Here is a 144,179-nt window from a genome sequence, read left to right on the forward strand (position 1 = left end):
GCATTATCCTATCAAGCCCACTGGAGTTGTATTCGTAAAAAGATCATTATGATTGTGGTGAACATTTGTTCTATGGATCCAAGAATGATTGGGCACAAGATGGATCATAAACATCCCTTCCCACCAATGGTATTTCTAGCCACAATGCACTGTTAGTTGATTGTTGGAAGCCTTTAGGTATTTTTAAATTATTGGGCCTGTGAAAAGAGCTTTATTATCAAGAATTAGATTCGTATCAGACAAAAAAATGAGAATTCCACCAATAAAAGAATTTAAATAGAGACATGTAGTAGAAATTAAAGATATTCCAAAATTATATTAGTGTAGTTGTGAAATTTAATTTGTTTGGAGTCTAATAAAGTTATTTTCCCAAGGAAAATTGTATTCGAGTCAACATACACTAACTAGCAAACCTTGAAGTAACTAAGAACAAAGTTACCCCTCACAATGCCATGGTGTTGCACAAGAATGGAAAATCAAATATGCTAAAATATTTTCTAAAGGTGTGCCTAGTAATAGTAAGATATTGAATGACATCAAATAAGATTCTGTTAGGCATGTAACAGTAATATATTGAATGACATTCAATAAGATTCTACAATATTATTGTTGATGTCATTGATCTATAGAAGTTATCCATGTAGCCATAATGCATTTCTCAAGAATTTGGCTAGTATGGAAGGCATAATTCTTTTTTTAAGAAAACAAAGTCAGCATTCATTTATAATTTCATGCTTATCAGGAACCCACATTCTCACCATGGCTTCAGAGATCTGCCCATAAATATTTCCTAATGGTAGTTAAAACTCAATCAAAAGTAGCTATAATGGTTAAGAGGGTCTTAGTATGATGATAAAGAGGGTGCGTTTCATAGCCTAACTGAGGTACGAAATCTCAGATCCATTTTCCTCCCATGGGCCATCTTGTCCATCCAAGAAAGTCATCATGCCTATGTATGAAAGTCTTGTTGGATATGGGACTAGGTGCAATCCCTTAGCATATCTGACAGAGAAGAATCCTGATTTTTGGTTTCTTAACCATGAGATTCTTTCAAAGGTTGTAAACCAACTATATTTCATCATAATATTCCCATACTTGAAAAGGACATGCTTGTAACAAAGTTGAATTACCCAAATAAATAGAAATAATTTAGTCTCTATAATTGTACAAAAGGATCCCAAATAAATGGACAAATCCAGATAAATGCCATATGTATTGTGATAAAAACTTAACCCAACTATCTAAAGCCCATGTAGTCTTAATCCACTATGATTTTCCCCGTTTAAAACAAAAAGTAAGAAGGGAATACTAAAATTTCACCATGGATATTGTCGAAAGGACTGTGAAGAATGACCTTGGGAATAAAGAGAAGGAAGTTAAACTTTTGATTGACTAGGCTTCATGAAATTAGTTTAATTTTGATGGTTTAGTGTTTGAAACTATTGATGTTGAAGGGGTGGTTCAGATGGAGGTAGGGGTGGCAGAGTTTGTATAGAAGGCCATACAGATTGTGTGATAGGAGACAAAGAAGAAAGTCTTTGTGATTGTTGCCTTTGTGAGAATGGAATGTTGCTTGATAATGGTATCATAGGAAACATGAATTGAAATCTCAGGGTATCAGAGTCAATGGAAGATTCATCATTTTCCAAGATTTTGGTACTGTTGCTAATGGTATTTCTGTACCTGTTGACCTAGAGTCATTCACTAAAGCCAAAGGGTGACTATCAAAATATGTTAAATTAAATGAAGATGTTGAGATAGAACTTGATTTATTGTCACCCAAACAAAAAATTTAAGTGTTCTCAACCTTGATTGTGAAGTTGGGCTATTATTTTGATGTGACTGGTGAGGAGGTTGACCCATTACAGGTCGAACTTCTAATGCACCTTGACTACTTTACAACAAAGATGATAACTCTGTGGAAGTACCTTTGATTTTTTGAGACACAATATCTGATTGCAGAAGACAAGATGGTTGGTGCTCTTTACACTCCAACATTAAGAAAAATATCATTGTCAGACATCCATTATCTTTACATGCTGAGGAAATCACTAAAACAACAATAATGAAAAAGGGAAATGGTTAATAATTTGTCATCGAAATAATTAGATAAAAAAGAGAGCAGGGAGAAAGAAATACTACCCTTCTAGGAGGTCATCTCTCCTTCTCACTCATCATAGGTCTATCCACATGAGACAAGGGTCCATGCATATGTCAATCACTATCAGGAAGAGCAGGTTCTAGACCCGTCCTTTTCTCTCTCTCTCTCTCTCTAAGCCTAACCACTTCTTTAGATAACTAGGAAAATAATCATCTTTCCTTGAGTTATCACTTCCTCTTTCATGATTTTCCAATATTGGGCTCAGATCCTCGTACAAGTATTATTCTTCCTAAAAAAAAAATCTAGTTTCTAGACACCATTCTACTGTGTATTATATCAATTTCCTGAGGTGGTTTTACAAGTGAAAGTAGTCCATGCAGAGATCTCTATCCCCTGTTATTTCAATAGGCATCAATTAGAGCACCATGCATTGGTTGATTCCTCCAATCATAGCCATTCCTTGAACCATATTCCACACTCGTATTAGCAGTGTCAAGTTGCTTGAGGTGATCTCCCTCACCTTTCCAACCAAAGGCATTTCCCACTCATTATTGTTCTATGCATTCCTTTCATTCAACCTTCCAACAATACTTGATGGAGAAGGAGTCCTTCCAACTCCAATCCTTGATGATTCCAAAGGAGCACTTCCAACTCTTGGTGGAGAGGCAATCCTTCCACCTCTTAACCTAGAGAGTGGAGAGGAAGCTTTTCCAACTCCAATTCTTGACAAAGGAGAGAGATGCCTTCAAAGTCTAATGATTTATGGAGAAACATTGAAATTGTAATCACTATAGCTTGTAGAAGGCTTCTGTCCATATCTAGGTTCAAGACTCATATCCATATAGTTAGATAAATTCATGTTAGCCTCTATAAAGGATTTTCTTCATTTCTTGCAACTTCACTCTTCTTTCAGCTATAATACAAAAAGATGAGTACCTAATTAATCTCTTTCATTTCAGTCTATCACATCTTACAACTTGAAGCATATTATAAAGAATGGCATTGAAATTCATTATCCTATCAAGCCCACTGGAACTGTCTTAGTAAAAAGATCATTATGGTTATGGTGAACATTTGTTCTATGGATCCCAGAATGATTGGGAACAAGTTGGATTATAAACATCCCTTCCCACCAATGGTTTTTCTGGCCACAAGGAACTGTTAATTGTTTGGTGGTATCCATTAGTTATTCAAAAAATATTGGGCCTGTGCAAAGAGCTTGATTATGAAGAATCATATTTGTATCAGACAACAAAATGATAATTCCACCAATAAAGGGAGTTAAACAAAGACACGTAGTAGAAATTAAACAAATTCCAAAATTTTATTAGTGTAGTTGTGCAATTTAATTGGTTTGGAGTCTAATAAAGTTATTTTCCCAAGGACAATTGTAGTCGAGTGAACATATGCTGACTAACAAACCTTGAAGTAACTAAGAACAGAGACACCCTTCACAAGCCCAAGGTCTTGCAGAAGAATAAAGCTGATAGGTAAGATCCTCCAGCACATTTCAACATAACCATGGGTAAGATCCTTTGTAGTCTCATTAGATATCTTGGGATGTCTGTGTTGTATTGTACGATTGATATATAATGAAGTTATGGTTTATACATCCAATGTGTCCACTCTTAGGTCATGTAATGAGAAATGATGAAATTTCAGTAATGTAAACTAGAATAATGCCCTCCAAGTATCATATGAATCCATACCAGGCAGTAGACATAACTCAGCACCTCGGGCTCTTCATAATGCAATTCAATAAGATGCCTTGCAAAGTGTCAGTCAACTTACTCATCAGATTTACTAAGAACGAAGTAAATAAAATCAAACCTACAGGTGTAAACCATTAATTTTTTGGATTTGAAAAGTAAGCAAAACTCATAAGGACTCATACCATGCCCATAAAAATGTCTAAGCTTTGCCTGGAGAACAATGTTAGAGGAAGTTGGATATTGTCAATGATGGAAAGTCTCTGATTGTAGTGTGAACCACTAGGGTTAACACATGCTAACATATATGTTCCAACATTAAGGGTTTCTATGATCCCAGCCTTGGCAAATGACATGCTCTGTTGTTCCATCACCTGCCTCAAATAGCATACCACATTAAGAAATGACAAAAAGGTGTAGGAAATACAATAGAATGTGGATAAGCTTGATCAAGAGAAAACCACTGAATGCATAATATTTAGTTAACTGATTTGAAGAGGGAAATCCCACCTCATATATCATCCTTCGAGAATTATATGACATCTTGTCAAAATAATTTATGTAACAAAAGCCTTTATCACTCAATACTAGTGCTCCACTTTCCAATACCTATTAAATTAAAAAACTAATCAATAATCTAGAATTTCAATGGATGTGACAGTTCCATTGCTTCTTATTAAAACATTCAATGATGCAACATCAGAGTCATTAAACATACAGTTTCACCAACTTCAAGATCCTTTGACACATAAGCAGTCAATTCAACTGCAGAGCTTTCTCAACCACTTGTATAAATACCTCAAGGAGCCAACTTGTGTACATACTGAAGTAGTTGAGACTTACTCGTACCTGGGTCCTCAATAAGAAAAATGTTGATGTCACCATGGAAAGTGAGACCTGTGGGTAACTTTACTCGCATTCCCCCAAAAATGTGTTTCCTGCAACAATAGTAACTTCAAGGGTTGGATCAGAGTACGGGTACAAGAAATTACCATAAATGAAAGAGATAAAGAGCCAACAACCTAGTTAACTTCTCGTAGATATCAGGATGCCATGATAGCTCTTTCAACTTCTCAACCTAAAAATCAGAAATACATGTTAATGAATTTTGTAAATGTATTAGTACGGTGAAAAGGTGAAGATGAGACTAAATTTATACCTTGGCTTCATATTGAGCCACTGAAATATCACCTTCCTGAAAAGAAGAAAAGTTGTCACCAGTAGCATCACACTCCATTGGATCTTCATCTTACAGTCATGTCTAGTATTCCTTCTTTAAGCGAAGGAAATCGATGTAAGTTTGCAAACAAACAACATTTATAACTTTATTTATAATGCATAGTAAGAAGAAAAATTATCCAGGCATATGCAAAACAAATTTGGAACATGATTATACCTTAAAAATGGATTTTATTGTCCTCTAGTTTGGTCGTAATCTAACACTCATGGCCGTGTAGATTCCAGTTACCTATGAAATATTCACAAGTTATGATCAAAACTCCTTGCACAACAATATTTTTTCTACAAAAGACAATTTCTAGAAATCACTCTCCACCTCAACTCTATCACTAGGTTTGGCAACACCTACTAGCTTGTCATGCATTAAAAAGTTGATTGTATGTGGGGTTTCCCCCTTTGGAATAGCATTGGTGCTTTCTTGCAGCCTTACAATTTGTTTGTCAACAAACCTGACCCCAAAGTACATGAGGAGGAGAATGTTGTAATAATGCAAATTCAACAACTAGATTACTATTTAACTCAACTATATGACAATTACTAACGTCTCTTATAAGCCAATGTCATGAAGTTCATAGTAGCACATTTTGGCCTTCCACATTGAGTAGGTTCATCAATTCGACCTGGTGGTGAGGTTATGATTAAAAACATGAGTTTCCAAATACATTTTTGAACCTCTTTTGAGACACAGCCATGTTCGAATTCAAGCTTCTATGATCCATATCATAATGTATAGAGAATTTTTCGGAAGAAATCACATTGAAGATTTTGGTTGACACATTTCGAACTAGCGAGTGTGGTTCATCATCAGGACACGATGAAGAAATAGATCTAGGATGAAGGTTAAATAGGGAGACAGGTCAACCTAATAGCTAGAAGATAACATCTATATTTGACTTGGGGGAGGGATAGGGGAATGTTTAATAATATTTAAATAAATTTTATTAGCTTATTTTATTATATATATATATATATATATATATATATATATATATATATATATATATATATATTATTTAATGGATATATTTGTTAATTGTTTTAATTTATGAATATAATACTCAAAGAATAACTAATCAATTTTTATTCAACTATACTCAATCAAATTATAATATATTAATAAATAATATATATATATATATATATATATATATATATATATATATATATATATATATATATATATATATCTGTGTGTGTGTGTGTGTGTGCGTGCATGTGCTGGGTTATTTAAAACAATATATATAATATTAATAAGAAGTTTAATCTAAATATAGAGAATTAAAATTAATTATTAAAAACGATCTATATATGAAAAACTAAAGATTAGGGAATCAGAAATATTTGATTCTTTTTATATATGTGGTAATGGTTTTAATTTATGAATATAATAATAAAATAATAAAAATATTAATGACTCATATTTTTATTGAACTATATTCAATTAAATTATAATATATTAATAAAATTAATATCAAAATATATATAAATTTATACAATGGTTATTGAAAACGATATATATATATATATATATATAACATAATATGTTTAATCTAAATATAAAGAATCAAAATTAATTATTAATAACAATCTATATGTGAAAAACTAAAGATTAGGGTTTTAGAAATATTTCTAAAACCCTAATCTTTAGTTTTTCACATATAAATTTTTATTAATAATTAATTTTGATTCTTTATATTTAGATTAAACATATGATGTTATATATATATCGTTTTAAATAACCATAGTATAAATTTATATATATTTTGATATTAATTTAAATATTTATTTTATTCATATATTACAATTTAATTGAATATAGTTCAATAAAAGTATGAGTATTTAATATTTTTATTCTTTTATTATTATATTCATAAATTAAAACCATTAACAAATATAGTTGTTAAGTAATATACATATATATATATATATATATATATATATATATATATATATATATATATATTTAATAAAATAAGCTAATAAAATTTATTTAAATATTATTAAACATTCCCATGTCCCTCCCCTGTCAAATATAGTTGTTATCTTCTAGATGTTAGGTTGACCTGTATTCCTATTTAACCTTCGTCCTAGATATGTTTCTTCATCATGTCCTGATGATGAACCACACTCGCTAGTTCGAAACGTGTCGACCAAAATATTCAATGTGATTTCTTCTGAAAATTTCTCTATACATTACACAACCATGTTCATAGACAATGAGCAGTATTCACTAAGAGAGGTTGAGGACTGTTTCCAATGGCATGAATAAATCATGAACATTGATGCATCACTATAAAATTGAATTATTTTCCCTTCAGTATAAATTCCATTCTATTCAAGCAACTATAAAATAATGAAGAAACACAAGCTATAGTCAAAAGCTATAACTATGGAACAAAATTATAGTTGCACTCAAGCATACAAATACCTCTATCAATGGGCATCGGTGGTGGAGCATAGCCACAAAAAAGGCATATGAAAAAAGTCTCCTTGATTTCTAAAATTATTGAGCTACAATGTATAATCACCCCTTTCACTTAAATAATTTTCTCAATATCTAGATCTGAAGGCAAACACAACCCAGGCGTATTTTCCACCAAAAAGGGGAATTGAACAAAATGGCTAAAGAGATTAGATAGCATAGAAAAAGATGCACTGGTCACCAAAGCCTATTTGAGGGATTCAAATCTCGCATGTTAACTATATCTTTGAGATTGAATATTCTCTCCTAAATAAAAAAGCAATTATGTAAATAAAAATAAATATCTTAAACAATTTTGTGGGCAGTCAATTTGAAACCACCATGCAAACGACACCATAAGCTTAAAATGAGATATAGACATGACACATGAAATTTGATAAGATTGCAGTTCATCCACTTATATGTGCTTCTCCCATAAAGGTTTAAGGAAAACACCAACATCCATCAAAATTATATCAAAAATGAAAAGAACTTCAAGGGGGTATATAACCATCTTCCCATAAATGTCTTCATCATAATCCAATATGTTCATTGCATCAATGTTCAAAGAACTACCCTCTACTTCCATTGTCAGTAGGGGTTGTCAACTAAATGTAGTCAACACAAAATATAAGACATCCACCCAAAGAATATATAGCAGGTAGAACATGTTAATAAGTGGAGAACAATTAAAAATAAAACCACAAAAAATTATGACCTTCTTTAAAATCCACATGTATTTTCCCTCAAGAGACGAAGGATCATCTCTATAATTCCTAAGAAAATGTTGAACTACTTTATTAACATCTTGAACACTGATGTTAGTCACCCAGACAAGCCTAGAAGGGTTCCCATCAAGATCACTCTTAGAAGATTGATGCATATGCATATACCAACCCAAAATGTTTACTATCTATTTAACATTATGTCTACCATGACAAAAAAAATGATCATCTAAATTGACAATAATATACAAAATATTCTTGCTTATTTGTAATTGCTAGCAAGTTACCTCCCTATTTGTAATGCTAGTTGGCGTCAACGTTCAATAAAGTGAATTGTGAATATATAATCTTGTGAATGCATAAAATATTATTGACCAAATATTATCATAAATTTGTTGTTTCATGCCAAAACTTGGGATCATTCATGACTTAGATGCCAGGACACCAAACACAACATCAAAAAATTGTTGTTTAATGCAACAAAGTGAATCAAGAAAACTATATCTATTAACACTTCTCATTAAGATTGAATTCTAGACTCTATAATGAGAAAATTTACTAGAGTAAGGTCACGACCTTCAACTTCTCTATGACTATTCAAGGTTGTGACAACTGGAACTCCAATTAGCCTAAAGTCAAGTTAGTTTTCCAAACAACTTTCTTTCTCCAAACAGTGTTTCATCAGACACATCAAACAAAAGAATCCATGGTGTGATGGTGAAGACCTCATCCTCAATTCTTATTGAGAGGGAAAAATCTATTTTTCTCTCACATAGAGATATTTTTACCATATACATGAAATTATACACATGTCAAAGCATTTTTACCCTAAAAAACAAAAAGTAATCCCCGATAATAACTAGTGTTATTAGAACTGAGATTGAAACAAACAACATTTCTTATTTTTTGCATAATTTTGGCATCTTTTCCCATTCTTTTCCTGACTTATTTTTCAAATCCTTGTTTATTTATCGTTGTACAATCTTTTTTAAACATCGAGAATAAGATAATAACCCACTAAATGTCTTTGTCTTCTATAATGGGAAGAAAGGCATAAAGTGTGAGAAAATCATATATTTATAGGGTTAGAAACTTACCACAATATTGACTAATGGTCAAAATGACTCAAAAAACAATCGCTCTTTACATATCCTAAGGTTATGATAATTTGTCATCAATGTGAGACAAATCTAGTAGTAGAGAATGAAATAGTTACAATCTTACGATCAATATTGCATTGAGCCTTCTCAATGCTAAAAGATTCATGTCGATGTTAGAAAGCTTTTTAAACTCCCTTAAATATTGCATAATTTAAGTTATTTAAACTCCCTTAATATTTTTATTTCTATGGTCTTGCATTTTATGCCCTCTACCTGAATGTTAGGAAATGGTTTCCATGTCAATAAATTTCATGCTGTGAATTTAATGTTGTACCTGTATTTAGAAGGATCGGGGAAATTCTAATGGTAGCAGGGAGAATAAATATATGTATTTTTTTTATTAAAAGGAAGAGGTCAATGCTTAAAAGAGGATGACATATTCCAACACTCCTCTGTTCAATGGTCGGCAATCTATTGTAGGGTCTCCCCCCACCTTTGGTTTTACCATCTAATCTTTAAAGATCTTGTGAATGTTTGCATGGTGGTATAAAGGCCATCTCTAATCTCATGAGCTCTAAGACATGTGAAGTTGCTGATAAATATAAAGAAACAAGAAAAGGGTGCCTCCAACAAAATTATGATATTTTCCCACCCAGATACACACAATTTTGTAGAAACTTTAAGAATGCATGAGAAAAGAAAAAGAGTCAGTGTTGTACATTATAATATGCACTATTAAGGGAACATGATTTAGCTAATATTTTACAAAGTAATATAATGGTTTTAGATCACAATTCATCATGTACCTGCATCTGTATCTTCTGGGCATGCATTTCCCAATTAATTTTGTCAAACCCTATACTTACAAGGAGGATGAGAACAACCCTCCACAATCCCTTTTCCAAAATCTAAACCATCAAAATAATGGCAGAACCCTTGTTTCAAATTATCATTTCTTCCATTGTTTACAGATAAAAATTTTAATGGAGGGTGTGTAATTTGACCTTGTGCGTATATATGGGTTGAAGGTTAGGTATAATGGAGGTGCGTAGTAGATTTCAATCTGTATGACCATAGCCAAACTCTAATCAATCCATAAGTGGTACAGAAACTTGCAAAATGAAATAGGATCTCCCTTGGCTTGGGTTTTCTTAGTCATCTTTGTTGGATGGAAAATTATGCAGAACTCCAAGAAGCTTTGGATTCAAATAATACTTCTTTATGTGAGCCCATGGCCAACCCCTGCTATGAAGGAAAAACTATGATAATTTGATTGGGAGTTGTAACTACATCTCTTGGATTTTTAATCAATTTTGAGGATGTGTACAAGATTTGGGCTTTTGTGGAAAATTTTCTCAATGCAAGTTTTGAAGAATGAAATTGATCTGAGTTAATTTCATAATCTGGAAGAAGGTAAGGAAACTGTTAATTTTGGAAACTAGGGCCAAACTTCACATTGGACAACTCATATGAGGCAACTCATATTTTTCTTTGATTCCTCTCTCCAAGAGGTGTAGGATTAATCTAAAGATCATCCCATTCTAACACGTACAAATGGAATTATGAATTTATTTTGATTATGGACAAATTGTCAAGATCCTCTAGCAAACTCATGTAGGTTTAGAAGCCCAACAGTCATGTCTATTCATCCTCAACATTTGCATATAAATACATGATGCCTCCTCATTTTGGACACTTCACTAACTCACATCTTCTCCCTCCTTCATTGATTGGGTACGAAATTCAGAGGTTGCTCTCCACATGTGTGAAGAAAAGGAATGGTTTTTTGTTTCATTCATTGACTAGAATTGACCGAAATTGCAGAGGCTGTTTTGACTTGTGTTGACCAAGCGTTGACATGTTATAGTGTGGTTTTGTGTGGAGGATTTCTGTTTGAGCAAGCTACAGTTTTGGGCATGAAATCTGAGGCATCTTTGACTCCTATTTGACTAGCATTGACTGTGCTAGGGATGGATGTACTGTTGACCTTTGTTGACCATGTTTGACTGGACTCTTTTAGGCTATTTTTGCGCTGATTAGACTTGCTGTTGGAGGCTGAAGTTGAGTGGGTTTGACCGAGCTGAATTAAGGAAGAATTCTACCCTCTTGACATGTGTTGACCTTCTCATTAGGGATTTATGTTTCTGTTGTTTGAATGATCATATTTTCATTGTAATTGGACAAGTGAATATTATACATTGTACTCTCTCTGCTGATCTTTTGAAAAAGTATAAGAAGAATTGATTAAGGGTTTCCCAACATTGGGGTTTGTCCTTGACAGGTGCCATATCTTTTCTCCTCTTGTCTTGGCTAGTATTCTACTATTATTTTTTATGTTTTATCTTCATTTTGCTATCATGTTGATGTGATTTCTAAACTAGATATTGATATTGGGCTAGCAAAGAAATTGAAGTAAAATTTCTCTAGGCATAGAACATACCATTGTTATCCTAAAATTAACATGGTATTAGAGCTGAGGTGAAGACAAAGCCCAAGCAAGAGTGAGAAGAGCAATCATCAAGAGGATCAATCACTGATCAAAGACAACATTCAATGGCTGCCACATCCTACTTCAAGTTTGATGATAATCTTCATGATAAGTATGATTATCATACATGGAAGATGTCTCTTGATTTGACATTAGAAGAGCAAGATGTGATGGACTATGTGCAAGGAAAGATTTCAGAACTTCCTTCTAATGAATTGGCTATTGCTAAGACCAAGTACAAGAAGGGTGAAGTCAAATTCAAAAAGATCATTAGGGATTCTATTTATAAGCATTTATTTGCTTACATTTTTGATTTGAACACTTCAAAGGAGATATATGACAGGTTGGTTGGCATGTTCAAATCTAGCAATGCAAATCAAATTCTTTTCCTCAAGAACAAGATGAAGGATATAAAAAAAGGAAGAAATAAAGATATTCAATCCTACTTCATGAAGATTACAGAGATAAAAAATGGTATTCTTTCAATTTGAGAAGTTATTGGTGATAGGGAGCTTACCCTCATTTCCCTTGGAGGACTCCCTCATGAATAACACGTGTTCAACACTACTATTATTAACAACGACATGATTCCAGGTTTTGAAGAATTGATGACTAGATTCTCTCAGGAATAAATAAGGATGATGGAACTAGATATACATTCAAATAGGAATAATCCTGCTGCATTCTCTGCTCATGCTAAAGATAAGAACATTGTAGGTTCAAAGAAGCTATGTCAATGAAGGTTGGGTTTCAAAAATGGAAGGAAGGGAAGATGCTTCATTTGCAACAAGTTTGGTCACTATGCTAGGGAGTTTCGTAATAGAAGGGATACACATCATGATTATGACAACCACAACAAAAATAATTTTAGTGGCAACAACAATCAAAGCAATGGTAGATTCAACAACCAAGGAAAAATGAATGCTCCCTCTTCTCATCAAGGAAATTGTGGCCCTTCGAAGAGATCAAGAAACATTAGGTATGATGACTCTAATGTTGTTGATAACAAGAAAAAGGAATTCTATCTTACATTTTTCCTTTCTACTGCATCTCCTTTGAACACTCTGGGAAATTGGTTGATTGATAGTGGTGCCTCAAGGCACTTCACTAGGTATAAGGAAGCTCTTTCAAATTTGATTGAAAGGGATACAAATTTATAAATTATCCTTGGAGACAATGACACCTATCCCGTGAAGGGAGTTTGGAATGTTAGTATTTAATTGAATAAGGGTAATACCATTCATCTACGAAAAGTACTATATGTGCCCGATCTAAAGAAGAACATGGTATCTATCTCGACGATGGTGGAAAAAGGATTCAAGGTGGCATTCATCGATGGAAAGGTACGTGTGTGGAATAAAAATTTCAAATATGAATTTATGCTTGGCTTTAGGGTTGATATCCTATATCAAGTTGGAGGAATCCCATTGGGATCTATGTCTTGCGACACATCACTTCAATTTGAATTATGGCACCGAAAGTTTGCTCATCTACATTATAAGGCTCTACCCGATGCGAGGAAGATGTTGACAAGTATGCCCGAATTTAAAGTAGAACAAGAAGGTGTTTTTCAGGGCTGTGTCGAAGGAAAGCATACAAGGGGACCATTCCCCTCAAGTGATCGCAAGACTACTAACATATTGTAATTGATTCATTCTGATCTATCTAGTACAATGTCCATGAACTCTTTGGGAGGATATTTATATTATGCCATCTTTATGGATGATTTCTCTCGCAAGACTTAGATATATTTCTTGAAGAAGAAGGATGAAGTATTCCCATGGTTCCGTTCTTTCAAATATTTGGTCGAAAATTAAATTGGGAAGAAGATCAAAATATTGAGGAAAGATAATGGAACCGAATACAAATCAAATGAGTTCAAACATTATTGTAGAGAAGTTGGCATTAAGAGGGAGATTATTATTGCATATACTCCTGAGAAAAATGGTGTTTCTGAAAGGAAGAACCATTCTATTATAGAAGTCACTCGTGCCATGCTTCATGATCAAAGCCTTCTAAAGTTCTTATGGGCCGAAGCTGCAAATACTGGCGTGTATGTTCAAAATAGATGCCCTCATCAAGCGTTTGACTCCAAAACTCTCGAAGAAGATTTCACCTGTAAGAAAAATGATGTTTCTAACTTTAGAATTTTTGGTAGCCTTGTATGTTTTCATGTATTGAAAGAAAAGAGAAGAAAATTAGATGCTTCTGGGAATAAAGGAAGATTTGTGGGATACAATGAAACTTCTAGGGGATATAGAATCTATGTGTTTGGTCAAAGAGAAGTGGAGATAATTCATGATGTTATTTTCAATGAGGATGATTCCCTTGGGAAGATTAGTAACCTTCCTCTTCCCAGGAAGGACAAAGAAGAAAATTCTAGAAAGCAGGGAGAACTGCAGGGTGAGCAGATACCTAATGCTGAAGGACCAATGGATCTCATTGATCCATCCCTTCATGAGCTCCCCTCATCTAAAAGGAGACCCTCGTGCCTTAGCGAGACTCTAAAAGATGCCAAGAGACATGTTGCACCTAGGGAGACATTTCATGAAAGCAAGAGGCTGAATAGGTACCAAGGTTACTTAACTCCTATGAGCACCATTGTTCAATCTGAGCCTTGCACATTCAAAGAAGCTACAAAAATCCATGTTTGGAAGGATGAAATGAACGAAGACGATGAGTCGATTACGAAGAATGATGTCTGGGATGTGGTCCCCAGACCCAAGGACAAATATGTTGTCACCTCGAAATGGTTCTTCAAGATCAAGCATGGAACTAATGGAAATGCTAAAAATTTCAAGGCCAGATTCATTTGTCGAGGCTTCTCTCAAAATGAAGCTATAGATTATGATGAGATATTTCCACCGGTTTGCCGCTACACCACCGTCCATTTGATTATAGCCCTTGTTGCCTTGCAAATATGGAATCTTCATCAGATGGATGTTAAGACTTCCTTCTTGCATGGTTCATTTAAGGAGGAAGTCTATGCAAAACAACCTGAGGGGTTCAAAGTTCAAGACCATCAGACACATGTATGCAGGTTAAAGAAAGCCCTCTATGGGTTGAAGCAAATATCCCAGGCTTGGTATGAGAGGATCAATAGCTATCTCATGAAGCTGGGATTTACAAGAAGTGAAGCTGATCTGAACCTTTACTTTAAGGTTGAGAATAATATACCTCTCATCTTCGTACTCTATGTGGAAGATCCCTTTCTGACAGGTGCAGACCCTTGTATTCATCAATGTAAGAGGGAGTTTGCTTCTGAATTTGATATGAAGGACCTAGGACTAATGCATTACTTCCTAGGGTTGGAAGTCTGGAAAAATCCAGGGGAGATTTTTGATGGGCCTCTAATTTAGACATAAATTAAGGCCCATGCCTCTAATTTAAAACATAAATTAAGGCTATGACCATCCTTCAGCACATTAAACCTCTCTTTTTGCATTAGATAATTTATTTTTGACTTTAATATATTCATTAGGAATGTTTATGAATAATTGAATATTTGTGCCTAATATTATTTATTTTTTGTGGAATATTATGAGAATATTGGGCAGATTATGAAGAGTTCTAGGAGATAATTTAGGGACTTGTTCCCTACTTCTAAACGATCAATAATAAATAATAAGTCAACAAGATCTTATGGAATTATGGCACAAATTGTGTAACTCCAATGATTGAGAAAATATAGGAATGTGTTCCACTAATCAAGGGAGAAGATCCACCAATCAAGGGAGCAGATCCACTAATCAAGGGATTTAGGTGGGGAAAGCTTCATCCATCCATGGGGAATGATTATTAATCATTTTTTATAAGTACCAAGTCCAATTTTCCTCTAGGGAATGATTGATAAAATCTTGGAATGTATTCCCTCCCATTTAATGCAAATTCCTAGTATTGGGGACTAGATCCACTAATGAAGGGATTTTGGTGGGGAAAGCTTCCTCCATTCATGGGGAATGATTCCTAATCATTTTTTATAAGTACCAAGTCGAATTTTCCTCTAGGGATATATTTTCATTAGTGTTATTGTGGTGATAGCTTGTAGTTTTGCAACTCCATTGTATTTTCTTCCAGGGATGTAATTCTATTGACGTGTCATTTTCAGCTTCTAAATATTGTTCTCGTCCATAGGTCTCTAATTTTCCTTGGGCTTGGCCATCCTAGGAACCTCAGATCCCTTTTGTATCATTTTCTTTCCTTCTTTTCATTACTTATTCACATGCATGTCTAGTTTTTATTTCTTTCTATTTCTGCATTTAGTATTAATGATTTCTTTTTTTAGGATTGAGTTAAATGGTTGATGTAAGTTATTTTGCAGGATCAAAAGCATAATTTCATCATTTGAAAATCTTTGGAAGTTCATAATAATCATTGAGCTGCTTGGACTAGTCTTCTCATTCCCAAATCTAGATTGTTGGACCTTCTTTTAGCAAAGAACAATAAAATTTTGCTATTTTTTAGAACATGTTAAAGAGATTCAATAGAATTGATTCCAATTGAAATATATCACAAAAACATTCTATTTCATAACAAAAATTACCCCATTTCATTTACAGTTGATTTGGTTAGGCATTTTTCAGATTCACTAGCTCACTAGTTCTCGAATTTCTAGATTTTTGACTAGTAACGTTTTTTTTTTTTTTTTGCATGGGTTAACAAAAGTATTTTTCAGTGATTCCACATGGAATGGGAACCCAAGGTATCCTAGTTAATAAAAAAATTTGTCCCACCCAATTTGGATTTTATTTTCTTGGTCATTCGATGAATTATTGTAAATTTGTACATCCTGTAGGAAATCAGTGGATCTTGTAGGAAATCACTATAGCATCCTGTAGGAAAGCCTGTTTTGAGGCCAAATTGAGGAAAAATCATCTAGGAAGCTAGAAAAGAGTCCCTACTTGTCTCCCAAGCCTTCTGACCATTCACCATCATCTCCAAGCCACCTGCCACATCACCAAAAGAGATTAGCTTTCACACTCTCACATGAAAAAGACAAAAGGAAAAACAAATTTATTTTATTCATTTACATGCACAGTAGTAGAAGGTTTGATGGTTGGATATACATGCTTAGGATAGTAGGATAGCATACATGTTAACTTACCATTCTTTTGAAGCAAAGCCTCTTAGGAGTTAGTTAGAAGATGGTGTGTTTTAGCATTTGATTTCATTATCTTTCATTGTACTTTCTTTCTTGCAATAGGTTAAGGTTCCATTTCGAACATTTCATTTTCTTCAATTATTTTAGGATTTGAATTCGGTACATACACTCCATTACGTTATGACAGCAAAGGAAGGACACATTGTATGCTGAACATATAGTGCTGATACCTCTTAAGTTTGTACGAACCCCGGGTTGATAATTAAAGTCGGTAGCCTTGAGAGTTCCAACATTATTGTTGCAATACCGAGGCTCATCAACTTTCTTTTCTTAAGGAAAATATATTTTGAAAATAGTTGAAAGATTTGGGATGGTGGACTACAAGTCCATGACTACTCCAATGTAACTTCACTTCAAGAAGTTTTGCGGAAGTGTTGTCGGGCCTAATTTGGAAAATCCTTCTGAGTATCGTCAACTTGTGGGGGTCGTCATGTTCTTGGTGAACTGTTGTTTGGACATATGTTTTGTAGTGAATACATTGAGCCAGTTTATGGTTGAGCCTCATCACATACATTGGATTTCTGGCAAGAATGTCTTGAGATATCTTTGGGGCACAATCACTTATGGACTGAGATACACTGTCGGGAATGTGAGTATCCATGGTTAATCTAATGCAGACTGGGCTCGTAGTGTGGTGGATCGTAAAGGCACATTTGGATGTTTCTTCTCTCTAGGTTTTGCTTCGATATCATGGATGAATAGGAAGCAAAAGTTAGTTTCCTTGAGCACTGCTGAGGCTGAATACGTTGCTGCTAGTTTGGCCTCTTATGAAGCTCTTTAGTGAGCTGTTTAGACATGTGCTAGATACCACCTTGATCTTCTACGACAAGCAGAGTGGGATTCATCTTTCAAAGAATATCGTGTTTCATGACTGCTCCAAGCATATTGATATCAAGTACCATTTTATCTGGGATATGAATCAACGAGGAGAAATAAGGCTCCATCACATTGGGACTGATTATCAGGTTGTCGATAATCTTACGAAGCCCCCGGGGAAGGTCAAATTCTTAACCTTATGTGAACAACTTGGAGTCGTGGAGAAACCCTCTTATGAGGGACCTATATGAGATGGATGTTGAGTTCTAAGAGATTCATAGGGCTTGGGGTACTTCTTAGAGCGATGAGCAACCATAGGGTGAGTGGTTCACCTTTCCCTAATGGTGCGTGATGTATAGGATGAATGGTTCACTTTCTCCTGTGATACCCAATGGTGGCATATGCATAGGATGAGTGGTTGACCTTCTCCTATGGCATATGAGTAGGATGAGTGGTTCACCTTCTCTTGCTAGCACATCCTACCCATGTAGTTTGTGAATCATGGGAAGTACCTCTCATCTAGCCAATGAGTAGGGAAATGAGGATAGAGTGCATAGTACTACCGATGGATGCATCATGTACTACTGTACTCCCTATGCTAGGATGTTGATATTGATCTAGGATCAATGGAAACTCACTTTGAGTCGGTTAAGAGTGTTATGCCACACTCTCTATTATTAGAGACTGACTTCAGGTTAGTGGAGAATGGTATGACTCATTCTCAATCATTTCTTCTTTCTTCATAGTTCAAAGGGCAGAGAAGAGATAATGATGGTACAGATTGTTAGACTATTTTGGAGGTGTAGTTCTCCCTAGTTGAGAGGGAGTGTTAATTTTGGAAACTAGGGCCAAACTTCACATTGTATAGCTCATATGAGGTAGCTCATATTTTTATTGGATTCCTCTCTCCGAGAGGTGTAGGATTGATCTAAATATCATCCCATTCTGACCTGTACAAATGGAATTATAAATCTATTTTGATTATGTACAAATTGTCAAGGTCCGCCGACAATCTCATGTAGGCTTAGAAGCCCAACATAAGCATTTATTCATCCCCAATGTTTGCATATAAATACATGATGCCTCCTTCTCATTTTGGACACTTCACTCACTCACATCTTCTCTCTCCTTCATTATTTGGCTATGAAATTCAGAGGCTTCTCTCCACACGTATGAAGGAAAGGAAGGGTTTTCTATTTCAGTCATTGACCATAGTTGACTGAAATTACAGAGGTTGTTTTGACTTGCATTGAACAAGAATTGATCTATTTTGGTGTAGTTTTGCATGGGGGATTCCTGTTTGAGTAGGCCGAAATTCTGGGCATGACATCTGAGGTAGGTTTCACTTATGGTTGACCAACATTGACTGTGCTAAGGCTGGCTACATCATTGACCTTTATTGACTAGGTTTGACTAGACATTTTCAGATTGTTTTTTGGCTAATTAGACTTGTTGTTGGAGGTTGAAGTTGACTGGGTATGACCGAGCTGAATTAAGGAAGAATTTTGCCCTATTAACCAACATTGAATTTATGGTTGGGGCTTTCTGTTTCTGTTGCTTGACTGATAATATTTTCACTGTAATTGGACAAGTGAATATTATACATTTTACTCTCTCTCTCTACTGAACTTTTGAATAATTATTAGAAGAATTGATCAAGGGTTTCCCGACATTGGGGTTTGTCCCTGGATGGTGCCATATCTTGTGTCCTCTTGTCTTGGCTAGTCTTCTAATGTTATTGTTTATTTTCTATCTACATTTTACTATCATGTTGATGTGATTGCTAAATTGGATATTGATATTGGGCTAATAAGGAAATTGAAGTAAAATTTCTCTAAGCATAGAACATAACATTTTTATCTTAAAATTCACAGAAGAGATAGTAACTTGACTATAGAACAACAAATTTTATGGCCAAGCTAGATAAGGGAACATGTCACTCTAGTGAAAATCGAATTCTAATGACAGTGACCTCCAGACCCTTCCTAGGTTGAAAACGAATCCTCATTCAAAGCATGGGTCATGCTGCAAACTCAAGGTTTGGTACCTTTGGACTAGTGTCTGCATTGGAGGGTGTTATCTTTTGCATCTAACCAAGAATATTTTGATGATGTAGTTTGTACCATATCAAATTGAATAATAGCTCGTTATAGAAATAAATGACTTGATATCCTTAATGAGGTGGCTTTCCCCAGATCCTCAATGTGATATGTTTGATAACAGTGATTTGGGGAGTGATAATAGAATTAAATTGCAGGGAGATGGTAGGAGCACAAATCAGTTGAACAAGCTAGAATATGGAGATAATAAGTATGGTGAGAGTCTATTTCTGATCAAGGAGTAATGAGTCTTATGTATGGGAAATATATTGGTTGCTCCCCTCTCAAAATGTGTGATATGTCTTTATATCTGACATTGACATCTATGTATTAAGGTTATTAGATCGTTAAAGGTTTCTTCTACTTTAATAAAAAGTTCAACATTTTGTCTTGGCCAATGTTTGGTTGAGTAGATTTACTAATTTCATGATGCATTAGTGATGTATTCAATTTTATCATTTTTAAATGTCATAGGTATAACCCTTTTATTGGAAATTGGAAAGGTTCATGAGACTGGCAATGTGCACAATTTTATTATCCTCCTAGTTCAGCAACATTCTGATTTGGTTTGATTGGCAATTTTGAACATGGATACATAATAAGAATGACATTCCATTATATGCCTGTGATTCACCAACATAAAATCATAAACATAATGAAACTCATCTAGCTACAAGCATGGTTATATTGTTGGTTAATTGGAAGATTCTAAGCTCAAAAGAGTAAACAATGCTTAAATTCTTTAAATGAGATTGAGGTAAAGTAAGAACCAAAAAGAAATGTGCAGTTGTGAGTACTGAGGAGATTAGTTAGTAGTTGTAGGGCTTCACATGATTAAAAATTAATACAGAGACAGAATGTTCATGATCAGGTCCCAAAGAAAGACAAATTCTAGTTGAGAAGTTCCAAATATAGTCAAGCATTTAAAAAGAAATACAATGGCATCCCAACACTGAGGAATGCATCCATCTTCCAGCTAGCAGACTTTAAACAGATCAAATCAAGTAGGCTGAGACAAGCTTCCCTGCACTCATACAAACTTGAGTGGCCCGAGGAAACAATCACATCTCCAAGTAGAGCGCTTTATAAAGACACATCTTTGCTAGTATTATGTTATGAGAGGAGTTTCTTTACAAAATATGAAACAATCCAACTATTCTGGTTATTTATTTTGCATTGAATTTTCTTTTCCACATCCCAACATTGTGAGGAATGCATCCATCTTCCAACTAGCAGACTTTAAACATTTCAAATCAATTAGGCTAAGACAAGATTCCCTACACTCATACAAACTTGAGTGGCTTGAGGAAATGACCACATCTCCAAGTAGAGAACTTTATAAAGACACATATTTCTTGGTATTAGGTTATGAGAGAAATTTTTCTAAAACATCTGAAAGAATCCAATTATTCTGGTTATTTAATTTGTGTTTAGTTTTTTTTCCTCTATTTCAAGCCATTCTTTCATGTTTTGATCTTTTCAAGGGATTGATGTTTAGTCTCCATATTGCTGGAGTGTTTTTTATAAGATTGAAATTATTGATAGCTATTGTGTGTAAAGATCATGATGTAGTTTTGAGTTTCAAAGCACAACATCGTAGATATTTTTGTGACCTCTGTACAAAGCCACTATGAGTGTCCTCTTCATCTTGGGTCTGAGAAGATAAATCATCAATTTTATGGCTTCACAAGCTTAACAATTAATACACATAAAAAATGTTCACAATCAAATCCCAAAGAAAGCTCACTGCCAACTAGGAAGTTGAAAAGATAGTCAATCATTTAAAAGGAAATACAATGGCATCCCAACACTATTAGGAATGCATCCATCTTCCAACTAGTGAACTTTAAATAGTTCAATTCAAGTAGGTTGAGACAAGCTTCCCTGCACTCATACAAACATGAGTGGCCTGAAGAAACAACCACATCTCCAAGCAGAGCACTTTATAAAGACACATATTTGATGGTATTAGGTTATGAGAGGAATTTGCTACAAAATCTGAAAGAATCCAGTGATTTTGGTTATTTAATTTGCATTGATTCTTTTCTTTCCTCTATTTCAATCCATTCTTTCATGTATTGATATTTTCAAGGAATTGATGTTGAGTCTCCATATTGTTGGAGTGTTATCAATAAGATTTAAGTTATTGATAACTATTGTGTGTAAAGACCGTGATGTAGTTTTGAGTTGGAAAACACAACATTTTAGATATTTTTGTTACCTATGTACAAAGCCATTGTGAGCATCTTCTTTGTCTTAGGTCTTCTGATGGAAACTGAGAGAACTAGTGGAGATCCTGATGTGTTCCAAGACTTCTGTGTGGAAAATACCAAGTCCTTTGTTTTATCAATGGAAGGCCCTGCCTGAATACCAATGAAGTTTCTGAAACACTTCATGACTTTAGACCTGCACAACCCAAGGAACATATCACAAAATCCCTTGGGATATAGCATCGTTGCTACTTTTTTTCTATATATGTTGGGCCTCAACAATCTCAGATAAATGATGGTACATCTCCCCTCATGAGTTTCACCCATCCCCTCTGGCAAAAACAAGTTTTCAGAACCGATATCGATGGACCCTTTACGTTGAGCCTCACCATTTAGCGCGCAAAAAAAATTTCAGCAACCATTTTTCAAGAGCAGGAATCCTCCTTGTTCTCATTTCAATTCCATGTGTCAAATTCCTTCCACCACTACTCCTGGCTGATTGTATAAGAGAAATAATTCCCTCCAATATTTCCAATGAATCAATTTTTAAATTATTTTTAAATTTATTTTTTTTATGTTATCTTAAATGTTTTTTTTTGAGAAAATAATCTTTTTAACTATTATATTCGTGTATAAAAAGTAATTTATCACCCCAAATATGTGTATGTCGAATCAATTTGCATTCATTTTAATCATGAATATAAAGTGAATATGGAGGAATTAAGACTTTTTTTAACATTTATAAAAGGTATGGTTAAGAGGTATCAATATTTAAAGTGAATTTTCACTTGTATATTGTTATCAAGTTAAAGAAAAGATGGAAGTTACATTGGAAAATATGAAATGGATATAATTCTATCAAGTTTAATAAAATATTGAAAGCTTGGAACTTTTTACTTGGATCTCATACTAAATATCTATTTCAGAAGTTTTAAACAACAGAAAGTGAATTCATGATTAGTTATTTTAATTCTACATTTCTGTCAATTGAATCGATTTACCTAAATTTTAACATTGCAAACAGATTTAGAGACTCTCTAAATTTTAACATTGTACATGGATTTAGAGACCCCTTTGTCACTAAATTTTAACACTGCATATGGATCTAGAGACCATTTTGTCTCTAAATTTTAACATTGTAGATGGATTCAGAGGGGGTCTTTGAATCCATCTGTAGTGTTAAAACTTAATGAAATGTAACACTTCAATATCAAAATTTCAATTTTCCATTCTGAGAGTGACACAATTAAAAATGATTATCATAAATGACTAGTTCATACACTTGTTGTACTTGTTAGTTGGTCATATTTTTATTCTTGGGCTATAAGAGTCGTTTATGTTAATCATTTTCATTTTTGTCACTTACTATCTACTCATATATTTTAGACCTGGACTAAATTAGTCATTTAAGTTAGTCTCTTTTAGTTGGGTCACTTATTATCGAGTCATATATTTTATGCCTAGACTAAATTAGTCATTTATGTTAGTGTTATAGCTCCAAATATCACCCTTGCTATTTGTGATGCTTGGTTTATGGCCTAGGGCAACCCCTCCTTCCAGACTTGGTCCAAATATTTTAAAAACAATGGTTTACTCCATGTACGCTACTTTTCCATGTGTTAAAAGCGTGTACACGTGGGTCAGTCTATACCCAACCGACGTATATGTGTTAAAACACTTAAAAAAATTAAATTTCCTAAAATATGGGTGGAGATCGTAGGTTTTACCTGTTGATTACCTACTAGTGACCGTGGCCCAACTATGCCCAACTGTTTCCCAACTTAAAAACTAAGTTGGGAGAAGTATAAAAAGACTTCAATGGGAAGGCCTTAAGGAGGAGAGAAATGATAGAATTACTATACTGAGATTATCCCGTGATCAAGTCTGAAGTATCCCTGTGCTTCAAGCACTTCCCCAAGTTAGGAAACCCTTGTTTTAACACATATACATGAGTTGGGTATAGACTGACCCATGTGTACACGCTTTTAGCACAGGGAAAAGTAGCGTATAGGGAGTAAAACACTAATTTTAAAATATTTGGACCAAGTTTGGAAAGAGGGGTTGCCCTAGGCCATAAACCAAGCATCAAAAATACCAAGGGTGATATTTGGAGCTATAACAGATAGTCATTTTTAGTTGGGTCTCTTAATACTGCTAATTTTTTGTAGTATTTCACTTGGAAAAGTTGTGGTGACAAATGTTTTTAGTCACCTAGTCACTAATTTCACCATTAACTAGTTGCATGATGACATCAAACATCCCATGGCTTTATCGGGACCAATGGTATTCAACCACGTGGCCCTCTAGAGGAGAGAGAAAAGGGTTGCCCTATTCTACTTTTGTAGTTGGATTCATTTTTAAATGCTTGAAGGCATTCTCCTCGTAGTTTACACTATTGTCACATTTCCCCACAATTCCTTTATAGTGGTCCCCCAAGAATTGTTGATTGTAGACTTGCGACATCCTCAACACTATTGCAATTGGTGAATGTCGATTTCACCCCAAACCTCTGATTTGCTTCATTGCTACCAGGGACCTCTAATCTCCAATGTACCATATGCCTTAGCTTCTGATCACTGATTGCTGATTGGACACGTTGTGGCTAGATGCAAACTCAAACTTAGAATTTTTCAATTTTTCCCTTTGTCTTCTGGTTTTGAGAGGCACAACTTCAACTTTCTATAACATTTGATCCAGAAGTCCATTCTAGGACTTCCACATACCATTGGAAATATTGTTCATAGCACTTTCTTTTGGATAGCGTCCAATTTTGGCTTTGTGTGCTTATATGGCTTGGAATATGGTTGTAAACCTATATGCTCCTTTGCACTCGTTTCTACAGTTGGAACACTTTTTGCAGAAGGTGACAATATTGGCTCCAACTAGGGACATCGCCTTGCTAGCAAGGTGCTAAGAACCTGCAAAAAAGAAACCTTCTATCTATTGGGCAAGGAGTCATTTTATTCAGGTATACAAAAATAAAAACATAAATATAAAGAACTGAAAGCATTGCTAATATTTTACAATGGCTCACTCGTATGTACAATGGGTGATAACTAAACCTCTTAATGCTGGAAATAAAGCTTGAGGAATTGCCCATTTATAGGAAGCTCAAGCATTTCACCCTCTCAGTTCTCCAACATAAAAGTATTGTTTCCTTCAGTATCAAGAACCTTCAAGGGTACAAACCATAACGGATCAAATTTACCATGTTTCCCTTTGTCTTATCTTCTCACATCCCCCCTCAGAACTAGATCTCCTGGTTGGAGAGGCCTCTCTTTAGCTTTCTTATCAAACAAGGAATTCATTTTTTGCTGGTAGTTGTCTAACCTATGATTTACCTATTCTCTGGTCTCATGGAGCTCCACTAATTGATTTATCCTTCTAGTCAGGGAATTAGGTTCTTCTTCCACATATTGTAACATCTTAGTAACTAGCATAACAAGGTGTATATGGAATACAACTTCTTTTCCATAGACCAACTCGAAAGGCGATTTACCCGTAGATATTTTTGGAGTGACCTTGTTTTCCCATTGCGTAAATTTTAGTTGAGAATCCCAATTTCTCTATATTTTTGAAAATGTCTTCTTCAGGATCCTCAACACCATTTTTTTGGAAGACTCAGCCAACCCATTTCCTTGAGGATAGTAGGTAGTAGAGTGTCCAAATATGATGTTAAATTTCTAATGAAAGGTGCTAAATTTTGCAAACTTAAAATCCTAGGCATTATCAGTCACAATCTTCACAACACATCCAAATCTCGTCAAACTATTCTCCTCCAAACATTTTATTATCACAGTATCAGTTGCATTCCTGGTTGGGATTTCTTCTACCCACTTGGTGAAATAGTCTCTGTCTATGAGGATCCACTTGTGTTGGTCATTGGAAGGGGGATGTATCTCTCCGATAAAGTCTAATTCCAATTTCCTTAAGGGTTCTTCTACACAAACAGGGATCAAGGGGAGTGGAGCTAATTTCTTCTTTTCAGAAAACACTTGACACTATTGATAGGACCTAACATAAGAGTGAAAATCTCGGAATAGTTTGGGCCTATATAACCCTAATTTCAATATCTTATGCATAATGGTCTTCTAGTTGTAGTGCCCCACACAAATGCCACTATGGAACTCATCCATCACCCTTTATGTTTCTTTCTCAACTAGACATAGCAATATAATTCCCATCGGGTCTTTCCAGTACAGCTTCCCATTAGATATAATGAACTTCTATTCTTGGGCTCTTAAGGCTCTGTACTTCGACTTTTCCACCTTCACTAGGAACCTCAAAAATAATAGATAGTGGATGGAATTTTGATAGAAAGAAGAATTTTCATATTTGATGTCAATATTTTGGACTAAAGTCTTAATAATGGGTTGTGTCCCCTCTTCATCTTCTTCTATTAAAAATTTGTTGCCCAAGTATTATCCCAAAAAATGAATCATCTAGCCATAATGTACTAGATGGATCGAAGTACACCATGTAGGGCCAATTTTACCATAGTAAAATTGCTTTCAATATGACAAATTACTTAATAAACCACATTTGTTAAGTCATTTATAATTAAACCCATGAAGAATAATTAAATAAATCACTATCTATTTGATTATCTTCTAGGAATAATTAATTAAACCATTGTTTAATTAATATTCCTTGTCACATTTGACCCAGTTATGAGAAATAAATAGATAAATAATTAATTATCTATTTTTCTTGAGGAATAATTAATTAATCACTAATTAGTTATTATTCCATGTAAAGTTTGACCAAATCCCTTAGGAATAATTAAATAAATCATTATTTGTTTATTATTCCTTAACCATATTTCTTGAGATGATAAACAAATCATTTATTTATCTATTATTTCTAAATAAAAGTTTAAATACTTTTTCCCTCTAACCAAATATAATAAAATATTCCAAATGGTTAATTCTAGAATGACGTTAATAATATTTTATTATTGCTTATTATTTGATGAAAACCTAATCTTTTGTTATAAATAGAAGGATTTTCCATTCATTCTTCACTTTCGATTATTTTCATTATTGCAACTCTGATTATTATCACTGTCGCTCACCATTTTCTTTTCCATTTGAGTTGTCACTAAGCTCAAACATTTTATTTGTTGGATTTACACATTATAGAGGAGAGAGACTCTATAAAAGTTGAAGGCATTTGAGGATAGCCAAGAACCCATCCCATAGAGGGGGATTGGTAACATTATTTGTTCCTTTCATAGGTGTTGTTTAATAAAATATACTCTTTATATATTTGGTTTCCATTGGATTATTGGAGTTACTTGCACTTATTTTGCCATTCCATTTCGTTGTTTAACTATGATTGTGGCATAGATCAGGGCTTTGGCAGGTTTTGTTTCTATCATTTTCTATAGATCTACAATGTTTAGCAGCCATTTTCATTGTTAGGGTTGTTTGTCATCCACAGCCTAAACTGATTTCTTTTTGTACACATTCGAGAATAAAACACAACAAAAATTTGGTGACTCCACTGGGTTTTTATTTCTGATCTGAAAACCTGGGTGATCTTTAGTTTTCAGATTAGGGTTTTTCCTTTTCAGTCTATTAATGTTGTTTTCTAGATTTCTTACCCTAGATCAGTGAAATTTCTAACTTTTGTAAGTTTTTTGATCATTTCCGTAGGTCACAAGAACCAACCGTGAAAGAGACGACAAATTTTTCCAACCTGCCGATCGAGAATCAAGGAGTAGAAATCACACTTTTCTACCCCAAAGGTGCAATATGGAGGTCCAAAGTCCACTTTCTAGCCTAAAAAGTGTGATATCCCAAGAATCAGGTCAGTACCTTCGATTTTTAGGTTTTTTGGGATTTTTTCCGATCTATTTCTTGGTTTTTCCGAGAGCTGTTTGTTGGGTTGGTTGACCAATGTCTTACCCTACTTAGGCCTTGATCTACTCTAATTTTCTCGTCCAAGTGGAATTTATCCCCTTAGGGCTTCTAGTATGCTTCCACCTTTATAGGAGGAGTTTAGCTGAGTAAGCAGTATGAGTTTTTGGAGAGATTTCAGCCATATTTTCCAAATTTGTACCTTCTTGTTTCAGATCTTCAAAGATAGGTTCTTTCCATCCAAAGTTTCATCTCAAACCTTGTTTATTCATTTTCCTTAGGGTCCCATTGGTTTCCATAAGTTTCACACCCATCTCCCTATCCTTTTGTAGAGATTTCCCCCCCAGTTTTTTGATGTTGCTTCACCACTTTCTAGGAGCATAGTGTCATTTGATCCCAATCACACCAATGCTTAGATCTATTGGCATTTTTCATGTGTTTTTAGTTGATTTTTCCACCAACCAACACAGTGTTTGCAAACCTCGTTTGGGTGGGGTTTAAAAAGTTGATTTTCTATTTTTAATTTTAGAAATCTTTTTCTCTATTCAAACACGATCTAGGCTTAACTAATAAACACACTTACACACACGAGTACACCTTAAGCGAAGGGCGCTTGGTTTACACAACCAAGCCAAGACTTAAATTAATTAACTTATCTCCCCACATAGAAACAAAAACATCTTGTTGATCTGCCTTCACCATTTCCATGTCACTTCTGTCTTATAGCCATTGCGCCACCAAGGTGTTTGTGAGAGAGACTCTTAGGCTTTCATCCCCAATTTCCACTTGGTCATATTAATCACCCCCACAGGGTTCAAGTTCATAGTCCCCCAAGTCCCCATACTAACTCCTCCTTTGGTTCATCTGATTCCTCATATGATTTTAGCCTCCTTCATCGCATACCGTCATCATGTCAAGACCCATTGCAGGTGTACGAACCCAACCTGGTGTTGGCTACGGTTCTACCCTGGTGGTCACATCTAGCGTAACCATCTCAAGAACCATTCTGATAGCTCCCATGCTATCTTTCATGGTTGGGTTAAGCGTCCCAGATTTTAGCGAGTTGATCAATGACCCTATACACCACGATGCTATTTGGTGAGCTACGCCGACTAGGCTTCCCTCCAACATTCCCAAGTTTGAAGGTAAGTCTAGAGAGGACCCCACCAGTCACGCCTGCTCCTTCCATATGTGGTTTTCATCAAATTCCATCATCGATGATTCCATTCATCTTTGGTTGTTCCAACGCACGCTCATTAGAGATGCTGCGAAGTGGTATGCTCACCAGCCCACTACCTCTCATTCGATTTTCACGATGTTTGCTAAAGCGTTCCTCTCTTATTTTCAGTTACCTCTCTGATACGACACTGGCACAAAGCTCTTGACCGCATTCCATCAGTCCTCTACCACTCATCTTTCCGATCATGTCTAGGAATGGCATAGAAGGAGGAGCATCTATCATGCTCACCCTTCGAAGACCATGTCTACATCGATTGATTCACTAGAACTCTTTTAGCACACATTTCCAAATATTTCGCATCTCCTTTTCATTAGACAAAGGAAGAGACTCTCCAGATTTCTCTCAGATATGACTTGATTTATGCTCAATTCGGTTATGTCTATACCATTATACCAGACCACCCCTGTCTGGGTGATGCTAATGCACCAGGGGCATCTCATGCCACCGACGGTATCATTAGACCTATTTCACATCCTTCCCATACACTCAGCAGAGTTATGTCTATCCACAGGGGGGCACCAGTTCCTCCAACACTTATGCCCCTCCTGCCAGCAATGTGTATTGAAGACAAATAACCTCTTATGCATTTACCCAACAACATTAGCAGATATCAGTGCTAGCTAGTGCTCAACTTGTTTACGAGACTATTTCCCCTTCACCATATTATACCTCTACACCACCGAGCGATCCATCCCCTCAGGAATTAGCGCCATAGTCTCCTATGCATCCTCAACCCTAGCAGCCACAAACCCCTTAGGGTCAAGTGTTTGCACAACAGAGTGCGACCAATCCCCCAAACTTGAAGAAAAAGAACAAGAGAAAAGGTAACAAGGGTAACCACGGAAACCAAGGTAATCAACCTAATGAAACCCAGGGGAATCATCCTAACACTAACAACCAGCAATAGGGTGACCAGCCCAAGTAGAACAAGGTATTCGTATGAACAAGCCTTGTGCATGCTGTGGTGTACATGGCCATTATACTCATGAGTGTCCTCTCTTACCCTAGATGTGCCAAATGTCGGAAGCCCAAGAAGCTTCTAGAGGTCAATCACCCATGCAGCAACCGCCTCAGAATCCTGTGCCATCTCAACTAGTCGTGCTCACAAATCCTTTCACTTAGCAAGGATTTGTTCCTGCTCAACCTCAAAAAGGTCAAGAAGCCCAACTTCCCCAACCTTCTGGTCCTGGTGACTACTATATCCTTATGATGAATTCTTACGAGGTCAAAAAGAAAAGCATCTACTGAGTCCAAAAGAAAAGCATCTACTGAGTCCAAAAGAAAAGCATCTATTGAGCCTCTTACAACACCAAATGGTCCGCTACAGATCCCTCAACCTAAAGTTGAGTCAATTACTAAGATCCCGAAGGGATCATTACATCATAACATAGCTTCTTGGTGCAATCCCCTGCTTCCATGTCGACAATGGAAGTTTTCCAGTCATTCCCATCTCAAAAGAAGGCTCTACTAATTGCTTTTGACTCAATAGATCCTTTAGACGATCGTTTGATTGTATTTCCTATTGATAAGTCAAAACGTCCTCCATTACCTCCATTCGTTGCTTTCCAGATACCAGTTCGAGTCCATAATGCCATCATCTCCGAATGCATTATTGATGAAGGTGTATCCACCTGCGTGATGTCTTCTATTGTTTGGAAGCAACTCAAGTCACCTAAGTTGTCCCCATCAACCATCAATTTTTGTTCTTGGGACGGTCATTTCTCCCTGTTCGGATGGGGTCCCCCGAGTTAGTTTAGGGGTTAAATTAACCCAATTTTTGATGTATTTTTTGTAAGTAATGTAAAGTCTCCATGATTTATGGATGTAGAGCTCGTAGATGATTAGAAGTCAAAGGGGTTTTAGCCCCTTGTTTATGTAAAGTTTTTGTCTCTTCTTAGGACCATGGGATTGTATGTAAAAGGGTATAAATAGGTGTGTCTTAAGGAGTCTAAGGCATGTCTTTGTGCATAATGGATGGAGTCTTAGAAGTGATAGCACAGAGAAGTGGGTCAGATAGGAGAGAAAGGCTCTATAGCTTAGTGCACAAAGGCCTAAGTAGGGTGTGCAGCTAAGTGCATGGACCCCTGCAGCTGGGTGTGCAGCTAAGTGCATGGACCCCTGCAGCTGGGTGTGCAGGGAATTGTTGAGTTTGTATTCTGAACTCGAAATCAATAAAGAGTTGCTTATGAAGGAATCTTGTGTATTATTGTTTACTTATGTTTATGACATATGATGTTGATGAATAATATGTTTATGGAGAATTGATCTAATGATCTGTGATTCTCTTTAATAATGCGTAATAATTGTACGCAATGCATGTTAAGTACTTTCGCGAAGACTCGGACGAATTTTGTTATGTTTAGTAATAGCCTAAGTAGATCTGCACAAAAAGTAATTTAGGGTTTCTTTCTAGTGTGCATAAGTGGATAAATCAACTATTAAGGGTCTGAAAAGACCAATCATAGACCTTCGTGAAGGTCTAAATGATGTTTAGATAGAGTTACAATACCGAGCCCTAAGGGCTTATCAATCTGTACAAAGGTAGATCTAAGGCACTAAAAGACATCAAACACCTCTCTTGATGTAGAAACCTCGTTCTAGCATCCCCCCATATTGCTTCAGGTGAGACTTCAGCCTATGCTATGTGGTTTGTTTTCAAAAGGGCCAATAGTGTAGGGATTTGTTGGTTGGCGAAAACTAACTCTAAACCTGGGTCAGGACCCCCTAAGCTAACAAATGGTTATGTTGCGAGGACTAGGATCTGCTTGAAAGATATGTGTGATGTTACATACTAGAATCTGACCAGAAAGAAATTGAAAAGTGGTTGGATTAGAAGATTCACGAGTTTGTGACGCAAGAAAATAGAAATTTGCATCTGTCAAAAGAACAATGGTTGAACATGTATCCATATACAAGAAGACACAAGATCTTCTTCTACGCCTATACCATTGAACTGTATGAGTGGTTAGCTAAATTTACAGCTAACCAATGAAGGTGGAAGCTTGATAATCCTATAATGTGGACCCCTGAATTAGTGCGATGATTAGAAACCTCTAAAAATCAAATAGTGCGGGTTTTTTATCATTGGCTCAATCAGATTCCAGGAGGATTTGTTACAGAATTCGTAGTTGATACCTCACTCAGCTACAACAAAGCAGAGCAAAGATTTTTCAAAGGACTGCAACGTAAGTATTTAAGGTCTTTGAATACTTGGATTAAAATGTTGTTGTGTGAAAACAGGTGATGCCATTACCTTGATGTTTGGAACTACACGAAGTGGATGATTCATTAGAAATCATGAAGGATCAGGACAGGAGTATAGTCCGTTGATTGGGCCCCCTCCAAGTGATGATGAAGGGGAAGAATGAACTCTGTCGTGAAGTGTTGTTCAGTTGATAACACAGGGTTTTCCGCAAACAAATCAACCATCCACTCTGTCTCCGCCTCCACCTCCACCTCCACCGCATACACCTTCGCCCACACGTCCACCACCACCACCACCATTCAACATATCAAACACAATGAAGTTGCCAATTTTCAAGGGCATACAGAGTGAATATACATATAAGTTTTGATTTGTTTTGAATGTTGTGTGGATAGTGTAGCAGATTACTGATGAAAATATAAAGATGACACAGTTGGTTACCACTCTGCAAGATCACACACTGACTTGGTAGATTAAGTACTTTTATGATAACCCTCTAGCATCACTAGCAGATACTAAGGTTGCTTTAAACAAGGAGTTTAGTAAGCCTAAGTTTTACTCACAGTCAGTAGCTGGATTTAAGGAAATCATGATGAGGGTTGATGAGATGCCTTGTGAATTAGGTTGAAGGTTGAAATGTGTGATTCGAAAAGCTAACATGCAGCTCACAGATGATTAGCATCGCAAGTGGTTTATAGCTTCACTTATGCCCCACCTGAGGATTTCTTTGTCACAATAGAGGATAGGAACTTAGGAAGAATCCTTCGAAATCATGATGAGGTTGCATGCAATGCCCATCTAGGATGCAACCTTGGGGGTACAATAGATTCACTCTCAGTTACAGAGCCTCTGCTTAGAATTGCAACTCTTGAAGAGAGACAAGGAGACTAAACCAGAGGTGCGCACAGAAGTATGGTAACTGAAGTGTAAGAGCCAGGGACACGATAAAGGCCAGAAGCTCCAATAGGATTGAGCCTGGGGGTTACACTATGGTGTTCTATTTACCAGGTTGTTGGACAACATGCGACAGACAATTGTCATTTGCTTCAAAAGTTTTTATAGACCCTCGAGCAATTGTTTTGTACCTTTTGCAAATCAGTGGGCCATGATGAGCGCCACTGTCACAGCTATGAGCTGATGATGGAAAGAACACCTACATACCGGATGCAAGTAGAAACTTGGCCTCTAAAGAAAAGTGATGGAGGATTGTGTGGAGGATATCAGGGAAGAGGACCTGTTATAGGTCGTGGTCAGGTTATCTGCTACAACTGCGAAACATGAGGGCACTATTCACAAGAATGCCAGAATCCAAAGCACACGTCATGTCAATACTGCAATCAGTTTGACCATACTATAAAGGAATGCCAAGTGCTAATAGCCAAAATGCAAGAGGATGAAGTGCAACCTCAGCAGCTTGTGCAAAACTTTTAGATGATGAGAGTTGATTCCCATGAGTAGGATCAAAGTGTGAATATAGTGCTAGGGAGTGGAATAATGATTGGTGATGATAAGGTAAACAACTTGAAGAGGACGTATGGTTCCGCAAGGCCACGAAGATGGAAGTTGGTTTTGATCTGGTGCATGCCAAGGAAACTTTTATGGAAGCTAAGAAGAGCTTCGTTGAGCCCTCCACCGTAGGGAGCTAGAACAAGGAGCAAGAAACTAGTGCACCTATAGAGGTTCATCCTTCTGTGCTTACTACATTTTTGGAAACCTGCATAAAACTGTTGTGCAATAGCAAAGCTGTGGAAGGACTGCAAGAGTTAATAAAAAAATGTGCTAGCAAGGAGAAGGTCGCTTATGGATGCCGCGTAGTCAGAAAAATTGGCCAACATAAGGCACGAACAGGGCGCGAGATGAGGCTCACTATGCAGAGAGGATACTATGAAATGGATTAGGTAATTTTGGATTTGTGATTTGATGTGAACGTGTTGCTGAAGAAAACATGGGAAAGGATGGGGAGACTTGCACTGCAGTGGTCTCCAATTCAACTCAGAATGGCGAACCAGTAGAAAATCATCCCTATGGGACAATTATATGGGGTAAAAGTTGATATAGAAGGTGCGAGCGCGATGGCCAACTTTGAGGTGATAGAGATCATTGATGATAGTAATCCATAATCTATGCTCCTAGGAATTGACTAGGGCATTGATATGAATGGGGTCATCAATTTGAAGAAGTAGATAATGTCATTTGAAAAGAAATCGCTTTGTGTTGTAGTACCGTTGAACCCTACAGAAGGAGCGTGCTATACTGAACCAGTTTTCCATTATGAGGAGAGTGATGATGAATTGGATCAGATCTATAAAATAACAGTGCGAGACCAGGATTGGATCAATCTGATGGCAGATGGACAGATTGCATGGGATCGGGAGAGTTCTTGCACCTTTGATTCAGTTGAAGAGTTGGAACATTGGCAGAATCGCTTGCATGAAGTATCCACACTGCAATACAATATGATGACGAAATCGTTGCACTGTGTTTCATCAAAGGTAATAAAAATAACCTATTATAATGGTTTAATTGATGTAGATAAGTTTTTGGATGCATTTGAGTGGGATGTCCCTGAGGATCATCGCTTCAAGGAACTAGATTTGGCACTTCACCCTATGCTCACAGGATGGTGGGGTATACACAAGGATAGCTTTGATGGATTGTGGGATTACAGAAGAATGATGAGGTTACGGTTTGGGCATCCTAACACTAGATTGATTGAGAAATATGGCGTTAAGGATGATCCGCATGATCACGTAACATAATGGACGAAAGCATGGGGGAAAAAACCAAAGCCGAAGTGGGTACACATATTCTGCCATACTTTGGACACAATTCCCATGAACTAGTATTTGGAAACGGAGCTCCGCCATGGTAGTTTGGAGTGGGATGTATTGAAGGAAGGATTCTTATCGACCTTCATCTTTGAAGATGGATTCACGGGCATTGATGAAGCACTGCAAGAGATCAAGGTGTTTATCTTCGGAATGCCGCAAGAATCCATGGAATGGACCCAACCAGATTGGAGCACCCAGTTGCGCCATGCGCTGGAATGCTATAATGTGACCACCAAAGAGGATGATGAGGATCCAAGGAACATTAATATCCCAGAAGAAGAAGGTTATCGTGAATTCAAAGGTCCACAAATAGAGAACACGGACATCACTGCACCGTTGAAGACAAAGCAAGTAAACATTGGTATTGAAGCAGAACCAAAGTTTGCAAAGACTGGGGATTATTGGGATGATGACACTGTGGATAAAGTTGTTGAGCTACTCCATGAGTGCCAAGATCTTTTTCCTACCAAGTTTTCAGACCTAAACGACATAATAGTTGACTTGGGTGTTATGAATATTACTCTGAAGCCGAACGCGAAGCCTATTAAGCAAAGGTAATATCGTCTTAATCCCAAATACAAGGAAAATATTTGTCAGGAGTTGGATAAGATGTTGGAGGCAGGCATCGTACAACTTGTGGAGGAATCTAATTGGGTGAGTCCAATGGTGGTTTAGGAGAAGAAATAAAAGGGTGAGATAAGGATTTGTGTAGATCTGAGGAAGCTTAACGATGCATGTGTCCATGACCCATTCCTGATGCTGTTCACAGATGAAGTATTGGATAACGTGGGAGGCCAAGAGACCTATTCATTTACTGATGGGTTTTAAGGGTATCGTCAGATCAAGATCACACCAGAGGATAGGAGAAAAAGAACCTTCATGATAAAATGGGGTTGTTTCCAGTATACTGTGATGCCATTTGGACTCAGGAATGCACTTGCGATATTCTCTTGCATAGTTATAGTAGGGTTTAAGAATTTCATCCATAAGTTCTTGAAAGTATACTTTGATGATTGGATGGTGTTCGGATTAGTAAAGCACTGTGTAGCAAGTCTGCACCTCATGCTGGATACATGTCACAGATATATTGATCGCGTTGAATCTGAATAAATTCTTGATCTATGTTCCCTTTGGGATCCTTCTAGGTCACGTAGTATGCAAGCAAGGATTGATGGTGAACCCTGCAAAGATTGCAGTGATAGTGAATTTAGTGGCCCCAAGGAGCATTAAGGAGCTACACACAATGCTGGGACATACAAGATATTACAAGAAGTTCATCAGAGATTATGGTCAGATTACTGTGCCCATGGAGAAACTACTGAAAAAAGACGCAAAATTCTGTTGGGATGAAGAATGTCATCAAAACTTGGATGTATTGAAAGAAAATATGGTCACCATGCTGATCTTGGTCTTCCCTGATTGGAAAAAGGAATTTCATGTACATGTGGATGCCTCTTGTATTGCATTGGGTTCAATGTTAATGCAAGCCGATGAAGGAGAAATGGACCATCCTATAGCCTTCATGAGTGGGAAATTATCAAAGGCCGAGAAGAATTATTTAGTGACTGAGTGTGAAGGATTGGCCATGGTGTACACACTCCAGAAATTCAGGCACTATCTGTTAGGAGGGAATTTCAAGATGTACACAGATCATTATACCTTGAAATTCCTGGTCAATAAGGTTGTGTTGGGAGGGGAGATCTATAGGTGGTCGCTGCTATTCCAAGAATATGACTTTGAAGTAATTGTGAATCCAAGGAGGTTAAATGGACGGCCTGACCATCTGTTGCGGATAGAAACAAGAGAGGAGCTCAATGAATTGGAGGAAGGGTTTCTAGATGCACATCTCTTCACAGTGCACATAGTAGATAATCATTTTTTGATATTATTCACTTCTTGACTATAAAGACGGCACTAGAAGGGTATACCAGTCAGCAAAAGAAGGAATTAGTAGTGCGCGTGATAGATTTCTCAGTTATTGCGGGACATCTATAAAAAATGGGTGCAGATGAGATATTGTGAAGATATGTGTCAGATTTTGAAAGGGATAACATTCTCACTGAAGCTCAAGGAGGAGCAGTCGGAAGTCATTATGCAGGAAAGGAAACTACACAGAAGATTTTACGTGCAAGGCTATGGTGGCCAACATTGCACAAAGATAACAAGGCATATTGTAGGGCATGCAATGCATGTCAAAGAACTGCCAGACCATCGTAGAGGGATGACTTTCCACTACAGCCTCAAGTGTCCTTGCAACCATTTGAAGAATGGGCAATTGATTTTGTTGGGCCAATTCAACCCCCGGGGAAGAAAATAGGTGCATGCTATATCATCAGTACGATGGAATATTTAACTAGATGGGCAGAAGCACAGTCAGTTAAGGATTGTATAGGTGCTACAACAACACAATTTTTGTTTAAGTATGCCTCAACTAGATTTGGCTGCCCAAAAGTGTTGACGAGTGATAGCGGTATGCACTTTCTGAACAAAATGATCAACACGTTGACTGAAGAATTTCAGGTCCACCACCAGAAGAGTACACCATGTCACCCACAGGCCAATGGAACTATTTAAGCCTTCAACAAGATTTTGGAGAAGGTGTTTACAAAGATCTGCAAAACGTAGCGAAATGACTGGGATGTGTGTGCACCTATAGTACTATGGTCGTATAGGACTACTTACAAGAAGCTAACAGGACAAACATTGTTCAGATTGGTCTATGGTGTAGAAGTTGTAATGTTGATGGAGTATGTTGTGCCTAGCATGTGTATAGCAGATCCCACAGGTATGGTAGATCGTGAAGCCTTGGAGATATAGATCGCACAGCTGATGGAGCTTGAAGAGGATTGGTTCTTGGCATGATTCCATCAGCAAGTACAAAAGGAACGTGAAAAAGAATGGCATGATAGCCACATCAATCTTTACACATTCAAGGTAAATGATCTTGTCCTGTTATATGATAGTAAATTCATTAATTTTCTGGGGAAATTTCAGATGCATTAGCTAGGGCCATATATTATCAAAGAAATTATAGATGGAGGCGTAGTTCAGCTCACGAAGCTGAATGGAGAACATTTTCTGGGAAGAGCGAATGGGAGCAGATTGAAGTTGTATATAGGGGATCCTACAGAATGACTATATGGCACCAAGATAGTCTTAGTGCTCCAAGCAGTTGTAAGGGAGCGTGGGACTATAAATTGCACTGCCAAGGACAGGGGACTACGTAGCAAGTGGGCTGTGCGGAAAATGGTGAACTGGCCACATATGAATTTGTGCACAAGAAGTTGTGCCATGAGAGAGGTGCCACACAACACAGCAGAAAAGTGACCATTGGAGTCACTATTCATGACGTGATAGCTAGAAGATGGTTAAGAGGAGTGGGCTGGCGTCATTTAAGAAAAAAGTCTTCGAAGATCTACCACCAAAACAACATTAATTGTCAAAATTTTGGTGGAATGTTCGGATTTGAATTCAAAACCCCCTGTAAAGTTCGCATGCCAGCCCAATAGAGAACACTTTGAAACCTTAGAGTTGTTGTTGAAATTTTTTTCCTATCGCTCATGAGTTGAGCGTTTTGGGAGGAATTCTTCACACACAAAAACATTTCTCATGAAGCCCATGAGTTTTTTATGGAGAGGATGATTGCCACCAACCCTGCCGAAGCCTTGAGTGCGGAAGCAGCTATATCTGGGACTCGAGGACTTGAAGTATCTAGTGTTGAAGCTATGCCTACAATGCCCATGGTGTCATGGTCACCAAGGCCAAAATAGCCCATGGCGAAATAAAAGCAACCTGCAACAAAGGAAAAGAAAAAAACGTTGGTGCAGGTACATGCTTCCCTAAGGAAGCATATCGCGACACCAACACAAAAGCGAGATAAGCATCCAGCAAAAAGTAAGAAGAAGGTTGTAGACCTAGAGGCGGAAGAAGGCTAGGGAATGAAAGATATTGACACTGAAGGAGAGGAACCTATAACAAAGCCGCATGGGTATATCTCTCCAAGAAATGGAAAGGAAAAGATCACAAATGATCTAGAATCAGATAAATTCACCATTTCCATGCCCCTGCTACCTGAACAGGTTCCTTTTGAATGTCCGTGGCTTGCATGAGTCCCACTGTTGAAGATGGACGATTGGGACCTCGCGGATCATGTTAGGCTCCCACATTTAGCGATGAATAAATACATGAAAAGGGTTTATTATGAGGAAATAAGTCTTACATCACTGGAAATGTAGAAATGGGTCTGTGGTGTTGAGCAATCATGATTTCTCAACTTGTTATGGGTGCCACATTACCACTGCACCCCCATTAACATAATTCGTATAGGCCAGCTACTTACATTGATGCATGATGGGTGCCTATGGCTAGGAGGACCTATACACATCATAGATATGCTCATTCACAGTATTACACACCTGCCATATGAAGGTCTCAATCCAACCAAGATGTTTGGCGGGAAGACGGGGGAGAAGGAGCTCGCAAAAAGAATGAAGAAAGATTATGAGCTTGTAAAGAAGTCATGTGGGTACTCAATTTTATCTATCTCAGAACCTGCAACTCAATTGGTCGTGCATATATTAGCAGGAAAGGTGTTGAGAAAGTGTTGTATGAATGAAGTCCCGACACCTGTAGTGTCCCTGGCTGCTCAGTAAGTGAAAGGCGTACTATTCAATTGGTCCAGACACCTGTGCTAGGAATTCCTCGTGAATTGCTACGAGGCCTAGGATGAAACCAAGTCGTTTCATTACGCTTGGTTATTGTTGTCTATTGTGTTCGTTGCATGGGAAATGCCGGAGGATAGCTAGTTTTCTCCACTTGAAGAAGGATTGTCAGAGGCAGCGTTGTTTGCCTCCTTATGCGCTACCAAGGACCCTGTGCAGATCACAAAGATGAAATTATTTTGGGTCATGATGGAAGAAAATCCCTGCATGGCTACTAACTAGCATCCAAGATTGTCCCCAACCTTGTAAATGCAGCTGTTAGCCTACGCATCAGCCTACGCAACATTCAAGGCTAACTTTCATAGGGTGTATATCTAGGTGCGAAGGATCCAGCGTAGAAGTGGCATGACTTTCCATATTTGGTAGTAGAGATAGATATACAAGAGGTGGTACCAAGATGTCTTGCAGAGTGGCACACCCATTCAGATCTCGTTGTTGGGCCAAGCACGGGTGTGGAGAGTATTGCCGTGAAGAAAAGCAAGGATGCTGATAAGAAGGTTGCGTAGAACTTAGCCACGTAGAAAAAGAAGGATGTTGTAGAGAAGGCCCATGTTGATAAGGAACGCGTTGCCAAGGAGAAGGAAAAACAGGGGTAGCATGAGTCGCAGAAAGGTGACAAGTCACCTTCTCGAGAAACATAAATGGAAGAGCTTACAGGACAAGTCAGTAGAGGCGAGGAAGGGCAGCAAACCCCCTTCAATCTGAAAAGACATGAATGAGAGCAGCAAGGTGGATCGCGAAAGAAGTAGAAAGCTCAGAAAACATGGGTTGATCCCATGGTGCTCACAGAAAGCAATCTTGATGAGATCAATGATAAAGTCAAGGACACCGCAACAAAAGTACTCCAACAGTTGGAATATGAGTACATGCAAACATTGGGAGGAGTTAAGAAGGATCTTCGAGAGTTGTTACTCCAAGCAACCAAGATGCGAGAAGATGTTGGGAAGGTGAGGGGTGCATAAGGAAGTTTGGCATGGGGTAAAGGTAAAGCCACAGATATGGTTTCGTGGTCGTAGGATGTGTGAGTCTTCCACTTTCCTGTCAATTCAATCCATGTCGACACTGAGGAACAACGTGACCTCCTTGACAAGGTCCCAAATATGGTCCTGATCCTTGTCGTGATATCACTAGATTCATTGCAAGCATTACTACAGGAAGTCGTGGAAGAGCTTCGCATCAAGGAACAATGAGCACTCATTGTTGTCAAAAAAATCAATGTCAATGAGTAGTAGTTGTTCACTGAAAATATGTAGGCTCTGTAGGAGAATGAGATGCTCCAGGCACACAGTTCATGACTAGATTCAGCAGTTGCAGAGGCATGTAGGACAGTGCTTGAGCTTCATATCTCTGAGGACACATAGCCAGAATAAAAGATGAGAAAACTAGCTGCTCTGTGCGCGAAGCCAAAGCGGAGGTTAACCGAGTTCAATTTGAACTCAACATGAAGATCACTGAGTTGCAATTAAAGTTGTACCCCACGACTCCGCTGGAGGTCGGGAGTAGCGCAGAGTTGCGATAAAGGAAGGAATGGCCATTGTGGATGCCACAGATGCAGACTGCACATCATTATTTGAGCAAGCCATGGATTTGGTAACAAATCTATAGGAGGATCCAATCTTGTAGACATTGAATACACAAGTTAGGGAGTTTTAGCTACAGTATAATGAAGTTAAGGCAACTATGCGCTCCATTGCACTAGCACAATGCATAGCTAAATTACAGGAGGGCAAGCAACTCCTCGCGTAGGTAGAAGAAGCACAAAAGAAGGAGGCCTTGCTAAAGGCCAGGTTGTAACCATGTTGGAAAAGGCTTATCAAGTCATGAAAACCATCCAAGATAATCTTAAAGGCTTGTAGCAGACATAACAGACAACGAAGCTGGTCACAGAAGGACCAGCTACCGAAAAGTTAGTGGAGGAAGTCAAGTAGGCAGCTAGGCAGAGCGCTGTCGAGGTTGTAGTAATTGAGGTAGAGTTGGGGGATCCACGCGACAGGATCACAGAGCAATTCGAGTGACTTGAGGGTGAATCACAACCTTTGTGTTTGGGGCCTGTTGGGATGGGGTCTTGTGACTATTTTAACAAATCTAGATTCTAAGTACATTCTCCTTTCCTCTCCACCAAAGATAGGAATGGTAGCATAAGTAAGATCCAACTTGATGGAACCTCCGATCTTTGATCCCCAAGACCATGACAAAAGCATACCATTGGAATTTCTTCAACATGAGGTCCAATGACTACCATTGGCCTTTCTTCTTGCAGGCTTAATCTGTCAAGTGGTTGGACTGTAATGGAAGGAAACACAAACTTAGATGCTTGTGCCTTGTAGGTGGGTTGTTTCAAGAGCTCGGACAATGGGACTGGGAGTTTGAATTTCTCAAGCTCTTTCTGAAGGTTAATGATGGTAGGGCCCTTCTTTGCAGTGCTAATTTCTACAGTTTCCTTTTCTTTTTTATGGATGAGTCTAGTAGGGGGAGGTGATTTACCTTCTTTGATGACTTCAAGCTTATAGAAGTTCGGATATGAGGAATATTTATTTCTTCGAATAATTGGATCTATAGGTCCCTTCCCCTTGTTAGCAAGCTTAAGAGTGTCCTGGGAGGAAGTACCTTCATTATGATCTTGTCCTCTCGATCTCTTTCTAGATGATCATAGATCATTTTTCTTATGCGGGTGAGTCTGCATGAAATCAACGAACTATTTGTAATAGCCATTGTTAGGTCCCTATAATACTAGTGTAATCCCTTATTGTTATTAGTGCAACCCCCTTATTATATTGTTGTGCCCATGTAGTCCCCATATTGTTATTATTGTGCCCCATAAAAGCCTAATATTGTTATTTTTGTGCCCTTACATTATTATTGTTATGTTGGTTCTGATTATATTATGACTCGTTAGACTCCTATATATAGAAAGGAGGTATGGTCAATTGTATCATCCAAGAATTGTTCATTTTTGTAATGTAAAGGAGGTTTCCCCCTCGAAGAGGCTGATTTTAAGGTCATTGATCTATATTTGATATCTTTTTGTGAGTTGGTTTCATAACATTTGGTATTAGAGCTTCGGATTTTAGGGTTTCGCTTTTCCAAGTAGGAAATGGTGGAATTGTCGCTATAAATTTTTCTCTATAAAGTTTCAGAAGCTAAAAAAAAAAAACCATTTGAGATGAAATCTCAATGAAGCTCGGGCACTAATTTCAAATCTTTTTCGCTATATTTTCAGAGATACGGTCCAAGAAATTTAGGGTTTCTGCAAGCTCCCGAATTACATCCCAAACATGTGACCTTGGGAAAATCATCATAACTTTTTCTCTAAGCATCATATCGAAATTTCGTAAGACATTACAAAAAGAGGACGAACTGTGATTTTATATGTATTGTTTTTAGTTCTGAAGTTTGAAACAGTGACACGTGGAACTTCGTACAAATTCACTCTACTGAAAATGTATATAATCAGGTCATCTTGGGAGATTGAGCATAAATCTTTCTTCGAGAATACAATTTCCATTAGAATTGTGGCACTGGAAAGAGGACGCATAGGTCTACTTTAGATTGTAATTCCAGACCTTGGAGATCTGAAATTTTAGAGATACAACAGATTCAATATCGAGTTTCTAAAATCAAGAAAAAGAATGAATCGAATCAAGAAAATAGAAACACCTAGTAAGCAAAATTGGAAGGATGTTTTGAAGAATGAGATCAAAGCTAAGATAAATAGTTTTATGTGTGCCATGGAAGCTAATATCGATGCTAGGGAAGAAGATTTAAAGAAATGCATGGAATATTTGAAGAAAGACATGGAAGGTTTGAAGGAAAGTGGGACAAAGCTACTACAAGAAAGGATTCCTAATGACAAAAAGGTAGTAGAGGAAACTCATGATGAGAACAAAAATAATTTTAATCATGATTTCAAAGAATCTAACATTGGATTGAAGACCCAACATATTCCAAAGATTGATATGAGGAAGTTTGATGGAAAGGATCCCATAACATGGATACTACAAATGGAGAAATATTTTGATCTACATGATGTGAAACTATTACAAAAGGTACGTATTTCATATTTATATCTAGAACCGAATAAACTTTTATCGTATAAAGGGCTATGTTAAAGTAAACCACTTGTCACTTGGTAAATTTTCATGGAGGAAATGATAGAACATTATGAGGATACAAAGAGCAACACCTTCTTTAGCCAATTGATAAATCTCAAAATAAATGGTTCAGTGGCAGAGCACATTGAGGACTTCCAAAAGTTTAATATAAGGGTAAATGATATTCCAGAGAAGTAGAGGATTGATGTCTTCATAGGGACTTTAAAGGATAACATTCAACATGAGGTTCATGTTGAAAATGGCAACTAGAAATGCTAAAAATAGAAATGATAAAAATAGCATTGCTATAAATAAAATTTCAAGATATACTCCAACTCTATTGGAAATAGAAAAAAATAGAAATGCTAAAAATAGAATTTCTATAAATAGAATTTCTATAAATAGAATTTCGGGATAGATTCCAATTTTAATTAGTCCCTGAATTGAAATTGAGAATTAAAATTCGAATTTTCTTGCAGCAGTTATTTGAAAAATAATTAATTAATTCATCTTGAGTTAATTAGTTGGAGAAAATCAAACATGAAGTCTATGTGAAGACATGCAACAGTTATCCCTTTTATTGAGGAAGTTATCCCTTAATTAAGGAGATAAGGATGAGTTGTATTTGAGTTGTAGTTATTTAGCTCAGTTAACTGAGTTAAATCCAGTTAAATTAGTTCCAAACAGTTGGAGGAACTAGTTGTGAGTTCAGTTAGTTAATGCATGCATGCATGCAACTAGTGTTCTCCAGATAACTAAATATTCTCTCATAAATAACTCATGCATGTCAGTTCAGACAGAGACCCAGTTGAGATTAAAGGAAGGGATAATGTACTATCCATTGGAGGAATTTTCCTATAAAAGAAACTCATACATGCGGAAGGAATTATCTCCTTCAGGATTGCACAGTTATTTCTGAGTTGGGTGATTTGTGTGAGATGTGAATTCACGCAGGTGGCAGCTAGAGGACCTAGGAGAAACTGTGCAAGGAAATAGGAGGCTTGGAGGGCAGAGGAGAAGGTTTGTGAGAAGCCTTTGACTATCTATGATCAGCAGTGTTGGATTGTACTAAGATATGGATAGCTTGTGAGCTAAAGCTTTGTGTAATCTGAACATATTTCCACTTGTATGATAATACAGAGATCGGGGTCTTTAGCTGAGGCTTTCCATAGAGTATTCTTCTGTGTTCATGTGTGATTGATTTCTCATTCTCTGTTATATGTGTTCTATTTGATCTTGCTCAAAATCGATTAAGCTTCCGTAAGTTTGTTTGTAGAAGTAGATCAAGTATTTTTCTTTATTATATGGCATTATCAAGTGATCTACAGTGGGAAATTCTACATGGTATCAGAGCAAAGGTGATCAAAGAGGAGAACGGTATACAAAGAAGGGAGACATTCGAAGTTTGAAGTTCTTGATTATAGAAATCGAATTCTTATCACATCTCAAAGTTCACCAATGGCGTTCAATAGTTTGAGACTTGAGTATGCCCAAATGGCAGCTCGAATTATATATCCTAGAAGGATCACATGAAAGTAGTATTAGAGGACAATGGTTTGAAGGACTTCATTGATCAAGAAGTCCCCAATCTGATAGCTGCTAATGACCAAGAATTGGCAGAATGGAAGAAATGTGTGGCTAGAGCGAGGAGGATTCTTCTAGAAGGAGTTCAAGACCACACTGTCTTGAGTCTCCATGGGAAGGAGACACCATTTTCAATGAGAAAAAAATTGAAGGATCTATATCAAAACAACAGTGATCAGAGGAAGCTGGTGCTGAAAGACAAGCTTTGGAAAATCAAGTGTGAAAAGTGAGACACGATCTCTAAATATCTGAACATGCTCACCACCTGCACGGATGAGCTTGGAAGTGTAGGGATCACAATAGACGATGATAACATGGTGAGTCTTGCTCTCCTCGGTCTTCCTAAGAGCTGGCATGGCTACCAAGACTCAATAAATGGAAGAGAGAAACTGTTAGATTGGGAACGACTTTGCTCAAATCTGATGCAGGAGGAGATAAGGAGAAGCACCAGAGATGGATCTTCATCAAAGCAATATGATCAAGAAAATATAGCCTTAGCGAGTAAGGCAAGGAAAGGGAAATGGAAGGCATCCCATTCCAAATCCAGTTCTTCCCATGGTGGGAAGAAGATTTCAAATCGAAAGTGAGATGCTTTCATCTTCATGAGGTGGGCCATTATGCTACAAATTGTCCACAGAAGAAATCTAAGAGAGGATCCTCAAAGGGATTAGATGGTGAGGCACTGGCCTCACAATTTGAATTGGATTTCACCCTCATCACATGTATGGTTTCATCGATGATGATTGGTTTCTTGACAGTGGAGCCTCATTCGACATGACTGACAATAAGAGTTTATTCAATACCTTGGAGGAGAAAGACCTTCAGATACTCATAGTGATGGGTAATGATGAAAAGTATAGTGTTTCAGGTGTGGGCACGGTTCTTTTCAGAGGGAGCATGGAGCTCGCATTACCTTAACAGATGTGAAGTATGTGCGAGGACTGAAGAAGAAATTTGTATCAATTGCGATGTTGGAAGACAAATTTTATGATGTAGTCTTCAGTAAGGGAAAGGTTTTCCTTAGACACATCACTGCGAGATAGGTGAAACAGATCGGTTCACAATTCAAGAACCTATATGCTCTTGAAGTTAAAGATGCATACAAATCCTTGAGGACTAAGGCAAATGTTAGAGACTTGGTGGTTGAGAGGGAGAGTACATTACCTCTCAACATGCAGCGCCAGAAAAAGTCTCAGACAATTTTGGAGGAGCCACAATTGGTGAAGCAACTTCAGGAGGTTGTGGAGCGGCCACAACTGGAGAATCCGAGAGGAGATCAAGTAGAGGCATCCACTCATGCAAAGACCTCCAATAGGGGGAAATTTCAAGCCATGTGGGTAGAGGGATCACATGCATCCATACCTCCAGGTAGGAGGTGGGGCGATGTGGAGTGATAGTCCCAAGAAGGCTGAAATAGGGGTAGGTACCCAACCTCTTTGATTAGACCTTGCTACGGGAGCCCCAATGAGGAGTAGCAGGACTAGTTGAGTGGGTAGAGACAGATGCGGATGGAGCGGTAGAGGGAGCTTCAGCATCAGAGGGTGTTCTAGCGCAACAGGGAGGTTAGTTGGGAGATCAGTTAATTAGTTCTTAGTAATTGAGTTGCAATGCAGCAATGGGCAGCACAATGCAACATGATGAGAGGAGGTACAGTGCGAATGCATGCTAGGAGATAGGACCAGTAGCAGCATGGATGCAGCAGGATGAATCAATGGGTTTGATGCAGTTAGAGATCAACGTGATAGAGGCTAAAGTAGTTAGATACTGAAGAGAACAGAGGTGCAGAGTTTTTAGTCGATTGAGGAAATAGCAATTAGAGACTTTGATGACAGATGCATCATTCTGATTCAGGTTGGATATTTTTTCTTATTGGAGTTGCTGGAGCAACAACACTTGGGAGAAATGTTGCATGCAGAACATTCCAAAGGTTTAGGAATGGGTTCGAGTTGAATGCCTTTTTTGTTGAGAGGGAGTGTTGAAAATGGCAACTAGAAATGCTAAAAATAGAAATGCTGAAAATAGCATTGTTATAAATAGCATTTCAGGATATATTCCAACTCTGTTGAAATAGAAAAAAATAGAAATGCTAAAAATAACATTGCTATAAATAGCATTTCAGGATAGATTCCAATTTTAATTAGTCCCTGAATTAAAATTGAGAGTTAAAATTCGAATTTAGTCTCAGCAGCTATTTGAAAAATAATTAATTAATTCATCTTCAGTTAATTAGTTGGAGAAAATCAAACATGAATTCTATGTGAAGACATGCAACAATTATCCCTTTGATTGAGGAATTTATCCCTTAATTAAGGAGATAAGGATGAGTTGTATTTGAGTTGTAATTAGTTAGCTCAGTTAACTGAGTTAAGTACAGTTAAATTAGTTACAAACAGTTGGAGGAACTAATTGTGAGTTCAGTCAGTTAATGCATGCATGCATGAAACTAGTGTTCTCCAGATAACTGAATATTCTCTCATAAATAACTCATGCATTTCAGTTCATATAGAGACCCAATTGAGATTAAAGGAAGGGACAGTGTACTATCAGTTGGAGGAATTTTCCTATAAAGAAAACTCAACCATGCAGAAGGAATTATCTCCTTCAGGATTGCGCAGTTATTTCTAAGTTTGGTGAGTTGTGTGAGAGGTGAATTCACATAGGTGGTAACTAGAGGACCCAGGAGAAACTGTGCAAGGAAATATGAGGCTTAGAGGGTAGAGGAGAAGGTTTGTGAGAAGCCTTTGACTGTCTATGAGCAGCAGTGCTAGATTGTACTGAGAGCTGGCTAGCTTGTGAGCTAAAGCTTTACGTAATCGGGACATATTTCCACTTGTATGATAATACAGAGATCGGGGTTTTTAGCTAAGGATTTCCCCAGAGTATTCTTCTATGTTCGTGTGTGATTGATTTCTCATTCTCTGTTATATGTGTTCTATTTGATCTCACTGAAAATTGATTAAGATTCTGTAAGTTTGTTTGTAGAAGTAGATCAAGTACTTTTCTTTAGTATATTGCATTATTAGGTGATCTAAAGTGGGAAATTCTACATGATATTCCAGAGAAGTAGAGGATCGATGTCTTCATAGGGACTTTAAAGGATAACATTCAATACGAGGTTCATCTTTGGGAACCTGATTCATTAGAGAAGGCATTCAGGCTGGAAAGAAAAATTATGGCAACAAGAAATCCTACCACTCATAATTATAAAGATGGAAGTTTTGTTTCTCCTAGCCTTCCAAAACCACAAGGTTGACATGACAACAATTGGAAGAAAAAGGAGAAAATGACCTTTGTTACAATTGTGATAGTAAATACACTACAGGTCATAAGTGTGCTAAGAAGAAATTATTTTAAATTGATTGTGAAGATGAGAAAGAAAAGGATCAAGAAATGTCAAAAGAAGAGGATATACACCAGGAACCAACCCCAGAGAAAGAAAATGAATCTGACTATATCTTGTAATGCATTGGCAGGAATTACCACTCCTCAAACTCTCAAGATAGAAGGAAATATCAAGAAGAAAAATGATAACCCCACTTTCGCACATAATCAAATGAAACAACAGGCAGATCAACATCACACCGAAAAAAGTTTTGATATAAGTGACTGGATAATTTTATGAATACAACCATACAAAAAAATGTCCCTCAAGAAAGCTAAGAAGGATAATAAATTATCACCAAAGTAATATGGTCCTTACAAGGTGCTGCAAAAGATCGGTACTATGGCATACAAATTGGAGCTTCCTGCATCTTCCCGAGTGCCCCCAGTTTTCCATGTTTCATTCTTAATGAAGGTTATAGGTGAAAAGCTCCCAGTTCAAACAATATTTTCAACTTGATGGGGAAGGAAAAATCATATTGGAACCTGAAGCAGTCATTGAAAAAATAACCCGATAACTACGAAATCGATCAATTTCAAAGTATATCATCAGGTGGAAGAACTTACCTACTAAAGATTCCATGTGGGAGGACAAGAATTTTATACAAAAGCATCCACAACTACTCAAGCATTGAGGAAATGTTTTTTTGAAGGAGAGGGGCATGTTAGGTCCCTATACTACTAGTGTAACCTATTATTTTTATTAGTGAAACCCCCTTATTATATTGTTGTGCCCATGTAGTCTCCATATTGCTATTATTGTGCCCCATAGAAACCCACTATTGTTATTGTTGTGCCCTTAAATTATTATTGTTATGTCGGCTCTAATTATATTATGACACCTTAGGATCCTATATATAGAAAGGAGGTTTGATCATTTGTATCATCCAAGAATTGTTCATCTATGTAATGTAAAGGAGGATTCCCCCTCGAAGAGGCTGATTTTGAAGTCATTGATCTATATTTTCTATCTTTTTCTGAGCTGGTTTCATAATAGTCATCATTCTCGTCATCATCCAGTGTTGCATCAAGCTCCTCCTCCTCTTCTTCATATGTTCTGAGGTCTTATCTTTCATTGGAGAAAGAGGAATACAAGTTCCCCTGAAATCACTTGTATCTGTTATCAGTTCCTCCATATCATCTTCTATATACAATGGAGGATGAATGTGGTATTGTTTATCTTTCCTATCCCTTTGCATTATTTGTAGTGGAGACATTTTGTATTGGGGATTTAAACTCTGATTAGTAGCTACAAAAATATGGTCTACAACCTACAAGGTTGACACCACAACAATTGGAAGAAAAAGGAGAAAATGACCTTTGTTACAGTTGTGATAGAAAATACACTAAAGGTCATAAGTGTGCTGAGAAGAAATTATTTTACATTGATTGTGAAGAGGAGGAAGAAAGGGATCAAGAAACGTTAAAAGAAGAGGATATACACCAGGAACTAACCCTAGAGAAAGAAGAAATGAATCCAACCATATCTTGTAATTCATTGGTAGGAATTACCACTCCTCAAACTCTCAAGATAGAAGGACATATCAATAAGAAAAAGGATAACCTCACTTTCATGCAGAATCAAATGAAACAACAGTGAAATCAACATCGCAGCGAAAAAGGTTTTGGTATAGGTGACTGGGTATTTTTACGAATACAACCATACAAACAAATGTTGCTCAAGCAAGCTAAGAAGGATAATAAATTATCACCAAAGTACTATGGTCCTTACAAGGTGCTGTAAAAGATTGGTACCATGGCATACAAATTGGAGCTTCTTACATCTTCTAGAGTGCCCCTAGTTTTCCATGTTTCATGATTAAACAAGGTTATAGGTGACAATATCCTAGTTCAAACAATATTTTCAACTTGATGAAGAAGGAAAAATCGTATTGGAACCTGAAGCAGTCATGGAAACAAAAACTTTACAGCTACGAAATCGATCAATTTCAGAGTATCTCATTAAGTGGAAGAAGTTACCTGCTGAAGATTCCAAATTGGAGGATGATAATTTTATACAGAAGCATCTAGAACTACTCAAGCATTGAGGACAACATTTTTTGAAGGAGAGGGGCATGTTAGGTCCCTACACTACTAGTGTAACCCTTTATTTTCATTAGTGAAATCCCCTTATTACATTGTTGTGTCCATGTAGTCGCCATATTGTTATTACTGTGCCCCATAGAAGCCCACTATTGTTATTATTGTGCCCTTGAATTATTATTGTTATGTTGGCTCTGATTATATTATGACCCCTTAGACTCCTATATATAGAAAGGATGTCTAGTCATTTGTATCATCCAAGAATTTTTTATTTGTGTAATGTAAAGGAGGTTTCCCCCTCGAGGAGTATGATTTGAAGTCGTTGATCTATATTTTCTATCTTTTCTTGAGCTGGTTTCATAACAAGCATCAACCTCGTCATCATCTAGTGTTGCATCAAGCTTCTCCTCCTCTTCTTCATATGTTCTGAGTTCTCGTCCTTCATCATAGAAAGAGGAACACAAGTTCCCCTGAACATCAGTTGTATCTGGGATCAGTTCTTCCATATCATCTTTTATATACAATGTAGGATGGATGTGGTATTTTTTCTCTTTCCTATCCCTTTACATTATCTGTAGGGGAGACAATTTATATTGGGGATTAAAACCCTGATTAGCAGCTGCAAAGTTCTGTCTTTGAAGGCTTTTATTCTCGAGCTCCATTTTTTCAGTTTTCTTGATAAGTTCTTTATAAACCTAACCATCTCCTCTATCCTCTATTCTTGATATTCTCTTCCTTGACTTGTGGAAGATGCTCCTATTTCCCCATTTTCTTATCTCCCACGTCAATTATTCTTCTTGACTTCCCTGTAGAGGTAAAGTTTTCTTCTACCTCAAGGGAATTAGTTTGAATTTGGTCCAAGGTAGGAGAGTTCCTCTTTCTAAGAGTAAAACCAAATTCTAAATCAAAGGCCCCAACAAAGACTACTTGAGTAGCGACCTGTGAAGGTTTGATTTCAACAGGCAGATTGTTGTATAATTTATTAAGTATTTTAATAAAATCTTAAATATCCTCACCTGATTTCTTCTTGATAACGTTAAACTCAGTGAGAATGTATCCATGGTCTCTCTTTTCACTCCATTTCTACATAAAGGAGTTCTCCATTTCTTCCCAAGTGTTAATGCTAGCATTTGGCAAGGATTTAAATATTGGACAAAAAGACTCAACACTACATTCGGGTGTTCAACATTAAGATTTTTTGCAAAGGCACATAAAATTTCTATGTGTCTCTACGTTGTTATATCAGCTTCTTCAGTACACCTGGGTAGGATCTTGAGATAGCCCTATGGCATTGCATTCAAAGGTTAAGGGAGGTTTAAGCGAGAATATTTGTTTAACACAGCTTGGGACAACCATTTGGATCATAGGTGGTGGTGCTTGAATTACTGGAGGAGCCTGAGGTATTACCAATGGTAAGACAACTGACTAACAGTGGAATGAGAAATTGTTCACACTATGGGTAGGGCTACTTTGTCATTTATCTTTTATCTCCTCAACTTATTCTTTGACCACTAGGGATGTGGTACTGAGTAGATGACAACTTTCTAGAGGATATACCAGAACTCTAGGAGGAAATTCAAAACAATGAATTACAACCTTCTATGAACTAGATGAATATGTTTCAGGAAATGTAGAGATAATAACATCAGTATTTGGAGTCTTTTATTTCCAAATCCTTCTGAATATTATTCTTTTTGGGTCAAATATAGATGGTGTATTTTTTTGAGAGGTATCTGAGTGGGTATGAGGTCTCTTATAAGCTATAATATAGACAGTCGATTCACCAAGGCATTTATAAATGAATTCAGATAGTAGAGTCACCAAGGTGAGGGATCTTCAACCCACACTTCCATTGCTCACCTGACAGAGGGAATGGAAATATTTGTCATACCCAGGGAAAATTGTTTCACATTCATTCCCCGACAACGATGCCTGAAAGATTTTTTCTCTTTTTATAGTACTTGTAGCATAAGTTCTTCAAGAGATGTAGAAGCCTCCTTGAGACAACCTCGGGTTGAATGGGGAGAACAGTGCCTAGGACATCTTGAAGAGTGTCTACATATTTATATTAAAGACTTGCAACACTTTTGTTTGTCACAAATAATTAAAATGGGTTTGATTAAGAACCATTCATAAAGGTACAATATATGAAGTCGCTTGTACACAGGAGTATTCAGGAAATAATATTCAACTCATAGGTGGCCAAATCATATTAGGAATGTGCAACAATTTAATTATTGAAACATAGGTAATGGGAGAAAATAGTAGAAGAGGATTCCATCATATAAATCTTAAGTTCTAAGAATTATATATATCAAGACTTAGATAGAAACGAGTGAGAGATAGTGCTGTGAATTCTAAGATGCATGGAGCTCTTTTTAAAGACTCTATTTCCACCATGAAATAGGCATTGTACATCCATGTTTTGGTTTAAATGAATTTGCATCTGAAGGGAAATACAACTAGAATATACTTTTAAACATATATGAAGAAAGAAAGAGAGAATAACATACTGCAAATCTAATGAGTTGGAATCCCTTGTAACTTTGTATTAATCTCTTAAATAAAACCAACATACAACAAGCTTAGACATGCCTTTAGGAAAACAGGAAAAGGTCCCGTAAGAGGGAAGTATTTCCCAAAAATTTTGAACCTTTGTTAAGTGTTTCTTCCTTTCTTTTATAAGGAGAGGGAGAACTTGGAAATCAATTACAAAAATATCTCAGGCCTGAGGATCTAGCCATTTCCTTAACTAGATATCTTGGCGTGCAGGCTCTGTTATCTCAATTTATTACAACAGAAAGATGCCTTTCTTTAAAACAGAAAAACAAAAACAATCAAAATAAGAAAAACAAAATTAACATGTGAAACTGAAATGATGGTCCTGTAAAGCTATCTCCACACCACTTTGTTTTCTGGCCTCTAGTCTAGCCACGTTTTTCCCACATTATGCCTCGTACTATCTCGGTTGGTTCCCTGTCGCTTTCAATATTAAAATCTTTAATTCTTCACTTACAAGAACAAAGAGTGATCACCCATGACAGCCATAACATGTCCTAAGCATAACTTCCAACTCATCCATCCCCTTTCCTTCCTTTATCAATCCACTGGAACTGAGTCTGCCCCATGAAACAATTATACAAGCATATTGGAGGTTAGGTTATTCATGGGCTTCAAACTAAACAAACTTGACAAAACTGCGATGTCGATCTCCAATTCACCCCCTCTACCTCAACCCTAGGGCTTAGGTGGAAACTACATGATAGAGGCTTTGGGACTCAGGGCCAAAGCCTTTAGGGACTTATAACCCTTTAGCTAGGATGGGGATCGATTCTTTGAATCATTACATCAATAGCGGTCCCCATGTGTAACACAAAGGAACACACACTTATGCACGTGGGCCCGCTTTGGAATATCAAAATTTAGAGATCGAGGATTTCACAACCATGCCTTCGGTTGTACCATCCGAAAACATGCGACTGTGATGTTTGATGTTGCCTGATCCATGTGTAGAGGGAATGAGGGAGGGCTTGCACCAAAGCTTGAACACATAAAAAAACCTTTGATAAACTTTTCCTACTTTATAAAAAAAGTTATCAACCTTCCGCCCAACCATTGGTCGAAAGACACAATATTCTCCCCGCATTATGCCACCTATTCGCATTGCTTTGGGCCCATGTTATCAGGTGTTTCCCCAATATGCATATTGAAAGAAACCCCGATATGCTCCTCTATGAGATGTCGATATCACATTGTTTGTAATTGTTGATATTGCATGACCTCCGATATTGCAGGGCCTTCGATATTGTGGGACCTATGATTTGCATGACATCTGATTTGCGATAACCGATATGCTACGGTGTGCGATCATGGATAGCTGATATGCTTGGAACTTCAATATTGCAATTGTCAATTTTCAGCCTGTCATCATCCTCTGTCGTGAGTCACCTTGTGAGTGGTGACACATGTCACCCTATTTTGGCCCCTTACGACCCCTTAAAACACGGAATGTACATGCCACGTGTCCACCGTATTGCCACATCATGATGATGTAAGACGCCATGTGGCTTTATCAGGACCAATGGTATTCAACCACGCGACCCTATGGAGGAGAGAGAAAAGTCCTACCGACTTCTAATTTTGCAGTTGAATTCCTTTGTAAATGCTTCAAGGCATTCTCTCGACGGTTTACACTATCGACATTTTTCTCCACAATTTCTATATAGTAGTCTGTCAAGGATTGTCGATTGTTGATTTGTGACATGCTGAGCACTGTTGCGATTGGTGATCATTGATTTTCCTCATCACTCACAGGGACCTCCGATATCCAATGTATCATATGCCTCCACTTCTGATCACCAATTTCTGATTGGACACGTGGTGGATAGACACAAACTCAAACTTAGATTTTTCAAGTTTTACCTTTTTCTTTTGGTTTTGAGAGGTAGAACTTCAACTTGTTCTAAATTTTGATCCAAAAGTCCACTCTAGGACTTCCACATATCGTTAGAAAGCTTGTTTAGAGAAATTTCCTTTGGAGAGGGTTCGGTTTGGGTTTTGTGTGCTTCTATGACTTGGAAGATGGCTAAAAATCTCTTTGCTCCTTTGCACTCTTTTTTACATCTAGAACACATTTTGTAGAAGGTGACAACATAGCTAATAATTCTCCTATACCAAGCTCTAGGCGCTTGCTTGAGTCCATAGAGTGCTTTATTCAACCTGTAAACTTTATCTTCTTTACCTTCAACTTCATATCCTAGAGGCTGCTACATGTAAATTTCTTCTTCTAGAATTCCATTCAAGAAGTTTGATTTCACATCCATCTTATATAAATTCCACCCATTCTGAGTTGTTGTGGCTAGAACTTTTCTTACAATATCCAATCTGGCTACCAGAGCAAATGTTTCTCCAAAATCTATTCTTAGTTGCTGCGAGAATCCTTTTTCTACACGTCTTGCTTTAAATATATCAATTTCACCTTTCTCATTCATCATTGTCTTGTACACCCATTTTACAACATTGATATTTTTATCCTTTGGTAAATCAACCAAATCCCATGTATCATTCTTTTCAATAGCTTCAATTTCTTCATCCATGGCTCACACCCAATTTTCATTTATGATTTCTTCTTCAAATGAAGAAGTTTGGAATGACAACAATGAAAAATTTGAACTAACATCCAAATCATCATAAATATCTTTCACACTTATCATCTTTCTCTTACCGTTGCTTGATTCATCACCTGATTGGTTGTTCGTAGAATTATTGTCTATTGATTTGCTTAAAGATCCATGTTGCTCAAAAAATCTTGGAGTCCTTGTTGGTGTGTCTATGTTTGTTGTCTTCACCTATGATACTTGTTGCTCCTTTTCTCCTACATCATCTTCTTCCATCAGTGGCACTAATGCATCAATTGTTTTGTCTATGCTACCATTCCATGATCCTTGTTATTTGAACACATCATCTCTACTAATTATGGTCTTCTTAGTAATAGGGTTATAAAAATTGTAAGCTTTTGACTACTCATTATAAGCAGTAAATATGTGTTTTTCACTTTTATCATCCAATTTTGCTCTTAGCTCTATAGGCACATGGGCATAGGCTACACATCTAAATACTCTGAGATGAGATATGCCACAAGACATACCTAACCATGCTTCTTCTAGTACTCTATTCATCACACCCTTTGTAAGAGATATGTTTATCACATAAACAACACATGCAACTGCTTCTGCCCAATACACATTAGACAAGTTTATTCCTTTCAACATACTTATTTCCATGTTGATAATTGTCCTATTCTTTCTCTATTCTACACCATTCTTCTACAGTGTGTACCTGGTTGTAAACTATCTTCTGATTCCATGTTGTTTGCAGTAATCATGGAATGCCTTCAAATGATATTCTCCACCATGATATCACCTCAGTACCTCAATATGTCAATCACTTTGGTTCTCTGCTAAGGCTTTGAATTCCTTGACCTTTGCAAAAGTTTGAGACTTCTACTTCAAGAAGTAAACCCAAGCCTTTCCTCTATAGTCATCAATGAAAGTGAGGAAGTAACAACTTCCACCAATCAATTGTTTCCTCATAGGCCTACACAAGTCTGTATGAACTAGATCAAGAGGTTGCTTTGCCTTGTATGCAACTCCCTTTGGAAAAATTTCATGGTGTTACTTTCCCAGGATGCAACACTCACAAGTACTAGAAGTTCTTTGATGGGAGGTAGTCTTCTAACCATATGTTTCTACTGCAACAATATTAGACTAGAAAAGTGCAAGTGTCCAAACCAAAAGTGTCATAACCAATAATCATTAGAACATGCAATAGTAAAAGAACCGACTTGATCATTGTAATTCATAACTAGAGGAAAGAGTTTGTTCCTCGTAATCTACACCTTTTCTATTAGTTGGTTGATTGGGGGTTTGTCATATATAACACATTCCTGTCCTTGAAAGATAACTCTATATGACTTCTTTGTCAATTTACCAACATTTATAAAATTATGTCTGAGACCAGGAACATAATATATCTCTGAGATTATCTCCAGCTCCCCCTGCTTGGTTAGAATGTTGACCACTCCTTTTCCATATACACCCATAATCTTGTTAGTCCCCAAATGTACCTCTATCTTCATAGATTGATCCAAATTAACCAAATTCTTGTTGTCTGTCATGTGGTTACTCCAACCGCTATCTAATAGCCACACATTACAAGAAGGTTCATGCATCGTATGGTAAGCTAAGAACATGGAGTTAGTACCATCTATAGCGACATTATCTCTCTGGATCCCTTGATCAACTAACCTCTTCCTGCAATCACAGTCATAGTAACCAAATTTATTGCAATAATAACATCTCACCTTTGATATTCCAACTCTTCGATTATTATTGAAGGTTCTATTGTTGCGTCTGATTTCATGTTCATTCCCTTCTCAATCATCTCTCTGACCTCCCTGTCTTCTGCATCGTCCTTTGTCTCTTGATTTACTTCTGTCTTGAGATATGTCTGTTGAAATAGAAACCTAACTTTTGAAAGTGGTTTCTAAAGTGAAATCCTTATTTTTGTTAATCCTTGGCTCATGTGATAGAAGTGGTCCCATCAACTCATCAACTTTTAATGATGTCAGATCCTTGGCTTCTTCTATGGTTGCTACCACAACATCAAATTTTGTAGACAAAGCTCTGAGGACCTTATCCACCATTGTTTGATCTCTATTTTCATCACCATAATTTTTTAACCGATTTACGACAGTCATTACCTGATTCATGAAAGAATCGATGTCCTATGTCTCCTTCATCTACAAACCTTCAAAATCTCTCTTATTATTTTGCAACTTAGCAATATTAACTTTGGCCATACGTTTATAGCTTGTTGGCAAGGTCACCCATGTTTTCCGTGACTCCCTCCTAGATAAGCTACAATGCTTGTGCAATCTTCTTTTTGTCTTTCTTCCATAGATTCATCTTTGCATTAGTGAGAGCTTGTTCTTTTGCTTCATGTTTAGGTTCTAAAAACCCAAACTAGTCATGATCCCAAACATCATGAGCCTTCAACATGGTCTCCATTTTAATGGCCCACACATCATCCTTTCAGGTAAACAGAGGAAATTGTTGCTGGAAACTAGAGAAAATCATCTTTCTTTTAGAAAAAATCTCTTATAAAACCCTAAATTTCTAATTTTATAATCTTTGCAAAGCCTTTATAAATAATCCCTTTATTATAAACCACTCACGCCATATAATGTCCCAAAACACTATATGAAAAACTTTATAGAACCTTTTTTAAAAACTATATAAAAAACTTTATGAAACTTTATAAAACCCTTTTAATAAAAACCTTGAATTATTTTTTTTTATAAAAAAGGTTTTTATAAATTTTTTTTATAATGAGCCCCTCTTAAAAAAAACACATATCACCCTTTAGCACTCGATAGTTTCAAGCTTTAAAACAAACTTTGACGTTGTATTGAACCACGTAATTGGCTTTTTTTCAACTTTTTGCTTGCTTACCGAATGTGTGCACTCCCGACATAACCTAGCTGCACAGATAACTTGAATTTTCAAAGCATCTGAAGTTTAATGAAAATTGCGCAGTTTTTGTACTAATTAGGTGCCAATTTTGCTCTTATTTTAAAAGAAATAGATGTAGATCATCTCCTTCAACTCTTCCACGTCGTCTGCGCTGCCACGTAACATTCATCGTACAATAGAAAATATCAACCAGCATCGATCTGACGTCCACAATAGCCTACGCCTCGGCTTTAATTCGCATCTGGAACAGGCGACGCACAAACTTGGACACCGCCTCCCTTCGAATGTTTTGAGATGACTCCACCCTCGAAGTGGATAAAAGGTGCGATGTGTAGATCCTACGAAGGTTTCTACACCGTCCGTCATATGGATTGAGACCCAGCAGCGTGCAATCGTAGCCCAAATACTCAGTTCCGGAGAAACGTGGCCTGGAGGCGAAGTTCTCGTCGTGGGTAGTGAGACATTCCCTCGTTAAATCCGAGGACATCACTACCAAGACCTTACAAGAGCCGAGTTGCAGGAGAATGATGTGGCCATAGCGCCGAGCGAGATGGTAAAGCGTTTGATGAAGAGGTCGATTCTTGTCCAGCTCATGGGTGTGCCCAATAAATGGCTAGGCCAGAGGGCCTAGAGGCATGTACACACGCTTTTGGAATAACAACCTTTTAGCATAATGAATTATTAGAAGCAGAATGATACCTGCAAAGGCAAAATCGGCCATGGCCTCCTAAGGACCTCCTTCAATTAACCTAGGTATTCTTACGATTCAAACGACAGGTAAAGTAAAAAAAATGAATGAGAAATCTAATAGAATAGATAAAGGCAAGACAGCATGTCTAAAAGAATATAATGCAAGAGATGATATTCAAAATTAGCTAATGGTCATAATTTGATTTAAAAATTAGTATAGATTTATTTTAAATATGAATCTAATATGAATTTAGAGGAATTAATTTTTTTCATATACAATTTTTTTAGAATGTGTAATATTTTATTGTTTAAACTGTATTTTTGAATTATATATATATATAGGTAGATAGATAAATAGATAGATAGATATATATAAGGGCAAATTAATATTTTAACCATAAATAAAAATAAAAAATAAAAAAAATTGTGATATATACATAGGAAATTTTAAATGAGATGTAATATAACATAAATGACATAGAAAATTTTAAATGAGATGTAATAGAATATAAATGACATTAAAATATTTTACATAATATATACATATATTTTATGAGCACAAATTAGAATGGTTAATTTATATTAAAATATTTTATTGATAGCTCACATTAAATATTATTTTATAGAAAACAATAGAATATATTATTTTAAAAAATATGAAGTTGATATCAACATAAATTAATTAACAAAAATCTTCAAATATTTGATTTAAATCTTTTATTGAAATATTTTTGAAAAGTATAAAAATTAAATATCTTTCTTTTACTTATAATTACTTTACAGTATATTCATCTTTTATAATTAATATTAATTTTCTATTTAAAATATAATTTATTTTTATTTTAAAAAGGCATATATCAAACTCTAAAAAAAGACAAACTAAAAAACTTACAGATTTCTCACACAAAATTATAAAATAACCCTCTACTCAATCAACATTAAATGTATAGTTTACTCTTCCTAGAAAATAAGATGGGAATTAGTGACCACTATCAGCTTGTCCCGATCGATCGTATATTTTGGATATGATATGGAATGGGTGAGGACAAAAGTTGATATCTATAACTTTGATATCTATGTACAGCATCTGCAACTTAGATAAAAATATGTATAATGGGTATAGAAATTGTAATTTGATAAAAATATTTAATTATAATATGTATAGAATTTATAATTTACATAAAAATATTTAATAGATGTATCTATTTTACAATAAAGTTTTCACATTTTTAATAATTAACGAGAAACAGATTCCAAAAATCACTTTAATCGCCACCGTGAACGACGCTCATTGTGAGCCGGCTTCAATTTGACTTTGGCTTCTGAACCCCGGAACCATGGCTTCACGAGAAATAATATTGGCAATATGGCTTTTTAGCGAGCTCCGCGCCGATATTTCACACTGGAGCGTGACAATATAGTGGAATATTATTTTTCTTCAACACTATCAAATCGTTGATTTGTCGGCTTGGCGTCTTATATAAATCTGTATATGGGTCAAAATTGGAAATTCAAATTAATGTCTGTTCAGTCCTGACACATTTTACCGTAAATGTTGGAAAATCAAATCAAATTAATGTCCCTTTAGTCGTGACACAGTTTGCCGTAAAGGTTGGACAATCAAAGTCATTGACCGAAGACCAGACACCTCGTGACATATTTCGCCATCAAATTGCAATAAGCGCGCCGCACCGCAAAACCTGTGTAGAAGACACATGAATGCATGCAGACAAGGCAGATTAATCTATGAGGCTGTTTTGCCATATCCTTATTTAGTGAGCATATATCCTTACCGCGGGTTCAATCTTAAATTTTGCGATCAGGGCTTTTTAAAATTATACGACGGAAATTTGTGATTAGGTTCATAAGTTTGTTTATTTTGGAATAGAATTTTGATAATTATATTTTAATTATTAGTTTGGTGGGTTTGTTTGATTTATTGAGTTTAAGTGTTTTATTAATGGAAGATTATTTGATCAATTATTTTCCAGGTTTTTAGGATTAGGTTTTGATAATAAGTGCGAGAAATGATCGCTATCAATAATTATTTTATACATAGTAGGTATTTAACTTGTATTTCTATTTAGATAGTAAGATAATTGTATGAAGGGTTGAATTGTTTTAGTATTTTATGGATTCTAGTAGATAGCTAATTCTACAAATTCATTCTGTAATTAATCAATAGATCTCAGAGGTTTTGGATATGTTATGGATGATGATAGTATAATCGCCTACTACAACTATGTACTACAACATAATAAACATTGTTCATATTTAGTATATTCTTATCAAGCCTTAAGAATATTCTATCTTAGAGCTTGATAGATCCAAGGTTAAGATGAATTTAGATTAAGTATTTGATAGCTTTCTCTTATCTACAACCAAACTTATATCTATGAGAGTGATACATTTTTTTTTTTCTCTGTAAGACTAGGCTAAAATATATTACAAAAAATCAAAAGTTACAGCAAAATTACACCAGGGCCGTGGCCCTGCATCTCCAGCGAGATTTTTCTCCATGAAAGACCCTTCAGAGTAGCATCATTACAAAATTGAGGCATCTGAATCGACATAGCCAGCGTTTGAATCGACACAATAAACATGTAAACCGCCACAATGGACATGTGAACCGACACGATGGACTGACAAACCGACACGATGGACACATAGACTGACACGGTGGACATATAATCCGACATGGATGACACATAGACAGACCGACAGAGAGAGCAGTAAATCGACAAAGAGCTTGAAAGACAAACAAAGAGTTGCTTTCCTGGCAGCGGAAGACAGAGTGACGGAGGTGCTAGTCCTCATCGGTTGTATGGGGCTCATCCTTCGCCGGTCCTTTGAGCTTCTGCGAGACCTCCATATCCTTCGCCGGTCCTTTGAGCTTCTGTGAGACCTCCATATCCGAGCGCAGTGACCGCTGAACCGGCTCACTAGGGCCAGCTTCCTCAGCTTGAGTTGCTTGGGGAGAGTCAGCTTTGGTTGGCCTCCGCATATCGACCGCGGGAACCTGCATATCAACCATTGGCACGCCCAGGTAGTCCAGAGGCCCTCTGTGATTGTTACAGTGTTCCACCATGACGGAGACGATAAGAGTGTTGTTCTCAAGCGTGCAGGGGATTCGGTAACGAACAGCCGGGTGCTCCAAATGACCACATTCTGGAATTTCTCCCCACCCACGCACAGTGCCGCGTCCAACAAGTCTGTTCGAGCCTCTGTTATGCTCAGGAGTAATTTCCACCGAGGAGGAGGGCGAATTGACTGGGCGCTGAGTGGCAGAGCGGCCCCTGGAACCTCCCCGGCGACTGCTCATCCTGGGCCTCTCCCTTTGCATTGTCAAATTACCCTTCGGACCAGAATTCCACTGAGTAATTGTGCTCTGAACCAGAGAATGTTTCTCCTCTGCCAGCGTTTGCTCGGATTTCTTGCAGGAATGAATCCAGGCGACCGGGGGAGCGAAGATAATGAGCGCCATTTGCCTCGATCTCAGCTGCACAATGAATGCCCTCTGAACCAGCAATAAAACCAAGTGAACTGAGCCTCCCATCGCATTTAATTCCGTTGCGGTCTGGTATGTCGTGGCTCGTCCGGGCTTACACCTGCCCACGTGACGAGCCACATCCGACACCTGCCCATCACGCCATTTCATCACCCGCATCCGGGAGAGGGAAGTCTTTTTGCACCAGAGAGATGCAATCTCTTTTGAACTGAGCATCATCAACCCTGTCCAAGGAACCTGAGAAGTAAGGTGTCGACTGTAACACGCCCTGATTTGCCATTCGATCTGCTACCTGGTTAGCAGTTCTCCTTACATGATGGAAGGATATGTTATGGGGATCATGAAGCTTTTCCTCCAGGGATTCCAGGCGGCTTAGCAGCCTCCAGCTTGCTGCGATCTTGACTGCTTTGGCCCCTGCTTGTATTCTTTTAGCCGCCTCTATGAGTATAAAAGAATCGCCTTCAACTTCAAGTGGGGAGAAGTGTTGTTGTTCAGCGAGACATATTCCTTTCCAGAGACCTTCCAGTTCTGCCGCGTTGTTTGTATCTGTGCCTAATGAGCCATAGTATAGATGTACCACTTCTCCTGTGTGTCGTCTGATGACTCCCCCAAATCCTGCAGGGCCAGGGTTACCTTTGGCCGCTCCGTCGAAGTTCAGCTTGTATGAGTTGAGTGCAGGTGGGGACCATGAAGATTGAGAGGTGGGTCTAATAGATGGATTGGCAATTACCTTGATTAAGGCCGAGAGATCAAGATTCCATTCTTTCAGAATGCGGCGCTCCTGCTGAGTTTCAGGCATGTCATTGTCATTCCAGGCCCTGATGGTCAGGGTTTCTTGAATGTTTTTTTTGAGGATGAGCCAGAGGTCGTCTATAGATCTGGATTTGTTGTTGAAGATTCTGTGGTTGCGCTCCTTCCAGAGGGTCCAGTACAGAAAGCCTGGTGTAATACTCCACAAAGAGTTGAGAATCTGGCTTTTGAATGGTTTTTTGGCCCAGTTCCTTATATTTTCCGTTATATCCGCTTGTCTTTGGGTTACTCTCATGTTGCATTTGTCCACTTTTGCCCAGAGCTGCATTGCTAATGGGCACGCTTCCATTAGATGACTAATTGTTTCACAATTAATGTTGTAGTTTGGGCATCTAGAAGGCCCGACAAATCCTCTTTTTATCAGATTGTCCCAAGTAAGAATGCGTTTTTTGCTTAGTAGCCATAAGAAGGTAGAGATCTTGGGCCATAGCCCTGAGTGCCAAACTTGGGAACTGGAGATTGGAATAGCGCAGGTGATGGGCTTCCTTTGTGGTGAATGTTCCCTTGGTTGTGTAGCCCCATCGGAGTTTATCCTGCTGCTCAGAGTAGCGGATTTTCCTGCTTATGAGTTCCTGATCAATATCTGTATATAGTTCTCCCTGCCAATCTATTTGCCAGAGTCGTGCTGGTTTCCATGTCTGAAAGTCATGCTGTGTGGATGGCTGCCAGAACTGATGAACCTGTGTGATGCTCTCTTGCTTCATATGCTCTTGCCAAAGAGGTTTGTGAAACAAATTTGCAAGTTTAGGGAGTTGCTGCCAGGAGTCTTCCCAGAACCTGGCAATTTTGCCTGAGTGGATTTCCCAGAAACTATGTGCTTGTATGAAGCTGCTTTGAGTTTTTGCATTATTCCATATGAGAGATCCATGTGCTGTAGGGTTGATTCGGATGAGATCACTCCATTGGCTGCCGTTGGCGTATTTTGCTTGCCATAGTTGAGCCCATGGGGTATTTGGCTTGGAGACCCAATTCCACCAAATTCGAGCTCCCATTGTGTTATTGCTTTGAAGCGGGTCCCTAAGACCTAATCCGCCTTCTGATTTGGGTTTACAGACCTCTGACCAGTTGACAAGAGCCCACTTCCGATTCAGGCTTGTGGAGCCCCAGAGGAAGTTGCGTTGAAGATTGCGAATAGCTTTCAATACCCCTTTTGGAGCTGCCAGGATCGAGAAAAGATATAGCGGCATTGCTTGTAGTACTGATTTGATTAGGACTAGCCTACCTGCTAGATTTAAAGCCCGGAAAGTCCAGGATGAGAGTTTTGATTCGAGTTTATCCAAGAGAGTCCGCCATGACACCTGCTTGATGGCTGAGTCTGAAAGAGGAGCTCCCAGATATTTAGAGGGCAGGTGGGAGATTGTAAATCCCAGAATTCGGGCAATATTCCTTTGCGTGGAGGGAGGGGTATTGAAGAAGAAAAGTTGAGATTTTGCAGCATTGATGGAGGTGCCAGAGGCGTCAGAGAAGAGGGAGAGAAGTGATTTGAAAGCAGAGGCTTCTTTTGCTGAAGGGTGTCCGAAGAGCATAGTATCATCAACAAATTGCTGATGAGTCTGAGGAGATCGACCATGGAGAGAGATGCCTTTGAGAGTTTGAGTGGAGACTGCCGATTTGAGGAGCCTGCTGAGCCCTTCAGCCATTAAAACGAAGAGAAAGGGTGACAGAGGATCCCCTTGCCTGATGCCACGCGAGGGCCGAAAGGGAGAAGAGGGAGAGCCATTCAGAAGGACAGAGAAGCTGGGAGAAGAGATTAGGTTCATGATCCATCTTGTCCAGGTTACATTGAATCCAAAAGCTAAGAGCATTTTGTGAATGAAATTCCAGCTAAGCTTATCAAAGGCTTTTGAGAGGTCTAATTTAAGAAGCATACCTGGTTTTTTGAGAAGCTTTAGAGAATGTATGACTTCGTTGGATAGAATTATTCCATCCATGATTTGCCGCCCTTCAACGTAACCTGTCTGTTCTGGAGAGATGAGCAGTGGAAGGAGCGGTTTGAGTCGATTCGCAATGACCTTTGAAATAAGTTTGTAAATCACATTGCACAGCGCTATTGGTCTGTATTTCTCAGGTTTGTTTGATGCCGCTTCTTTGGGTACCAATGCTATGAAGGTGGAGTTGAGGGCTGGGAGTACCCAGTGCATGCTTCGGGATTCCTCCACTAAGTCCCATACTTCAACTTTAATGAGTTCCCAAAATTCATGAAAGAAATTGGCGGTGAATCCGTCAGGCCCTGGTGCCTTGCCATCTTTGAGCTGAGCCATAGCTTCTTCTACTTCCTTTAAGGATGTAGTTTGGAGCAATTTGTTGTTGTGATCCTCATTTATAATTTTTGGAATATGCTGCGTGATAGCTCTGATTGCCTCATCCCGGTTTCCTTCAGGTTCTTTAAGAATGTCCTTGAAGTATCCTGTAAATTCTTTTTCCATGTCTTCATGAGCCTCAATTCTTTCCCCCTGTTGATTGTTGACAAAGGTGATGTTGTTGTGCATACGCCGTTGTATGGTGGTTTTGTGGAAAAATTTTGTATTTTTCTCTCCATCTTTGAGCCAGCTGATTCTAGATTTTTGTCGCCATAAAGTTTCCTCTTGTTTTTGGCGTTCTTCAATTTGATTCCAGAGGCTCTGCTCCTGTTGAGTTTGTTCTTCTGTGCGGCCTTCCAGAATGAGTGTTTGTTGTAGTGCTTTCATTTGCTGTTCCAAATTTTGTTTGCTCTCCTGTATGTTGCCAAAGTGAGTTCGGTTCCATACTTTAAGGACTTGTTTCAGATTTTTCAGCTTTTGTTGAAACTGGTACATCTTAGCTCCCGCAGGCGGGGTATAAGATGCCCATGCATTATTGACCACATCCTTGAAATTGGAGTTGTTGAGCCAGAAGGCCTCGAATCGAAAGGGTTTGTTGCAACGATTGCCTGGTCTGGACCATTGGAGCAGAATCGGCCAGTGATCTGAGCCTCCTTGGGGTATAATTGAGGCATTGAAGTCCCCTCCAAGGTGGATCGCATTGTCTGAAATTAAGAATCGATCTAGCCTTGAGGCGATGTAGTGAGCACCTTGGCACTTGTTGGACCAGGTGAAGGTGCCATTGGAAGTGGGGATGTCCATGAGCTGATTATCTTGAAGGAATTGCTTGAAGCCGCTACTGTCACTATCGAGCCTGGTTCTGCCTCCTTGTTTTTCTTCCAAGGATTTTATTATATTGAAGTTGCCTCCTCCAATCCATAAGGGAAAGTGTCTATTGTGATTAACAATGGAAATCGTGTCCAAGATATCCAATTTTTGCTGGATTATCTGCGGGAAGTATACATTGGTGAGATGCCCATGGATGTTGGTTCCGATGAGATGGAAGGTGGCTTGAATTATATGAAGAGTGGCGTGAAAATTATCTAGTGAAACAATCTGCGGGTTCCATAGAATGGCTAGACCGCCTGAAGCCCCAGAGGCATCTACAGAAACTGAGCTGCTGCCTGCCCATATTTTATTGCTTAGTCGGTCTATCACTGCACTGCTGCTTTTTGTTTCTTGAAGGAAAACTATAGCAGGTTTTTCTTGCATTATCAGGTTTTTGATCATTCTGTGTTTAGAGGGACTGTTGAGTCCTCTTACATTCCATGAAATGAGCTTCATGTAGACTGAGATTTTGGTTTATAGAACTTGGTCAACTTGGGGAATTGCCCCGAATCCATGAGTATTTCACCTACTATTATGGTTCTTTGAAGGTCTGTTTTTCTGCCCCTTTTTTTTGTATCTTTAAGGATCTTTTTTCCATCCCAGTGACTGCCTCCTTGTATTCCCAGGCTTTTATGGTGCTGCACCTTGGTAAGGACTCCTTCAAGTTTGTCTATTTGCCATGGGGGGATGGAGTTGTACTCTTTTTGTTTGCATGCTTTCTCAAGTTTGGAGATGTCTAGCTTGGAGATTTCAAGCTCTTCTAGATCTACGTCTTCCGGATCTTCCTCCATCTCTATTGGGGTGTTGTGGTCCTCCTCCGCTGCAACTTCATGAAGGCTCAGGGCTAGAGCTGCATCGAAATCCATATCTGAAGCTTGTTGAGTTTCTTCCAATACAGTTTTCCCCTTGGAAGGGAATATGGGACCAAGATCTGTAACCACTTTGGCTTTCTCCATGGACGGGGTAGGAGCAGAGAAGGAGGATGCTGGGTCAGAGGAGAACAGGGGGTTGGAGCGGATAAGAGAAGGCGAGGGTGGGAGCGGCTGATCCGGGATATCAGAGATGGGGCTGTCTTGATTATCATGCGAGGCAAGAACAGAGAAGCGATTCTGGGGGTTCGCTTTAAAGGCTTGATCTGGAGCTGCTTGGTTTTTCTTGGCATGCCTGCGGCGGGTGGGGACTTTGGTGAAACCTTCTGAATCCTTGTTGGAGTCATTAGATGGAGCCTTGGACTGAGCATTTAAGGGACAGTCTCGGAAAAGGTGGCCATGCTCATGGCATTTTCGGCAACGGAAAGGGATGTGCTCATAATCTAGAGTTTGTTTCCATTCATAGTCATCGTGAAAGAGACTTACCGTATCTGCAAGGGTCTTGGTCAGATGCATCTGGACGCAGATCCTAGCATAAGAGGTGTATTTGCGTGTCTTTGTTTCTGTTGCTACTTTGATGAAGGTCCCCAGTTTGTTGCCAATGTCTGCCAATGTTTCTTCTCTCCAATATTCCACGGGAAGGGAATACATTCTTATCCAAACAGGGGCCCAACTGAAGTCTTCTTTATCAGGGTTGAATCTGGGCTTCCATTCCATTAGATACAAGCCTGAAGAGTTAAAGAAGTATGGGCCTCCTTCGAATATCCTTATTTTTTCCTCTAGACAGTTGAAGATGGCTGTGAAGAAGCCTTTCGGGCCAAGTTGCAGAGTTACTTGTCCTTTGGGCTTCCATTTTGAAGCTATCCATCCTTGTAAGGCTTTTTCTGTGGGCCAGAATCCCAAGAACTTTCCTATGAGTGCGTAGTCCTGCATGAATTGGATTTCCCCATTGATGCGATGGCTTGGCAGTTCGACCTTGATCGGTTCTGCGGCTTTTGGAATACAAGTAGCTGAGGTCACCTTTGTCGGAGGTGTCTCTGTTTTAGCGCGCTCATTATCGCCTTCTTTGTCTTCTTCATTCTGAACTGAATGCATCTGTTCCCCATTCGTCCTTTGCTTGTCTTTCTCAGATTCTCGTCCTGTGCCTGCGGGGTGCAGAGTCACAGGCTTCTGCGTCTTGTCAGTTGAGGTCGGGTCCATTGGAGGGGAGGCAGAGCTCTCCCCTCCTGCAGCGAGTGCCATAGGTGGCTTTCAGTGATAGAACCTGCGGCGGCGATGGCAGGTCTGTTCAGCGGCGGCTAGGGTTTGGAGTCGGCAGCTGGTGAATCGCATCAGAGCGTTTTTCCCTTTTTCTCCTATGAGAGTGATACATTACACAAGTGGCTCTTTCCCATTTAGATTTCTCTCTCTCACTATCTAAAATATTTTAAATTCCTCCCCTATTTACCAAACGTGCCCACCCCAAGCCATCCATAACCACATAAATACCGCTAGAAGTTGTGACCATTAGTCACTACAACCTTAGGGTTATAGTTGACAGTGAAGGCTTATGATACCATTTTCCAATGTCTTTGTCAAATGCGATAACCATACTCCAATAGATAAAATTATCTTGCATTATCCTAATTTCTTGTTTGATTAAAAAGAAAAATAAAATTTTGATTATTTTGATGAGTTGAATTTTTGTGTTTCCCTTCGCAAATTTTTTCAAATTTGGATTTCAATATCATTCATCATAGACATCAAACAAATAAACAAAAACTTGTATAACAACACATTATTATTAAAAAATCAGGAACAATAGGCAATTCATTGTACATGTCTAAAATTGTGTACCAATATTCAAAATTCGCCCAATTGGACATATTTTACTACATAACACATCATGCCCAAGAAACATAATGATACCATATTCTTATAGGCATGAAGTAATGATACATCATATCTAAGGTACATAATGGGTCCCTGGTGGAACATCACCACTCTCAACACTACTAGGCATATCTCCAAATATGGCCTTGCTCTTCTTGGGGCTCGAGAAAACCTAAGTCTTCTTATTTCAAGAAGCTACAAACTTTTCTAGAAAGTAGAAAGGAAACAATATTCATATATTTTATTTTCAAAAAATTTAAGAATTAAAATAATTACAAAATGTAAATAGAATTTAATATAATGAAAAAAAATAGAAGACACCACTGGTCTTGATGATGTTCCCTTCATTTCTAACCCAATCCTCTCCACAGTGCCTCCTTGAAACAATTACAAGAATCAACTAATGAAAAATTAAGACTACCAAAATCTAATTCTGTATATGCTAGATAAGAATTTCATAACTAATGATGTCATGGTGAATATCATAAACAATGGTGGAAATTCAGGTGTAACCTCGAAAATATACTATGAGGCAACAATTGGGGATGCGATAGAAGTAGATGCAATAATCATAAATGCAATAACAATAGATGTAACAATTTTAGATGCAATGGGAGTTGCAACACTTGGTTTGTAGAAAATATGTGTAGTATAAATAAATGTAGCGATACCATAAGGTGAATTTAAAATGGAGGTGCAAGTGAGTGGCAATTAAATATAATAAGGGAAGAAAGCAAAATATAAAGGGATGAGGTTGGGTGACTACAAAAAAGACCCATCCTATAATGTGGGATTTATGGAGAAGGTGTGGGATGAATGGAGATAGGTGGTCATGGTGAATGAAAGGAGGTTAATGGTGCCTATAAAAATGCTTCTAATATTCTAGATTACTACAAAACCATGAAAAATTATAAAACATGAAAAAAATCACATTAAAACCATATTTAACTCAACACATAAAGTTGAGTATGGGGTGATTTGTTGACCTCAAGTAGAAATAGTTTATCCATTTCTTTTTTTGTAACATATAGAAATACAACATCATAATTGATTTATCATAAATATTTTCGATATTTTCAAAACAAAAGATATAAAAATATTCCTCCCAAACCATTGTTTCTTCAATTTTAGTATTACCCACGATGAAAAGTAATTATGTAGGAAACAAAATATATTCACATTGTAATAATTACGCGCAATTCAACCCTTACCATATATCCAGATTTTTGTAGGGATACCCTTCTCAAATTAGATTTAATGCAAATCTTAAGTAAAGAGAAGAGTTACTAAATTTATTATATCGTATATGAAGATATGACCCACTTATAGCCATAGTAGGGTGGTCTACCATCCATTGTCAATGGAATAGCCATGGTTTAAATCCATAACCATGATAGTTTAATTCATGATGTATGAAACCACAAGGAAATGCTTGAAAACGAGACAATGAAATTATAAAATGAGAAAATGTGTTCGTCACCACTTAACTCCTTTGAAATATTTAGCAAGCTCAAATCAACAAGGTTTCTTATGGACAATGATATGTGTGGAGACTAAAACATTCAGGATTTCCCACCTTTTTTATATGATTGATATGAAATAATTGTGCCATCATCCTTCCTCCTACCAAAATGATAATTTTTCCATGATAAACTACATCAAAACAACACCAAACACTAAAACAATTGGAAGAAAACACCATGTAGAATGAAAAGAGGAAGATTAATTAAAAAAATAAGGTTGAGGCAATGAAATATTAAGAGAAATCTTTGTAAAAGAAAACAAAATTCTCAAAAAAAGAGGTGCTGATTAGCACACAATGTTTTTGAGATGAGTCACACACCCAAATTAGTAAGCTCCCCCATGTACAAGGAAGAAGTGAGGAGATGAAATGAATTTGGTGTTTCCAACTTTCTTGAGATGAGTGGCATGGAATAAATGAGATACCACCCTCACATATATCAAAATGATGGGGTTTCCAATACAAGCCATTAGGGAAGATGAAATGTTAAATCGAAGAAAAAGAAAACACCATGCAAAATAAGAAGAGGAATATGGAGGTGAACAACTAGGTGGAAAAAATGAAACTGTGAGGTGGCACTTGTTAAAATAACACCAAAATTTTCAAATAAGGAGATTTGTTTACCACCACCTAATTATTTTTAGTTGAAATGAAAGTACCCATATTGGTAGGCTTTCCCAAATGTAAATCAGAAGTGAGGATACCAAATATATTTGGGGTTTACCGCTTCTTGAGATGAATGCCATGCAATAATAAAAAAAAAAAATTCACCATCCTTGTACCTACAAAAGTTATGGGGTTTTGAAGGTGATATGTAATGCATGAAGAACAAACACTCAATGAAAGACAAGGAAAATGCCATGGGGAATTGGAGGAGGGAGGCAAAGGAAAGAAGCAAGGTGGAAGGAACAAAACTAGGCATGCTTGGTAAAATGACAACAAAGTTATCAAATAAGTAGAGGACTTGGTCACCATTTGAAATTTTTGAGGATACTTAGAAGCCAAAATTTCCAAATAGGCATGTGCCCAAGGAAGAGATCTGAAGAGCAAATGACTTTATGGTTTCCCACTTCCTTCACATGATATACATGCAATAAATGAGCAACCATGATTACACCTACTAAAATTTAGATGGGATTTCCAAGACAAACTACAATGCAATGAGAAGAAATAACACATGAATCATAAAGAAAAAAATTGGGTTGAATGAGAAGATGAACATAAAGGTGAATGACAATTTGGAGGCAATAAAATCATAAGACAACACTTAGAAAAACAACAACAAAATTGTTATATAAGGAAATGCCTTGGTCACCACTTCACTCTTTTGAGATGAATTTCAAACTCAAATTGGCAATACCAATTGTGGATAAGGAGGAATTGGGGATACCAAATGAATTTGGTTTTCCCACTTCCTTGAGATGAGTTTCATTGGTAAATGAACTTGCATCCCTACAGCTATAAAAAATATGGGGTTTCCAGGACAATGATCAAGGCAAGAAGATGAAACAATAAATAAAATGAAAGGAAAACACAATACACAACGGAAATATGAAGACAAAGATGAAGAATAAGGTGCAGGAAACCAAACCACAAGGGATCACCTAGGAAAATGAAAACAAAATTGAAAAATAAGAAGAGTTACTAGTGACCACCTAATTTTGTTTTGTGACAAATTGTGAACCCAAATTGGTAATCCAAACCACGTGCAGGGAAGAAGTAAGGAGACCAAATTAATTTGGGATGTTCCACTTCCATGAGATAAATGGAATAAGTACATTGTCATCTTTACACCTACCGAAAAGGTGGGATTTCTAAGACAATCCACAAGACAAGAAGGATAAACTATAAAGGAAACAAAAGGAAAATGTCATGTGGAATGAAAAGAGGAATATGAAGGTGAACAACAAGGTTGAGGTAATGAAATCACATCCTATAATTTAGTAAAAAGAGAACTAAATTACCAAATGAGGATAGGTATTGGTAACCATTTATTTATTTTAGATAACTTGCTAACCCAAATTGGAGATCCCATGTGAGCATAAGGAAGAAGTGAGGAAACCAAAAAAAATTAGGGTTTCACACTTCCTTAGTATGAGTAGCATAGACTAAGTGAGCCATTGTCATTACACCTACGAAAAAGACATGATTTCGAAGACAAGTTACAAGAAAAGAAGATCGAACATTAAATAACACAGAAAGAAAATCCCATGTACAATGGAAACATGAATATGAAGGGGAAGAATAAGGTGGAGGAAAAAAAACATTAAGGAGCATTGGTAAAAAGACAACATAATTAGTAAATAAGGAGTGGTATTGATAACCATTTAAATTTTTTGTGGTGTTCTTTGTTACTTGAAACAAAATATTCAAAAAATATAGATGGGATATGGTCATTGAAAGCACATAAACGACTAAATATAGATAAAAATATAGTCGTGAAAAGCTAATTAATAGAAATACATCTAGAAATTAATAACAATAAGAAAATCTCTATTAATAATCAAAATTGGATATAATATTCACTTTCCTCTTCAAGAGGAAAACCTCAATAAGAGTAGAACTATAAGTATAGTAATATTTACTTCAAAACTAACTACATGGTTTATAACTTTTACTTAATTAAAATTCTAACCACCCAATAAGCCTCCATGAACGAGGCTTCAACTTCTAATTAATGGACCATATTTTATGGAACCACTTATATTTTCTGAATTCATGCTTTGCAATCTGATGGGACCTTTTTTAATTAAAATTTCCCTCGATACATAAGTAGCAATATATTCCAATAATTGGGAGGGTTAGGGAGGATCTTAACATTTTTTGAGACAAAATGGAAGCTAAAATTCGCAAATTCATCTATGCACAATGATGATGTGAGGATACCAAACAAATATAAGGTTTACAACTTCCTTGAGGTGAGTGGAATGGAACAAACAATCGACCATTCTGAAACCAAGTAAAAAGCTCTAGATGCTAAGAAAAGTGACATGATATGAGGTCCAAACACTAAGTGAAACATAAGGCAAGGAATACACAAAATTATAAGAGGAAGATGGAAGTGAAAAACATGGTGAATACAATAAAGCTATAATAAAATTCTTTGAAAAATGATAGCAAAATTTCAAATAAAGAGACGGCATTGTCACCATTTAAATTTTTTGAGATGACTTACTAGCCTAATTTTACCAGCAGACATATAAATAAAAAATAAATTAAAAAGACAAATGAAGTTGGGATTTCTCATTTCCTTAATATTAGTAAAATGAAATAAATGAATTACCATTCTTACACTTACTTAAAAAAACATAAAATTACTAGGATAGACCACCAACAAAAAAAATCCCAAGAAAACATTAATAAAACTCCCAATATTGGTAGAATGAAATAACTGAACTACCATTCTTACACCTACTAAAAACATGGAGTTACTATGATAGACCACAAGCAAAGAAAGTCACAACACAACATCAATGGAACTCCCTTATTGAGAAAAGAAACTTATGGAAGAGTGTTAGAGTATTTCTAATGGCCACAAGCGTGTTGACATTAAAATATTCAAAATATATGTTAGTTATTTATGGTTACATTTATATACATCGATGGCTTATCACTTTATAAGTTATTTATGGTTACATTTATATACATCTATGGCTTATCACTTTACTTATACTATTTAAGCAAAGCTGGTATGAAGTCATCTAAATCATCATTTGTGAGGTGCCTCATTTGTGCACATTATTTCACTTCACTTACTACGTCAATTTTAAGCGAAATGCACTTTACCATTTAGATTTAATTTTTTTTTAAGTTTAAGATTAAAATTTTAACATTTTTACTTGTGGTATTGAAAACTGAAATCATGCTAATAGAAAGCTTTCAAATTCTAACAATTTCTCAATAACATTGTTAAAGATAAAATAATATGATTCAAAATAACTTTAAAAATTTAACATTTTTTAATCATATAATTAGAACTAAATATGACGAATACTAAAAACTTTAAAATATTTTGTAGTGATGGCATTATAAACTAAATATGATAAATATAAAAAACATTAAAATTCAACAGCTAAATGAAAGAGTAATTATATTTAGAGTAATATTTTTACCACTTGACCCATTTTTCAAAAAGACACTAAATTTGTAATATTTTCTAACCATCTCTCCTAAAATCATTATTAACGTACACAATATGATGAAAAAAATCCTTTAAAAAAATGACATAACAAAATTCTTTTAAATTTGTTTATATATATATATATATATTATTTTCTTTTAACCAATTAAATAATTTTAAAAAAGTATAGTGCAAAAAAGAATTTAAAAATATCAATAAAAAAGAGATTAAAATAGAAATTTTTAAAATTATTTTTCAAGAATCAATAATTATTTTTTTTTTATATAAAAAATAAGATTGAAAAATGCATATATTAAAAAATATAATAAAAAAAAGCATCAAATAATTTTTTTTAAAATGAAAAATAATAAAAATTTATATTAACAAAAAATTAGGGAAAAAATGGAAAAATAAATAAAATTAAAAAAGATGAGAGAAAAAAAAACATAAAAAAACAAATATATTATAAATTAAAAAATAAATAGTTCAAAAAAATAAATAATTAAAACAAAAAAAGTCTTGTCCCAAGGATGATGCCAATAAATACCCCTCTGCTCACACCCCTTTGCTCACATGCACTACAATGTAACTACCTGATTTGAATTGGAAAGTTAGTTTTGCTGTGGTAAATTTATTTTCATAATATGTTAAAGTGCTTAAGCATTCATTAGGTTAAGTGCAAGTTTCAACATGACTTTTTGAGTGTTTTTATGTAAATTTCATGTAAAAATTAACATAAACAAATGACTAAACAACATCATATAACAGACATGAGCATCACCAAAACAATATCACAACATCACATGATGAAGGAGTTTGCCCTGCTTGGGCTACGCCTCCTTGGTCCATCTTCTAATGGCTTGATCCTCTCTATTATGCTTAAAATTGTGGACATATCAGTTTACAATGCTCAAATTGCTCTAAAACTTGTTCCAATGACTCAAAAATGCCTAAAAATGCCTGTCTAGCCTCTTTCTGTTCTTGATTTCCCCAAAATCTAGTAGCATCCTACAAATTTGCCTCCATTTCCGCTAACCGAATGCTGATTTCACCTAATTTCAGGCAAAATTGTCAGACACATTAAATGTCATATAAGGTCTAAAATCCAAAAAGTTTGGACATGTGGGGGGCCACGTGCCCGGGGCTAAGGCTAACGACCTGATCTCGTCGGACAGCCCCCCACTCTGCTCTAACGTGGTCCCGTGGGGTGGCACACACCTAAGGGATGGCCTCCGTGGCTAGCCCTTTCCCCGCAATGCACCAAACTTAAACATTAAATATGTGCCAAAAACCATATATAATAAGAACTAATGTATTCTGTGTTGGTAGGAGGCTTGGAATTGTTGCTTGGAGGTTGTGGATTTGACTCCCGCTTGCTATTGCATGGACCTTAACTTGATTTTTAGTGGCCCTCAAGATGCCATGTGGTGGCCTTTGGGTGGGCCACGTGGTAGCCTGTGGTTGGCCACCAACCAACCAATGAAACTTGTCCAAACTGCATCAATAATATCATGCCACTTGGCACCACACTAGTCACCAGATGTTAAAAATCACTTGCACAGTTACCCTGATGCATAGGCATGCCTAGTTAGTGCCACGTCAATAGTACAGACTGTTGACTGGACTATCTACATTTTTTTTTAAATTCACCTATTTAGGAAAATGAACAAAACATGTTTCTGGGAGCATACCGAGTCCATTTCGCATGAAATGAGTTGCACTGGATTTAGGATGATGAGAAATACACAATCATTCAGGTTCCACACCAATCTGACAACTTTGAATTTTGAGCAAATTTTTGAGCACTTGATCATTCCTCCCCACTAGAAGCTTTTCGACCCCAAAATATCACTTTTAGTTGTTCAATAGGTGAGGGTACAGTTCCCTCACCTTTCTAATCTCAATCCATTTAGCTTTGGAAGGATTTGTTCCTTTGAGCCCCACATGAAGGTAATCCACATTCCCTCATTTTGAATCCCTTGTTCTTTGGTCAAGAATGGTGTCTTGTTGTAGTTCATCAAGGTATTTAGGAGAAAAATCCTCAATGGAATGAATCTTGACATTTTCTCCTTGATCTTCAATCAAAGGAGGCTCATACAACCTTAAGTTCTCAACATTAACAACAACATAGATTTTCATATATAAAGGCAAATCCAACCTGAAGGCATTGTCACCAATCTTTTCTAGAATTCTGAATGTACCATATCTAATTGGTTTCAACTTTTTACCTTCTCCTTGGACCCTCTATTTGGTAATGTGAAGCCAAATTTCATCACTGACTTGGAACTCATGATCTACCAGATGCTTGTCGGGCCTTGCCTTTTACTTGCCTTGGCTCTTTTCCTGCTATTCTTGAACTCTTTGGTGTACCAATTGGATTTGTTCAATGAACCTTCTTGCTTTGTCTATGTCATTATGATCATCAATAGCAACATCCTTTCCAAAAATGAAATCCAAAGGAGACTTAGGCAAGTATCCCAAACATGCTTCAAAAGGCAATGTTTGAGTTGAAGAGTGCTTGGCCCGATTGTAAGCATGGTGAATGTAGTGAAAATGTTCATCCCACAAATTAGGATGCTTGCTGCAATACCCACGAAGAAGATGTATCATTGTTCTATTCACCACCTCTGTTTGACCATATGTTTGTAGATGAAATGTTGTACTCTTTTTCAATTTGGTCTCCATGAATCCCCACAAGCTTGACCAAAAGTCTCAAACAAAGTGAGAATCTCAATCACTAACAATGGATGTGGGTAATCCAAAATGCACCCACACATTCTAAAAGAATAATTGAGTATTTTGTTCAGCTGTAATTTTCTTTTTACATAGCAACAAAATACACATTTTGCTGAACCTATCCACAACTACATATAAATAATCATGACCTCTTTTTCACAATGGAATACCTCCTACAAAATCCATGGAAACACTCTCCCATAGTCGTGAAGGTATCATAAGTGGTGTGTACAATCCTAACTTCCTATTGCTAGGCTTACTTACTGCACATTTAATGAACATCCTTTAATAAAATGTGACACACTTTCAAGCATACAAGGCCAATAACAATACCTTTGTAGATGTGCCATCGTCTTACGTACACTAAAATGACCAACAATAAGAGAAGTAAGTGCCTCTCTTATGATGTTGACTCTTTCTCCCTGTGGAATACAAAGCTTGCCAAGATGGTACAACAAGTTAACTTGCAAATGATAATCCAATTCCTCTACTTGGTTACCTTGACTCAAGCTTGCATAAACATCCTGAAAGTCATTGTCTAATGCATACTTCTCAATATAACTTTGATGAAAAACAAAATTATTCTTGATTAAAGTAGTTGCACTAATAATAGGTCTAGAAAGAATATCAACAACTTTATTGTAGATACCTTTCTTATACCTTATCACCAAGTGGTATTGTTGAAGAAAACCCATCCATTCAAAGTGCCTTGATTGCTGCAACTAAGATTGAGATTACAAGTATTGCAGTGGTTGATGATCAGTGTGAATGATTTTTTCCTTACCCATCAAGTGGCATTTCCATGTTTTCACACTTTGCACCAATGCATACAATTCCTTGTCATATGTAGGATAATTAATCACTACACCATTGAAAGTTTCCAAATGAAAACATACAGGCTTACCATGTTGCATGAGGATTGCACCCAAGGCATAATCACTAGCATCAGTATAGATATCAAATGTATGTCTCAAGTCTGGAAGTGAAATTACTGGGGCTGAACTAATCTTTTCTTTCAATGCATCAAAATCCTTCTGTTGAATTCCTCCCCACTGAAAACCTTTTTCACACTATTCAATACATGCAAAGGAGTTTCTATAGAAGAAAAGTTAGCAATGAATTTCCTCCAATATTGGGTTGCTCCCAAAAAACTTCTTACCTCAATAACTATCTTGGGCCTTGGCCAATTCAAAATGACATCAAACTTGGAGGGATCTATTTTCAGCTCACCTCCTCCAACAATATGACCGAAGTAAACTAAAGAAGTTTTTCCAAACTCACACTTTGACATCTTTAAATACAACTGTTCTTTATTTAAGGCATCTAGTACTTTTCTCACATGCATGACATGCTCATCACGAAATTTACTGAAAATTAAGAAGTCATCTAAGTAGACTATAACAAACTCATTAAGAAATGGCCTCAATACATCATTCATCACGTGCATGAAGGCGGCATGAGCATTACATAAACCAAAAGGCATAACTAGCCATTCAAACAAACCTTGTTTTGTCTTGAATGTTGTCTTCTAAATGTCTCCTTCGGCAATTCTAATTTGATGGTAGCCACTCCTTAAGTCCAACTTAGTAAAATACTTTGCATTCTCAATTTATCAAGTAAATAATCTGTTCTAGGCAGTGGGTAATAGTTCTTTACCGTAATCTTGTTCAATGAATGGAAGTCCACACACATGTGCCATGTTCCATCCTTCTTTTGCACCAAAACAATAGGTGACCCACATGGCTAATTACTTGGCCTGATGATCCCTTTATCCAACAACTCTTGAAATTTCTTTTTAATTTCTGCACTTTCCGTCACTAACATTTTGTACATGCCAATGTTAGGAACAGGACTATCTTATTGCAACTCTATATCATGTTGGATTCCTCTCATGGGAGGAAGTCCTTTTGGTTCTTGAAACATCTCATCATATTGGTTAACAATGTCAACCAATTCATATTAAAATCTTGAGTCACAACCTTGAAAATATTCATTATCAATATCATTCTTGGGCTTGATCATTAGAAGCACAAAATTCTTGCTAGAATTCACTAGTCTTTTCATCCGCCCCACATTTACAAGTGAAAGATTTAGTTTCTTGCTATGGGCTCTTACAATGTATTCTACTCCATGTTTTAACAAATGGTATTTGTTTTCATGTCTATGGAAAATAGCATTTCCGTCATAGAGATACGGGCTGCCCAAAACTATACCACATATGTCTAATGGCACAACATCAAGTTCCACTTCATCTATGAAATTTGTAGTAATGGCGAATTTCAATCTACACTTTTGAGTTACTTGCAATTGTGGATTGTCACACACCCATCCTAATGGATATGGCTTATGGTGTGGAATGGTTTCCATGTTTAAAATTTTGACAATGTTTTCAGAGACGAGATTGGCTTGAGAGCCACTATAAAAGAGTATCAATTTTTCTATGTTTTCAGATTACCCTTATGTGAAAAAGTTATATCCTCTTATTTTCATTTGGAGTTTCATTGTGTAAATTTGAAGTACTAGTGCTAGCAATGGATTCGTTTCCTTTTATACCCATGGCTGTAATTCTAGATTCATCACCTGAATTGGATCCCAAATCCTATTGAGTGGTCGCAGTTGTATTTTGTTTTCCCTTGTTTTTGAATTTCTTTAGTTTCATCTCAAGATGAAGCTTCCAACAATGATCTTGATCGTGAACCTCTTTGGAATAATGCTTGCATGTTATTTCATCTCCTCCCTTCTTAATGGATGCATTTTTATTTACTTTTCCTTTGAAGCCCTTTTCTTTTCCTTTACCCTTAAACGACTTCTTACTACCTTCTTCTGGAGTATTCTTCCCTCTTGTCTCAAGATGAGTGGCTTCCACACAAACCTCATCTAGATTATTGGGATTAACATAAGGATAGTATGCATTAGGTAATTTTGTAAACCCCCTATATACTTCAGCAACATGTCTTGTAATTGTAAATCTACACCTAAAATTAGAGATATTCTAAATTCTCTGGTGTAATCTTTCACAATTTGATCTTTAAGTTGTCTAAAGTTCTGCCAATTCATGATGGCTTTCTACATATATGCTAGATCGTAAAATTGTTTATTAATTGCAGCTATGAAATCAGACCAAGAAATTGAGATCTTACCATGTTTTTTAATCTCTTGTTTTGTCTTGGCTTCCCACCATACTGGTGTTGCACCCTCCAGTCTCAAGGAAGCTAACTGAATATTTTTGTCATCATCTTAACGGTTTTGAATTATGCAATAGACCTCCAATTGATGAATCCAATTGTCAAGCTTCTGTACATTCACTTCACCATTATACATGGGCAGTTCAAATTTAACATCAAGTTTTAATAGGGGTGTTTTACCAGTTCCTTTTGATGTATGTTGATGAGTATGAGTAAGGGTTGTATTAGTGGAAGAGGGTGAAGATGCATGTGAAGATGAAGATGAAGATCATGGTGGCAAGGTTGTAGGTTTACCTCCATTTACATTACCTCCTCCTCCTGAAGAACCTTATCCTTTCGGAGGCTTTGAGTTTTCACCCTACAGTCTTGTATTCCTCTCTTCATAGAGGATTTTCACCATCTCTATCATGTCAAAGAAAGACTTCCTAATAGCTTTATCATCTTTAGTCATATTTGTAGGCTCTCCTTCATGTGACATGCTCACTGAAGCTTCAACTGCAATTTGAGGTAGAACTAGTGGTGGATATTGTGACAACCTTGCACTCCTTCTCCTTGACTAAACTTTAGGACCTTCAACTAGCTCTCCTTCTCCTCTCTTGAGATTCATCCCTGTAAGCATCACATTCACTTGCAAATGGTTAAATCCTCATTGCACAAAGAAAACCAAGTGCCCTAATACCAAAACTTGATATGAATGGGAAAATTAGTTTCGCTATGCTAAATTTCTCTTCATAATATGTTAAAGTGCTTAAGGATTCATGAGGTTAATTGCAAGTTTTAACATGAGTTTTTGAGTGTTTTTATTTAAATTTCATGAATAAATTAACATAAACAAATGACTGAATAACATCATATAACAGACATCAACATCACCAAAACAGTATCACAACAACACATGATGAAGGAGTTCACCCTTCTTCGGCTACATCTCCTTGGTCAAGCTTCCAATGAATTGACGCTCTCTAGTATGCTCAAAAGTGTGAATACAATAGTTTCCAATGCTCGAAGAGCTCTGAAACCTATTCCAATAGCTCTAGAATGCCAAAAAATGACTCTCTAGCCTCTTTCTGTTCCTGAAGCGGTCAAAAACTGAAGATGTTATGGCTTCCCGAAGTCTTTCTACTAACTGCACTACAATTTCCCCAGAATCCAGCACCATCCTACAAATTCGCCTCCAATTTTTCCAACAAACCACTGATTTCACCTAATTTTGGGTGAAATTGTTGGATTCACTAAATGTCCTATAAGGCCTAAAATCTAAAAATTTTGGACATATGGGGGGGCACATGCCTAGGGCTAAGGCTAATGGACCTCCCCCGCAGGCTAGGCCCCCACTCTGCTTCGTCATGGTCCCGTGGGGTGGCACATGCCCAAATGATGGCCCTTTCCCTGGAATGTGCCAAAACTAAACATTAAATATGTGCTGACAACCTATATAACAAGAACTAATGTATGGCATGCTAGTAGGAGGCTTGGACTTGTTACCTGGAGGTCGTAGGTTCAACCCCTGCCCACTGTTGCTCAGAACTTAACCTGATTTTTGGTGGCCCTTAGGCTACCACATGGTGACCCCTGGCTAGGCCACGTGGTAGTGTGTGGTTGGCCACCAACCAACCAGTGAAACTTGTCCAAACTGCACCAATAACATCGTGCCACTTGGCACCACATGTTGGCTTGTGGGGGCTTGACCCATGTTTAGCGTTAATTAGCCAAAAAAATCCCTACACTACTGGCCGTTTTGGCATCAGCTCGTAGAGCGTGGACTGAAGTCTCACCCGAAGCAATATGGGGGGATGTTGGAACCAAGTTTCTACACCCTGAGATGGTCGTGATGTTGTTTTATTCCTTTTATTCCTATCTTCGTGCAGGTCGCTTCGCTCTAGGGTGAGCCCCCTACTCCACCCTTCAATACATCTGCGAAAAGGTACGATTGACCTTCGCATAGCCCTAACCTGCGACTTAGGTACTTTCGCTACTATAGTAGTGTACCGTACAGATTCCCAAAATAGTCTAAGTGTCTTACTCGTCTTATTAAAGAATTATAGTTAGCACCGCGTAAACAAATACTCTTATTTGCTTTTAGTTATCAACATAATTATACACATTCGCACATCACATAAGCATTATAAAGGAAACTCATACATAAAATGACAAGATGCATCAATCAGAATAAAGACACAAAAATTGTAGCATACTTCTCTTTATTGATATCTTCCAAGTGATTTCAGACTCTATCCACCCTGCGCACATAGCTGCAGGGGTCCACACAATCAGCTGCAGACTTTCACCCTAGGCCTCTGCGCACTCAGTTATAGAACCTCTACCTATGCTACAACCCAAAACTTAGACTTCTTACTTGAGAGCTACAACTCTCTTACATGATATTTCTATTGATGTCTCCAAAACTACTTAGAGCTTATCTCTTTTTACAATCCCATGGTCCGCAAACCATGGGTGGATCTTTTACAATCAACTTTTACTTTACAAAACTAAGGGTAGACAACCCTTTATGACTTATGACACCTTCGCGCTCCGCAACCACAAAATGCGGAGTCTTTATAAGTTTATTCCAAAATGTGACAAAAGCATGGGCTTTTAGCCCCAAAACTATCCTTTGGGGGATCCCGTTCCCAACAGGCCCCAAAAAAAACATTTTTGACTTGCCCTCGATTCACTCGGTAGGCGTGGAAAACTTTGCGCGAAGCCCTTCCAGTTCAACTTGTATGACCACAACCTCATCCATGCACTGTGTGACCACCTGCTTCGCATCTTCTACTGTCTGCTCGGTCACTCCTCCTGCGCTGTCGGCTTGAAGCTTTTGCTGCGTCACTTGCAGAGTTTGAAGCTTGCCTTTGGTAGATCCTATCATGGCATAAGCGTCATCCCGCCAAGGCTTCAGTCTTGCCTTCAGGATTTCTTCCTTGTGCAGTGGTGCATCCACCTATTCCTTCAGTTGCTTGGCCTCCTGCAGCTTGGCTAGTCTCTGTGTCAGTGCAACGGTTCACACTGTGCCCTTAACCTCATCATAGCACTATTGTAGCTCACACAGTTTTGTCTCTAGCCATTGTACATTGGAGTCCTCCTGGAAGCTAGTCAGGACCTCAAATGACTGCTCATACAATTGCGTGCATTATGCTACTGCACTATCCACCGCCGCTACTACTTTTGTGACAGTGGTCGCCCGTTGTTCCTTCACTTATGGCAGAGTTGAAGGCTAGGCCCTCAACTGTAACTCTGTAATTTGAAGGTTCAACTCCAACTAAACTAGTGCCATCTCAGTATGAGTGTCGCGCACCCCTGTGGCCAGCTTGCGGATGCATGCCTCGACTAACTCCTCCTTCGGAACGGCCAACTCTAGGACCATTCGGTATGCTTCCTCAATGAACTGTATAATGTGCTTTCTCTAATTTCTCACCTCGGTATCAGCGATGATGGCAACATTTCTCTATAGTGCCATATGCTTGTTCTTGATCTACTGTTCATTGATCACCTAGAGGATGTGGTGCTCACACACGCTCAGCTCTATAATCACTGCATCCTGCAAGAGGTGGAGTGCTTCACACGGGAGAACTGTTAGGTTCAACCCTACTCGCTTTAGGGTGCTGATAATGGGCTTGCTAGCCTCATTCTTTGTGGCCAGTGCTCCATCAGGCAGCACTATCACATTGGAGTCCTTCACACGTGGCATATCGGCAACCTCTGAAGTGCCGATGGCCAGGCTGGTAGACACCGTGCCAGCCTGTGACGCATGGGTCTGCAGCTCATGCAACCCTATCTAGATAGCCCCCAAAATGATCTGCTGTTGTTGCTCAAATTGTTGCAGGGTCTCCATGTTGACATCCCTCACTTTGTAATTGATATCATGCAAGTCGCCCTCTGTTAGTGTGATAGGGTCCAGTGATGTCTTGGTTGCCTTCGATTTCTTACTAGGCCCTCCTTTCTCCAGCTCCCTTGGGTGTTTGATGCAGGTAGACGTCTACTGAGGGTAAGTGCCGTGCTATTCTGTCTCCTCCTCTATCTCAGGTGAAGGAAACCTCGCGCCTTTGTCAGAGCATCACTTTGTCCCACTTGTCTGCTGCCTTATCTTCTATGTGGCCTCGTGCTCCACCTCGGCCTTATCAGTAGCCTCCTTTTTTCTCTTTTTGGCCAGCTATGCCATCTTAAGCTTGGCCTCCTCCTTCTTCTTCTGTGCATCAAACTTGCTTCCTCCCACCGCTAAGTCTGTGGTAGTGCACCACTCTCTCGACCATTGATCAACCACCACATCACTGGTGTCATTCGTTGCCAGATATGGCAAGTCATACCATTTCTGTGCAGGGTCCTTCTGTACGCTAATGGATAATCGACGAAAGTTTGCTTTAAATTTAGCATAGCCCTGTAGGTTGATGTACACCATAGGCAACAATCTCAGTTTGCGTTTGATGGCCATTCGGACGTTCATCTCCATCAATATCCAAAAGATCTTGTTGTCCCTGACTCACTGTGCGTCATTGGTCATCCGTAGCGAAGGGAACTGGCTGTCCTCTAGCAGCTCCCACACTACCAGCACAATTGACAGCAAGAGCCAAATGTAGTGGAATGTCTTGTTGAGCTCTTATGCTTCGTGGCAGTTTGCCAGGAACTCTCCACGAAGGTAGCTTGACCAGTTGAACTGGACTACTTCAATGCACTGTGCTACTAGCATGACGACAGGTGCCAGCACCTCATCGGCACGACACTTCCTCATCACTTTCCCTACGAGGATCTATGTGGCTACCTTCATAGCAGGGTCGCAGATGCTGTATATAGCGTATCTGCATGGCTTCTTAACTAGCTTAAATTTTTCCTTCATAGAGTCCATGAGAGCCGGTTCGCCACCTTTTCTGCCAAATATCATGGCCAGATTCTCGCTTGTATATGAAAATCAAGTTATCCTATGAATCAACCTATTCGTGATGGGTATTGGCTCCTCCAGCCATAGACACCTGTCATGTACCAAGAAAAGCAGCTGTTTGATGACAAAAACTATCACCGCAGTGTAGTTGTCGTGTGGAACCCAAAGCAGGTTGAGCAACCCCGCTTTGTCTACTCCTCAGAGCCACCTTTGTGGCTCTAATGTAGTCATTCTAGAGTTTGTATCAATTATATGGTGCATTAGCTGCTCAGTCGCCAGGTGTGGGAACTTCTCGTGATCGGACAAGTCACAGTCTTCAAGTTTCAGCAGCGGCACTCATTCCAAGCGTGGTCCGTCAAATAAAATTTCATCTGGCAGTAAAGGGATTTGTAGGGGAGTCTTACTCTCATCAATATCCTTCGGCACCTTGGTCTTGGGTTTGCGCAGAGAGACATACTCCAGTAACCGAGTAATAGTGTCCGCACCCTGGGTTTCAACAACCTCTACTTCAACTCCCACATCCTCATCGTCCATCAGGATGTCTTCAATGTCTTCCTCCTATGGCTCCAAATTTATGGCCTTGCCCTTCTTCTGTGCAGTGGGTTTGGGTGGGTTTCTTCCCGACGATGCGTGCACTGGTATGGCAGGTTGCTTGCCCTTCTTGTCCTTCAAGATTTCCTTAGTTGGGGTTGGATTTGGTCTCGGCATCCTCGGCGATTTAGGGACCTTTGCCAATTCTTCGGCCACTACAGGAGCAACTTCCTCTACCTCTACCTCCATTTCTGGTGCCGAATCCTCTGCTATTTCTTCGGTATTGATAGTTTCTGCAAGTTCCGACATAACGCTTTCCAACAGTACTCGTGACGTCTCTGGTAAGTTTGGAAATGGTGGAGTCTCTTTCAAAGCCTCAAAGAATTCTTGGTTCATGAGTGCTTGAAAGCTTAACAACTCAATTCTCAAAATGCCAAGTGTTTCTCGCTGGACAACCACTTGTAATTTATAGGCATTTTGAATTCAAATCCGATCGTTCCCCCAAATTCAGCCCATTAATGCTGGATTGGTGATAGATTTTCAAGGATTTGAGCCATAAATTCCATCTTAAATGCCAACCACCCACTCCATTTGGCTGCATTTCTACTGTCAAATCATGAACAGTGACCTTAATGGTCACTTTCCGGCCAACCTGCGTGGTTTCTCCTTGGGTAGCGCAGCTCCCTTCGCGCTGTCGCGAACCATGTGACACTTCCTTGCTTCCATCCAATCACATAGCTCGCCAACCTGGGTAGTGTATTTTATAGTCCCACGCCTCCTTTCAGCTGCCTGGAGTGCTAAGACTGTGCTACCTTCATCTAGTCACATGGCCGGACCGCCGGTCTATGGCTTAAAGCGACTGCCATTCACCTTTCTTGGGAAGGGATCTCCATTCAATTTGACCAGTTGTATTGCTCCTCCATTGGTAATATTCTTAATGACATAGGGCCCTAACCAGTGCATTCTGAATTTCCCTATAAATTTATCAAACTGTTGAAGCCCTAAAAGTTGGGTCTACAACAAGGGGGATACCCACCCGGTCCGGACCTTGGTTAGAAGCTCCTTTTCCGTTTGGTATAGTGGGTCCGACTAGGGATACGGGACCAGTTTCCCAATTTAGGTGTGTGTGTGTGTGACAAATTGATATTTCTCTTTCTAACAATTTCTAAATGGAGTACTTAAAAATTCTAATCTAATAATATGGAAATTGTATTCTAATAAACAGAAATATCTAAATCTACACTAACCCGGGGTGTAACTCTTCTTTCTGCGATCTAAAATGATTTCAAATAACAACTGGTAATAAAGATCATTCAACTATTATGAGAAAAGAATTCAATAAAGATGAACCACTTTGTATAAAAAGTTAGATGAAATAGTTGTGAAAAACATATCGCATAATAAGCTATTCATACATTAAGCATAAATAAATAGTTATCACCGTATAAAAGTGCCAAATGATAACTCAGGCATTCATACATCAATATATAAATAACTGAACATGAAAATCACTCTAACACAGGGGCAGAAATAGCTAAGAGATAGAAATACCATTTATAACTAGTCCTACTCATGAGCTTCAAGCGATAACGATTTATCTCTTCTTGATCTGACATCCACTAAGAGTAGAAAAGTGCAACATCAGTAGTAGATATCAAATGCAAACATCAATAAATCCTATTCCATTCATTCATCAAAACCTCCTCAGAGGGTATAGAAGTGCATGTTCTGGGGGTAAGTTTTTGATAAATTTCAGGACCCTCCTCTAAATGTATGAGAAGGGTTTAAATACTACTAACTAAATCTAAAAATAAATTATTACAAAAATGTAGGATGCAGTTTAAATGACCGTCCTTATTTCAGGAAAATAAAACAAAATTAAAACTAAAATTGAATCTAAAATTAAAACTACTTTTGTATTTGGTCCTTGAAATCGCACGCATGCAACATCTGTTTGAGAAGAGTTGGCTGGCCGACTTCCGATTTTAGCTGAGCTGAGAAAACAAAATCGACAAGAGCTGGCGCCATATTTTCGGCCGAATTGATGATACACTTAAGAGTCATCCACTGGCTATGTGGCTTTACCAAGTATGCCCAATAATAATCCCAGTTCAACTTGGTTAACCCTTGGATTACTTCTACATTTTCTTGGGCCTTCTACTTCCAATCTATTTGTATAATTACTTTCTTGCAATTTTCGGGGCTTGCAGGTGACTAGGCAATTAGTAGCTTTCCTTTTCGAGAAATTTTTCTCAGCGATGCACGATTAGTGCATTGGAAACTTCCTCCGTTTCTTGATACAGGTTTCCTTGATGCGTTTTTCGCCTTTTGTGCTTTTTCCTTCCAGCAGATATAAAGTTCAAAATTTGTAAAAATAATAATTCCATAAGCTTTTGACCCTGAGTCTTAAACTGTCTATTTTTGATATCAACACTGCCCAGTATCCACTTCACCATGTCCGTGTATTGGAGAATTTTGGGTCTTGCTACTATCCGGTGCAAGAATGAGCAAGCTAACTCTGTGATGGATGCCTCAGAAGAACTATTTGAGCCCGTAGTAGCAGTAACTTCCATTACTCTGCGATTCTCCTCTTCAAGCAGATTATACATGCCTTCCCACGTAGCAATTCCTGTGTTTCTGTTACAGGCTGTGTCTGTATACAACGGGGCCATTTCTATTTCTTCAGAGCTCGGAGCTTTGCTTTTCTTTCCCATTTTAACCTGCATATTGCTTTGTATCGTTCTCTGTTCTCCGTTCCTGCAATTCACAAGTGAAGTGAAAATAATGACAAGGAAGGGTGATGGGAAAGTTTTAAATGCCGCAGACACATCAAAATATACCATCTTACGTGAGATGATTTTTCAATAAGCACACAACCATTTTCCATTAATAACTAGCAACTAATTCATTTATTAGCATTAAAGCACATAACTAGGTGTCAGCTTATGGAAAATACTTTTCTTGAATAACGAGCCCGAATGATCTGTGATGAAGTGATTTTGCGATTTGCTTCGCAATATCGCAGATCACAATATCACAGAATCATAACATCGCAAAGTTGATCACTCGTGACATCGCATTATCGCATTGTCGCTGTATCGCGAAATCGCAATATCGCAAATCGCATGAACGTTATATATGACAATATTTGTTAACCTATTTTCTGCGAAATGCGATTTGCGATCATCGTCATCGCATATCGGCAAATTAAAGTGTTTCAATGTAGGTTGTGTTTGATGTATGCGATTATTATCGCATATCGTGATCTCGCAACGTTTGGAATTCGGCTTGTAAGGTAGTCTTCTGTCATCTTTTTACGATGCGATATTTCCTAAGATATATTTTGTCTTACTTTATCATAAAACTTAGATTTTTAGATTTTCTAAGGGGGGCTTCCTAAGCTTATGATGGTAATCTTATTCGAAAAGGAAATTTAAGCACTACTTTGATGTTTTAAATTTTTAACTAAGGGTCCCCACTTATTTAGTATTAGGAATAACATTAAATGAGAAGCGGGGTTGTTGTTGGCCACAACAATTGGTGATTCACTTGGAAGAACCAATTATCTTTGCTGCTCTTTTGAATTTTCAAAACTTCCAAAACAGAAACTTTTCCAGAAAATTAAACTTTACTATAGAAAGACTAAGTACATTATGCTTTTGCCTATCAATGATGTTTTGTTTCTTCTTTTTCTCAACTTTGATTATTTACTTCCTCAAGCCAGTCCTTGTATCTACATTAGTCACTACTTGGTTTATAAAGATAAAAACAAAGTCTTCTCTGTAAATTGGTTTTAAATATGCTCATTTGTCATAGGTAGAGCCTCTGCTACTAGCAGGCGTTTATAGCTTCGACAGGGTTACCTATTATCCAGCAGTGATCCTCTATCCTACTTAGAGAATTTTACAACTTTTCAAAGAAAAATCCATTTCCACACTTTTTTCTTTCATTTTATTTTTATTCTTAGAGAGCAATGTCTTGATTTGGTAGCCAGTTCATGACATAGTCATTCACTGATTTATAATTTTGCTGAACAAGCTGGCTCATGCTGAGACCCCTTGTCTTTTGATTTTAACAATCTTGAGTCATTGCCCTGTTGTGGTATGCAGTATTTGGCAAAGTCAGCAACCTATAATATCTATGATCATGATAAGTTGGCTCGTGATGAGACCTCTTACTCTTTAAGTTAAAGTGTATCTTTGGTCCTTTCTCCGAATATTGTAGTTTCCTAGGTGGGGAGGAAGTCATTATTTCCTTAAGACAGCTCTGGATGACAATGATAGAGTTTTTTGGAAAGAGCCTTTCTATAGAGGATCTTCATTTTGTTATTGAAACCTTTTATTGACTGAAATAAAACAATTTATAACTAAAGGTGGCTTTTCATCAAAATTTACAAAGTCGAAACTAATATGATTTCTAGGCCTATAGTCTTTAACTCTATCTTTCAATAGTAATGATTAATTTTTCAGAAAGAATTCTATTTATACAAGCGAAAAAACAAAATCTAGAAGAGAACTTGTGTCTTTTTCGTGAATCTCAAAAGTAACCATTTACAACCGGTTTTATTATGGAAAGAAAAACAACTACTCTACAAAAGTAGAAGAATGATCTTCTATGGAAAATATTTCTTAAGAATCTAACCATTAACAGGTAAAGAATCTCTTCTCCCTGTTAAATCTTGTAACATGAAGGTAGATGGACCTATGACTTCTATGATCTGGAAAGGACCAAGCCACATTCTTTGAAATTTTGTATGTTTTCCCTTTTCCTCATGAGCCTTGTCCCATTTTAAAACTAGATCTCCCATCTGAAAATCTTTTCTGGATATCATATTAGAATCAAAAGAGGCTTTCACCAATGCTTGATAATGAGCATGAGTTATCTTAGCCCATTCTCATTGTTCTTCTAATTTAATTAATTCCAGCTGCCTAAGTTGTAAAGAAGAAGTTGGTGCTTCATCAATATATTGAACCAAGGCTAAAGAGGGAATTGCCAGATGTGTTGGAAGAACTACTTCTTTTCCCTAAACTAAATTAAAGGGAGAAGTGCCAATAGAGGCTTTCTGCGTTATTCGATCTTCCCATCAAGCATATATTAAAGACTTATGCCAATTTTTATGATTTTGGTCAATGGTTCACTTAATGATTCTAATTAAGTTCTTTTTTGTAGATTCAGCTAACCCATTCCCTTGTGGATAATAATTGGCCGAGTATTTAAGCTTGAAACCCCGTTTTGAGTGAAAATTCAGTCATTGCATTACCAAAAAAATATGATGCATTATCAAACATTAAAGCTTAAGGCAATCCAAACCTGGTGATTATGAACTGATCTATGAATTCAATGATATTTTCAGCATTAGCCATCTTGAGTGGACTTGCTTCTACCCATTTGGTAAAGTAATCTATTGCTGTAAGGATGTATCTATGCTGTTTAGAAGAGTAAGGAACGATCTCACCTATTATGTCCAATCCCGACTGATCGAAAGGTTGTTCAATGTTAACTGGTTGCAGTGGCAAGGATGGTTTCTTTTTTCTCCCAGCAGCGGTTTGACAGACTTGACGTTTCCTTACGTAGTTATGTGTGTCTTTGAATAATGTGCGCCAGTAATAGCCTGTGCATAAAATTTTATGAGCATTAGCGTCTCTAGCGTAGTGTCCACCCACTGGCCCGTCGTGGAGTTCCTGCAAGACTTTTTCAGCTTCAGCTTTCTCAAGACATGTAAGGAGAACAGAATCATAATTTATTCTAAAAAGAATGTCATTCACAAGTTGATATTGTTTGGCTTTTAACCTCAGGGCTCTTTTCTTGGTATGATTGAGGTTTGAAGGAGCATATCCATTCTTTAGATAATAAATAATATCAGCATATAATGACTCAGCATCATTTAGGCTTACCTCATACACTTGTACCTATTCAAATGGATTTTCGGGCATTAGCGATGCTCCTGCCAGCATTTTGCAAAAGCCTTGACCTTTAACAATATTTGCTAGTTTGATTTCTACATCATATTCCTGTAAGGCAGTAACCCAATTGGCCCTTTTCTCACCCACATCCTTCTGTACTAGAATATTTCTTACTACTGGGAACGGTACTATGATCTTGGTATGTGTTTTGAGTAAAAAAAGGTCTAAAATATTTAATTGCTTTGAAAACAGCATAAGCTTGTTTCTCGACATCTGAATAATTCAATTCAGCACCTTGGAAATTGGAACTAAAAAAAGCAATTAGGGCTTCCGCCTTTTCTCGATTTGCTTGAGTGAGTATCGCAGCATATGATCTATCTAAGGAAAATGTATACAAAATAAAGGATCGGAAAAATTTGGAGTTGCTAAAGATGGAACATTGATAATTGCTTGTTGGATTAGATTGAATGCCTCATGTTCATCTTGGCCCCATTTAAAATTTGCGTTCTTTTTAATCATGGCTTGTAAAGGAGATACGATTCTTGAAAAATCTGGAACGAATATCTTTACGAAGTTAATCTAGCCAAGGAAAGATTGCATGGCTTTCTTGTTGTGAGGTAGGGGTACTGCGGAAATTTCTTTGATTCTGTCAGGATCAATGTGAATTCTAGAATTTGACACTATGAATCCTAGAAGTTTTCGTTCACTTAATGCGAAAAAGATTTTTTCGGGTTAAGCGAAATCCCATACATTAAACAACGTTGGAAGCTTTTTTTTAAATCTCTGAGATGGTTGTTTCGTTTCTTGGAATAAATAGTTATATCATCCAAATAGATTACCACTGATTTATTAACTAACCCCTTGAATGCAATGTCCATGGCTCCCTGAAATGTGGCACCTGCATTTATCAATCCAAATGGCATCTTTTGATATGTGTATGTGCCCCATTTAGTTCTGAATGTCATTTTTAATTGATCGTCGGGATGTACCAGCACTTCGTTGTATCCTTAGAATCCATCCAAGAATGACATTAATTCTGAGCCTGCAACTACCTGGAGTATTTGTTCCATGGGAGGTAAAGGAAAATTATCCTTTTCGCAGACCTTGTTAAGGTTTCGAAAGTCAATGCAGATTCTAATATCTCCATTTTTCTTTCTAACAGGTACCATATTGGAGACCCATTTAGAATGTCTAACGGGAAAGATTATTTTGGCTTTCAATAACTTATTGAGTTCAATTTTAATCTGATTTTCTAAATTTGGATGGATCTTTCTCAACTTTTGTTGGACAGGTTTTTCATTATCGATCATTAGGATAGTATGTTGGATGATGGAGGTGTCATATGTTTTGAGTTCATCGTAATTCCAAGCAAAGACACTCATGTATTGTTTCAAGAGACGAATATATGCTAAATTCTCTTCAAGGGCTAGGCCAAGGCCTAGGTTGATATTTTGTGGTTTGGCATCAATTCCTAGATTTACTAATTCGTAATTCAAAGTTGAACTTTGGAGTTTTGAATTGGTAGATCTCTTGAATCGATCTTTCAAATCATAAAGGTCTTCTAATTTGACTACTGATTTAGGTATAGCATTGTTAGTACTATCATGTTGCAATTGTTGGTCATGTTGGTCTTCGTCAATTATTTGATTGGTGTAGGATCCTTCAGATGTGAGAAAACTCACGATATCAGGATCGTCATTGAAAATCCTCCAATTGGTAATGTTATCAGGAATAGATGGTCTAAAAATTAACCCAATTGAAAATCGGTCAGGGCTAAAATCTTTTGAAGGAATGAGCTTAGAAGCTATGTTGGCTAAGAGGTCTGCACTAGCATTCTGGAGTCTAGGAATTGATGAAATATTAAATGCTATAAAATGTTTAGTCAGTTCTTGAACTAAAGATTGGTAATGCTTTAAATGACCTGATAAACAGTGTATAGTATTACGTACCTGTCTAATTACAATTTCAGAATCTCCGAAAACTTGCAGGTATTTGACGTCTACTCTGATCGCTTTGTATAACCCTTGGATTAAAGCCTTGTATTTTGTGGTATTGTTGGTGCACTCAAATTCGAGTCTACAAGTTAGCATGGTTTTATCTCCTTCTGGGCTTACTAACACACATCCTGCTCCTACTCCTTCGTTAGACTTAGAACCATCAAAAAATAATTTCCAAAACAAAGATTTATTTACAAGACTATAAAACTAATGCATTTAGAATTATCTGTTTGAGAAAAAATTTCTACTTGAGATAAAACAAAATTTTCTAAGTAAGGTGAAGTATGAGCATTAAAATTTCCTACGAAAGAATCTACTAAATAGTTTCCAATGATGTTAGATTATATGCTACTGGTTCATTTTCTCCCTCGAGTTCTGTTACTATGTATTTTGATGTCATTCGCGCTAAACTTTTATTTGATTTGGTTCACCATTATAAGGAAGCCACATGTGAGACCAGTTGGTTGCAAAGTATCCGTGAAGTTTTTCTGACCAATCTCTGCTAAGAATTAAGCCATAAAATTCTGAATATCAGCAACTAAAATGTCGATTACTTGACATACCTTTGGGTTGGATGATAGCATTATGGTAACCTGATTTAACTTGCCAATCACTTCGACTTGCGATTGATCTAGCTAAACTATGCGTACAATGGATTTCTGTGGTTGAACGTTCAATTTTGCACATATTGATCTTGGTAAAATATTCGATGAAGCTCCAGAATCGACTAAGCAATTATGCACGTTTTTATTGAAAATTTCATAAGGAGAGATGCAGGAGTATGCGATCTCGATATTCCTCCAATTAATGCGATATCATTTGGATCTACCTTATTCATCGTATTAGTTGGAGGTCTTCCCATATCATGGGAAGCTTAAGAGATTACAGCAGCTGGTAAAGGTGCAACTGGTACAGCATGTAATTCTTTCAAAAGTACTTTCTGCTGGTGTTTTAACTTGCTCAATTCAAAAAGAGTAATATTGGCCCTAGTCTTTTTCATGTCTTCTATGATATTATACTCCATTTCATCCAAAACGATTAGCGTTTTAGATGGAGTTGATGTGTCTGTTTGGACTGGGCTTGTTTGAGTCGCTTTAGGTGATGTTTTCTTGGCTGCGACTTTATCCTTAGTCATCAAGCTTGCGCTCTTTGGCTTAGGTGTAGGTTGAGGAGGATCAAGTTGATTTCTGCTGCGAGTACTAATCGGGAATGCCTCTTGATCCTCTTCATCTGGGAGGATGAAATCCCACATACCTTATAACTCTACAACTTCTTCTTCATCGGTATGTTCTTCGGTAGCGTTTTCCTCTTCTTCTTCTTCTGATTCAACATTTGAAATAGCATTAGGGGGTTTGGAATTAGTTGAAGGATTTCTTTTAAAAGGCCTATATGGCTTTCTAGAAGAAGTTTCTACCACTTGTTTCTTAATGTCGACCATTTCGTTAGACATGGTCTTCAAAACTTTTTGTAATCCTTCTAAATCAAATGGATCTTTCGGTTGTTCTTTCTTGGGATCTTCTTTGAAAGAAACCTTCTTAGATTTTCGTTCTTCTATCACATTTTTCTTTTCTAGGGCCATAATACGTTTCTCTACTGCTATTGCTTCTTTCATATTTTCAACTAAAGTTGTTGTGTTAGCCCTATCAACAAAGATTGCTAAGTTTGATGGTAAAGCAGTAATATACCATTTAGTTCGCACTTCTTTGCTAGGCTGAAAAGTAGTAGGAATTTTGTTTAAGATTTTATTGAAACGTAAATTGAAATATTTGATAGGTTCTCTGGACTTGGCCCTAAGATTAGCCAAGTCATTGATCAGTGTCACTATAGACTTGTCATCACCAAACTTGGTCAGGAACTGTTCTTGGAATATGTTCCAACTAGTAATAGATCTAGATGGTAATGAGAAATACCATGATCCAGCTATTCCTTGTAGAGTATAAGGAAAAAGTCGAACAACAACATCTTCATTAACAACTCCATTGAGATTTATGGATAGCATAAAGTTATTTATATGTTCTTCCACTAGCATGCCTCCCTCAGGATTAAAGTTAGGCAACCATTTCTCAGGATGGGCCGGTAACTGACTCAAGGGTGCAGGCATTAATACTGGCCTTGTGTTATTCCATGGAGTTTGGGCCATTTTTGAACTCCTAACAGAGGAAAGTGCAGAAGATGATCCTTGCGGTTGAGGAGATGAGGATATTACGACTCCAGATGGTTGAGAAGGAGTTGTGGAAATTCCAGTAGGCTGATGGACAATGATCTGAAGTGGAGGAGTGGATGGTTGACTTCGCAGTGAAGAGGTTGAGATGGACGATGATGATGAAAGAGTCTCGCTATCAGATTCTTTAGGAGACTTCCTTGCTCTCTTCCTAGTGGGTAGAGGTAATTTGGTTGGCTGAACACCAAACTTTTCACTCTTTAACCTGGTAAGAGGATGAGTAGGTTTATATTGCGAAGTCACGCTGCCTTGAGATTTCTCAGATTTTTTAGGAGATATAGAAAATCGCTGAAGTTTGTGAATCAAAGATTCAACTTCAAGAGGTTCAATAGTAGATTGTTATGAAATGTCAGGGTTTGTACCAACAGCTGTTGCTCCAGCGACTTCTAACTCTGGATTTAAAGATTCTAAATGCAATGGATAAGTTGGGGGAGATGGTGAGCGCGATTTACTCTCAGAATGGTATTTAGATTTAGATTTGCTTGCCATTCACAGTTCAGGCCCTCCTTCTAGCGCCAAATATGTTGAAGCCCCGAAAATTGGGTCTACAACAAGGGGGATACCAACCCGGTCCGGACCTTGGTTAGCAGGTCCTTTTCCGTTTGGTATAATGGGTCCAACTAGGGATATGGGACCAGTTTCCCAATTTAGGTGTGTGTGTGTGACATATTGATATTTCTCTTTCTAACAGTTTCTAAATGGAATACTTCTACTTTAATTCTAATCTAATAATATGGAAATTGTATTCTAATAAACAGAAATATCTAAATCTACACTAACCCGGGGTGTAACTCTTCTTTCTGTGATCTAAAATGATTTCAAATAACAACTGGTAATAAAGATCATTCAACTACTATGAGAAAAGAATTCAATAAAGATGAACCACTTCGTATAAAAAGTTAGATGAAACAGTTGTGAAAAACATATCGCATAATAAGCTATTCATACACTAAGCATAAATAAATAGCTATCACTGTACAAAAGTGCCAAATGATAACTCAGGCATTCATACATCAATATATAAATAACTGAACATGAAAATCACTCTAACACAGGGGCAGAAATAGTTAAGAGATAGAAATACCATTTATAACTAGTCCTACTCATGAGCTTCAAGCGATAATGATTTATCTCTTCTTGATCTAACATCCACTAAGAGTAGAAAAGTGCAACATCAGTAGCAGATATCAAATGCAAAAATCAATAAATCCTACTCCATTCATTCATCAAAGCCTCCTCAGAGGGTATAGAAGTGCATGTTCTATGGATAAGTTTTTGATAAATTTTAGGACCCTTCTCTAAATGCATGAGAAGGGTTTAAATACTACTAACTAAATCTAAAAATAAATTATTACAAAAATGTAGGATGCGGTTTAAATGACCGTCCTTATTTCAGGAAAATAAAACAAAATTAAAACTAAAATTGAATCTAAAATTAAAACTACTTTTGTATTTGGTCCTTGAAATTGCACGCATGTAGCATCTGTTTGAGAAGAGTCGGTTGGCCGACTTCCGATTTTAGCTGAGCTGAGAAAATAGAATCAACAAGAGTTGGCACCATCTTTTTGACCAAATTGATGATACACTTAAGATTCATCCACTAGCTATGTGGCTTTACCAAGTATGCCCAGTAATAATCCCAGCTCAACTTGGTTAACCCTTGGATTACTTCTGCCTTTTCTTGGGCCTTCTGCTTTCAATCTGTTTGTGTCATTACTTTCTTGCAATTTTCGGGGCTTGCAGGTGACTGGATAATTAGCAACTTTCCTTTTCGAGAATTTTTTCTCAGCGATGCGCGATTAGCGCATCGGAAACTGCCTCCGTTACTTGATCCAGGTTTCCTTGATGCATTTTTCACCTTTTGCACTTTCTCCTTCCAGCAGATATAAAGTTAAAATTTTTTAAAAATAATAATTCCATAAGCTTTTGACCCTGAGTCTTAAACTGTCTATTTTTGATATCAACGCTGTCCAGTATCCACTTCACCATGTTCATGTATGGGAGAATTTTGGGTCTTGCTGCTATTCGGTGCAAGAATGAGCAAGCTGGCTCTGTGATGGATGCCTCAGAAGAACTATTTGAGCCTGCAGTAGCAGTAACTTCCATTACTTTGGGATTCTCCTCTTCAAGCAGATTATACATGCCTTCCCATGTAGCAATTCCTGCGTCTTTGTTACAGGCTGTGTCTGTATACAAGGGCACCATTTCTTTTTCTTCAGAGCTCAGAGCTTTTCTTTTCTTTCCCATTTTAACCTGCTTATTGCTTTGTATCATTCTCCGTTCTCCATTCCTACAATTCACAAGTGAAGTGAAAATAATGACAAGGAAGGGTGATGGGAAAGTTTTAAATGCCACAGACACATCAAAATATACTACCTTACGTAAGATGATTTTTACATAAGCACACAACCATATTCCATTAATAACTGGCAACTAATTCATTTATTACCATTAAAGCGCATGACCAGGTGTCAGCTTATGGAAAATACTCTTCTTGAATAACGAGCCTGAAATATCTGCGATGAAGCCATTTTGCGATTTGCTTCACAATATCGCAGATCGCAATATCGCAGAATCGTAACATCACAAAGTTGATCGCTCATGACATCGCATTATCGCGTTGTCACTGTATCGCGGAATCGCAATATCACAGATCGTAGGAATGTTATATATGACAATGTTTGTTAACCTATTTTCTGCGAAATGCGATTTGCGATCATTGTCATCACATATTGGAAATTAAAGTGTTTCAATGTAAGTTGTGCTTGATGTATGCGATGCGATATTTTATTATCCCGTATCACAATCTCACAACGTTTGGAATTCGGCTTGTAAGGTAGTCTTCTGCCATCTTTTTGCGATGCGATATTTCCTAAGGAAAGATTTTGTCTTACTTTATCATAAAACTTAGATTTTTAGATTTTCCAAGGGGGGCTTCCTAAGCTTATGATGGTAATCTTATTCAAAAAGGAAATTTAAGCACTACTTTGATTTTTTAAATTTTTAACTAAGGGTCCCAACTTATTTAGTATTAGGAATAACACTAAATAAGAAGGGGGGTTGTTGCTGGCCACAACACAAACTTACTGTCATATAACAAAACTAGGTCATTTACCTTAAAGTTCGTAGCTTCATGTGTTGATCATGCCAGCATTTTTTGCACTGCTTTTGGACCTGTTGGTGAAATCCAGCTAGGAATATTTCCTCCTCAATCTCGTCTAGCTGTGCGAGCCTTTCCTCCAAGGCTCTGTCAGTCATCATACCTGTGAGCATTGCTATGTGTAGACTAGGCACAATATATTCCTTAGGCATTACTTCTTCAACACCATAGACCAACTTAAAGGGAGTTTGTCGAGTCAACTTCTTGCATGTCGTCTAGTCAACTTCTTGCATGTCCTCCAAATTAGTGGGCTCTTCCCCCATTTCAATGTGCAACAGATGGTCTGGTCCCATGTTCAGTCATCCAGGCTTCAAAATAGCTTCAAAATCATATTCCTGGAAAAATAACAGCCACTTGTAGATTTTTCCACCCAACACAGGTTTATTGACAAGGTACTTTAGCGCAGAGTGATCTGCATACATCTTAAAATGGCCTCCCAGCAAGTAGTTCCTAAACTTTGGGAGCGCATATACCATAACTAACCCTTCTCGCTCGATGGTGGAATAGTTGTTCTTTGCCTTGGATAACCTTCTACTCACAAATGCAATAGGATGGTCCAAGTCTTGTCCACTAGCCTGTGTCAGTACTACTCCCAGCACTATACACGATGCATTGGCATGTACATGAAACTCCTTCTTCAAATCTGGGAAGACTAGGATCGACGCAATGACAATATTTTCTTTCAATACATCCAGGCTCTTCTTATAGTCCTCATTCCAACAAAATGTGACAACCTTCTTCAACAATTTTTCCATAGGCACAGTGATCTGGGCATAGCCTTTGATAAACTTTCTATAATATCCCATGTGTCCTAGTGTGGCACGCAACTGTTTCACACTCCTTGGGTGCTTCCAAGTCCAATATCACTGCGATCTTTGCGGGATCTACCATCAGTCCCTGTTTGCAAACCACATGACCTAGCAGGGTCCCAAAGGAACAAAAAACATACACTTCCTCAGATTGAGTGTGATTTGGTATCTTCGACAGGTATCCAGCATCAGGCGCAGGCTTGCTATATGGCATTTCTGCAGTCCAAACACATTCCGATCATCAAAGTATACTTCTAGGAATTTATGAATAAACTCTTTGAACACAACAACGACTACATGCAAGAAAATAGCAAGCGCATTCTTCAACCCAAACGATGTTACAATGTACTGGAAACAACCCCACTCAGTGACGAAGGTTGTCTTACTCATATCCTCTGACACAATTTTGATCTGGTGGTACCTCGAGAACCCATTATTGAAGGAATATGCTTCTTGGCCACCTACATTGTCCAACACTTCATCAGTGAATGGAGTTGGGAAAGGATCATGTACGCAAGTGTTGTTCAACTTTCTGAGATCCACACATATCCTTATTTCATCCTTCTACTTCTTCTCCTATACCACCATTGGGCTTACCCAGTCATATTCTTCCACATGCTCAATAATTCCTGCCGTGAGTATCTTGTCTAGTTCCAAGCGAACCTTTTCCCTATACTTCAGATTCAGACAGTAAGGCCTTTTCTTGACCGGCTTCACGTAGGGCTTCAACATGATCTTCATAACACCTAGGTCTTCGATTATCCCTTTTAGATCCGTCAACATGGTATGGAAGAAATCGTGGTATTCACGGAGCAATTCAACGACCTTATCCACCATCGCGTCATCCCAGTAATCTCCAATCTTCATGAATTTGGGCTTTGCCTCTGTACTAATGTTTACATGCTTGGCTTTTAGTGGTGTAATTATATCAGGATTCTCAACCTGCTGTCCTTCAACCTTGCAGTGACCCTCTGTTTCTGAGATGTTAATATTTTATGGATCCTCATCCTCTTCTTCAGTGGTTACATTATAGCATTCTAGCATGTGACTCAGCCGAGTAGCCCACTCGGGCTGAATCAGGTCTAAAGGATCCTGCGGTATCCTAAAGATTGCTACTTTCACCTCTTGTATCGCCTCATCAATACAGTCAAACCTGTCTTCAAAACTGAATGTCATTATGAATCCTTCGTGCAGAATATCTTATTCACTTGTACCATGAAGAGCTCTATTTCTACATACCAGTTCATCGAGACGACATCGAGGGTGTGACAGAACAAGTGCACCCATTCAAGCTGGGGCTTCTCTCAATAAGCCTGAGCCCATTTTCCCAGGTGTGCATGTGGGTCATCCTACCCATCATACTTGTCTATCATTCGCACCTTCGGCTTCCCAAAGCGTGTTCTCATCATAATCCTACATTTGTACCAATCATCAAAGCTTCCCTTGTGGATACCCCATCACCTTGTGGGCATAGTGTGCAGTGCCCAGTCCAACACCTGGAAGTGTTGCTTTTCTAGTGCCTCCCTATCAAATGCATCCAGAAAAATATCTACATCATTCAGGAAATCATAAGTAGGCATAGTTCTTACCTCTTATGACACATAGCGCAACAACTGGGTCATCATTGTTATAGACATTTTTGGGCACTACAACCCCAATCATAAATGTTCATAAACCAAGGGCTCCTAAGTCCCTAAAAGTGTTGTTCCAACCCCTAAGAGAACAAGGTCAACTGATTACAGCATCTCCCGTAAGTTCTCCATGAAAAACTACTCATAACTGGTCAAAACTGGACCATCTCACCTGCTCCATGGTCAAAGTGCGCTGCATCCCACCTAAATGCACACAGGAGGTGCGATGCATACTGAAAATCCCTTTTATGGGGTGCGATGGGTGAGAGTGGACAAATGGCAGAGTCAATTTGCGAGGTGGAAGATCATGCAATCTTCTAGAAACTTCTCCTGTGACACTTGCCTCTCTGCATTCGCCCAGGGATGAGTAAGAGATCATCAATCTCCAAGTGGAATCAAGAACTATCAGAGAGAGGACACTCATCAAATCTCAAAAGCTGACTCACCCCCCTTGCAAACATCTATATATGGATCCCTCATCCCAAATATCCGGAGGCTGGAATTTTGTATCTTGTAAGGAAGTGCTGCTGGTTTCCTGGTGTAACATCATAGTGTTGGGTGGTCTAAGCTTTTCATGAGGTGAAGAGGGGCTTTGTTGTTGAGAGGATGACACTGGGTCAGAACAATTGGTTGTAATCCTCTTTGCTATTCTTGATTATTAATAAAGCAATTCAATTTTTCCTCCACATTCTTGTATGATTGATGATATATGCATTTGTGTGGTCAATATATATCTGGTCCTATATTGTTTATGATAGTAGATCTCTGTTCTTGGATAGTGTTATGCTGCTTTCATTCCACAGGTGTTCTTTGAAGCTGGGTAGACGAGGAAGCGAGTGGCAAAGATCTATCAGAAGGGAAAGGAATCAAGCAAGGAAACAAGTGCAAGACAGAGGTTGGTCTCCTTTGTTCCCCTCTTATCTACTTCTCATAAAGGAAAACGGAAGTGGTTTTAGTTTGTTTATTTCTAAGGTAGCTACTAGCCTTAGTGGGACTAGCAGCTCTGCATAGACACTAGATTTCCGGATAACAAAATGGCGACTCCACTGGGGAGAAAATAGATTGTTTGTTTGTCTATATTTGTTTGCTTTATAAACTTACAGACGGAGCCTGAAGTCAAGCCAGCTAGCCTTCGAACTACATTTGCTATGCAAGTGCAAAGTAGATCAATGCTGCTTCAGTCTATCTCCGGGTTTTGTTTATGAACTGAACAATCGATTTACAAGCTCTCTAATTGCCCTTGTGGTGGCTCTAGTAACCTCTTTAGATCTACCCCTGTGATTTATTTACTGATTACCACTTGCTCGACCTAAATCCCTGAACTGTGCTGCAAACTGTGATGAAGAACTGGATCAAAAGTCTCACACTGTACCATCGCACCCTCTCTTCAAGGATATTAATATGCATCGCACTTCCCATGTGCTGTAGGTGGGATGCATACTGGAATCCATGTGTAATAGGTGCGCTGATCAGAAAGGGCTAATTTTTCATTCAGACTTTGGTTTTTTCACTCCTTTTAGCTCTATTCAGGAGTTTTGTTGTCTGTAGTCAGTATAACTCTGTTGGAAACCCCCTTCCTTGCCATTATTCCGCCTCCATTGTGAAAAGAACTGTAAATGTTTTTATGTATTGTGAGCCATTTTCAGTTCTCTTTTACAAAGAAGTAGCATAATTGAACTGTCGTTTCTTGATCTGGAAGTGTCGCAAGTGTCATTTTCAGTCATAAAAGAGAATCCGATTGTTCTTGATAGTCGATTACACTGTTACTCTTGTATTTGATTTGAATTAATAGTTTTTCAAGTGTCGAAAGCAAGTTTTCAATTCCCAATAACAAAGTGTCGTCATTGTCTTCATTTTGTATTGAAAAGAAACTTGTTAGTAATGTCGCTTTGAAAAATAATTCAGATTTGCGCTTAGCTTTCTTTTTATCATTCACACATTAAGAAGGCTGAAAACAAATACATGCATGTGCATTTGTATTTAGAATGTTTGTTGGTTTGATTTAGGATAATGCATATAGTGTGTGCTCTCTGCTCTATGTTGAAAGAATATCGTCTCTCTTTCCTTAGTAGCTAGGATTTTCATTGCAAAAAGAAGATTAAACGATTGTTTATCATCTTAGATTGCATTTTAGGAATTGTATATCTACATCACGCGGTGAACCTGAAAGGAAAATTTCTTAAGGAAGATCAACTGTAAAATAAATTTAATGAATCTAAAAATTCTTTGGAACCTAACGCACAACATTTAGAAGTCTAGGCTAGAGACGTATTCCGGCATCGTAAAGCCTAGTAACTGTTGTTTTCATTGTTGGTTGGGTGATTCCTCCACTTTGAGATGATAAGTGCCAGTACGGACCTGTGCTCACACGTACCGTCGAGTATATATTGGGAGACCATAGTAGGCTTTATCCTTTATCCATAGGAAGTTGTGTTTGCCGCCCTATCGATCGCAATGCACTGAACACAACATTCGGGAAGATTGACTGTCGTACCATAAAAAGTATTCTGCAGTTTTACGATTGGTTTGGTAATCCCTCTGTCTAGATTTCCAGAGTAGTCTCTTTCGTTCATTTTCAGACTCCTTAAAGGAAAAGGTCCATCTAAGAACTTGTCACTTCAAACTCATTAAAAATCAAAGGCAACTAGAGTCATCTTTTGTTTTTTCTCGACTCTTAAAAATTGAAAAAACAAGTTGTGTCAAAGCATCTAAAAGTTATTTTAATCGGAATAAACATCACCTTTCCTACATTGGTCTTAGGTTGAGAAAAATGGAGTCCACCAACCAAGGATTTCCGTTTGGAGGAAATCCTAGTCCTTTCTCCTCTTGGGGAGATGTTGGTGCACCCCATATGGCCACATTGTCGCTTCCAGGATTGACAATCGTCTTGCCTGTATGGCTCTTCTCTACCTCTATTGTTTAGAACACCGTGATTCCTAAACAATCAAGTCAGCAACTAAATGATACCAGAGTTACCCCCCAACCTTCTACTTCATCCAATTCTCCCTCTCCTCCTTCCACTTCACTTGATGAAGCTGGTAAAGCCAAAAATCAAGTAACTGAGAAGAAGAAGGAGAAGAAGAAGAAAGAGAAGAAGAAGAAGGAGCCAAAGGTGAAAAGGGGCAACCAGGCATTGTCTAGCGAAAATCCACACACTGCACCATTCAAGCCTAAATCGCCATGTGTCATTTGCAAAGGAGACCACTATCATCGAGATTTTCCTTGCATCCCTCGGATCTTAAGGGACTGGTCTCCTCGTTTGCGCAATCCGGTGTCATCAACCTCTGACGATCATGCTGAGGATACACCGTCAATTAGTGAAAGTGAAGTCCCTAGAGAAAAAGGAAAATGTAAATTTCCTTGTAAATTGTGTGAAGGAGATCACACCGTCCACCATTGTCCCTTCTTAGATGAGGCTAAAAGAGTTTTGGACGACCGTCCGATTCCAGCGTTATGGCTTCCTCCTGGATATAAGAAACTCTTGACGAGTCCATCACTAGTTGAAAATCTGGCTGACACGCCATTGTGGTCAGCTGAAGCGTATATCATTAAAGATGAACCCTCTAAATCCACACCAGACGAAAGTCAAAAGGTCGAGGTGGTAGTTGACCCGGTCTTGCCTTCAGGAGGTCCATCTTCAGATGATACAGTCACCGGAGAGAACAAGAACGACACCGTTCAAATTCTCTTCGTAAGCACAGACTCTGATGAACATGGGGGCAGTCTACCCGTTGCTTTACCATAGGAACAAATTTCGTCAGAGTCATATCCGGCCGTCTATTCGGTCCCACCTCCAAGCAACCTAGTTGTTTCCTTCGATTGAAATCTACTAGGCAGACCCCGTTTATTGGCTAGTGTACCATTTCGAATCATTGCTCAAATATATAGAATGGTCATGGCCAGTACCATCATAGATGAAGGGGCTTTTGTGAGTATCCTTTCCTCAATTGCTTGGAAAGCGCTTGGTTCACCATCGCTTTTTCCTAAAATGAGAAATCTAACAGGCTTTGACAAAGGAACTAGTCGACCATTAGGGATCCTCCCCAATGTGCCGATAACATTGAGAAGGAAAACCATTCACATGAATGTAATGGTAGTCCAAGGACCCCTGGATTATAATCTACTCCTTGGACGCGACTATATTTATTGCATGGGAGCCATTGTCTCCTCACTCTCTAGAGTAATGTGTTTTCCGCATGAAGGAAGAGTGGTCAAGCTCGTAGACCAGCTTTCATTCCCCAGTTCACACATAGAAAATAGTCAAATACCATCCCTAAATGGTCTTTTCACGCAAGGAACGTCTCATGAATCCCCAGTCCATCCACCTGATGAGCGCGAGTGATTCAGAGGACATGACTGAAACCTAGGGGGCATGCACCCTGGTCTGTTTCGACAGCAAAACCTTGGGTATAGGGTAGGTTTCCGCGAAGGATATATGACTGGTTTATGAGATTAGACTGGAATAAGATTCCTTCGTCAGAGTTATGTGAGTGGAGCCAGTTGTGCCACTCACCTTTGTTTATCTCGGTAGACATCGCCGAGGAAGTGTTTTGTCCACAGTGCGGATAGAACAATCTTTGGTAACTTGGAAATTTTTTGCTATACTCGGGGGCATGCAAACCTTTTGGCGTGTAAGCGAATATCGACCATTTATTTTTTAAATTTGTAGGTCCTCTAACCCTTTAAACTCGTAGGGGGGTCGTTTCCTAACTTGCATAAAGAAAGGATGCGAGGCAAAGCTTTGAAAAAATGCCATTTTAAATGTGACATCCTTATTATACGACTGGATCGAGCAGTTTTAACGCGGAATTCAAGCTCGTTAAAAAATAAACATAAGCAATGAGTAAACGTTCCCCCAGAGTTTATGCTCATTAAAAAATGAACTAATTTCCGATAAATAACCATCGTGAATGTATTATCATCAGCCTCTGAAGCCTTGGTCGTGTTCTCATCATCACCTCGACTCTGTATTGGCCAATCATTCACCTCCATTTGATTGTTTACCCTTTTGAGGAACAGTTGCGAAGAGTGATCTTGTTAGCCACCCTTGTGACACTGCCGTGATTGGAAAATTCCAAACCTTACCTAGAATTAGCTGCTACCCAAATTTATCACTTGTTTCTCGAAAAATGAGTCTCCTTTAAGCTCTTCTCATCTGACTCGTAAAATATGAAAATATTGCCAAGCAATTGGCCTCTCCAGCTCGATAAAGTGATCAGAAGTGCTATCCCTCCTTTAGATTTTAATCTTTTTGGACCTGAGGGATTATTACACAAAAGGATCGAGCGCTTGTTTTGTTCGTCTCGTTAAAATTACCGAGAATTCATCCCTTTTGTATTGTTTATTACTTTTTCAGACTCAAGGGATTATATGACGAAAAAGGATTATTGGAGTTTTCTTTACATCCCTTTTCAGACTCTCTAAAATTGAAAAGGACCGAGTTATCTTTGTCGTTAAACTCGTTAAAACTGAATAGCGACAAACTTGTCCATACAGACAAGAATGAGTTTCACTATCGCTAGGCTCGTTAAAACATAGCGATGGGTTTGCCCGAAGGGAAAATTATAGAACAAGCATATGTTATCCTCCTCAAGCTTGACAAAAATAAAGAGGTACTGGTCAGCAATGACTAGGGAAAAATTGGGAAGAAAATTTGAAGAAACTTTGTTGGTAGCAAGTCGCTCTTGAACATGACACTTTCACTCCACATCCGAGTCGGGTTGGGTTGTTCCGTTCACTGGTCATATCACCATTGGCCCATCACACCATCCATATTTGGGGTTAACACTACCAATCCATCATGTCAGTGTCACCGATATGTTCAAGAGAAGTCGCTCAGAGAATTCACCTCTGTCTCATTAGCTACAATACATTTACGCTCCATTCTTTCATGACCGCCACCCTGAACCTTATGTCATCAGATCGTTTTCACCTCCATTAAAATCATTTGCTCTGTTCTGTGTCATTGATGTGGGATTCACTAAGGCCCTCCTATGACAGATTGCATCTTGTCGACATTAGCTCATTATCCAAGAAGTCGATCTAGGAACAACCCTTTCAGTACTTTGAAGCTTGCATGCCTCAATGGCAAGTTTCTCACTTCCGGTGACAGGTTTACATCAATGGCCTTCGACCGAAAGATTTTGCGTGGTGTTCGATGCCAAGTACCTTATTCACACCACATCAATTGTACTGTAGTACCTTGAGGGTCATCATCATTATCAGTGATTCCTCTCGCACCTGTTAACAACTTACATCATTGGCTGGTAATCAGGCAATGTCTTTCCATGTTTGACTCTAGAACATCTCTCACATGGATCGACTTGTACTTTGAGTGAAGATCGAACGAGATTGAAGACCCCGGATCTAGTTTCATCCATCTGTGCTGTGATATATATTTAGGAAAATAAAGACATCAAATGTACATCATTACTGCACAGATAATCATTCAATCCAAGGGATGATGGCTCTACCAGAATCATCAGTCTGCACTCAGACGATTGTCTGTCTTATGTACATGAAAATGAATTTATAAAGCTGAGCATGGGAATGCCCGCCTTAGCTAGATCATGAAAATACTATGAAGATAATGTATTGTATTGTATCTTATTACAGGTCGCCTTCCATCTTGAAAAAACTTTGGATCCTCATGATAAAGAATTTCACCCGACATCAAAAGATTAACGACCTCATGCTTTAGGGGGCAGCTGTTATAGAAATTTTTTGGCACTGCAACCACAATCATAAATGTCCATAAACCAAGGGCTCCTAAGTCCCTAAAAGTGTTGTTCCAACCCCTAAAAGAACAAGGTCAACTGATTACAGCATCTCCCAGATGTTCTCCATGGAAAACTACTCAGAACTGGTCAAAACTGGACAATCTCACCTGTTCCATTGTCAAAGTGCGCTGCATCCCACCTAAATGCACACGGGAGGTGCAATGCATATTGAAAAGCCCTTCTATGGGGTGCGATGGGCGAGAGTGGACAGATGACAGAGTCAATTTGCGAGGTGGAAGATCATGGAATCTTCTAGAAACTTCTCCTGTGACACTTGCCTCTTTGCATTCGCCTAGGGATGAGTAAGAGATCATCAATCTCCAAGTGGAATCAAGAACTCTCAGAGAGAGGACACTAATCAAATCTCAAAAGATGACTCACCCCTCTTGCAAACATCTATATATGGATCCCTCATCCCAGAGATCCGAAGCCTGGAATTTTGTATCTTGTAAGGAAGTGCTGTTGGTTTCCTGGTGTAACATCATAGTGTTGGGTGATCTAAGCTTTTCATGTGGTGAAGAAGGGCTTTCTTGCTGAGAGGATGATGATGGGTCAGAACAATTGGTTGTAATCCTCTTTGCTATTCTTAATTATTAATAAAGCTATTCAAGTTTTCCTCCACATTCTTGTATGATTAATGATATATGCATTTGTGTGGTCAATATATATCTGGTCCTATATTGTTTATGATAGTAGATCTTTGTTCTTGGATAGTGTTATGCTGCTTTGATTCCACAGGTGCTCTTTGATGTTGGGTAGACGAGGAAGCGAGTGGCAAAGATCTATCAGAGGGGAGAGGAATCAAGCAAGGAACCAAGCACAAGACAGAGGTTGGTCTCCTTTGTTCCCCTCTTATCTACTTCTCATAAAGGAAAACGAAAGTGGTTTTAGTTTGTTTGTTTCTAAGGTAGCTACCAGCCTTAGTGGGACTAGCAGCTCTGCATAGATACTAGATTTCCTGATAACAATCATGTTGCAGCTCAGTGTAGTCACCTCATGTAGTCAATTCTGCCAATGCTCTAGTTCTTCATCAGAGTCCGAGGTGCAGGAACTCTTGCGATCCCATGTAATTCATCCATCCGTAGTGGGATTCACCCAATCTTGGTCTTGCACTATTATCTTCTACATACATTCCAGATCTTCATCCCTCTCATAATCACGAACTGGTTCAGTATAGCGTGATCCTTCAGCAGGATCTAGGGGTACTATTACGTAGAACGATTTCTTCTCAAATATCATCTTCTGCTTCTTTATGTTGATTACCCCATTCATATCAGTAGCCCAATCAATTCCAAGTAGCACAGGGTAGGGGTTGTTGTCATCGACAATTTCTATCACTTCAAAATTAGCTAGAGTGCTCGCACCTTCAATATCTACAGTCACCCCTTGTAGTCACCCCATGGGTATGATCTTCTATTGATTCACCATCCTTAACTGAATGAGAGACCACCGTAGCACGGGTCTCCCCATCCGTTCCCATGTCTGCTTTGGTAGGACGTTTGCATCTGACCCTAGGTCTAAGATAATATGATCCATTTCATACTCTCCTATCTGCACGGTCAGTCTCATCTCCCATCCCGTTCTTGTTTTATTCTTGCCAATATTTCACACTATGAGCAGCTCACCCGTAGCATTTCCGACGCATCTATTTATGAACTTTTGTAACCCCTTTATAACCTTTCTATCACATAGTAGCTTCATGTAGGTCTCCAAGAAGTTTGTAAACATAGAAGGATCCATCTCCTAATTAGGCTTATCCTTGCTTCCTTAGGTGGAGGCCTCAGTGAAGCTCTTCGTCGCCTCCATGAATGTTTCACATGTGTGCTCCAAATCAAGCTCAGTTTCCGTTACTGGAGCTTTGCAAAGCCATCTACTGTCTTCAGGCTGTTTCCCCTTGTCATCTCCTATTGTGACTCCACTTCAGAGCACTATACTCATGTTTGGATCCTCTTCGCGTGGCTCAGACCTCATCATCTGTAGGTTCTGAGTTGGCAAAGATGGTAGCACCCCTTTGTCACGTATCCTAGCTATCAGCATAGCATAGTCTTTCATTTCATGATCAAACAAAGTGCAATACTTGGACGACAGACGTGTTTGGTCAGTGCAATTGTGGGCATAATGTCCTAGTCCTCTGCAATTGTAGCAGAACAACTATCCCCGACCTCTTCTAGGTCCTCCTCTAGCTTGGCTTCGTTCGCACCCCTGAAATCTTGTTCGCACCATCCCCGCACTTTGGTCAGGGGGCCACATTTCTGCTTATACCCTATAGGTAGGAGTTCTATCCATCATCAATTCGTAAATTCTATAGTTACACTCATCATGCCCTACCGATCTACAAAAGTTGTAGAATAGTTGTTGCGGTGTCTGTACAAACTTTTGCAACAAATGAAAATTATCCGTCACATGCTTTCCTACTACCTAACATATAGCACACCACAATGTAGGCCCCGCACTCGATCTTGCTTGAGCTTCTGACCTCAAAGGTATTGGTCCTCCTCCTGGAATATAGTTCACAAAGACCGACAATGGTCTTTGTCATGCCCCTAACTCTTGCATTTCAGACACCATACCTCTTCATGCACCTTTGGTTGAACTATTCTGTCCTGCTTCAAACTTTGCATCTTAAGGAAAAAACTTTTCAACTGCATATGGATCTGCTGAACCCCTAGATTTGGATCTTACATCAGTGTTTCATGCAACCTCATGGAAATCTCCAAGGCCTCTGCCCGAGTTGTTATCTCTTGCTACGACAACGCAACCCTTAAGTGTGGCAGGAGTGAAGCCATAAACAACTCGCGATGCTGCCTGTCTGTCAAGTTCATATTAGCTTCATGGATTTTACACTTCAACCTCTGATCTAATTCCCAAGGTGGCTTGCTTGGTTGCATTACGATTTCCTTGAACCCCACAATAGACTGTGCTTCAAACTTAGGTCTATTGAATTCTTTATTCAGTGTTGTTTGGATCTCTGCCACTCCAGCATTCGACTTATCATCAGAGTACTTGATGTACCAGGTTAGTATGTGATCCTGCAGAGCACTAACCAATGTCATCTTCTTCATGTTATAATCTGTAATGCCTTGAGCTTCCCATACAAATTTTACAGCGAACCAGAGTTAGTTCAGGTCCTCATTCCCCAAGCCTTTGAACAAAGGTAGCTTCACTGAATTTTCCATACTAAACTGCGGTGGAGGTGGAGGTGGTACGGGTGAAGTCGCAAGCGATGGTGGTGAAGTTAGAGGTGGAGTGGGTGGAGGTGGCAGTCACGGGAATGGTTGTCTTATTAACTGAATAACACTTCATGGAGAAACCTGCGCTATTCCCTCTTTGTCACCTTGCGGCGATGGAATCAATGGACTATATTCAAGACCCTTTGTTTCTTCGTTCCAGTAATATTTTCCACTTCGAGTAGCTGCAAACATCAAGGTAGCTACATAACCCATTTTTTTCACAATAACATTTTAATCCAGGTATTCAAAGATTTCACGTACTTACCTCACGGTCCTTTGAAAAAGTGCCGCTTTGCCTCATTGTAGCTGACTGAGGTATCGACCACGAATTGAGTTAAAAATCCTCCTATGACGCAATCAATCCAATGATCGATAGCGTGGGTGATCTTGTCCTTAGATGCCTCTAATTTATGTACTAGCTTCGGGGTCCAAACAATAGGACCGTCAAGTTTCCACCTTCCTTGGTTGTCTGCTAGCTTTGTGATCCAAAAATGAGCAAAAAAAGACTTCGTGTATTTCTGTATATAGGTACCTATCCAGCCATTGTTTCTTTGTCAGTCACGGACTTCTATTCTCCTGCGCCATAAATTCCTGGATATTTTTATCCAACCAGTCTTCGATCTCTTTCTTAGTTGGATTCCAATGATATGACATCACACATCTCTTATGTAGATTGTGGTCTCGGCAATGGAACCATTTGTTGGCTTGTCGGGGCCTAACCCAGGTTTAGTGTTAATTAGCTAATCAAATCCCTACACTACTGGCCCTTTCGACATCAGCCCGGGGAGCACAGTTTGAAGTCTCACCCAAAGAAATATGGGGGATGCTGGAACCACGTTTCCACACCCTGAGATGGTCGTGATGTTGTTTTATTCCTTTTATTCCTGTATTCACACAGGTCGCTTTGCTCTAGGGTGAACCCTCTATTCTGCCCTTCAATACCTCTGCAAAAAGGTACGATTGACCTTCGTGTAGCCCTAACTTGTGGCTCAGGTACTTTCGCGTTGCTATGGCAGTGTACCGTACAGATTCCCAAACTATTCTAAGTGTCTTAATCATCTTATTAAACAATTATAGTTAGCACCGTGTAAACAGATATTCTTATTTGCGTTCAGTTATCCAACATAATTATAGACATTCGTGCATCACATAAGCATTATAAAGGAAATTCATACATAAAATGACAAGATGCATCAATTGGAATAGAGACACAGAAATTGCAGAATACTTCTCTTTATTGATATCTTCTAAGTGATTACAGATTCTATCTACCCTGCACACATAACTCCAGGGGTCCGCGGACTCAGCTGCGGACTTCCACCCTAGGCCTCTGTGCACTTAGTTACAGAGCCTCTACCTACGCTACAACCCGAAAATTAGACTTCTTACTTCAGAGCTACAACTCTCTTACATGATATTTCTATTGATGTCTCCAAAACTGCTTAGAGCTTAGCTCTTTTTATACAATCCCATGATCCGCAGACCATGGGTGGATCTTTTACAACCGAATTTTACTTTAAAAAACTAAGGGTAGAAAATCCTTTATGACTTATGGCACCTTTGCACTCCGCGACCACAAAATACAAAGTATTTACAAGTTTATTCCAAAATTTGTCAAAAACATGGGCTTTTAGGCCCAAAACTGTCATTTGGGGGATCCTGTTCCCAACACCACACCATTTGCCAGAGATCAACAATCACTTTCATAGTCACTCTACCACGTACGCATGCCCAGTCAATGCCATGTCAGTAGTATGGACTACTGACTGGGTTGTCTACATTTTTTTTTAAATTCGTCTCTTTAGGAAAATAAACAAAACATGTTTCTGGGAGCATATGGAGTCTGTTTTGCATGAAACGAGTTGCATCGAATTCATGATCACGATCACTACATGGTGATTCAGGTTCCACACTGATCCAACAATTTGGAATTTTGAGAAACTTTTTAAGCACCTGATCACTGCCTCATGGCCCAGCTTGGCGACTCACATGGGTAGAGAGGGATGCTCGAAATTTCCCTCGACAGACATTATGTACCATACACTAATCCAATGATTAGCTTAGTGCATGATATATCACCATATGCCTTCATAAATTAATTCACATCATGAACATATTGAGGGGTTATGAATCATGTATCATGGTGATGGAGTATGAAAATGATGAGGGATTATAAATTATGTATGGTGGTAATGAAGTATGCAAACAAGGACACATCAAATCATGTTATTTTCAGAGGTAGAGGGTCAGACGTAATAGATACCATATCTAGATCCCATCACACCATTCATTCCCACATAGTCAAATCCCATCATGCCATTTTTTCCCCACCTACTATGAATGAATATCTACTACCTACATCAATACCATGAACAAGCCATTTAGTTGAATTCATCTCAAGCCATGCTCTGCTTCGACATGTTGTACTACCCAAAGCTCGCTCTTCTTTAGTGAACTCACTCTGTTAATAATTTGTGAACTCTCTATTCTCCACCATGCTGTGAAAACTTATTTTACTCGAACTTAGCACTTCTACATTCTGCTCCATCTCGTCACTTCCATTGCAAGTAACATACACAATCATGTTTGTTTAAATAAACAAAATTGTCTTGTAATAATAGAACATATATGTCAAACAATATAAATTAGAAAAAAAATTATGTATCATATAGTACCTTATTTAACTTGTATATTAAGTTCTACCATTAAATCCAGGTGTTGTATTATTTTTAAAAAACCCTTAGGTAGCCTAATAATCTGGATAGCATTAAAGAAACAAAATGAAATCATCTCTGAAAACAATGTAGGTTTAAAATCATTTGAAAATTTCACAAGCTATCAAAATTCTATGGAAACCAAGAATAGAAAAATGTATTCCAAACTATACTTTAACCTTTCCACATATATGAAAGCCAATTCAAAATGTAGGGGTAGGAAGAGACATCTATGAGGAGATTTCTTGTAATATACAAACTCTTACTATTTTTAGAAAGTAAAATGCCATATTACTTTCCATCTATGTATTTTTTTTAATACCAATCTTGGGTCCTTGTGCCTCCATGACAGTTCGCTGAAATTTTGAATTAGTCAATCACCATTGTTTCACAATATCCGATCTCAACCACAATGTTTAAAAAATAATAATAAAGCATAGTAAAAAAGAGAATGTAGAGATGGTATGAATAACATTCGAGGTGTTTATACTTCACTCAGACAAACTATAAATAAAATGCTAGAAATTTTTAAAATGGGGGAATACCTCTATCTCTTCCCATGTTTCTTTAAACTCTGAAAACATCCAACACGAAGAGGTGTATAGATAAATATTGAATTCACCTTGTTGTATTACAGTGTTATCAACCCCTCCAAGGTCACAATTGTAGTCCATTTCTAATGGATTTTCATTCTTAGACATTATTTAATTCCCTTTCTTATCTTCTCCTTCACACATTCACTAAAACTCGAATGAATTTGCAGCTACATGATTGAATGATTGTAGGATAGTGAAGAGCATAGGAGAAAGCATGATAGATATTAAGAGGGAATATTAGGGATTCTATGTTTTGTAAACCTAGTAATACTTATAGGTTTAAAATGAATCCTGCAAGGAATATGATGAGAAATAATGTAAAGGTGTGTTTTTCAGTTAGAGGAAAGCTCATTCACCATTCCATACTCCAAGAAAAGACCAAAAATCATAGACTCATGAGTGGAATGACTTCCAACAGATTCATCCTGCAAAGTGTTGTGTTAATAGTTTCATGCATCTTAGCCACATGTTCTGTTAATAACAAAGCTCATCTGCAGGTTTCTCACTATGTCATAAATTCAGTTTTTTGTTTTAAATCACGATGACATTCCGTATTAATACTCTATTTTATGATCACCAAGTTTGTAGGGAATAATTATTTAAGAAAAAAAAATCATGTTATGCCTCTTAATTTTACTTAAATGTCTCTCTTAATTTACTTTCATTTAGTTTCATATTATTCTATTATTATTCTATTTAGGTGCAACTCTTTGCACTCCATATATTTAGTCCATATCTTTGACTAATTTCGATGAAAATCTATTTTTCACCAAAAAAACTGGTTATAAGCCACTAATGGTTACTTTCACTGTTGTTTTCTCCACAAAAAAATGGAGTCAAGACGAAAACTATTTTTTTCCACTGAAAAACATACTTTTCTTTGTGAGAACAAAAAGTATAATCTTGTTACATAGACAAAATTTGAAAAGTACCACGAGGATGAGACAAAAAAAAAACTAGCATATAACACCTTCAAGACTAAAGAGAGTGTCCATGAACTATAGACAACTCAGTTGAGAGAGGAAAAATTAACCTTGGAGCATACACAAAGCATTACATGCCCCAAAGGAGTGCCCACTGATAGTATAAGACACAACTATTAGAAACTAAAAATTTCTTAGAATGTATACTAAATTTTAAAAACCAAGGCCAAATTTATACACACAACATCAACCTTCTTCAAGAAGAAACACATCTTTTGAATGAATATTAGCTACACTGTTGTGTTCCTAAAACACATGTGGACCTCAATGAAATTGAATTCCTCCTAAAAGGGACCTGAGCATATTCTTCCAAATATCAAAGTGAAGAACCCTAAGCTTGTTCTACAATTAAACCATTCCAAAATCACTTTTTAGTCCCAAAAAATACGAATACAATTTATGCCTTTGAGGAGAGAAATTTTCATGATACCCCATAATGCAAAAAGTTCAACTTATGTATTGGTTCTTAGGCTAACTCCAATTTTTCCTTTGAAATAGCAATCATGGGTGATATACAAAATCCACTTAGCACCACAAGTATAGTTTGCAAAAGCCCCATAAAAAAGACCCCATGAATCGTGATCTAGCACCATAGAAGGAACCAAAGTCCTAGTCTTCTCAAATTTGGGAGGGGCTCAATACTCCATAAAAAATACCCAAATTTTGTGGATCACTTCAACACATTGCTCTACTAGTTTTGAAAGAGACATTTATTCCTTTACAGCGAGATACCCTAAATTATGAAGGTGAGAAAGTATTTAAAAACAATGAATAGTATACTCAGCCAAGCCCTGAAGACTTTCTTCTAGATTGGCACCCATACAAGAGGTTTCAATATAAAACTGAGACAAGGAAAAATACCATATTTGTCTAGCAAGAAAGAAGGAAATGAATAGATGATTAACATTTTCCTCACTCTATTTGCATAAGATACAGATATTAGGGCCATTTCATCCTTTCTTGAGGAAATTTTCCCATGTCAGAATTTTGTTTTCGAAGGCTAGCCACGGGAAGAGTCTACACTTCAAGGGTGCCTAACCTCGCCACGCATAACTAAACCACTATTTGGAAACACATAGTTTAGAATTTTGAATAAGAATAAGCTTCTAAAGTAATGATAGTGTTGTTAGAAAGTTTTCTTCCCCATATAATCTAATTCTTAATAAATTCTCATAAAAGTATTCTATTCTTATTAAGTTTTATGATATACCATTCCCATTCAAGCTGATAATATTCTAGGAGTCATATTTCATGACCAAACATCCGTAGCTTTCCACCTATACATAGCCAATTTGAAGAAGCAAGCGTAAGAGTTTGCAGACCTATGGCATTAAGGAAATCACACAGCTCATCTAAAAAACAGAAATCTTGTCCACACCCTAACCAAATATCCTTTCAAAGACAAATATAGCTCCCATCCCATTTTTTTTAAAGAATCCAATTATCAACCACTGGAAAGGCTCTTGAAAGGATCCTACAAAATATGGACCCCTTCTTATAACTTTCTATGGGCATCCTAATCCACTCTCCCACAAAAAAACTTAGAAATAATTTCTCATCATTAAAAGACTCCAATGACTCTTACCAAAGTTAATTCTCTAGGTTCTCTTAGTTTATAATGCAGTAGAGAATTGTTTCAAGCTCAACAAACGAAATCCAACTAGATTTTTAGGAAGATCTTGCTTCTCCCATTTCATTAGCAAAATACCTTTATTTCCTAGCTTTCCTCCCCAAAGGGAAAAAGTGCAAAGTATTTGAATAGTCTAAAATATGCTAGTAATAAGACTACCTAACATCATCCAATAGATAAGAATACTCTCCAAAATAATTTTTATAAGAATAAGACACCCTCCCAAGGAGACCCAATGATTTCACCATAAATGATTTTTTTCTGACATCCCCCTGATTATCTAGTATTAATCAAAAAATCTGTAATTTTTAGGTTTAATATAGTGTTAATGGTGCTAGAAACCACCAACATATAAGGGGCTTCCCATATATGAAGTCCCAACTAGACTTCACACCGATTGGAGTAGGAGTGCCATCCGAGAAATAGGCTTGGCTATTATAATCTCAATGATTTGTTTTGCCTACAATAAAAAAAAATAGAGACTGCACACATACGTTCGAGATAACTAAGCGAGTTACCCTTGTGAAGTACTCAACTACAATGTGTATAAAGGTTTTTTGACAAATGAAAAAGAGAAAGTGAGTCTTTAGAAGAAAATTATAGTGTTATCCTAATAAATAGACACACATATATCGAAAAGAATCATTAATTGTCTTGCAAAATAGTTTGCAAAGAAACAACGATCATGAAAATAAGATATGCACAATTCAAAGATGCATACTAAATCCAACGAAATGGTTCATTTTCCTTAGCATATATAAACACAATCATACATCACAAACAATGAAAGAATAGTCTTACAACAATCACGATACATGCATGAAAGTGCGTCGACTCTGAGAGCTTCAAATCATTAAGTGAAAGTTCCAAGATACACAATTATAGTGATACATCGCTAGCTCCATTAGTGGAATTTGAAGCCATGACATGCTCCTTAAAAGGATGATTTTATCTCCTATGCCTAACTTGATAAGCCAAGGTGAAAAGCCCTTTGCTTTAGCTATGAGGGTGTATTTATAACAAATGAGGTGACTCTCCACTTCCTTTGTGACTCTTGAGCTCCCTCATTACTCTTCAGCTTCTATGTGACCTTTCAGCCCTACATGAATCTATGACTTCCTAGTAACTTTACACATTCCATGTGTGACCCTTGGGCTTCCAACACATTTTACATTTTCTCTCATTTTTCTGGAAATACAAAATTACATTCCATAAATTGTGGCAAAATACAAGGATAGCATAAGACTTCTGTGATGACATTTAGAGAAGCCATAATTTAGCGACTATGACATAAGACTTCATTGTAGTGTAACAATGCCAAGTTCTTCTCTTTGCTGCTATGTCTTCTTATACTTCGCGATAGATCTTGCTTGTACTTCATCTTCACCCTCCAAAATAGAGTATGGTTATAGTATTAGAGTATTCCATGTCATGTAGGTATTCGCCCATATGTCGTGGTTCATAGATCCTTTGTCTCCTTGCTTGATAGTGCCTTTGTGTCTCACATCCACAAGTGTCTTTCACAACTTCTCCTTGATGACCTTTGTTGTAACTTTTTATGACACCAAGAAAAGTTACAAAAAATTTCAAAATTTCTTCCTAGCCAGAGTCTTGGATACATATGTATTTTGGGCTAAATGGTTTAATACAGGAGGTTGTATTATTATTTCTTCTAAAAATAATAATTTTAATTTTAGTAAAATATATAATTATATATATTTCTATAAAGTTATATATATTTCTTTTAAAATTGTTATTAAAAATTATTGGGCCAAACCCAATTTCCAAATCCATGTTATATATGTTAGCCAACGAAAACAACTCACATGTCAAATTAAAAGGTCAAATCAAACCTATGTCCCCACCCCGCATTTCACATATTAAAATACCATTATATAAATTACATCGAGATGTGTGAAGTAACAAATCTATGGCTTGCAGGGGGGCTACCTATCCAACTTTTAACCTACCCCCACCCTGCAAACCATAGATTAAAATTTTAAAAGTAATAAAGTGTGTATCGAGGGCAATAATGGAGGGAAATTTTTATAATCGCACTTTTCTAGAATGAGCTCATAGGTGAAAGCTTGAGGTAAGAAGAGGCTAGGTCAACTATTGAAGAATATTTTCATGCAAGTAAAATGAAAATACACATTTCAGAAGTACATTTCAATATAAATCATGGAGTTTCCAATGTTCCATGTGGAATAATTTTACAGAGGTGAAAATAAAATTTTATAGAGGAGACAAATCAATGTTTTTAACTATGGATATAAGGAGGAAAATAATTATAAAGAGAAAAAATGTACATGAAGAGAAAATTTGGATAATTGTTTATCCAAAATTTTTATAGATGTAGAAAAGGGGAAGATGAGAAGTTATTTTCATAATTTACCAAATATGGTTAGAGGCATGATTTGGAAAACCATGGAAAGCGAAATAGTAGATGATTTATAGAGAAAAATGAGAATTATTTACGAAGTTTCATTAATTCATAAGTGTATCAAAAGTGGCCAAAACTAAATATGAAAACAATGGATGGTTTTGGGTAAATATTTGTAAATTTCATTTAAGAAATTCATAAACAAATAAATGCTACAATGGAGAAGTATTACCGAACATAGTTTTCAAAACCATGGATGTGTTTAGAGAGCAATATTTTGGGATTTGATTTATGAAGTTCATGAAGAAAGGAACAATTTTACAGGTCAAAACAAGACATTGTTTTCAAACAATGAATGATTTCATGGGATAAAATCATTTCAGGAAATATTTTGAGTTTTCATTTATGGAATTCATGGAAATATGGAAATATGATTTTATAATTTTTTGGGAAATATTTTTATCAAAATATCTTATTCCCAAAAATTTAAGATATATATTTTTTAAAATTAAAGAGTGACAAAAAATCTATGTTTTCCAAATCATTTTCAAATTTCTCAACAATGATTAAGCACCTCAAGGATAATTGAGATAATTGAATTATCAAATAAATTTATTAAAGGACACAGATTAATTAATTCTATAAAAATGGATCAGTCAACTAGATTACAAGCATATTAATTGAGTTTTAGGTAGCATCTTCAACAAACTCTAGATTCTTAGGTAAAAGATCATCAGGGAGAAGATTAAGGAAGATTTGTAACAATAAAAACTGGGCAACCAGTTTCAAGAATAAAGAAAATAAATCAGCAATTGGTGAACCAATTTCCAGATTTGAGGGAACAAAATCAAGAATCAAGCAATCATTTCCAAATTTATAGGGAAAAGTCTTAAACAACTTCAGATTTCTTAGAAAAAGAATTAGAAACTAAAGGATCACTCTCATATTTAAAGGCATATGACTTTCTGCAGCATATTGTATTTTTAGTTTATTTGATAGGATTTGTTTTCTATAGACTAGTGATAGTTTGAGAAATATTTTTTTCTATATATTATTTCATTTTCATTGTAAAAATTTTGGATTTTGAAATTCAAACCCTGCCATTTTTGTAAAGACTTTTATTACAAGAATTTTAATTATATTATTATGGCTTTAGTTTCCGGATAGAAATTATTTTTCATGTATGCCTTTCCCTACTATTCCATAATCTGTTTCTACATATGTTCAAGGTAAAATATGAGTTAGGGCATGGCTAGGTTTTAGTATCAACCTCTCTGATAGCCCACTGCAAAGTTATCATTTACATTGAGATTAACTAATTTAATAGTCTGTTTAAATTAGCTCCTCTGCATCATTTAATTATTTCCTTCTATCATCTATTGAATGTATATATTTTTGGATTTAGAATTCTTATACACACATCTACTATATTTGGTTGATGAAGTATTGAGTATGAGTACTTAATTATCCGATTTCTCTTCTATTCCTCCACCAAACACTTTAAGCTATGTTTTCTTTTTGAATTAGATGTTGGCACTTTGATTAAGTTTTAACAAGAGAGATTTATTTCTTAGCAGAGAATGGATAATCATTAGCAACAACCTACAACAAATAATAGATTTGGTCATTTCGCTTCAAAGGTTGTTGTCTAGTGATAGTGAACAACATTAAAAAAATCCTCGTGACAGGTGAGGGAGCCCCCTCTAGTTCGAGAGCCATCTTGAACCTAAATTTTGGTCGAGTTGGTTTCTTGCTGTAGTTTCACAGCCAAGAATTGCCTTTGAGAAATAGATACAAAATTTTGCGTTGTTACCAGGGAGAAAAGTAACAAAGAAATCTTTCCTTGGGTTACGATCATAATTAGATCTACTCTGTGCTGGTGAAATAAGACTAGACATTTGATATTCGTTGCATTTATTTCACATGGTGTCTCCACTTTTTTTATATGGCGAATACATTCGATTCTATATGTTTCTGGATCAAAATGACAAGTGCATCTCTTGCTATGATAATGGAATCCAACAACATGTTTTTCTTCCTTATGAAAATGATCAGAATTTTCAAACATCAATAAAGGATGCAGTCTTCAATTTTCAGTTGTAAGTATTAGCTACTCAAATAATTTGAATTTTATATTGTAAACATTTTTCATGTCTTCAGCTGCATGCAAAGTGATATGCCAGTTAGTCCACTTCCCACATGGTTGCATTGGAAGCATGATTACACCTAACAATACCTATTTTTAACTCAGTTAAATAGAGGCGTTTCATATTAAATTAGTACATCATTTAGTTTTAGTGTGCAATAGATCGTTCAATTTTAGTGTGCAATTTATAAACGGTTTTTATTTTCAATAGTTGTTTCAGTTTGAATTCGAGTTGAAGTATGTAGTTTGGATTTCTAGAAGTGAAATAATTTGTAGGAGATGGGAAGATGAGCAACTGCTGACTATTGACTCGACTAGACCAATGGATTAAGCAGTTTTGTACTTACTTTTAATTGCAACAACTAATAATTTGATTTTAGTTGGTAGTTTATAGGTTTCAGGCCACAGAATGCAGATTTCAGATTGTTGGTTAGAAGATTTTATCACAGGTTGTAGACAATTAATTTAGATAATGACCCCATGCCCAACAGAATCAAAGAAGTTGGTCTACTATTTCTCTATATCCCACAGGTTGAGGCAATCTCTAGTTGGAGCCTGATGTTGTAACTTTTTCTAACACCAAGAAAAGTTACAAAAAATTTCAAATTTTCTTCCTAGCCAAAGTCCTCAATACATAAGGATTTTCCGCTAAATGGTTTAGTACAAGATGTTCTATTTTTATTTCTTCTAAAAATAATAATTTTAATTTTAAATAAATTTAATTTTATTAAAATATATCATTATATATATATATATATATATATATATATATATATATATATATATATATATATATATATATATATGTATGTATTTATGAAGTTATTATTATTTCTTTTAAAATTATTATTAAAAATTGCTGGGCCAAACCCAATTTCCAAATCCATGTTATATATGTTAGAAAACAAATATAACTCACAAGTCAAATTAAAAAGTAAAATAAAACCTATGTCCCTACCCTCCATTTCACACATTAAAATACCATTATATAAATTACCCTGAGATGTGTGAAGTAGGGGTGGCTGCCTATTTGACTTTTAACCTATCCCCTGCCCCTCTTCAATTTTTTACTCTTACCTCTTTTTATAGTTGTCTTAACCTCATGCATTGTGGGAATCCCCCTAACTAAACCATTTACCATCTACTACCCCCTTGCAAGACCATTGTAAAACCATTTTTTTACATTGGTTCGAATTTATATATGCCAGGTGAGAATTTTTACTAGGTATGCAAGCAAGTTGAAAAGTTATAAACTGTGTATCAAGAGCAATAATGGAGGGAGCATTTTTATAATTGTATTTTTCTAGAAGGAGCTCATAGGTGAAATCTTGAGGTAAGAAGCGGCTAGGTCAACTATTGAAAAATATTTTCGTGGAGGTAAAATGAAAAAACACGCTCCATAAGTACATTCAAATATAAATCATGAAGTTTCCAATGTTATAAAGAAATATTTCCTCCCCGTGGAATAATTTTACAGACGTGAAAATGAAATTTTACAGAGCAGACAAATCAATGTCTTTAATTATGGATATAAGGAATAAAATAATTATAAAGAGGAAAAATGTACGTGAAGAGAAAATTTCGATAATTTCTTATCCAAATTTTTTACAGAAGTAAAAAAGGGGGAGATGAGAAGATATTTTCATAATTTACCAAATATGGTTGGAGACATGGTTTTCAAAACCATGGGTAGAAAAATAGTAGATGATTTCAAGAGCAAAATGAGAATTATTTATGAAGTTTCATTCATTCATAACTGTATCAAAATTAGCCAAAACTAAATATGAAAGCAATGGATGCTTTTGGGTAAATGTTTGTAAATTTAATTTATGAAATTCATAAACAAATAAATGCTACAATGGATAAGTATTACAAGACATGGTTTTCAAAACCATGGATGGGTTTATAGAGTAATATTTTAGGATTTTATTTATGAAATTCATGAAGAAAGGAACAATTTTACAAGTCAAAACAAGACATGGATTACAAACAATGAATGGATTTATGGGACAATATGATTTGAGGAAATATTTTGAGTTTTTATTTATGGAATTCATGGAAATATGGAGATATGATTTTATAATTTTTTGGGAAATATTTTTATAAAAAAATCTTACTCCCATAAATTTAAGATTTATATTTTTTAAAATTAAAGAGTGACAAAAAATCAATGATTTCCAAATCATTTTCAAATTTCTCGACAATGATTAAGCACCTCAAGGATAATAAGATAATCGAATTATCAACTAATTTTAACAAAGGACAGGGGATTAATCAATTCTATAGAAAGGGATTAGTCAACCAGATTATGGACATATTAACTAAGTTTTAGGGAAAAACTTCAACGACCTATAGATTTTTAGGTAAAAGATCAACGTGAAGAAGATTAAGGAAGATTTGTGACCAAAAATGGATAACCAGTTTGAAGAATAAAGGCAATCAATCAGTAATCACTGAGGCAATTTCCATATTTGATGGAACAAAATCAACAATCAAGCAATCATTCCAAATTTACAAGGTATAATCTTAAACAACTTCAGGTTTCTTAGTAGAAGAATCGAAAACTAAGGATCGCTCCCAGAATTAAAGGCAAAAGACTTTATGTATTTTTCCTAATTTTCAACAGCATATTGTATTTTTAGTTTATTTGATAGGATTTGTTTCCTATAGACAATAGACAGTTTGAGGAAGATTATTTTCTATATATTGTTTGATTTTCATTGTAAAATGGTTGACTTTTGACACCAAAACCCTGCCATTTTTCTGAAGACTTTTATTACAAGAATTTTAATTAAAGTATTTCGGCTTTAGTTTCATGATAGATTTTTTTCATGTATGTCTTTCCCTGTTATTCCATAATTTGTTTCTACATATGTTTAAGGTAGCATAGGAGTTAGGGCAAGGCTAGGTTTGAGTATCAAAATCCCTGATAGCTCACTACAAATTTATCATCTACACTGAGATTAGATAATTGAACAATCTCTTTAAATTAGCTCCTTTGCATCATTTATTTGTTGCCTTCTTTCATCTCTTGAATGTATATCTGTTTGGCTGTAGAATTCTTCTACACACGCATAATATATTTGGTTGATGAAGTATTCAATATGAATACTTAATTATTTGATTTCTCTTCTATTCCTCCACCAAACTCTTTAAGCTATGATTTCTTTCGGAATTGGACGTTGGCACTTTGGTTATGTTTCAGCAAGAGATGGCTTTATTTCTGAGTAGAGATTGGATAATCATCAGCAACCACCTACAACAAGTAATAGATTTGGTCATTTTGCTTCAAATTTTATTGTCTAGTAATGATGAACAACATTAAAAAAAGCCTTGTAACAATTGAGGGAGCCCCTTCTAATTTGAAGGCTATCTTGAACATAAAGTTTGGTCGAGTTGGTTTCTCAGCGTAGTTTTGCAGCCAAGAAATACATTTGAGAAACAAGTACAACAACCTCCATGAGCATCATATTTCCATGTTAGGATGATAGCACCTGCTAATGTAGTTCACACATGATAAGGTAATATCAGTCCCAAAATCACATAGTCTACCTTTTTTTCTCATGCAAGATGCTAACTGTTATGGGACAATGTGCAAGGGATGAGAGAGATGCCTTCTTGGGCACATTGCACATGATTAGAAGCTAAGGAGTGAGATACTAGGCACTAGGATTTCGTAGTGTAGTGGAAATGAAGGAGGAGGCTAGCTAGTGTGCATTGCGCAAGTAACAGAGGTAGAGATGGCATGATTGCTCATTGAGAATGCACAGTCCAAATTTCTTGAGGAGAATGTGTTGGCTACGTGGGGCCTAACCTAGGTTTAGCAGTGAGTTAGCCAAGCAAATCCCAGTACTATTGGCCCTTTCGGCAACAGTCTGCAGAGCACGGACTAAGGTCTCACCAGAAGTAGTACGGGAGGGTGCTAGAACCAGGTTTCCACACCCTAGGGATGTCTGATACGAGATGATAGGTACGCACTTCACCCTTCGCACTTACTAGGTTACGTGCACCAGAGAGCTCTTTGCGTTTTGTGGGACTGCCTTCGTGCGGCTCCAGTCGCAGTGCGACCAGTGTTAATTACCCGTCTTCCTTAATTAGGTTTCATTTGTTAATTCCTTAGAAGGTTTTGATTTTTAACCATACATACAAGTGTGCGCATATAAATAAACATATACCATTAAAGCATAACATCCAAATATAGATCTATGAAACAGATGCACAATATGCCAAATCAACTTCTCTTTATTAATGATGCTTTCCAAGTTTAGTTCAGTATAGACTTGACTCTGCCCTGTGCACTCAGCTACAGACTCTACTAGGCCTCTGCGCACTCAGTTGTAGAGCCTCTACTTACTACTGTGACCCAATACCTTCAGATCCGTTCCTATCCCCTAACCATGCATTCACATCTATCTTCCTCCCAAACTACTAAGACCCCCTTTACACTTAGAACCTTGCTCTATTTATACAATCCCATGTTCTACAGACCATGGGTATGCTGACACACTTTACATTAAATTACATTATTTTATGGTGGACAACCCTAGACTCTCGCACTCCGCACCTGCATTTCACGGGGTATTTACATTACATTGACCAAAACTTGGGCTTTAAGCCCCAAAAACATGCTATGGGGGGGTCCACTACCCAACAAGCCCCCAACACAATCATCGTGACTCGTCCTAAGTCACTTTGTTGGTGTGGCAATCTGTTCGCAGAGTCCATCTAATTGTGCCTGTGCGGTGCGAAGGTACGCAACGCACCATGCTACCGTCAGCTAGATGTACTCCATTTTTGCTTCTGAATCATCTACATCTGACTTGATTCTCCACTTTGATGCCGGCTTCTCGTACCTATGCTTATAGTCCTGCACCCTTTTCTGGCTTCTCATGTAGCGAAGATTGTGCTTTGGTCAGTTAGTCAGATAGTTGGCCCACCCGTGTAGGGCTTCAAGCGACTACCATTTACTTTTCCTGGGAAGGGTTCTCCATTAAGTTTGACTAGCTGGACCGCGCCTCTGTCTGTGACCTCTTTTACCACATATGGTCCCAACCAATGCATTCTCAATTTTCCAGGAAAATTTTCGAACTTGTTGTCATACAGTAAAACTAAATCGTTTACCTTGAATGTTCGCAACTTGATATGGCAGTCGTGCCAATCTTTCTCACTCTATTTCTGTACATGCTGATGGAATCCCACCAGAAAATGTTCTTCCTCGAGCTCTTCCAATTGGCATGACTACTATTCGCAAATTGGGTATGATGTATTCCATTGGCATGACTGCTTCCGTGCCATAGACTAACCTGAAGGGTGTGTGACCCGTCATTTTTTTTGCACGTGGTTCTGTATGCCCATAATACAGCAGGTATGCACAGGTCCCAGTCATTTCACTATGTGTTACATACTTTGGTCATCATAGTCTCCAGTATTTTGTTGAATGCTTCTATCGTCTCATTAGCTTGTAGATGGTATGATGTACTTTGTTGATGATACACCTGGAACTCCTCGGTGAGTGCGCTGATGGTTTCATTTAGGAAATGCGTTCCGCGGTCACTCATTAAGATTTTAGGGCAACCAAACCGTGTCAACATGTTGTTGAACAAAAATTTTGTAGCTATAGGAGCTGTGTAGTCCTTAACCGGCTGGGCTTCTGCCCATCGAGTCGGTACTCTGTCACGGTGATGATGTAGTGCACACCAGTCTTTCCCTGAGGTTTGATCATCCCCACAATGTTGATTGCACATTTTTTGAATGGCTGCAATGTCATCTATGGATTGAGTGGCATCTCATCCCTTCGTGATGGTTTTCCAGTCCTTCGACATATGTCGCAGGCTCAATAGTGTGCTTTTCAATCTTGGTGCAGGGTTGGCCATCATAGCCCAGTGCGAAGAATCTTCTGTGTAGTGGTGCGTCCTACATAGTGTCCTCCTGCAGCACCCCCATATGCTTCTGCGAGGATCTTTCCTCGTTCAAATTTAGGTACATATCTTCGCAATATCTCATCGTTCCCATTTTGTAGAGGTGCCCCACAATGACAGAAAAGTCTGTCACACACACCACTAATTCCTTCTTTTGTTGGACAGAATATTCCTTCGGCGCAGTCCCTGTGGTTAAAAAATGGATTATATCTTCGAAGTGGCTGTCTACAATGCACATTGCAAAGAGTTGTGCATCAGGTAGTCCTTCTTCCATATTTGTTGGCTCCTCACCTGTATCAATTCGTGATAAGTGGTCTGGTCCTGCATTTAGGCGTCTTGGCTTTATGATGACCTCGAAGTCATATTCTTGAAACAGTAACAACCATCTGTATATGAAGCCCCGCCAACACAGGCTTGCTCACTAGGTATTTCAACGCGGAATGATCGGTATACATCTTGAAGTGCCTGCCAAGTAAATAGTGTCGGTATTTATGGAGCGTGTATACCATTGCCAACCCTTCGCACTCAGTAGTAGAGTAGTTGTTTTTGGCTTTGGATAGCCGTCGACTCGTGAACGCGATGGGGAGATCCATGCCTTCCGTGCCTTCCTGCGTAAGTACAGCTCCTAGTCCAATACACAACACATCAACATGTACATGAAATTCTACATCCCATTTTGGGAAGACCAAGATGGGAGCGGATGCTAGTTTCTCCTTGATAACATCCAAACTTTTCATACAATCATCATTCCAACAATATGTAGCATCTTTTTCCAATAGATTTTCCATTGGCGCTGTTATTTGTGCATAGCTCTTGATAAACTTTCTATAGTAACCAGTGTGCCCCAAAGTAGCGCGTAGTTGTTTGACACTTCGCGATGCTTCCATATTGAGAATAACAACAATCTTCACAGGGTCCACCATCAGGCCTTGTTTGCAAACCACATGGCCGAGTAGGTTTCCAAAGGGAACGAGGAAGGTGCACTTTTTCAGATTCAGTGCAATCTGGTGTCGTCGACAAGTATCCAAATTCAAACGTAAGCTCGCTATATGGTGTTTAACTAACCCAAATACAATCCATTCGTCCAGATATACCTCCAAGAACTTGTGGATGTATTCCTTGAATGTGGCCACCACTATGCGCGAAAATATCACTAGTGCATTCTTTAGTCCAAAGCGCATAACGGTGTATTGAAAGTAGCCCCATTTGGTTGCGAAGGTTGTCTTGCTGCTATCTTCTAGCATGATCTTGATCTGATGGTACCCTAAGAAGCCATCTGTGAATGAGTAAGATTCCTGACTGCCAATATTCTCCAATACTTCATCTATGAATGGTGTTGGGAATGGATCATGAACACAGGCATCATTAAGCTTCTTGAGGTCCACGCATAATCTAATTTTTCCCTTCTATTTTTTCTCCTGTACTACCATAGGACTCACCCAGTTGGATTCTTCCACTAGTTCAATAATTGTGGCTGCGAGCATTTTGTCTAATTCATCGTGGACCTTTTCTTATACTTTGGATTCAAGCGGTAAGGTCGTTACTTAACTGGCTTTGTGTCTAGTTCTAGAGTGATCTTCATCATCCCTAAGTCGCCAATGATCCCCTTTAGGTCCATGATTTTGGTTGGGAACAAATCTTGATATTCACGGAGTAACTCGGTGACCTTATCCACCATAGCATTGTCCCAATAGTCCCCAAGCGTCGTGTACTTCAGCTGTTATGAAACCAACTCAAGAAAAGATAGAAAAGATAAATCAACGCCTTAGAATTCAGCCTCTTCGAGGGGGCAACCTCCTTTACATTACATAAATGAACAATTCTTGGATGATACAAATGAAAAAACCTCCTTTCTATATATAGGAGTCTATGGAGTCACAATATAATCCAGCCGACCTAACAATAATAATATAAAGCCACAAAAATAACAATAGAGGGATTCTATGGGGCACAGAAATAACAACATGGGGGTAATAGGGTCACAACAATATAAATAAGGGGTATAACTACAATAGTAATGGGGTAATCACCAGTATTATAGGGACCCAACATGCCCCTCTCCTTCAAAAAAGTGTTGTCCTCAACGCTTGAGTAGTTCTGGATACTTCTACATAAAATTCTCATCCTCCCATGTGGAATCTTCAGCAGATAAGTTCTTCCACTTGATAAGATACTCTGAAATTGATCGATTTCATAGCCGTTGAGTTCCTTTTTCTGTGACTGCTTCCGGTTCCAATATAATTTTTCCTTCCTCGTCAAGTTCTGGAAATATTGTTTGAACTAGGAGCTTGCCGCCTATAACCTTCTTTAAACATGAAACATGGAAAACTGGGTGCAATTGAGAAGCTGCAGGAAGCTCCAATTTGTATGCCATAGTACCAATCTTTTGCAACACCTTGTACGGACCATAATACTTTGGTGATAATTTATTATCCTTCTTAGCTTGCTTTAGGGACATTTGCTTATATGGTTGTAGTCGTAGGAATACCCAATCACCTACATCAAAACTTCTTTCACTGCGATGTTGATCTGCCTGTTGTTTCATTCTATTTTGTGCCAACACGAGGTTATCCTTTAAGAGTTGGAGGACTTGTTGTTGATGTTCGATGTGATGTTCCACTGCCTGAACCTTAGAATTTTCTCTTAAATATGATGTGATGGATGGTGGTTAATACCCATAAAGTGCCATAAATGGGGTCATTTTTGTTGCTGTATGGAAGGAAGTGTTATACCACCATTCAGCTAGAGGCAACCATTTGACCCATTGTGTCTGTTTATCAGATACAAAGCAATGAAGATATCCTTCCGAACATTTGTTTACTATCTCAGTTTGCCCATCAGATTGAGGATGATAAGATGAGTTATGAGCTAACTGAGTACCAAGGCAAGAAAATAATTCTGTCCAAAAATTTCCAGTGAAAATGGGATCTCTGTCACTTACAATAATCTTTGGGTTTCCATGTAGCTTTTGAATTGTTTCCATAAATGCAATAGAAACTGTACTGGCTTTAAATGGATGTGATAATGCACAAAAGTGTGCATACTTGGTAAGTCTGTCAACTACCACCATGATGACACTCTTTCCCTCAGACTTGGGTAAACCTATGATAAAATCCATTGAAACCTCCTCCCAACGTTGGCTTGGAATGGATAAAGGTTGTAATAGACCCGGTGTCTTAATTGTTTCAACTTTATTTTGTTGGCAAACCAAACATTCCGCCACAAACTTTTGAATATCTGATTTAAGGCCATCCCAAAAAAATTCCTTCTTAATCTTGTGGTAAGTTTTTAAAAATCATGAGTGCCCTCCTAAGGGAGAAGTGTGCAATTCCATAAGAATCTTTTGTTTTAGCTGGGAATTCTTACAGAGGTATAAGCGATCTTTGTACCATAATGAATCATTTTTCCAACTAAATGTATCAGACGTACTGGAATCTTGTTGTAGCTTTCGAATAAGTTCCCACACTTCTTCATCATTCTTCCATTCCTCCCTTGCTTCGTTTATCCAATCTGGTTGGATAATAGAAATGGCGCACAACAATGCTTCCACATCCTCATGCTTTCTTGAGAGTGCATCTGCCACCACATTTTGCTTCCCTTTTTTGTAGATGATTTCAAAGTCATAACCCAACATCTTTGTGACCCACTTTTGTTGCTCTTCAGAGGATAATATTTGTTCTAAAAAGTATTTAAGGCTATCATCATCCATTTTTACCTTGAAGTGTCTTCCCATTAGGTAGGGTCACCATTTCTTAAGTGCATGGAGTATTGCCAACATTTCCTTCTCATAAATAGCTTTGCTTAAAAAATTTCCCTTGATTGGATGACTTTCAAAAGAAATGGGTCTTTCATCTTGCATTAGAACAGCACCAATTCCATTTCCTGAAGCATGACATTCCACAATAAAGGTTTTTGTGAAGTCCGGTGTAGCTAAGACTAGTGATTGGCACATTGCCTCTTTAAGATGTTCAAAGGCCTTTGTTGCTTCCGGAGTCCATGAAAATGCATCTTTCTTCAATAATGTTGTTAGAGGTGCTGCTATTCTCCCATAATTCTTAACAAACTTGCGATAATACCCTGTCAACCCAAGAAATCCTTGCAGATGCTTTATGGATGTGGGGATTTTCCATTCCTTAATGGCTTTAATTTTGCTAGGGTCTACCTTAACTCCTTCATGAGATACAATATGACCCAAATATTCCACCTCTTGGACTCCAAAGAAACATTTGGATCTTTTTGCATATAATTGTTTCTCCTCCAGTAATTGTAGCACCCTGTCAACATGTTCAACATGATCCTTCCAAGACTTGTTGTAGATTAGTATATCATCAAAAAATACTAACACAAATTTTCTAAGGAATGGTTTGAAAATTGAATTCATCAAACCTTGAAATGTTGAAGGTGCATTAGTAAGGCCAAAAGGCATGACCAAAAATTCATAATGACCCTCATGAGTTCTAAATGTTGTTTTCAGAATGTCTTCAATCTTCATTCTGATTTGATGATATCTCGAACGAAGATCCAACTTGGTGAAGTAAATTGATCCATGTAATTCATCTAGTAATTCATCAATGACATGAATGGGGAACTTATCTTTAATAGTGAGCTTGTTGAGCTCCCTATAATCCGGACACATGCGCCATGATCCATCCTTCTTGTGCACCAATACTACTGGAGCAGAGAAAGAACTTTGACTTGGTTGAATTATACCAGCCTCTAGCATTTCTGCAACCATAAGTTCAATTTCACTTTTTTGGACATAGGGATATCTGTACGGCCTGATGTTTGGAGGAACACTTCTTGGAATCAGATGAATATCATGATCATGATCACGCATAGGTGGGAGACCTTTGGGAGTCTCAAATACCTTGGAATGAGAGTCCAGGACTTTTTGGAGATCTAGAGAAATAGATGATTCCGATGTGGAAACATCTAGCGAACATAATTGTGCAATTACACATCTTTGCTCCTTTTTTAGAAGCTTTCTCATACCATTAGAGCTGATTATCTTTCCTGGTTTCCTTGCAATACCCCTTAATTCAACTTCCTTTCCTTCCGTAGAAAATTTGATGAAAAGTTCTTGAAAATTAAAAGCTATTGTACCCAAGGATTGTAGCCATTGGACTCCTAGTACAACATCAGCACCTCCCATTGGAATGGAAAGCATTGGGCTAGTCAATACATATTCTCCCATTGATAGCTTGATATTATGGCACCTTCCAGAGTAATTTATTGTTCCTCCATTTGCAATCATCACTTGACACTCTGGTGTTGGATATAGGAAGCAATTCAATTTTTTTGCTACCCTACAATGAATAAAATTGTGGGTGCTTCCTGAATCAATCAACACTATTTTCTTCTTGATTTGTCCTTCTATCTTGATGGTTTGAGGAGTGGTAATTCCCACCAATGCATTACAAGATATGGTCGGATTTATTTGTTCTTCATCTAGGCTTTGTTCCTGGAGTATATCTTCTTCTTTTGACCTTTCTTGCTCCTTTTCTTCTTCCTCTTCATAATCTATGTAGAATAATTTCTTCTGAGCACACTTATGACCTTTAGTGTATTTGCTATCATAACTGTAACAAAGCCCTTTTGCTCTTTTTTCTTCCAATTATTGTGGTGTCAACCTTATAGGTTGTGGAAGACTAGGGGCAACAACACTTCTGTCTTTATAGTTGTGAGTGGTATGCTTCCTGGTTGCCATAATTTTGCTTTCCATTTTTCTTGCTAACCTGAATGCCTTCTCTAATGAATCAGGTTCCCAAAGGCGAACATCATGTTGGATATTATACTTTAAAGAACCTATGAACACATCAATCCTATGCTCCTCTGGAATATCTTTTACCCTTATGTTCAATTTTTGGAACTCCTCAATGTGCTCCATTACTGAACCCTTTTGTTTGAGACTTATCAATTGGCTAAAAAAAGTGTTGTTTTTTGTATCTTCATAATGTGCTATCAATTCTTCCGTAAAAATTGCCCAAGTGATAAATTGTTTACGAGAGAAAATCCATTGATACCATACAAACTGATTTGGTTCCAAATATACAGTTGCCATATGTACCTTTTGTGTGTTTTGCACATTATTGAGATCGAAGAACTGCTCCATCTGTAATATCCATGTGGATGGATCCTTGCCATCAAACTTCCTCATATCAATTTTTCGAATATGGTGGGTCTTCGATCCAACATTAGAGTCTATGGAATCATGATTAACATTACTTTTTTTCACATCATGAGTTTCCTTTACAACCTTTTCACCATTAGTAAGTATTTCTTGTAGAAAATTTGTCAAATCTGTCTTCAAATCTGCCATGTCTCTCTTCAAATCTATCTTTGAATCATCCATCTTAGCTTCCATGCCATTTATCTTAGATTCCACACCATTTGTCTTAGATTCCACGCCATTTATCTTAGCTTCTGTTAGCTTTTGTGAGCGTGACATTTGTTGCACTTGTTCTTGTAATTTTGATATATCATGTAGCATTTCTTCCTCTTCTTCATGAGTCATGCTAGAGCTTTCAGGTTCCTTACTAGGTGTTTGCATTTTCTTTCCTCTGGGCATCAGTTACCAATAATAATGCTTTACTATGCCCTTTGAATTCCGTTAAACCAAGCTTACACAAAAATTTAAAAAAAAATACACACCTTTTTTCACTTTATAGAAGCCTGATATTGGATCTGATGTATCTCTGTAATTTTGGATCATCTAGTTCTAAAATTGTGACCTATAGTATCCTTCTGTGTCCTCTTTCTAATGCCACAAGTCCGACCCAAATTGGATTCTCCAAGGAAGAGTTATGTGAAATCTCCCACAGTGACTTGTTTTTAGACTAGTTCAATAGAGCGAACTTGTACGACATGCCACGAGTCACTGTTTCAACCTTTGGATCTGAAACACACATACAAGAAACTAAAGTCCATTCTCTTTCTTTACCTTCTTACGAAATTTCAATCCAATCCCTAGAGAGAAATTTATGAAGATTTTCTCCAAGTCACCTGTTTTGAATGTAATTCAGGAGTCTGCAAAAATACCAACTTCCTCAGATCATATCTCCGCAAATATCGCGCGAAAAGCTTTGAAATTCTGACCCAATGTTCAACGCGATTTCGTCTCAAATGGGTTTTTTTTGTGACTTCTTAAACATCACAGAAAAAAAGTTATAGTGAAAATGCCACGATGACCTGTTTGGAGCAGCGAAACCCTAGAATCCAAAGCTCTGATACCAAATGTTATGAAACCAGCTCAAGAAAAGATAGAAAAGATAGATCAACGCCTTAGAATTCAGCCTCTTCGAGGGGGAAACCTCCTTTACATTACATAAATGAACAATTCTTGGATGATACAAATGACAAAACCTCCTTTCTATATATAGGAGTCTAAGGAGTCACAATATAATCCAGCCGACCTAACAATAATAATATAAAGCCACAAAAATAACAATAGAGGGATTCTATGGGGCACAGAAATAACAACATGGGGGTAATAGGGGCACAACAATATAAATAAGGGGTATAAATACAATAGTAATGGGGTAATCACTAGTATTATAGCGACCCAACATCAGCTCTGCATTTGTGCCAATGTTTACCTAATTTGTTTTTAGTGGTGTTGTGATGTCAGGATCCTCAATTGATGGTCCTCGAACCTCGCGATAACATTCGATTTCTGGAATATTAATATTTCAGGGGTCATCCTCATCCTCCTCTACTTGCATGTTATAAAATTCTAGAGCACTGCTTAACTAGGTTGCCCATGCTAGTTGAAGCACTTCTAATGGCTCCTATGGTACTTTGAAGATGGCGGATTTTACTACTTGCAGCGCTTCACCAACAGTACCCGATTATCGTTCTTCAAATGTGAATGTTAACAAAGATCCCTCACGCAAGATATCCCATTCAACCGTACCACGTCGGAGTTCTATCTCAGTATATTAATTCGTGGGTATGACATCTAGGGTATGATAGAATAAATGTACCCATTTAGGTTGTGGTTCTTCCCCATAGGCCTTGGTCCATTTCGCAAGGTGCATGCCTGGGTTATCTCGTCCATCGTATTTATCTTCTATCCGTAGTTGTGGTTTCCCAAATCGTAGGCGCATCATCCTTCTACATCTATGATAGTTCTCAAAATTTCATTGATGTGTTCCCCACCAGCGTGTAGGTGTTGTGTGCAGCACCCACTTCAATGCATCGAACCACTTTTGTTCCAGTACTACACTTTCAAACTTGCTCAAAAATTCATCCACTGCTGTCAACCCATCATATGTTGGTAGATCTCGGGCTTGTGTTGTTATGCAACACAATGATCTTATCATCATGTTGCAATTCAGTGTTGTTGCTTCGTTCAACCGATTTTTCCAGTGCTCAACTTCTTCATCTGAATTTGAGGTGCAAGAACTTGTGCGCTCCCACGATATCCTTCCATCTACAGTCAGATTCACCCAATCCCAATCTCATGCAGTTATCTTATAAATACAATCCAGCTCATCGTCGCTTCCATTGTCGCACACAGGTTCAGTGTAGTGTGCCCCTTCGGCTGGGTCTAACGGGACTACTACGCGCAGGGACTTTTTCTCGAATATCATCTTTCGCTTCTTCAGGTTGATGACTCCATTCACATCAGTGGCCCAGTCTATTCCTAGCAACGCGGGATAGGGATTGCTGTCATCAATAATCTCTATTACTTCAAAGTTCATCTGTGTGCTTCTGCCTTTGATATCAACTATTACCCCTTGCAACCTCCCCATGGGAAAAATCTTCTGTTGGTTCACCATTCGTAATTGAATAGGGGACCACTGTAACGCAGGTTTGCCCATGCGTTCTCATGTTTTCTTTGGTAACACATTCACGTCCGACCCCAGGTCTAGGATGACCTGATCCATTTCGTACTCACCAATCTGCATCATCAATCTCATTTCTCTCTCGGTGCACAATGCATGCTTTCCCAGTTTCTGAACTACGTGCAGGTCCCTTGACCATATGCACCTGGTAATCAACTCCTGTAGTCCCTTAACTGCCTTATTGTTGTGCAACAGTTTCATGCATGTCTCCAAAAGGGTAGTGAGCATGGAAGGATCCATTCCTGTCTCCGGTTGATCCTTACTACCTGAAGTGGAGGCCTCCATGTAGCTCTTCTTAGCTTCCATAAACTTCTCCTTTGTGCACTCTAAGTTGAACTTAGGTTCCTTTGGAGGAGCCTTGCGAACCCATGTATCTCCCTCAGGCTGCTTCCCCTTATCTTCCCCTATGGTCACGTCGCTTTTGAGCATCATGTTCACATTTGTGTCTTCTTTGCGGGGCTCAGACCTCATAATTTGGATATTCTGAGTCGGGGGAGGATGGAGTACCCCTTTTTCATGCATTTGTGTGATCACCGTAGGAAAATCTATCATTTCATGATCAAATTGAGCACAGTATGATCAGGATATCCTTGTCGGGTTGGTAAAATCGTGGACATAGTGCCCTAGCCCTCCGTAATTGTAACAAATTAACTATCTGCGGCCCCTTCTTGGTCCCATTCCTCCTCGTCCTCCACCTCGTCCTTGAAATCCAGTGCGTGCCATCCCCACAGCTAGGTCGAGGGCTCGTGTTTCTGTCTGCATCCTATAGACTGGGGTTCAATCCATCATTAGCTCATAACTGCGACAAGTGCGCTCGTCGTGGCCTACTGACCTACAGAAATTGCAAAATAGTTGCTGGGGAGTCGATGTATACTTCTGCAGCAAATAACAATTGTCTATCATGTGTTTTCCTCCTATCTCACAGATCGCGCACCATAATCCGGGTGTTGCACTCGGTCCTGCCTATGCCTCTAGTCTCAATGGCATTGGTCCCCCTCCTGCCAAGTAGTTCATGAATACTAGACAGTGATCCTTGTCATGGCCCTGGCCTTTGCATTTTATGCACCATACTTCCTCGCGCGCCTCTGGCCACGATGCCCTATTCTGCTTCAAGCTCTGCATTTTCAAGTAGAGATTTTGTAGTTAGGTGTGGATTTGTTGAACTCCCAACCCAGGATCTTGTATCGGGGTCTCATGCAACCTCATTGCCATTTCTAACGCTTCGGCCTGGGTTGAAAGCTTTTGTTGTGACAACACCGTCCTTAGGTGTGGTGTCAGAGATGCCATGCATGGTGCTGCGCATTTGTTAGCATCATATTAGCCTCGCGGATCATACTCTTTAACCTCTGATCCAGATCCTAGGGGGTCTAGCATGGAAGCATCGCGATCTCCTTAAACCCAATGATTGACTGTGTCTCTGATTTTGGCTAGCTAAATTCTCTATTCAATGCATTCTGCATCTCTGTTATCCCTACGTTTGGGTGGTCATTAGAGTGCTTGATATACCATGTCAACATGCGATCCTGTAGTGTGCTCACCAATGTAGCCTTGTTAATGTTGTTGTCCATGACCCCTTGCGCTTCCCACACTGCTCTTACCACAAAATAGAACTAGTTTGGATCCTAATTCCCTACTCCTCTGAATACGGGTAGCTTGATCGCACTTGCCATGCTGAAGTGTGGGGTTGTTGGAGGTGGAGTGGGTGGAGATGGAGGTGAGGGAGGTGAAGTGGGTGGTGGCGTGGGTGGAGGTGGTAACTATGGAATGTGATACCTTATCAAGCTGACCACACTTCTCAGAGAGACCTGAGCGAGCTCTTCCTCGCTCTCTCGCAAAGGTGAAATTAAGGGACTGTTTCCTAATTCCCTGCTACCTTTGTAAATTTTTCCACTCTGCGTTGTCCCAAATAGTAATACATTCACATAACCCTTTTTTCACATAACAACATCTTAATCTAGGTATTCAAAGATTTAATATACTTACCTCGTAGTCCCCTGAGAAAACGTCACTCTACCTCTCTATAGCTCATAGTCGTGTCCATCACAAACTCAGTGATAAATCCCCCTATTATTTAGTCGATCCAATGGTCCACAGCTCGTGTGATCTGGTCTTCTGATGCCTCTAGTTTGCACACTAATTCCAGAGTCCACACTATCGATTGGTCGAGCTTACACCTTCCCTAGTTGTCGGCTAATCTGATGATCCACTCATACAGTTCAAAGGGAAGGGATGCAAAGAAAATCTCATGGATTTCCATATACACGTAGCGATCTAGCCACCTTCTCTCAGATACTTGTGGAGTTCTGTTTTCCTGTTTCATGAACTTGTGAATCTTCTGGTCCAGCCACTCTTCAATATTTCCTTCTTTGTTGGGTTCCAGTGGCACGACATCAGACATCCCTTAGGAAGATCCTGGTCCCAAAAACAGGACCATTTGTTGGCTATGTGGGGCCTGACCCAGGTTTAGTAGTGACTTAGCCAAGCAAATCCCAGTACTACTGGCCCTTTCGGTAATAGTCTGCGGAGCGCGGACTGAGGTCTCACCCAAAGTAGTATGGGAGGGTGCTGGAACTAGGTTTCCGCACCCTACGGATGTCTGATACGGGATGGTAGGTACGTGATTCACCCTACATACTTACTAGGTTATGTGCACCAGTGAGCTCTTTGCGTTCTATGCGACTGCCTTCGTGCGGCTCTAGTCGCAGTACAACCAATATTAATTACCCAAGTCTTCCTTAATTAGGTTTTGTTCGTTAATTCCTTAGAAGTTTTTCATTCATAACCATACATACAAGTGCACACATAAATAAACAGATACCATTAACACATAACATCCAAATATACATCTATGAAACAGATGCACAATATGCCAAATCAACTTCTCTTTATTAATGATGCTTTCCAGGTTTAGTTCAGTACAAACTCGACTCCGCCCTTTGCACTCAGCTACAGGAGCCCACGCACTCAGCTCTAGACTCTACTAGGCCTCTGTGCAATTAGCTATAGAGCCTCTACTTGCTACTGTGACCCAATACCTTCAGATACGTTCCTAACCCCTAACCATGCCTTTGCATCTATCTTCCTGCCAAACTACTAATACCCCCTTTACACTTAGAGCCTTGCTCTATTTATACAATCCCATGGTCTGTGGACAATCGGTAGGCTGACACACTTTACATTAAATTACATTATTTTAGGGTAGACAACCCTAGAATCTCGTGCTCCACACCCGCATTTCGCGGGGTCTTTACATTACGTTGACCAAAAATCATGCTTTAAGCCCCAAAAACTTGCTATGGGGGGATCCGTTGCCCAACAGAATGGTCTAGGGAAAGGGTAGTTGAGCACTACAAGGGATTAAGGATGGCCCCACTACTCACTAGATGTGCAAAATGTGTAGTGATAGCAAGGTTGGTCAAGGTATTATGCAATGGACAAGTTTAAGAGACAAGGGAGGCAGGCTTGGGAAATATACCTATGGAGTTCATAGTGGCTGAGAAGGAGGCTCTACGGGTCGCGTAGTTGAGCATTGTAGGGGTTCAGAAAGACCGTACTATCCATTGAGATTATGTAATGCAAAATCCAAGGTAGGATTAGTCCAATATTGCATTGTAAAGGAGGTTGTTTTCTAGTTGGGTGCAATGAACAAGTCTAGGATGTAAGGGTCTCATCACTGAGGCGTAGGAGTGCAGAATGTGCTCATCGCTTGAGCAGATGATCCAGGAGGATCCTGAAAGGTGCATTTTGAAGAGCTCGTCATTTTGAATCCAACAACGCGAACACATATCAATCCTACATCATATGAGAAAGTGATGGCCCACTTAAGTTTTTGTGAAACAACTAAATTTTTTGCAAGCAGTACACATAGGAGGACATGTGGCACTAACGTAAGCAGTATGAATGTTGATGACATTAGCTTGATGACTTGGCAGTACGGTTGAGAGGGAACCAATCTAGAAATGACATGTGGCAAGTGATGCCAACATGATGTCAGCAACCTAGCAAGTGGCCCAATCAGCGGTACAAATGAGTCAAAATGTGCCATGTGGTGCCCAGTCAGCAATTGTTGATTTTTAATAAGGAGGTGACATTTTGTACCTTTGCAGTGGTCGATGGTGATGAAATTGTTTCCTGATGAATTTGTCTAGCGACCCTAAAAATTCAGTGGGAAAATAAATGGTTCGTGGGCCTATTATAATAAAAAATACAAAACAAAAAAAGAAATAACCAACCCGTTGGTCAGTGGGTGGTCAAACCACGTCGCCCAGCTAGCCGACCTACATGCATAATATATATACCATTAAATTTCAAGAGGGAACCCACCAGCATTTAGATTTGGTGGAACGATTTTTGGCGCATTATAAAATATATATATATATATATACCTGTGGTTGGGTCTGTGGGTTGAAACCACGACCCCTGACCCACAAGAACCTTAACATAGTCAACATAACCTCCCCTCCCACTGTGGGCTTTTTAATCTCTATCAGTCAAAAACTTATATAAACTCAACCAAATGCATGGAGCAAGCGGTGGAACTCGGCTGGTGGCAGAACTCGGCCATGCAAACTCAGCCTATGGAACCAGAAGTCAGAATCGTGCCCCACCTACCATGATTTTCGAGAAAGATTCCTAGGAATATTGATGGGAATATTCCTGCAAAGAATCTTGCAAGGAATCTAAAATATTTCCTAGAGCTCTAGAGGTCACCAACATAGAATAGGGTTGACTTTATGGTTATTTTTCATGATTTTTCACCACGAACTCAATGGTGTAGTCTGTTTCTTCGGCAGAGGTCAACATTTTTAGGCCATCCATGGAAGTGGAGGTATAAGGCATCATTTTGTGATTGAATGTAAATTTGTGTCGCTGCAAATTAATGAAAGAGACCTCCCGACAGTGAGGAGGGTTCAAAGATGTATCCCACACTAGGTGAACTCCATTATCAACTTGTTTTTGTGCCTTTGTTCTCATGATTTATTTTGATTTCATTTTCTACTATGTGTATGACTCACATGGTCACATGCTATTTTAAATTGAATTATGTGTGAATCCTTGAAGTAAAAAATATCAATCAAGTTTGGTACCAAAGAAGGGCTTCTTGATGCAAATTGCATGAGTGAATGGTAACCAACAGCAAGCTCCAAAGAGGTGAAGGAAAACTCAAATCCTTTCATCCCAAAGTAGGCTGTGTAGCACAAAGAAGGAACATGGTATATGAGGATGCTCGGTTGGAGGAAGAGAAAAATTATCGCAAGATCTTCTTTAACATGGGTGAAAAAGCGGACATTTTTTTTGTAGAATATGAGAAGACAATGTAAAAGGTGGAGAAGAAAGAGTTAGACGATCATGGCTCTGTAAATTGAGGAGAAGGAGGAGAGCCTCTTGGACCTCCCTCTCCATATTCCAGTGATAGTTCTTCTTCCTCCTCTTCTCATCATTCTAACATGCATCATAGGAATGCATCTAAAGCCATGATGCCAAGTTTTATTTTCGCACATATAACGGAGAATGTAATGCAGAAAAATTGAACAATTGGATAAGATATATTGAGGTCTATTGCTAGTTTCAGAAAATGATGAAGGTGAGGCCAAGATTCAATTAGAATCTCTTCAGCTAAGTGACACCACTATCGTCTAGTGGGAGAGCAAGCTGCAGAAAGGTAGGGTAATCTCCTTTTCTATTGGTCCAATTTTGTTTCTGCATTAAAATATTAATTCTATCCTTTTGGCTATCAACAAAAAAATTTAATGGAATGCAAATATTCAATAAAAGGCAAGGTTCAAAATGTGTAAATATTCATATAAGAGTTTAGAAAACAAGCTTTAAATTTGGGCAGTGCACTTGATTCACCAGAAACTATAATAAAGCATATTGGTGCTTTACATAGTTATATCAGGCATTCTTTGTTGTTTCTTGAGCCTACAACCATTGATGTAGCCAATGTGAAGGTCATTCAACTTGAAAGTAGGGGCAAGAATGCAAAAGAGGATCATCCCAATAAATCATGTTTCAAACGTCATAATGGAAAGTTCAAGGGAAAAGACAAGGGGAAGGATAAGAAGGCACCTATAACCAAGAAAGAAGAAGGAGAAAAGCCATCTTGCACACATTGCAAGAAGGAAGGCCATGATGATGAACATTGTTGGAAGCTACATATAGAATTGAGGCCACATAGATTTGGTGGAAAGGGAAAACAAAATATGGTGGAAACCGTGCAACATGACCGTGCATCTGACTTCGGTGAGAAG

General features: G+C 37.9%; 1 pseudogene; it reads right to left on the reverse strand.

Moving 5' to 3' along the window:
• Positions 1-3,989: 3,989 nt before the first annotated feature.
• LOC149229201 (DNA replication licensing factor MCM4-like) lies at positions 3,990-58,324 on the reverse strand (annotated as a pseudogene).
• Positions 58,325-144,179: the final 85,855 nt, after the last annotated feature.

Source organism: Pinus tabuliformis, chromosome J (genome assembly GCF_031772625.1).
Source record: "Pinus tabuliformis cultivar Carrire ecotype Pingquan chromosome J, CPIR1, whole genome shotgun sequence".
Lineage (NCBI taxonomy): Eukaryota > Viridiplantae > Streptophyta > Pinopsida > Pinales > Pinaceae > Pinus > Pinus tabuliformis.